The sequence below is a fragment of the Bufo bufo genome, chromosome 4, assembly GCF_905171765.1.
Source record: "Bufo bufo chromosome 4, aBufBuf1.1, whole genome shotgun sequence".
Lineage (NCBI taxonomy): Eukaryota > Metazoa > Chordata > Amphibia > Anura > Bufonidae > Bufo > Bufo bufo.
The window spans coordinates 602,288,735-602,432,913 of NC_053392.1; the positions used below are offsets into that span (position 1 = coordinate 602,288,735).

Sequence of the window (144,179 nt, forward strand, 5' to 3'; positions counted from 1 at the left end):
CTCTTAAAGTGGCAGAACGGCAAAGGCAAAATAGTCAGAGAAAGAGCGCCAACCCTCCGGCGATCCCTAGAGAGAGAAAGAGACGCATGGTGGGAGGCCAAAGTCCAGAGCTAGAGTGCCTGCACCACTATCCACAGGGAGACCACGTACTGCAGTCATCTAGTTTCCCGCCACTAGGCCCAAAGCCTGCAGCAGTGTATCCAAGCCAGCGCATCGCAAGTCATCTGTCACGATACTAGTGGAATACTGCTGGAATACAATGGCAGGGACAAGGCTTGTACACAGGAAACACTGGAGTCTTGAATAGGAGGTTGCAGGACTGAAGGATGTAGCAGAGCCAAGCAAGCGGAGCTGTAACCGGTAGCAACGGTGCAGGACTGAAGGATGCAGCAGAGCCAGGCAGGCGGAGCCGTTACCGGTAGCAACGGTGCAGGACTGAAGAATGCAGTATAGCCGAACTCAGATGAGCAATGGGTCAGGGCAGGTGGCACAGGAACGTAGTTAAACAATCCGGGTCGGCAACAAGAGGTAGCAGGATCTTCACAAAGTAGCAGGGTAAACCGCAAGTAGGAGGAACAAACCAGAGAGCTAGTTCCAAGCAAGAGGACTGCACGAGCAGAAGCTAAACACAATACTCAAGCAATTAGTAACAGGCTTGAGAGGTTTAAATGTGAAACAGGAAGTAAGATGGCACCCAGCTGAGACACCATCCACCATCTTAACTGAGGGAGAACTTGAGGGCAAGACAATCTGAACTAAACAGACGTAGCAGGATGATTCCTGACATCATCACAGATCATCGCAAGTCATCACAAAGCATCTCAGCGCAGAGCATCGAAAGACAGCGCAGAGCATCGCATCACATCAAGAAAAGACAGGTCTCCTTTAAGACAGACATTTGTTCCAGCAACCTTCAGATCACAGTATCCTGCTCTTCAGAATAAGGTCAGAGCTTTCCTTTTATTACTTATCATTGCATATAGGCTTTGGTATAAAGAGACATTTTTGTGTTCAGATAAAGACTTTAAAGTAAAACAAAGGACAGTTTGTATTACACGGACTCTATTGCATTTAAAGTGAAAGTCATTTATTGCCTGCATTTATCACTGTTACATTTTAAGTGAAAGTAATTTATTTCTGCATTTGTCAATATTGCATTTAAAGTGAAAGGACTCTTAATATTTGTATTGATTGTTATAGCATTTAAAGTTAAATGTCTGAGCTTAGTATTACCATGTCACTGTTAGAGGATACAAAGATAAAGTAGAGGGGAAAGAGCAAGGGAACCTGTCTGAGGTAGAAGAGTCTGATGCAGCATTAGTCTTGCCTCAAACAAATATAGCCCAAACAGATGAACTAAGACATTCATCACGTGCCAGAAAACCGACCCCAAAGATACTGGAAAATTTGGAGAAAGAAGCAGCATTAAAAGGAAAAAAGTTCACAAGAATGTATGAGAAGTGGAAATTATACATTAAAGGAATTTGTGGAAAGTTAAAACAAAAAAGTATAAAAGGGAACTTGAGTGATATGGTAGAGATGGTGGAAGAATCTGAATCAGAGCTTATGGCAGCATATGTCAACCTGTGGTCGCTTACAACACCTTCCCAGGACATTGTAAGGAACATGGACACATGTACTGCGGTCACTAAAGATTTAGTAAAGCTCATGAGAGAACTTTCATCTGCAGCTAATTATGATGAAGTTAAAGCAAGAAGTAGAATGAACAAGCTTTTTATGAGAGACTAAGCTAGGTCCTTAGGGGGAAAGCAGTGGCGTCTCTGGCTTTCAAATTTTGGGGGGGCACACTGGGGGCCAGGACAAAAGTAGGGGGGCAGCTATAACAACAATATATTTACACAAGTATGCTTAGAAATGCTGCGATACTTTACCCAATACCTAAAACCGCAACAGGGAAGAAAAGTCCTGCTGTCTGTGGTTTAAAAAATAAATAAATAAAAAATCACTCAGATTTCAACATGTCCTAGCTGCCTGTGGATGACACTTTTATAGGGAGGGGGATCTGTGGATGACACTGCTATGGGGGGATCTGTGGATGACACATACCGTATATAGCATCTTATGCTATATGTGTCATCTACAGATCCACCCCATGACAGTGTCATCCCCATTTCCCCCTCTATAACAGTGTCATCCACAGATCTCCCTCCCCGCAGCTCACAGGAGTGTACATTTGACATTTCTAAACTGTAATCCATATCCTGCAGTAACTAACTTTAAATCCGGATTCAAGGGCCGCTCATCTCTACTAGTACCTTAACCTTACACCACTCGGCTAGCTTCGGTAACAGGGCCAGGCTACAGCCTTCAGGTACTGCCTGTTAGTTGTTACCGAGCGAGCGCTGATTTCTGCAGGTCAGAGGTTACGGATTACAGTTTAGAAGAAATGTACACTTGTGTGAGCGGTCCAGTGGCGGATCCAGAGCCTGGTCTCGGGAGCAGCACTTCCAGATTATTTTATGTCCACCGCCACAGAACAAGGGTGCTTATAGAACAGACTACACAGTGTAGAGGTATGTTGTATATTGTGTGGCACAGTGTAGAGGTATACTGTATATTGTGTGGCACAGTGTAGAGGTATACTGTATATTGTGTGGCACAGTGTAGAGGTATACTGTACATTGTGTGGCACAGTGTAGCGGTATACTGTACATTGTGTGGCACAGTGTAGCGGTATACTGTACATTGTGAGGCACAGTGTAGGCTATATGTGTATAACAAACATATTTCACATGAAAACTTACAATTACTTGGCTTGGCCCTTGGGGATCCCGGACGCCAATTCACCACATTGGCCGGGGGCTCGGCGGAGCAGATGTTCTGTTTCATCCTAATGAGAAAGATTTCATAATAAGGATTTGGAGAAGGGGCAGAGGGATAGCAGAGCAGGGAGAGGCTGGTGCTGCTACTAGGGGGTCATACCATGGGGGAGTAATAAAGCCCACCATAATGCCCCCCCAGTAGAAATAATTCTCCTTATAATGTGACAGTGCAAAAAATACCCCCTTATAATGCCCCAAGTTGAGCTAATGTCCCCCATAATGTGCCAGTGTAAAATACCCCTATATAGTGCCCCCAGTAAATGCCCCCATAGTGCTCCTCTCCCCCTTCCCTCCTAGTGCCCCCCATAATGTACCAGTATAAAATGCCCCATATATAGTGCCCCAGTAGATGCCCTCAGTGTCCCCCATAATTTGCAAGTATAAAATACCCCTTCTTAGTGCCCCCCGTAGATGACTCCATAGTACTCCTCTCCCCCCTTCCCCATAGTACCCACATAATGTGTCCCAGTATAAAATGCTACTGTACAGAGCCCCCCATATAAAATACCCCTTCTTTGTGGACTCAGTAGATGCCCCTATAGTGCCCACCAATAATGTGCCAGTAACAAGTGCCCCCATCACGTGCCAGTAACAAGAGCCCCCCATCACGTTCCAGTAACAAGAGCCCCCATCACGTGCCAGTAACAAGAGCCCCCATCACGTGCCAGTAACAAGAGCCCCCCATCACGTGCCAGTAACAAGAGCCCCCCATCACGTGCCAGTAATAAGCCCCCCATCACGTGCCAGTAATGAGCTGCCCCCCAATGTGCCAGTAATAAGCTGCCCCCCAATGTGCCAGTAATAAGCTGCCCCCCCAATGTGCCAGTAATAAGCTGCCCCCCCCAATGTGCCAGTAATAAGCTGCCCCCCCAATGTGCCAGTAATAAGCTGCCCCCCAATGTGCCAGTAATAAGCTGCCCCCCCAATGTGCCAGTAATAAGCTGCCCCCCATGTGCCAGTAATAAGCTGCCCCCCCAATGTGCCAGTAATAAGCTGCCCCCCATGTGCCAGTAATAAGCTGCCCGCCCCCAATGTGCCAGTAATAAGCTGCCCCCCCCCTCCAATGTGCCAATGCGATGCAGGCCTCTTCTTCCGGCCTGTGTCCCGCGCTGTATGGCTCAGGCGGCGCGATGACATCATCGCGCCGCCTGCGCCGGCCTCTGATAGGCTGCCGGCCTAGTGCCTGCAGCCTATCAGACAAAGGGGAAGGGACACGCCTCTCCCTCCCCTGCCTCAGCACACAGGCCGGCAGATGAATATGGAGATGAGTGCAATGGAAGTGCTCATCTCCCTGGCTGTGCCCGACTGCGGCGGCTAACTTGGGGGGGCACGGGCATTTTAGTTGGGGGGGCACAGCATGATGGCGACGCCACTGGGGGGAAGCACAATCTCAAGTGTGACTTCCTTCGCTAGTAGAAATGCCACCCACATATCAGAGTCTTCAAATACTTCAGCCAAAAGAAAGGAATTAGCTAAAAAACTTGCTGTCAAGAGAACAGAAATTGAAATGGATGCTGCCATCGAGGCGCAGAGCCAACTGATCACTGGAAAGGAAGCTGAAAAGGATGCACAATGCCATCAGATGGAAGCTGAAATGAATGCACAATGCCATCAGATGGAAGCTGAAATAGATGCACAGCGCCAACAAATGAAAAGAAGTTAAGATCATGGAAGCCAGACTCAGAGTACACGAAGAGGATATAAATCAGAGTAGTCATAGGTTCAAATCTGTTCTAAGTGAAGAAGCAGACTCCTACTGTCACGCCTTGCCCTGTGAATGTGCGGAGATCTGTCAGACTGGCTGCACATGTCTGACTTCTTTGTTTGTTTTGATTTGGGTTTGAGCTGGATCCACCTTCCCTCAGGTGTACTGGGTTTCATTGTTAGTGAGGCTATTTATCCCTCCTTCCCCCAGTGGCCTGTGCGGGTTATAGTTCTTTTCTGGGAGCTCTTGATTTGTGGTGGATCGTCTGCTCCAGCTCTGCTCAAGATAAGTGCTTTCCTTCATTTCCCTTTGTGTGTTTATCTAGGCCTCTAGGGAGACGCTTGCTTTTTCCTGGTTTGAAGAAGCAGGGTTTGCCCAGGGTGTTTTAGTTTTAGGCACGAGGAAAACATGGGAAAACAAACAGAACAAACGACTAGGCCCAAAAGCTAGGGAGAAAAGGGTCACCTCCTAGCAATCCCTAAAAGCTTTCCCTAAACTGCTGTACTTTCCTACTTACGCCCATAAGAATGGAAGGGAATCTCCTGCATTTAGTGAAAGAATAAGTTATTATCCTTCCATCCCTGATCAGAAAAACAAAGAGAGGCCTAGTCCAGTGTTAGGAAAAAGGTGTGTGAATTTACCCTCTATCTCTGCCAGAAAAGATAAAGAAAAGGACTCACCTAATTCAGAACTAAGTGAGAAAATAGAACCGGATGATTGTATTCCTAGATGTCACGGTAATGCTCAGGAGAGTGTTACAACTATTGTCCCAACAGGACAACAGAGAACAGTTCTCGCTAGACTTCCCGTGCCTGAAAACACTGTATTTTCAGGAGACGTACTGAAGTTCATAGAGTGGAAGGCAAGTTTTGAAATGATCATTGAGCATCATTGCTTCAGTCCAATCGACAAGCTATTCTACCTTCTTAGATATGTTGGTGGGGAAGCAAAGAAAGTTCTTGAAGGTAACTTCTATAGAAAAGATGAAGAAGCCTACAAGCAAGCTTGGGAAAAATTAAATGCAAGATATGGTCATCCTTTCTTAGTAGAAAGAGCTTGTCACAGGGTAGCATCACGGGTATAAAGATAGAGCGGAGGTTCACACCCTGAGCTGCCACCCGGTCGCCTGTCCCTGCCTACTTGCACCACCCGCCCTAGGTGACGGGGCGCAAGTGGGCGACAGTCCCTGACCTGAGTAAGTGCAAGCAGAGAGATAGAGACAGCAGGGAAGCGGACAGCCAATGAGAGGTAGCACTCGAGCGGACAGAGAGGTGGAACAAGCAAGGTACTACCAAAAACGGAAGGACGAGCCGGGTCAACTAGCCGGGGTCAGTCCAGGAGGTCACGTCAGTACTAGGGAGGAGACAGAGACAGATCCGAGAGCGGGCCGAGGTCAAAATCCAGGACGTCATGTCAGTACAAGAGAAGAGGCAAAGACAAAATCCAAAAGCAAGCCGAGGTCAAAATCCGAGAGGTAGCGTCAAGGTTCAGGGAGCAGGCAGAAGAGGTGTCAGGAAGCAGATCAAGGGTCAAATCCAAAGGTAAGCTTATTACAATAATAATACACAGCCTAAGGGACCAAAATCACAGGCAACCTCTAGCCAGCAGGTTGCCTGCATTTATAGTGGGGAGTGAGGGTCATGTGATGTGGCCCAGCGTCACATGACCGTCAGACAGACGAGTCGAGCACCGAGTGATCAACTCGGCGCTCAAGGCAGACCTAGGAGCAGGGAGCCTCCCAGCTAGCAATGCTGCCCTGGGAACGAGGCCGAACACAGATCCTCGCTCCCGAAGCTAAGCAGCAGGTCTGTGGCTGATGGGAGACTGAGTGCGCCTTCGGCGCCCCTTTACAGAGCTTTTAGAGAGAAATTTAATAACTGGCCTAAAATAGGTCCTAAATAACACTTCAGACTCCAAGAGTACGATGACTTCCTGCAAGCATGCAGCAATGCCATCCCACACGTTCAAGGACTGGAAGTACTGAACGACTATCTAGAAAACCACAGGATGCTAACTAAGCTACCTGAAGAAGTGGCTTCTAGATAGAATCGCTATGTGACTGAACAGTTAGATCTAGTTAAGGACTTCCCAAGTTTTAAAGAGTTCTCTGAGTTCATCAATAAGGAAGCACGGATAGCATGTAATCCAGTAACAGCATCTTACGTCTTAAAATCCTTAGAAGAAAGGCCTGTGAGAGATATAAGACGCGCAAGAGGAACTAGCTTTGCAACCGCAACCAACACAGCAGCTAAAGGTCCAGATAACTACGAGAGCAAGTTCAAAGTCACTACTGGGATCAGTAGAGAGACAGAACCGACAAATCTTGAGACTACCTTCAAGTGTATGTTCTGTGGAGAGAACCACTCCATACATAAGTGCCAACAATTGAAGGCGAAGTCACCAGAAGAAAAGAAAAAATGTGTACTGGATAACCAACTGTGTTTTGGATGTCTAAGAAAAGGCCATGTTACTAAGGAGTGGAAGAAAAAGGCCACATGCAGCGTTTGCAAAGGACGCCATCGTACACCACTACATGAAGAACGTCCAGATAAAACCTCAATTTCTAAAGATACTGAGGAAGAAAAGAAAGTATCGGTATTCTCTTGCAGAGTGAGGGAAGGAGAAAGCAACGGCACATCAATGGTGGTACCAGTGTGCATATTAAATCCTAAAAGGAGGGACAAGAAATTACAAGTGGCTACAGAACCAGTGACGCTCAAACTCACCACAATGACGGGGAGAGACAGATTAGTGAACAGTCAAAGGGTCAAAGAACTGAGAGTTAGGCCTCATGCACACGACCGTTGTGTGCATCCGTGGCCGTTGTGCCGTTTTCCGTTTTTTTTCGCGGACCCATTGACTTTCATCGGAAAATGCACCGTTTTGCAGCCGCATCCGTGATCCGTGTTTCCTGTCCGTCAAATAAATAAGACCTGTCCTATTTTTTTGACGGACAACGGTTCACGGACCCATTCAAGTCAATGGGTCCGTGAAAGAACACGGATGCACACAAGATTGGCATCCGCGTCCGTGATCCGTGGCCGTAGGTTACTTTCATACAGACGGATTCGAAGATCCGTCTGCATAAAAGCTTTTTCAGAGATGAGTTTTCACTTTGTGAAAACTCAAATCCGACAGTATATTCTAACACAGAGGCGTTCCCATAGTGATGGGGACGCTTCTAGTTAGAATATACTGAGAACTGTGTACATGACTGCCCCCTGCTGCCTGGCAGCACCCGATCTCTTACAGGGGTTAATTGTGCATATCATAGCCCCCTGTAAGAGATCAGGGGCTGCCAGGCAGCAGGGGGCAGACCCCCCTCCCTCCCCAGTTTGAATATCATTAGTGGACAGTGTGCGGCCCCCCCCCTATTGTAATATCATTGGTGGCCAGTGTGCGGCCTCCCCCGCCCCCCCCCTCTATTGTAATATCATTAGTGGCCAGTGTGCGACCCCCCCCCCGGCCCCCCCTCTATTGTATCAATATCATTGGTGGCCAGTGTGCGGCCCCCCCCCCCCCCGATCATTGGTGGCAGCGGAGATTCTTATCGGAGTCCCAGTTTAATCGCTCTGGGGCTCCGATCGGTAACCATGGCAACCAGGACGCTACTGCAGGCCACCTTTCTTTGCAAGGACACTCAAAAGCCTGCCATCCATCCATTTGTTACAGAAACAGTGTGATTTTCACATGAATGCTCTACATGCAAGCCATACAGGAGGAGTTTGGGAAAGACAAATCAGAACTGTGAGAAATGTGTTAAAATCAGTTTAGAAAAAGAACGCCGAAAGAATAGATCATGCTTCACTTAGGACCCTATTCTATGAAGTAATGTCTATTGTTAACAGTCGTTCACTTACAGTTGAAAACATCAACGACCCAAGAAGTTTACACCCTTTAACTCCCAACCATCTACTTCACCTTAAGTCGGATTACATACAGCCACCACCTGGCAAGTTCACCAAAGAGGATTTATATGCTAAAAGGAGATGGCGAAGAGTTCAATATCTATCAGAACAGTTTTGGAATAGATGGAGGAAAGAGTACTTAGCCAATCCTATGCTAAAAAGTAAATGGCAAACACCCAGAAGAAATGTCCAAGTTGGTGACATAGTGTTAGTAAAAGAAGAAGATTTACCTAGAAGTCAAAGGAAATTGGCCAAAGTTCTAGAAGTTCAAAAGGATAAAGACAGACTAGTAAGAAGAGTGTTGTTACAAATAGGAGACTCAAAACTTGACAAAGAAGGAAAACGTCTCACTACTCCACTCAAGTTGGAACGTCCTATACAGAAGTTAGTTGATCTACTTGAGAGTGATAAGACACTTGAGAGGTGATAACCTGATGGAAAATTCTTCAAATAATTTTTCAAGTCCTACCACTAAGAACATAGAATTATAGGTAAGTTTGGTGAGAGTGTAGCTGGCCAGCTAGGACCTGTCCTAGGTTGCTAATATAGCTTATATGTGTATACAGCTAGACCTGCCAATAGCCTTAATACAGTTCCTATGTTTATGTGTTAAAGACATGTTTTGGATGTCATATAACTGTTATATTTTGTGTTCACAGAAGCAGAAAAAGATAATATGCCTTTAAAATTCATTTTGTAATGTAAAGTAAGCTCAGTGACACAACAGAAACAACAGAAAGTATAGTGTTAATCTGTTGTTGCTGGGCAGAAGTCTAAACCAATCACAGCCAGCTTCTCACACAGCAAGAGTTTTCACTAATCACAGCCAGCCTCACACACAGCCTGTCTTGGAATTCCCCTAGCACGAGCTGCTAGAATCATTACTCACCAGAGACAGGAGCTGAAGAGACATTCACTCCACTGAGAGCTGAGTTTTATAGGAATAAGAGGCCAATATAGGTATTTAAAACAGTTATATAATGTTCATATTGTTAGTATTGTATTTAGAACTGTATACTGAACTAGATATATATGTGTTTACATACAGTTCCACCAATTGCAACCATACTGAGCCATACAATCATACAATCCATACAAATTGCAAAAGCAAACTGCAATCTGCAGTAGAACTATTAGTTAGACCTCTGATATACCTCTCAGAGAAATCATAAAGTGCTTACATTACTTAAAGTGAGAGTACAGATACTGAAGAGAGAAATATATCCACCATTTTATGTTGATTGACAAGATTAAACAGTTGAACCACCATCTTATGCATACCGCCATTTTGTGATATCTTTTCAACACGTGTTTTGTACATGGACTATCTGCTGCGGAGGCGTTAGTGTTATATATGAAGAAAAGTTGAAGTTAATAAAGAAGTTATTTGAAGCATTTGGTGTGCTCTTTAAACCTACTGTTTCCATAGAACGGCGCAAGAGGAATTACAGAGTAATAGACAGTCTGGTTAGACTAAAAGTCAGAGATACCAAAATTCTTCTAATGCCACAGCACAAAAGGCACTTTATAGTGCTGCGCCTGCCACAGTCTGGTCTCTGTTATTATGTCTGAAGACTTGTTTTTGTCTGGAAAAACTGCTTTGTCATTCCTATTGACTATAACAGAAGAAAATTGTAACATTGTATCTGTTTGGGCTGTGTTTCTCCACTTTATCCCTCCCACTAGAGGATTCTAGTGCAGCTAGAAACTGTTCATTAGAGCAGTCAGAGCCACCAGTTGTCTGCAGGTAGTGATCAGTTGTCATGCTTAGGGGTTAGGAGGACCACTGAACATATCCCAAGCATTTGCAAACAAGACATACAGACACAGGATATGCATAAACTAATGCTTTATTAACCCTTAGACTCCCAGAGAGGGTCTTTAAACATGGAACCTGCTCACGAGTGCAGCGGGCACCATAGCCAGCGGGTCTCTGCTGTTGCACACAACAGAGGCCCACGGCTCATGTCTGTGACTGGCAATAATGACAACTGCAGGAATCCAACCCTTTAGAGCATTCACGGCATCTATCGAGAGAAAAACCCAGAAGCACGCATGTATGAGTTAAGACTGGCTCCCCCATGTGGCGATCAGGGAAGCCTGTACTTCGATTTAATATGCTGAGTCTCTCTGAAGAGACTCAGTGTATTAGAGCTGCAGTGCAGATCTTCCTCTATCTGTGGGATCAGCCATTCCCTTAAAAGGTTTTTCTTAGACTTAAAGGGGTTTTAACTTCGCAGATCACAGATAAAGCTTCTGCTGGAGTTACAGCTTCAGAGAGCACCAGAGCAAGCAGTCACAGCAATGAGGATCAAGTTTGGGACCCAGGAGGAAGACTTCCAGCTCCTCCTGTACGTGACCTCGTGCTGTGAGGAAAACTACCCACTGTGGGGAATTACCTACTACCTTATGTGAATTACAAATAACTTTTTTCACTATACTGTATGTTCCAGTTTTACGTTATAAGCCAGCACCCAAAGAATAGACTCAAACATGCACCAGAGCTTTTTATGATTTCTACTATTATATTTTTGCACTATATTTGCATTAATACAACCAATTGAAAAAGACACACATATACATTTATAACACAAATATTTTATTGAATAATAAATATAACAACAGACCATAGACAATGATAAAATGAGTAGCAGCAGTGCATACAAGCGCTGCGATAAGCAGCTCAGCCGCCTGACTCTGGGTAAATGAGTCCAAAAATCCAAAAGAGGAATAGGGAAACAGTGTATGCTGCACTAAGCAGGCAATATAAACCCTACCCCCAATACACGTACGCCCCCTGAGAAAGCGAAGGAGCCGAAACGTGCGTTGGGGTGCGCTATCTGCCAGACCTGGGTTTGTTCCATCTGTGCCTCCTATCAACTCTAGGTAATATGTTATAGTATATTTTTTTCTTATTCAACGTTTATTACTACTATTGTTGTCCCTCCATACTGCTTATGGGCTAGCTATAGGTGCTGTTACTTCACCCTTGTTTCTGGTTCCTATTTTGCAGTTGTAGTATGTTTATTTGTGGGGGTTGGAGGCTTGTACGTGTATTGGGGGTAGGGTTTATATTGCCTGCTTAGTGCAGCATACACTGTTTCCCTATTCCTCTTTTGGATTTTTGGACTCATTTACCCAGAGTCAGGTGGCTGAGCTGCTTATCGCAGCTCTTGTCTGCACTGCTGCTACTCATTTTATCATTGTCTATGGTCTGTTGTTATATTTATTATTCAATAAAATATTTGTGTTATAAATGTATATGTGTGTCTTTTTCAATTGGTTGTGTTATAACTTTCAGGCACACATAATCTCATCCTTTGGATGATTTAATAGGTGGTACCTATATTTGCATTAATGTTTTACAGGTTCTGCAACGTTTAAGCAACTTCGGCCCATTGTCTGGACTCTTTCATGGGTACAACAATGTGACCTCTTATGCACTTTTTGAATGGACTTTGGACTTTATATTGTTAGCCAGATAGTTAGCATCCTTGCTTCCTCGCTCATATGGACTGCCTCTGAGGACGCTGAATACTAATAGTCCCACTTTGCCTTGTATTAATTCAGAAAGCCTAGGTGTTATATTGTATGATTTGTATATGCCCTTAACCTTGTTCTCTCCACAGACTTGGGAGGGGAAGGAACCAGTATGTCCTGTGTCTTTGGGATCAGGTGCTGTTGCTACACAGGGAAAAAGTCACAAGTGGTAAAGTCACAAGCAGTCTCAACATCTTTAAAGGGCAACCCTGCTGCTAAAAAAAAAAAATATGTTCCTAAGTGCCCTAAAGTTTTGTGCACTGCCCTAAGGGGAATGTGAAACTACCAGTTTAGACATCAAGGTGACAAAGCATAAAGCATGATTAGACCTTGGTGCTGGAAGGGATTACAGGATGAAGTCACCCTTCTATTTGCGGGCTTTCATTGCATAGTGGTGGGATTACAGAGTGAAGACACCCCCGCACTTTCTTTGGTACTAGAGCTCAGTATACTCAAAAGAAAGCCAGGAATGATCGCTTGGCGCAGACTCTCATACAATGGGGGCATATTGCTAGTACCTGCACCTATCTCGTAAACCCAGTCGGCAAAGTGAAGGAGGGCGCATGCGCAGCTGCCCTCCATTAATTTCTATGGGCCTGCTGAAAATAGTTGAGCGCTGGCTCGGTTATTTCCGTTGGCCCCAAAAAAGTGAGTGGAAGCCGTGGCCGAGCAAGTGCTGTGCACTCCCATTCAATTCTCTGAGGATTCCCAAGATAGCCGATTGGTGGTGGCTGGACCCGACACTGCTAGCCACCACTTTGCCGTCTTTATTTTAGGCTTTGTTTTAGAGATAGGTGTGGGACCCGCACCTATCAGACAATGGGGGCATATCCTAGCAATTTGCCACCATTGTCTGAAATGGGAATATCACTTTTAATAATGATGACCTATCCTCTGTATAGGTTATCAGTATCTGCAGCGTCCCACTACGTGTGTGTGGGCACTGCTTAAAAAGTACTTTTTGATCTTAACAATTGCATTGTACAGTAAGGTATAACTTTGCATTTATGTATCTGCAAAATCCCTGTTAACAGGCCTATTAGGTGTAATTTATACATCCCACCACTAGATGGGGATAAAGTTCAGGTCCTATATATATCCAGGTCAGGCCTAGTGAGACAGATTAGGCAGATTAAGAGTGGAGTCCAGTTGAGACCACAGGTCAGTGTGGAGATCAGTGTGTACAGTCGTGGCCAAAAGTTTTGAGAATTAGATAAATATTGGAAATTGGAAAAGTTGCTGCTTAAGTTTTTATAATAGCAATTTGCATATACTCCAGAATGTTATGAAGAGTGATCAGATGAATTGCATAGTCCTTCTTTGCCATGAAAATTAACTTAATCCCAAAAAAAACTTTCCACTGCATTTCATTGCTGTCATTAAAGGACCTGCTGAGATCATTTCAGTAATCGTCTTGTTAACTCAGGTGAGAATGTTGACGAGCACAAGGCTGGAGATCATTATGTCAGGCTGATTGGGTTAAAATGGCAGACTTGACATGTTAAAAGGAGGGTGATGCTTGAAATCATTGTTCTTCCATTGTTAACCATGGTGACCTGCAAAGAAACGCGTGCAGCCATCATTGCGTTGCATAAAAATGGCTTCACAGGCAAGGATATTGTGGCTACTAAGATTGCACCTCAATCAACAATTTATAGGATCATCAAGAACTTCAAGGAAAGAGGTTCAATTCTTGTTAAGAAGGCTTCAGGGCGTCCAAGAAAGTCCAGCAAGCACCAGGATAGTCTCCTAAAGAGGATTCAGCTGCGGGATCGGAGTGCCACCAGTGCAGAGCTTGCTCAGGAATGGCAGCAGGCAGGTGTGAGCGCATCTGCACGCACAGTAAGGCGAAGACTTTTGGAAGATGGCCTGGTGTCAAGAAGGGCTGCAAAGAAGCCACTTATCTCCCAAAAAAACATCAGGGACAGATTGATCTTCTGCAGAAAGTATGGTGAATGGACTGCTGAGGACTGGGGCAAAGTCATATTCTCCGATGAAGCCTCTTTCCGATTGTTTGGGGCATCTGGAAAAAGGCTTGTCCGGAGAAGAAAAGGTGAGCGCTACCATCAGTCCTGTGTCATGCCAACAGTAAAGCATCCTGAGACCATTCATGTGTGGGGTTGCTTCTCATCCAAGGGAGTGGGCTCACTCACAATTTTGCCCAAAAACACAGCCATGAATAAAGAATGGTACCAAAACACCCTCCAAAAGCAACTTCTTCCAACAATCCAACAACAGTTTGGTGAAGAACAATGCATTTTCCAGCACGATGGAGCACCGTGCCATAAGGCAAAAGTGATAACTAAGTGGCTCGGGGACCAAAACGTTGACATTTTGGGTCCATGGCCTGGAAACTCCCCAGATCTTAATCCCATTGAGAACTTGTGGTCAATCCTCAAGAGGCGGGTGGACAAACAAAAACCCACTAATTCTGACAAACTCCAAGAAGTGATTATGAAAGAATGGGTTGCTATCAGTCAGGAATTGGTCCAGAAGTTGTTTGAGAGCATGCCCAGTCGAATTGCAAAGGTCCTGAAAAAGAAGGGCCAACACTGCAAATACTGACTCTTTGCATAAATGTCATGTAATTGTCGATAAAAAGCCTTTGAAACGTATGAAGTGCGTGTAATTATATTTCACTACATCACAGAAACAACTGAAACAAAGATCTAAAAGCAGTTTAGCAGCAAACTTTGTGAAAACTAATATTTGTGTCATTCTCAAAACTTTTGGCCACGACTGTATATTGACACTGAGAGAGTGAAAAGGTGCAGATCCAGCACTTCAGCTCTAAAGAGAAGTTCTAGTCCAGAAAGGGACAAGAGAAAAGGACAAATTCAAATTCATCAAAGGATAAAAGCCGTAAACCAGGCATAAAGGACCTTTGGGATATTCAGGTGAAGGATACCCTAGCCTCCGGCAACCTCACCAAAAGTTCCGCTGACATTGAAGTAACCCACTGCTCCAAAACCACGAAACCTAAACAGCCAAAAACAGTGGATTTGCAGAATTAACTCTGTACCATCTAGAGACTGCATATTTGTACTGCTGCAACCAAAAGACATCCAAAGTAAAAGTTGTGAGTTGCATTGTCACGGATGGTGTACAGGAAACAAGACAATACAATATAAACAATGACTCACTGGATCCTCAACTAAGGAACAAAAGGGAGACCCCTGCATGAGACCTGCCGCTCTCCCTTATTGCTCAGCCTATGCGACCACCCCAAAGGTGGATGGGCGCATATCCACGTACCTCGACTATCTTACACCTGAAGACCCTACAATAGTGAGGGGACACGACCACCGGCTCCCTACACAGACACGGAGGGAGTCAGGGTCACCTGGATCCAGAAAACAGAAAATCATAAATACATAAACAGCACTTATCTTGCAGACGACTGGGGACTGTGGACTGAGAACTAGGAACAGCATGCACACACACTCCAGGAAGTTGTATAAGCCGCACACTACTGCATTCTGGGGAGGAACTTAAAGGGCAGCAATCAGTCCAACTGCATGACAGCTGAGATAGACTAACGAGATGAGGAACTAAACCAAAACAAAGAAATTCAAGGAGGAGGATCTGAAAGGCTCCTGTCAGAGCTTCTCAGCTGTCTGGCTGTGACAGTACCCCTCCCTCTACGAGTGGACTCCGGACACTCAGAGCCCACCTTCTCAGGATGGGACCTATGGAAAGCCCTGATGAGACGAGAGGCCTTAATGTCCGTCACTGGGACCCACATCCTCTCCTCAGGACCATAACCCTCCCAATGAACGAGGTACTGGAGAGAACCGCGGACAAGACGAGAATCCACAATCCTAGAGACCTGAAATTCAAGATTTCCATCAACCATAATCGGAAGAGGAGGCAAAGGCGAGGGTACAATAGGTTGAACATAAGGTTTCAATAAGGACTTATGAAAAACATTATGGATCTTCCAAGTCTGAGGAAGATCAAGACGGTAGGCAACAGGATTGATGACAGACAGGATCTTGTAAGGCCCAATAAACTTAGGACCCAACTTCCAGGAGGGAACCTTCAATTTGATATTCTTGGTAGACAACCACACCAGATCACCAACATTCAGGTCCGGACCAGGCACACGTCTCTTATCTGCCACACGCTTATATCTCTCACTCATGCTCTTTAGATTATCCTGAATCTTTTGCCAAATAGATGACAAAGACGAGGAGAATCTGTCCTCATCAGGTAAACCAGAAGACCCCTCTCCCGAGAAAGTCCCAAACTGCGGATGAAACCCATATGCACCAAAAAATGGTGACTTATCAGAGGACTCCTGACGACGGTTATTTAAAGCAAACTCAGCAAGGGACAAAAAAGAACACCAATCCTCCTGATTCTCCGCCACAAGACAGCGCAGATATGTCTCCAGATTCTGATTGATGCGCTCCGTCTGGCCATTCGACTGCGGGTGGAAAGCAGAAGAGAATGACAACCGAACCCCCAAGCGAGAACAGAAAGCCTTCCAGAATCTGGAAACAAACTGCGTGCCCCTATCAGAGACTATGTCTGAAGGAATACCATGCAATTTGACAATGTGGTCAATAAATGCCTGCGCCAGCGTCTTAGCATTGGGCAAACCAGGAAAAGGGATAAAATGCACCATTTTGCTAAAACGGTCCACCACCACCAGAATCACAGTCTTCCCCGAGGAACGAGGCAAGTCCGTTATGAAGTCCATGGACAGATGTGTCCAAGGACAGGAAGGAATGGGCAAAGGGAGGAGAGGACCTGATGGCCGTGAATGAGGGACTTTTGCACGAGCGCAAGTCTCGCAAGCCGCCACAAAACCCTCAACCGACTTACGAAGCACAGGCCACCAGAATCTCCGAGCGATGAGATCCAGTGTGGCTCTTGCCCCCGGGTGCCCAGCAAGGACCGTATCGTGGTGTTCTTTAAAAATCTTGTGTCTCAAAGCGAGAGGCACAAACAACCTCCCAGGAGGACAAAGATCAGGAGCTTCTGACTGGGCTGCCTGCACCTCTGCCTCCAATTCAGGAAAAAGAGCAGAGACCACCACACCTTCAGCCAAAATGGGACCCGGGTCTTCAAAATTCCCACCTCCCGGAAAACAACGTGACAGGGCATCTGCCTTCACATTCTTAACCCCAGGGCGGAACGTGACAACAAAATTAAACCTTGAAAAGAACAAAGACCATCTGGCCTGTCTCGGGTTCAGACGCTTGGCTGACTCCAAGTAGGCCAGATTTTTATGGTCAGTAAACACGGTAATAGGGTGTCTGGCTCCCTCTAGCCAATGGCGCCATTCCTCAAAAGCCAACTTGTTGGCCAACAATTCCCTATCTCCCACATCATAATTTCTCTCTGCGGAGGAGAGTTTCTTTGAGAAAAAGGCACACGGTTGCCATTTGGCAGGAGAGGAACCCTGAGACAAGACCGCACCCACCCCTACCTCAGAAGCATCAACCTCAACTATGAAGGGTAACGATATATCAGGTTGTACCAGGATGGGAGCGGAAGCAAAACTCTCCTTGATATTAGAAAAGGCCTTACGCGCCTCTACCGACCAGGAAGAAAAATCTACCCCCTTTCTGGTCATATCAGTGAGTGGTTTAACAACAGAGGAATAATTCAAAATAAATTTCCTGTAATAATTGGCAAAGCCCAAAAAACACATCAGCGCCTTCTGATTCTCAGGAAGCTCCCACTCAAGCACAGCGTGGACCTTCTCGGGGTCCATGCGAAAACCAGAAGCGGAGAGAAGAAACCCCAGAAATTGAATTTCTGGAACTGCAAACACACATTTTTCCAGTTTTGCGTATAATTTATTCTCCCGCAGAATGAGCAAGACCTGACGTAAGTGTTCCTTATGAGTCTTGAAATCAGGAGAAAAAATCTAAATGTCATCCAAATACACTAATACAAATTTTCCCATTAAATGATAAAAAATGCTGTTCACGAAATGCTGAAAAACGGCTGGGGCATTCATCAAACCAAAAGGCATAACCAAATTCTCAAAATGGCCCTCAGGGGTATTGAAAGCCGTCTTCCATTCGTCTCCTTCTCTGACCCTGACCAGGTTGTATGCCCCTCTTAGGTCTAATTTGGAAAAGACTTTAGCCCCAACAACCTGGTTAAACAGGTCCGGGATCAGAGGAAGCGGATAAGGATCACGAATAGTGATACTGTTCAGCTCCCTGAAATCCAGACAAGGTCTTAAAGAACCATCTTTTTTCTTAACAAAGAAAAAGCCAGCGGCAACAGGTGACTTCGAGGGTCGTATGTGTCCTTTTCTCAGACTCTTAGAGATATAAGCACGCATAGCGACCCTCTCAGGTTGGGAGAGATTGTATAAACGAGATTTAGGCAGCTTGGCGCCTGGGATGAGATTAATAGGGCAATCATACTCCCTGTGCGGAGGCAAATCCTGAACTCCACTCTCAGAGAAGACATCCGAAAATTCAGAGAGGAAAGGTGGTACAGTCTTAGTAGAAACCTCAGAAACAGATGTTATGAGGCAATTCTCTCTGCAAAAGTCACTCCAACCATTTATTTGCCTCGCTTGCCAATCAATGGTGGGGTTATGTTTAGTGAGCCAGGGTAGCCCCAACACTAGAGGAGTAGGCAAACCGCTAAGGACGAAACATGACACATCCTCAACATGAGCATCACTCACAATTAAACGGATATTGTGAACTATGCCCTTTAATGATTTCTGAGAAAGTGGAGCGGAATCAATAGCAAAAACAGGAATATCCTTTCCCAAAGTGCATACCTGGAAACCATGAGTTATTGCAAATTGATTATCAATGAGATTGACAGCTGCTCCACTATCCACAAAAATCTCACAAAAAATGCTCTTGCTCTCTAGCGCCACCCTAGCAGGTAGGACAAAACGGGAACTACAAGCAAACGGAAAACCTTCAATTTCCGCCTCAACCTTGCCAATAGTAACAGACGGAACATTTTTAAAAGATTTTTTCCTTTTTGTCTCTTTATTACTCCCAGAAAACTGCCTGAATCTCCTAGAGGGACAAACATTTGCCAAATGATTTATACCTCCACAACAAAAACAAACCCTCCCATGCGGGCTGAATCTTCTATTGTCTGAGGCAATCAACCCCAGCTGCATGGGTTCCTGCTCAGAAGGGGCTGACAGCGACTGAGACCCCTGCGCACAGAATGAGACCGCTGCACTGTCCCGGGACTGAGTATGACAGGAAGGAGAGATCTCTCCTCTCTCACTAAGACGCCTGTCAATACGAACGGCCTGAGACATAGCAGAGTCCAGGGAGATTGGCCTCTCATGAAAGGCAAATACATCTTTCAATCCCTCTGAAAGACCCTGGCAAAATTGACTTCGGAGTGCAGCATCATTCCAACCAGTATCAGCTGCCCATCTCCGAAATTCTGAGCAGTATATCTCTGCGGATTGTTTACCCTGGCATAACAGACGTAGTCTAGACTCAGCCAGAGCAATACGATCTGGATCATCATATATCTGACCCAGGGCTAAAAAGAATTCATCCACTGAGCGGAGGGGCCGTGCCCCCTCCGGTAGCGAAAAGGCCCAAGACTGAGCGTTACCCCTGAGCAGCGATACAATGATCCCCACCCTCCGTTCTTCATCACCAGAGGAATGGGGAAGAAGGCGAAAATGGAGTTTGCAAGCCTCTTTAAAACGCACAAAATTCTCACTACCCCCAGAGAACGTATCCGGGAGCGAGATCTTAGCCTCGGCACAAACTCCATGAACGCAAGCTGAACCGGTCACTTGAAACTGAGAAAAAATCCTACGGAGATCAGCTACCTCCAATGAAAGACCCTGGAGGCGTTCAGCCAAAAGTGAAACCGGATCCATGCTTGAGACGGTTTAGGCAGCTTATAATGTCACGGATGGTGTACAGGAAACAAGACAATACAATATAAACAATGACTCACTGGATCCTCAACTAAGGAACAAAAGGGAGACCCCTGCATGAGACCTGCCGCTCTCCCTTATTGCTCAGCCTATGCGACCACCCCAAAGGTGGATGGGCGCATATCCACGTACCTCGAATATCTTACACCTGAAGACCCTACAATAGTGAGGGGACACGACCACCGGCTCCCTACACAGACACGGAGGGAGTCAGGGTCACCTGGATCCAGAAAACAGAAAATCATAAATACATAAACAGCACTTATCTTGCAGACGACTGGGTACTGTGGACTGAGAACTAGGAACAGCATGCACACACACTCCAGGAAGTTGTATAAGCCGCACACTACTGCATTCTGGGGAGGAACTTAAAGGGCAGCAATCAGTCCAACTGCATGACAGCTGAGATAGACTAACGAGATGAGGAACTAAACCAAAACAAAGAAATTCAAGGAGGAGGATCTGAAAGGCTCCTGTCAGAGCTTCTCAGCTGTCTGGCTGTGACATGCATCTTACCACTGTCTACCTCATTATTACTACCTATGGTTGTACCACCATTAACGGTACTGGCGTCACGACAAAAACCATCAAGGGACTCAGCCGCAACAAGCACCCTAAGCACCCCTAACATCAAGGGCACCTCAACCACCATCTTGGCTGATGCTTCCTACCACAGAGCGTGCCCCGGAGGATTTCGTGGTGTCCACCTCAACTCTGTGCTGCCAGCCCAGGGAGGCTATCTGCTAACCGTGAGTAAACTGATGAACTGTGCGTTATATCATTTGGCCCCTCATCGGTCCACCGTGCACCTCACGTGTTGCCCTTGCTACTGGCTGGCTGCATATCTGATTGATGGGAGTCCGACACCAGGGACCCGTGCTGATCAGCTGTTTGAGAAGGTATCGCTGCTTCTGTAAGTGCCATGGCCTTCTTCCTGCTGACCAAGCACAGCGCCGTACATTGTACAGTGGTTGTGCTTGATATTGCACCAGCCCTATTCACTTGAGGCCATGTGACTGATGTACGTGTCGTCACTGGCCTAGGGAAAGGCGTGCGAAGGTCGTGGTGCTACTCTGAGCACTGGTGCCTTCTCAAAAAGCTGATCAGACCCCCACCGATCAGATACTGATAACCTATTCAGAGGATAGGTCATCAGTATTTAAGTTTCGGAAAACCCCTTTAACATTTCCAGGTAGAAGCGGAAGAAGGGACTGTAGACTTTGCATCTGCTCATCACAAAGGTCACATTTACTTAGGAGAGTCCCTCATGTGCTCAATCAGGGCAGGTGGGTTTTCTGTGCTCCAGATTCTAATGTTGTGGTGATTGACATTCCCACCAAGGTGACAGGAGCTTTGTCTCTGAACCCCAGCTTGTCAGCGAATGCATCCTCCTCCAATTGGCCCTGCAAGTCAATGCAAAATGGCACTTCTGTTTGTTGTCCAGTTTCAGCTCCTGAAGAATTTGTAATCTGTACATCTTACAACTCTGATGTTTTCATAAGATCTGTCATAGCGGGGTTTGTGGCACTTGTAGCTCCATAGAAGTCAGCTTGTGCGACATTCAAGGGCTATGATCGTACACGGCTGCAATTACGCCATTTTGAACCTGACCATTTATGTACAGGGTTAAACTAACCTAAAGTTGTAGATTCATGAAACTGTCTAAAAGAAAACTAACTTTGTTGCTCATAGCAACCAATCACAGCACAGCTTTCTTATCAACCAATCACAGCACAGCTTTCATTTGTTCACCTCAATGAGTCAGCGATCCGCAAGATGCGGCTGACGATAGGACTTGGAGTAGTGGAGTAGTGATGATCGAGCACCAAAATATTCGGGTGTTCGGCCCGAACACATTGCTATATTCGTGTATAATGGAAGTCAATTTGAGACAACCAGGCACCCCCTGCTCTGAAGAGGGGAGGGTGCCTGGTCCATTGGAAAAGGTCAGAAAGTGACAGAAACACCACCGAAATGGATCGGGAACACCATGGGGATGATGTCTGGATGCATCTTGGACTCCCAGGTTGCTGCTGGGAACCATGTTGTCCGAGTTGTATGCCACTTTTACAGACTGACTAAAATATGCACAAAACCCCCCAGAAAATCTATTTTACAGGAAAAATTGTTAGAAAATATTCAATTGTATATAAAGTGCAAGTTCTGCAAAAAATGACAAGGAAGAGGCACCGATACAACCTGTATATCACATAAAGGAGGGCCTCATTCACATTGTGGTACAATTGTTCAGGTAGTGGGACTCCTACACTCATAAAGCCTATGCACTAAGTGAAAGGGCTGCCAAAAATTACAAGGAACCGGCACTCCAAAACACCCTATGTTACACATAAAGGAGGGCATCATACACACCCTTGAAAAATTATGATTGATGGCCTGCTGGTGACCCTCAAAAACATTTGGAGCAAGGCTCTGCTGATCTGACCATCTAAAACCTTAGGGGCGAGGGCCTGCTGCCGCATTGGTGACTCTAGATAACCTCTGGGCGATTGCACGTCCCCGTGACGGCGACGATCCATTTGGATGTCTGCCCTATCAACTTTCGATGTTCTTTTCTGCGCCTACCATGGTGATCACGGGTAACGGGGAATCAGGGTTCGATGACGGAGAGGGAGCCTGAGAAACGGCTAACACATCCAAGGAAGGAAGCTGGTGTCGCTCAAATCACACTCTCCCGACTCGTGGAGGTAGTGACGATAAATAACAATACAGGACTCTTAAGATGCCCTGTTGGAATGAGAAATAAAAAATTACAGGGAATGTCACTGCAGTATTTTGGATGAGGAAACGTTATACAGGAGAGGCCCTGGTGCTGCTTTGTTGACTCTAGATAACTTCTTCCTGATCGCACGTCCCCATGACGTCCACGATCCATTTGGATATCTTCCCTATCAACTTTCGATGTTCTTTTCTGCCCATCCACGCTGAACAGATGGAATTAAAGTTCCATGTGTACTAACCTCTTTAGCAGAGGCAACTGTCTCCAGCTCCTCCTCCTCTTCATGGTCCAAATTCGCGCTGAGAAGACGAACTGTGGGTGGTCTGGCTATCACCCTGTGTAATGTCCTCCCCCATTTCCTCGTCTGCAACATTCAGAGCGTTGTCCTTAATTGTGAGCAGCGATCGTTTGAGTAGACACAGCAGTGGGATGGTTACGCTGAGAATAGCGTTATCACCACTAACCATCTGTGTGGATTCATCAAAGTTTTTTAAAACCTCACAAAGGTCTGACATCAATGCCCACTCCTCGCTTGTGAATAGTGGCAGTTGACTCGAAAGGCGAAGACCATGTTGCACCTGGTATTCCACAACTGCCCACTGCTGCTCACAAAGCCTGGCCAACATGTGGAACGTAGAGTTCCAGTGCATGCTCACGTCGTACAACAGTCGGTGAGCTGGAAGCCGCAAGCGCTCCTGTAGCGTTTACAGACCGGCTGAAGCTGTGGCCGACTTGCGGAAATGGGCACACACGCGTTGCGCCTTCACTAGTAGCTCTGGCAAATTGAGGTAGGTTTTGATAAACCGCTGAACCACTAAGTTTAATACGTGGGCTAGGCATGGGATGTGTGTCAGGTTGCTGAGCTCCAAAGCCGCCACCAAGTTACGGCCATTGTCAGAAACAACCATGCCTGGTTGTAGGTTGAGTGGCGAGAGCCACAGCTCGGTCTGGGACCTTATACCCTGCCACAGCTATGCGGCGGTGTGTTGTTTATCCCCTAAGCAGATCAGCTTCAGCACGGCCTGTTGACGCTTACCCACAGCAGTGCTGCACTGCTTCTGTAGTGTACGGGGACTGTAATGCCCGTCACTACAGAAGGGTCACTTGTGTGCTGTCGTCCCCCTTATTTATGGGGAAGTTGGTATAAGTCGTCTTTATAAAATGTAATGTAATGTAATGCTATGTATTTCCCTGTTGCTGTGAAATGTGCAGGCCTGCTAGGGGGTGTCATTCCAGCTCTTAGTCAATAGAGGGAGCTAGGGAGCCCTAGGTTATATAAGGCCCAGTCAGGGAAGGGAAAGGCAGTCTGTAGAGGGAGTCTAAGGTTGATAGTCTAGTCTAACCAGAGATTAGGCTATGTCAGAGTCAAGTCCAGGCCTGCAGCCTGCGGACCAGGAGAGGGTAATGCAGTCCCTGTAACCGGGTTCCAGATCCAAGGAAAAGGTTCCCCTCCTGAATATATATATGCAGAAGCAGGAACACCACAACTAATCAGCCTGGGGACACTGAGAGAGTTCAGAAGTTTCTAGAGCCTGAGGAAGCTGAGAGAGAGACAGAGGCATGTCAAGAAAAGCAAGAGGTACTCAAGACTACAGAGGAGGTACTTGATAGAGATAAAACCAAGGATATACGCCAGAGCTAGGGCATTGGACCTTGGAGAAGATTTTCTATGTTCCAGGATCAGTCAGGAATAGAGTGCAAGCTGCCTGTACTGCGTTTAACACTCTGAAGTCACCTTGCTATACATATATTGCCTGCATCAACTGTATTGAAAATCAACTGTCTGCAAAGGAACTGCGTTTCCGTTAATGTCCCTATATGATGACTACTAAAGTTTGAGTTCTGCTTTAACATCACGTGGTTCCTCAATTATTCCTGCTATCAGCAAACGGCGTGCCACCGTTTAATTGGCACTGGCGTCACGAACATTTCTCATCATCACCTGCCCTTGCAGAGAGTCAGCCGTCTCAGGTTAGTGTCTATTGCACTACAACACCCAGGAACATTTCTACACCTAACTTGAGTACGCTGCACCTCTCTTTTGGCGTCACGAACAGGATACGCACGCTTTCTAGTGCAAGAAGCGTGAACTTTGTGCCTTATACAGTTGCCCTGTGACCAAAGTGACAAATTGCCTGTTTTATTAAAGTGGACTTTGTGGACTGAAAAACATACCCAAAGTGTGCCTAAAACCTCCAAAAAGCGCTGTGCAGTGTTGCGCTATCAAGAGGAAAGAAATCGCCACATCGGAGTGTGGTTTATGGACTTTTTATCATCCTGCTTGCTGTTAGTGAATAGACAGCGTTTCTACCAAAGATGGCCGCTGAGGCTACTGAAATAGCTGCTGCGTCATCTTCATCCCGAAAAAGCGGGAAAAGTTGGCGCCCTTCTGAGGAAAAAGCGGGAAGGAGTTCAAGGTCAGGCGCCACTGCTTATCTGGACATTTGCATGTCGGCCAGCATGGACTCCGCCTTCCATATACTGGAATACCTGGGGGGCGGCCTTCCAGTGCAATGGGAGGAGCTGGCTGATCTTATTGGCGCCACCCTATCGCTCTCCGGAGAAGGATCGAGCATGTTGGAGAGTGAGCACTGCGTTGCTGCAACGTCCGCGCCTGAAATATCAAAAATAGATAATGTTGGTGTAGAGCCAGAGGAGGCTCCACCGGCCTACTCTCCGGGACCGGAGAGACCCGCCTGCCTGCCACGGGAGAGAGAACCAGAGCCCTGCTATGGCTCTTGGAGAGACTTCTTTCAGCCCTCTTTCAAATGGTCCTCATTAATGGCGGAGATCCGGGAGGCCGCTATAAAGCGGAATACCAAGACTAAAATATATTATGAGGAACTGACCAAGACTATCCATGAACGACACACCAACACCCAACCCCGCCTGGAAAGGAGAAAGGGGTTGGTGGTGTCCTTTGGCAAAACCCGTGGCTACGGGTTCATCCAAGATTATCTAACTGGCAGAAACTTGTATGTTAACAGAAGATCTGTCAAGAGAGACTACCTCCCTTCCTATCAGCACAGCCTCCGCGAGGGAGAGGAAGTGGAGTTCACCCCTGCCGAGAGCCTGAGAGGCCCTTATGCAACTGCCGTGACCCGTCCCAAGCGAGAACCTGAGGACTGGGAGGCAGAAGAAGACTACTCTGGCTGCGAGCGGGAACCTGAACGCTCTCCAGAGCCGGCCCATCACGCCTTCCAAGAGCGGGGCTCCTTCATTGGGCCTAATGTCTTCTGGCAGCCAACCGTGTTGGAAAAATGGGTGAGCCCCTATCCTTCCCCCGAGCTGCCTCGTCGGGAGAAGACCGTACAAGACATGGAGAATTTAAAAGGACTTCGGGTTACCTTGGAGAATATCCGGAAGGGTAGGAGACCCGATGCGCCACCGGAATCTGCAAAGGCCACGTCTGAGCCATCGTTGACCGTACCTGCGCCGGCGGCGCCAGCAGACGACAGCGATTCCGACACAGAGAGCATTGGTGACCAGATCGTCCGGCTGGAGGAAAAGTTGCGGGAGCTGCGCAAGATTGCCACCGCCAGGATCCGGACGCCGCCTAAGGAGGATGAGGTAAGGGTGCCTGTCACCACCCGTAGACCACCTTCTGTCACCCCCGCTCCGTTGCGGCCCCAAAGAGGACCCGCTAGTGCTGTGAACTGCTGCGCTGAGCCCACCGGACCGCTTGCGGCGGCGGTACCCAATGCAGCACCACTCACAATCATTATGCCGGGACCGGTACGGTCCACAAGAGTGTTTGCCCCTGGGCCTATGGGGCCAATACCTATTAGGGGTCCCTTCACTTTGCAGCTGCCCCCTAACACTGTAATGTGGGCACATCCTCCTGTAGAGGACTACTACAGGCCGTATTTGCCAGCAGAGCCAGGTGATTATGACATGCCACTGTGAATCAGCCTGCTAGGCCTTTGCTTTATTCCACCAAAGAATTATGTTGTTAACCCTTCCAGGACAGGAGTCCTATGTTTTCTGGTTCTTTGTTGCTGCTGCCAGTTCACCCACGGCTCAGTGGTAGGTGTTAACCACTGAAATCACAAGGTCAACAAAGCCAAGTTTGTTTCCAGGACCTCCTGCCTGCTTTTGCTATCCCACGCCAAGTTGTGCCTGTTCCTTTGTTGCACCTTTTACCCTTAACCCCCTTTTCAGGTTGATCAGGGGTATTACAGTACTTGTTTTATATTGTGCAACTTGATACTAAGGAACTGTGCCCGGAGACAGACTCAAAAGAACCTGAGCCTCTGAGATTCTTACTCTTTTTAAAGGAAATGTGCCCAGAGATGGACTCCACCGCACGAGAGCCTCTGTGATTTAATAGGAAAATAACCTGGGTACGGACTCATGTTTGTTCTTTGAGCCTCCAAGAACTTTTATACTGTATTACCGTTTCTTGCTGTTCTAATATGGACTTATTCATTGTCATGGACTATCCTGGTTATAATGTTACGCTGTGCCAGGTCAGCGCCCCAGTTCCATTCACTATCCTGAGAAGAAGAGAACGACACCCCTTGTCACCACCCTTCACCTTTACCAATTGGACCTGATATGAATGTAAATGCAGATGAATTACATATATGTATGCCTGCATGTCTCTTTTTCTGTTTCAGGTAGAGATTCCAGTTGGGCGAGCCCTGATGGAGTACGAGGTCGTACTCAGCTTAAAGCAGTGGGGTATGTAGTGTACGGGGACTGTAATGCCCGTCACTACAGAAGGGTCACTTGTGTGCTGTCGTCCCCCTTATTCATGGGGAAGTTGGTATAAGTCGTCTTTATAAAATGTAATGTAATGCTATGTATTTCCCTGTTGCTGTGAAATGTGCATGTACAGGCCTGCTAGGGGTGTCATTCCAGCTCTTAGTCACTAGAGGGAGCTAGGGAGCCCTAGGTTATATAAGGCCCAGTCAGGGAAGGGAAAGGCAGTCTGTAGAGGGAGTCTAAGGTTGATAGTCTAGTCTAACCAGAGATTAGGCTATGTCAGAGTCAAGTCCAGGCCTGCAGCCTGCGGACCAGGAGAGGGTAATGCAGTCCCTGTAACCGGGTTCCAGATCCAAGGAAAAGGTTCCCCTCCTGAATATATATATGCAGAAGCAGGAACACCACAACTAATCAGCCTGGGGACACTGAGAGAGTTCAGAAGTTTCTAGAGCCCGAGGAAGCTGAGAGAGAGACAGAGGCATGTCAAGAAAAGCAAGAGGTACTCAAGACAACAGAGGAGGTACTTGATAGAGATAAAACCAAGGATATACGCCAGAGCTAGGGCATTGGACCTTGGAGAAGATTTTCTATGTTCCAGGATCAGTCAGGAATAGAGTGCAAGCTGCCTGTACTGCAAGTCCTGTGTGTTTAACACTCTGAAGTCACCTTGCTATACATATATTGCCTGCATCAACTGTATTGAAAATCAACTGTCTGCAAAGGAACTGCGTTTCCGTTAATGTCCCTATATGATGACTACTAAAGTTTGAGTTCTGCTTTAACATCACGTGGTTCCTCAATTATTCCTGCTATCAGCAAACGGCGTGCCACCATTTAATTGGCACTGGCGTCACGAACATTTCTCATCATCACCTGCCCTTGCAGAGAGTCAGCCGTCTCAGGTTAGTGTCTATTGCACTACAACACCCAGGAACATTTCTACACCTAACTTGAGTACGCTGCACTTCCAGCTAGCGACTGATGGCTGACTGCTTCTGGAGGTGGAAGTGGAGGAGGAGGCGGCGGAGGAGAAGTGGGGGTTGGAGCCTGTAACATAGCTGCTGGCGGAGACCCTGATGGACGTAGGGCCCGCAATCCTGGGCGTGGGTAGCACCTGTGCCATCCCAGGGTACGACTCACTCCCAGCCTCCACAATATTCACCCAGTGTGCGGTCAGGGAAATGTAGCGTCCCTGGCCACCAGCACTTGTCCATGTGTCCGTGGTTAAGTGGACCTTCCCAGTAACTGCATTGGTCAGGGCATGGGTGATGTTCTGGGACACATGCTGGTGTAAGGCGGGCACCGCACACCGTCAAAAATAGTGGCGGCTGGGGACTGCGTACCGAGGCACGGCCGCTGACATCAGGGTGCGGAAGGCCTCAGTGTCCACAAGCCTAAATGGCAACTTTTCAAGGGCCAGTAATTTCGAAAGTTGCGCATTTAATGCTATGGCCTGTGGGTGGGTGGGTATTTGCACTTGCGTTTAAATGACTGTGTTATGGACATTATGACGCTGCGCTAAGACAGGGAAGTGGATGATGTTGCTGATGGTTCATGCGAAGGTCCAGGTGCAGGGCGAGGGGCATCCAGGCCTGCGCCTTCGACAGGGGATTGGCCAGCAGTGCGTAACACAGGGGAAGAGGAGGCAGTGGTGTGATCCGCAGACCCAGATTGTGGACCCAGGCGTTCGGCCCACTTATTAGGAACACCTATCCCTTAGCACGGTAGATTTACACATGGTGGTGCTCGGTGTAACAGTTGCGGGCCTGTGTGGTGTGGGCCGACTTCTCCCTTTTGCAACCCCACTGCCTCTTCCAGCCTGTTGCGGTGCTGCTGCAAATCCCTCCCCCTCTGTACTCCTGTCCTCACTCGGCTTTTCACCTTCCCATGTTGGGTCAGTGACCTCATGGTCAACCACCTCCTCTTCCACTTCCTCACTCTGCTCATCCTTCTGACTTGACCTAACCACAACCTCAGTGATTAACAACTGTAGCTCATCATCATCCACCTCGTGAACGAATGATTGCCTTTCAACACCGTCATCTTCTTGAGACTGTGAAGGCTCAAGAGGTTGGGAATCAGGGCACAATATCTCAGGTCCCTCTTAAAGCGTGTTGGGAGCGAGGGCCAAATGTAATAGTGGTGCTGGAAAGAGCTTCTGGGAATATCCGAGTGTGGGATCACTCATTTGGCAAGCCTCTCCATGGTGGGAGGAAGGATGATCAGAGTGAGGATTCGGTTGACCAGACTCTTGGCTACAGAGACTGGACTTGGTGGAAGAGAGGGTGGTGCTTAACCGACTGGAAGCATTATCTTCAGCAATCCAACCGACCAACAGTTGGACATGAAGCTGGGTACGGTGGATTATTATTTTTTCTGGTGCACTAGCAGCAGGCACAGTTTCATTGCGCCCAGGGCCACGGCCTCTGCATGCACCATCAGCATCACACCCACTTCCCCGTCCATTAGTGCTCGCCTTCTTTATATTAATGGTTTTGTCACTAGATGTGGCGCAGATTTTTTTACTGTACGCTAAAGACACAGTTTTCATATGCAGGACAGTATGTCACAGAACACCACAGAATATGGACACTATTTTAGGCCCAGATTATTGGAATCTGCAGTACAGACACTGTTTTCTGATGTAGTTTATATTTAAATTTTTACTATATCTGGGATTGACAACCACACAAGGTGTTGAAGCACAGATCACGCAATTCACGGATTACACTGTTGACAGCAAAAATGTGCATAGATTATGGGGAAAAAAATTGCGTTTTCTTTATTATAATTTTTTTCCTATATATGGGCCTGACAACCACACAAGGTATTGAAGGGCAGATCACACAATTCACGGATTACACTGTTGACAGCAAAAATGTGGACAGATTATGGGAGAAAAATTGTTTTCTGTATTTTACATTTTTCCCTATATCTGGGCCTAACAACCACACAAGGTGTTGAAGCACAGATCACGCAATTCACGGATTCACAGGAAAAAAAATAGTGTTTTCTGTATTATAATTTTTTCCCTATATTTGGGCCTGACAACCACACAAGGTGTTGAAGCGCAGATCACGAAATTCACGGATTACACCGTTGACAGCAAAAATGTGGATAGATTATAGGGAAAAAATTATTGTTTTCACTAATATTCTTCCTATCTCTGCCCCTGACACACAGAAGGTATTGCTGCACAGATGTCACAAGTCACTGCAGACACCTTCTATATAGCAAAAGAATCGCTATTTCGCAAAGTATAAAAAAAAAAATTCTAGTACTACTTTGCACAATTAAATTGCTGCCACCACACACAATAGTCCTTAAAAGGACTTTTGGGTCTTTGAAACGTTATTCACTGGAATATATTGCGATCACAATCTCCCTATGCTATCTGTCCCTTCCTAAGCGCAGCTCTCCTTGACTCGCAATGATGACGCATTCTGGCCAGCCAATCACTGTAATGCCAGTAGCCAACATGGCTACTGGCATTACAGTGATGGCAGTACTTACCTGCACGTTTATTGGCTGCTTAGCACCCGTGAAACGTGCGGGGAGGAGACTCGAGCATGGCGCTCGAGAAACTTTTAAATACATAAAGGGAATCAACAAGGTAAAAGAGGAGAGAATATTTAAAAGAAGAAAAACTGCTACAAGAGGACATAGTTTTAAATTAGAGGGGCAAAGGTTTAAAAGTAATATCAGGAAGTATTACTTTACTGAGAGAGTAGTGGATGCATGGAATAGCCTTCCTGCAGAAGTGGTAGCTGCAAATACAGTGAAGGAGTTTAAGCATGCATGGGATAGGCATCAGGCCATCCTTCATATAAGATAGGGCCGGGGGCTATCCATAGTACTCAGTATATTGGGCAGACTAGATGGGCCAAATGGGTCTTATCTGCCGACACATTCTATGTTTCTATGTGTTACTCAGCCAAGTACCGCCATGTTCCGAGCATAGCGATGCTCTTGCTGAACAGGTATTCGGCTGAGCATGCTCGCTCATCACTAACTTGGAGCACACGGAATTCCGTGCTTCCGTGTCTGTGCCTCCACTGCGTAAAAGGTAGGACATTTCATATCTTCAGCTGCATCTTGCAGATTGCGCATCCATTGAAGTCAATGGGTCCACACAGCAATGCAGAGTGCACACAGACGGTTTTGTGGACCCGCGGTTTGTGGTCTGCAAAATGGGCACAACCGTGGTGTGAAGGTGGCCTTCACTACAGTTCTTTACTACGGGCACCATCCTTACAGCATCACCCTGTATAGGCCATTGTGAATACATTCTATAGAACATATAGTAGTTACTGTTAGTATTGTATTGTTATTTTTTTTACAAAATTTTGCCTCTTTTCCCTAATAACAATTTTGTCTTCAAAATATTGTCTTTTTCCTCATAACTAATGACTTTTTAAATGTATTTTTTTTTTACATTTATCAGGTTATGTCAACATTTTCTTAGTATAATTTTTTTTTTGTTCTTTACTTGCAGTTTGGGATTCTTTTTTCCAAAATATATACATAATTATTTTTTCCAAAATATTTACTTTAAAATATTATCCTCCACTTTTTTCCCGAAATATTTAATTATTCATCATAATTTGTTTTGTACTTTTATGACATTATGTTAAATTTTTTGAGTTTTTGTTACCTTTTTTTTCCTTTTAAATTTGTCTTACTTGAACCTATGGCTTTAAAATGTACTAATTATGATTTTTTTTTTGTGTGCTCTGGCTCTTCCTACATTGAGAGAGTAATTATTCTGTATTTATTATTTGTGTATACATTAAAGGGGTTTTCTGGGTACAAAATATTTATGACCCATCTTCATGATAGGCCATCCATTTCAGATCAGTTGTTGGAAGAGGCTGATTCGTTCAGTGCGAACTCTTGATAGGCTTGTGACACCACATTCAAGTGAATGGGCTCGGGCTGCAATACCAAGCATGGCCACTATACAATGTACGGCGCTATGCTTAGTAAGCTGTGAATAAGGCGAACAAGCACTGCGGCCTCTCAAACTGCTGACCGTCGAGGGTGCAGGGAGTTGGACTCCCACCAATCTTATACTGGTGACCTGAGAATAAATCATCAATATTATAGGTGTGGAAAAACCCTTTAAGTGTACACACATTTGCCCAATTGATTGCTTCTCTTTTTATTGAAATTTGCATGTGGATAGCATAAGACTAGGACCCAAAGATTGTAATTTTGACTTTGTTCTTCATATCTCATATCTCAAGCTAAAAGCAATTTGCACTCATGTAATTCCAGTGGATTGCCCATAATAACGCGATCACTCTCCAAAAGCTTTTAACAGGAGGAACAAATATACAAAAGTTTTGTGTGATATTAGCTGCAGTCCCTTCGTAGAAGTAGGTCCCAACTTCTTTCAGTCCAAAACGTATAAAAAGGGGTTAGGGTCTGCGCTGCAATAAAGGAAAGCTTAGGGGTAACACAAAAATCACTGGTTCTTTTTATGCTGCTTCTTCCAATCTCCTCCTTATCCTTCCTCCTTCGCAGCTTCTTAGTCTCTGAACCAACGAGCGGTAGTGGGTATGCTTCTCACGCCTTCAAAGAGATTATTAACATAGCACAAACCCGCATGTAAAATAGTTCACACTTCTTTATTATACTTACAAAATCGTAATCTTGAACATCACATAGAACATATACTGCCTGTCCAAAAAAAAAGTTGGGTTAAGAACTGTCCAACGCATAATAAAAAAACTGGAAGGATAGTGGGGACCCATCGTATTCAAGGAAGAAATGTGGCGGAAAAAAAATCCTGAATGATCGTAATCGGCGATCACTTAAACGTTTGGTGAAATCAAATAGAAGAAAAACAACAGTAGAACTCAGGGCTATGCTTAATAGTGAAAGTAAGAGCATTTCCACACGCATAGATAATGGAAATATCCAGCTCACCCTTATTTTGTGATGATGTAGATGTTCCACCTCGGGTGCACGGAAGTGAAGGTAAGGCCTTGGTAGTAGCAATAGGGAAGAATTTTCCAGCACCACTAATTTCTTTAGCGAAAATTTTCTTTATTTTCAGTGACAAGGAGACAGCAATAAAACGTATTCACAGGTTCTGTTGGCAATCTAAGCGTTTCGAACAGGTGGGTTCTTATTCATGACTGGCATGTCTTGCCTGTGTGAGAGCGGCTATATATATCCCTGTCTTGAGAGCCCATCCCCCAATTTCAGGGAGGGGAAAAAAATCCAGGTGTATGCAAGGCCGTAATCACACTGAAAGGCAAGGCAGGCGTCTGTTCAATTCATGTTACACATTAATAAAAATACTGGTTGATTGGGGTAGCATATAGGGGCTTCAGTACAAGAAATTGAATTTTATCATGGTCAAAGAAACCTGCAACAAGCAGCTCCATATATATTTAAAGAGTACATAAAATTCTAGTGATCTTGGCCATGAAAACAAAAACTGCAAGGTGTGAACATGGTTCCAATAAGCCCAGTATAAAAAAAAAACAATTTTTTAAAATAGTAATGAGAACAGACAAAAATATACATATGGTACATAGTTTCAAGCAATATAAGCTCAGCTCTGTAAAAATACACAAGTTCTTTTTTTTTAAGGTTTAGTCCAGCAGGAAATCTGGTATTTAATTTCAGAATCCAGTATGCTTCTCTTTGTGTCATTAGTCTCTTTGAATCGCCACCTCTGTGTGGGAGGACAACACGTTCGATAGCATAGGCTGAAAAAGTTGTGGAAAGAACTAAAATTTAGCTTCATTGGATATATTAACCTATTCGCTATTAGTGATATAATTCAGGTGTTCTAATAGTCTCGTTTTAAATTTCCAAGATGTGCATCCCACATATAAGAGTTTACATTCCGTACATTCTATTACATATACTACACCAATGGTATTGCAGTTTATGTATGTTTTGATCGGAAAAAATTCCGTATCCGTGGAATTGTGAAAAACCTTGCGTGTAATGACATAGCTGCATGCTTTGCAGGGATGACTGCCACATTTCGAAAAACCGGCGTATTTAAGCCAGGTTGGTCTTTGGTGGCAGACAGATACAGGGATGGCGACAAGGAGGTCGCAAGAGATGGCGGTCGTCTCGAGACCACCCTGTGGCCATCCCTGAGTAAAGAGTACAGGGTCTGGTCCTCAAATAGCACCGGAATACACCTTGAAAAGATGTGTTTTTTTTTATTTTGTACACGCACAATGCAAAGGGAACTCAAGGGATTGGGACTGAACAGCTGTCTAGCCGTAAAAAAAACACTAATCAGTGAGGCAAACCAGAAAAACTGGCTTCAATTTGCTAGGGAGCATAAAGATTGGACTCTGGAGCAATGGAAGAAGGTCATGTGGTCTGATGAGTCCAGATTTACCCTGTTCCAGAGAGAGGCAGATGAAGTGATGCCCCATCATGCCTAGTGCCTACTGTACAAACCTGTGGGGGCAGTGCTATGATCTGGGGTTGCTGCAGTTGGTCAGGTCTAGGCTAAGCAACAGTATGTGCTCCAAGAATGAGGTCAGCCGACTACCTGAACATACTGAATGACCAGGTTATTCCATCAATGGAGTTCTTCCCTGATGGCACGGGCATATTCCAAGATGACAATGCCAGGATTCATCGGGCTCAAATTGTGAAAGAGTGGTTCAGGGAGCATGAGACATCATTGTCACACATGGATTGGCCACCACAGAGTCCAGACCTTAACCCCATTGAGAATCTTTGGGATGTGCTGGAGAAGGCTTTGCGCAGCGGTCAGACTCTACCATCATCAATGCAAGATCTTAGTGAAAAATTAATGCAACACTGGATGGAAATAAATCGTGTGACATTGCAGAAGCTTATCGAAACAATGCCACAGCGAATGCGTGCCGTAATCAATGCTAAAGGCTTTTTTTTGGTGGCGACTTTTTTCTTGGACAGGCAGTGTATGATAAAGCCCGACCTGCTTCGTCTGGGGCGTTTCAGGAACAAATAATTTTTGTGTACAGTGAAGTCTCCTTCTAGATAATTGTCTAATTGTCTACTGAAGGCAGAGTTCCTCCTCAGAAGGGTTTCTTGGGGCTTTTGGGAAGTTGTAGGTATTCACATCCCTCGGTTTGCCCTATAGAATTATTCCACAGTCCACGAGCTTGGAATGTGAAACCTGCTCTTTGTACTAGAATCTAATGTTGGAGGCCCAGTTTTTTTTTATTTTTGACTGTTTTTGAGATGTATCTAATGACCTACATAAATATCTCAGGTACTGATGACTGAATTCTTATGCCCCCAATTAAGGATGGGTGAACCAGTTCATAACGAAAACACTTCACAAAAATTTGTTTGCAAAAAGAACCCAAAGCTTTTCAGGCTGAAGAGGCCAGTCTGAGGTGGTTTTTGTGCTGGTGGTTTGTTTGTCGATTTGATGTATAGGAAAAGTTGGTTGTAGACTGACAGGTGAGTTTATGGAGTGACTGTGAAGATGTCAACATTTGAAGGGTCCAAATTAGGGATGAGCAAATCAATTTGTATCAAACAAGGTTCGTTACTAATTTCCCCAAAATCAGTCCTCCAAACGAACCCCAAGCTTTTCAAGTTTGTGTCGAATAGAGAACTTTTAACAGGGAAAGTTTCAGGAGGTGAGGACTGGGATGCAGTGCTGCATACAGGGGCTGGCATACATCTTCTGCAGAACCTCAAAAACCCAGCACCTGCAAGAAAAATAAATTTATTTAAACTGAGAGACAGCTAGTACAGCACCCCAATAGAATTCTGCTGCAAACGCTGTGCAATTGCACATTTTTTCCCAGTGCATTATATCTGTTAGGTGTTACTAAATGCGTTTCATTATAGCAGAAGCAAATTACAGCAATAGCGCCATTTTATACCACTGAAAGCACATAACACTCTTTACTGTATGCTTATATTGCTGTTGTGGGTATGAATAATCTCACCATTTATTTCAATGGAAGTTACTCCATGTACATTCCGTTTCCATATATCCGTTCTGCAAAAAAATAGAACATGTCCTAATATTGTCTGCATTACGGACAAGGATAGAACTGCTCTATTAGGGGCCAGCTGTTGTTCTGAAAAATATGGAATGCACTCGGACGTCATTCGTATTTTTTGCGGATCCGTTTTTGGCGGACCAAAACATACATACAGTAGTGTGCATGAGCTCTAACTTAAATTTTTATGTGCTCTGGCCTGGGTGGTGTTGGTGTTGGGACTTCTTGCCAGGCGTGCAAGGATCCCATTAATATATGGAAAATTTAACTCCCATTGGTCTGCAAATGTAGCACACTTCCACACCTTTGCCTAAATTAGATTTTTTTCTGGGATGTGGCCAGATGATGAGTTGGTACTCTTGGCCAGGCACGTAATGGTTCCGATGCTATATGGAAAATTTTAATCTTGTTCGGCTGCAAATGTAGCACACATTTGCGCCTTTGCCTAAATTTTGTTTTCTTGCCAAGCACGCAAGGGTTTCACTGCGATATGGAAGATTTAAATCTCGCTGGTTGTAAATATGGTGCGCTTCAGCTCTTTCGCCTAAATGTAATTTTGTTGGGCTCTGGCCCAGGCTGTGTGGCGGACTCTTGGCATGTGTGTGATATGTGCAGGTGTTCTGACCCCATAAAGGGATCATTTTTTGATGGTTGGTTCCAACAAGTCATTGTTTTATTCCAACACCATTTATTTTTAACACCCTCTGCCCCCAATAAGGGACATTTTTTGGAAGTTTTGGAATATGAAAAAGCCTGCGCACATGCTGTTCATTAACACCCTCAAACATGTGTTTACCCATAGCTATGTACGTTAGTGTCATTCTGACATTGGTTCCAAAAAAGACATTGACGTCAGTATATCCTTCAATGGTTTCTTTAATTAAATAGATCCAAAAATAATGTACAAAAAGTGCAACATTTCGACTAATACATATGGGGACATTTATTAAACTGGTGTAAAGTAGAACTGGATTAGTTGCCCACAGCAACCAGATTCATAGTTACATAGTTGCATAGTTAATAGGGTTAAAAAAAGACATAAGTCCATCAAGTTCAAACAAGGGATAGGCGGGGACTGAATCTCACCTTTCATTTTTGAGAACTCCTTTGGAAGATGAAAGGTGGAATTGGATTGGTTGCTGTGGTGTTCTACTTTACACCAGTTTGATAAATGACTCCAATAGTCTTTTACAAGTGATGTTTTTTTTTGAGCTTGCTGAACACTGGATGTGGATCCATCAGTGCATCGGACTGTTGCATTCCTGATGGGCATTTTTGAGGGATATTGGTGTTGCTTTTGAATTATTTTTAACTCTGACATTATTTGCTATTGCTGTCATTGGAAGATTAGAGAGAAGGGAGGAGGAGGCAAACAAAAAGCAAAAATTCATAAAAATTTGAAAAAAGATCTTCCTAAAAAGATCTGAATCCTTGGAGACTAGAGGGTGTTATATACCAATTTTCAGGGCAATTAGATCAGCCTTGGGTCAGGTAGAATTGATTCAGGTCAAAATTTAGTCAAAACTGAATCTCAAAAAGTTTGCTCATCTCTGTTTTAAAGTAAGGAGCCTAACTATGTAAAATCATGGCAACTAAAGCCACATGGAGTCACATAGATGGTCCTCCAGGCACCAATAAGAGTAAAAATAGGAATAGAATGACGCATAGTGCATCAGGTGTCAGAGTAGGTGGTGAACTGCCTAAGCACATAGTGTAGGTGCTGTGGATACTAGTAGACAATACTGAAACAGAGCACCTGACTTGTGCTGCACCATGTGAATATCGCACATACTAATAAGTGCTAAACTACCTGAGCTGTACTACACAGAAAAACATGCAAATCTTAAGACTCCCGACACTATTAACATATAAACTTTGCAACATGAGGGGAGAGCAAGCTAGACCTTGTGTACACACATATCCCTGGAGCATACAGGGAGAAGCCTCGTCCTCACCTAGGCTACTTGGATCATATCTCTGCCATGCTAAAACTAGCCTACAGGCCACTCGTAACAGTGGTATTTTTGAGGGGGACGTGTAAAAGCCCTCAGGTGAAGGTGTGCACACCCTTTTTTTTATCTACTTTTTTATATACTTTAGCTTATTAGCTACTTTTCCTCTCCAAAAAGGAACTAGACAGGGTTGCCCCATGTTCCCCCTGCTCTATGTTCCTGGAGCCTCATGTTCCTGTTGCCATTATTTGGAGTATCATTGTGTTTTTTGAGGTATTTAGATCAACAACAAGTGTTTATATGCTGCTTTATTTGCAGATTGTTTAGTTTATGGCGAATGTTCAAACAGATTTCGAGGGCACAACTGAAATTAATTCAATCTGATTTTGGTCAGTGTGTAAAACATTATGGCGCGGGGGGAGGGGTGTTTCCTAAAGGAAATGGAAAATGAGGAGAATTGAAAGGTCCTTGTAGCTAAAACTAGAATAAAGTACTTGGGTATTAAAGGGGTGGGCCACTTTCTGGTAATTGTTGACCAATGTGTTTGTGAGATGATTATATGGCACTTACTGATATCGTCCTTGTTGAAATTCTGCACCATTTTCTATATTTTATCATGTATACTCCCTTGTTTACAAAGTCTTTTGAGCTGTCCGCACAGAGGTCCTGTCCATAAGATGGCTGCCAATGGAGGGTCATGTGACCAGGGAAATCATCTCCATGTGACGTCTCCTCCAGTCAAAGCCCCTGCACCTGCCATCTACACTTGTTCTGTTAGGAGTTCAGTGCAGGTGCTGTGTGTTTGAATGGAGGAGCCATGAAATGAAGGTGATTTCCCTGATCACATGACCCTCCATCAGCGGCCATCTTATGGACACAACCTCTGCTTGGACAGCTCATAAGACTTGGTGCAGAATTTCAACAAGGACTATATTAGTAAGTGCTATAGAATCATCTCACAAACACATTGGTCAACAATAACCAGAAAGTGGCCAACCCCTTTTACATAAGTCGTGCTCCAGATTTGATTTATAGGCTAAATTTCCTTTCCTTCCTATCATTTCTACAATAATACAGGAGTTGGGCCGGTGGCAACACCGCTCCGAGATGCTGAGGGGAATAATGAAGGTTTGTCACCTTCTGTACACTTCTGTGGGGAAACCTGGCAGTATATGCTCAGTTTTCCTGCAGCGCCACCACAGGGGAAATGGAACATTACACTGTGTCCTTTCACATCAATGGGGATTGTCTGTAATGCAGGACAGGACAGGTCCTCCAGAGGGAGAGAGAGAGACGCTTTTTATAAGTGCTATGGCCCTCTGGCTAAGAAATGATGACCCTAAACAGAGGACCTCCACCCTGTTAACCCAAAATGACATAATGGGTTCCCGAAAGTTTGCAGCCTCTTTGAATGGTCTGACAAGTCTTCATTGCTGCTCTCATGAGCTGGTATTTTGGAGTCATAGTGGTCAGGCAGGACTATACGGTGTATACTCAGCATGGTCCGGTGGTCCTGGCCCAGTCACATATAACATCATCTTGGAACTTTGAAGAAGCCACTCTCTTTATACCTTCAGCTCTTATGTATTAACTTTTCTTGTCGGACCTGTTGTCTTGTGCACATATTTACCGTCCTGTGAATAAGCTGAGAGATTTGCTGTCTCCTCCCAGCACTACAGGAGCTGGGCTGACAGGCACCCGGCCCATTATATATAGCTGATAACCAGCGAGGAACATTCTGTAGAGTGACACCCAAGAGTGCAGGCATCATGTCAGGGGCTGCGGCTAAGGTTGCCAAAGACAGAGCCGTAGCTGATGGTCTCGGTACGAACAAGAACCCGATGAAGTATTTAAACCAGGACTATGAAGAACTGCGGGCACAGTGTCTGGCGTCCCAGACCCTCTTCAAAGACGACCAGTTTCCTGCATGTCCATCAGCCCTGGGCTACAAAGAGTTAGGACCAAACTCTGCAAAAACCAACGGAATCGTGTGGAAGAGACCCTCGGTGAGAAAACCTGCACTCATGTATACTAGCACCTTGGTGATTTGGGAGGTGATCTAAAGATGGGAGACCTATCCTGTAGGATGTGATTGAGGATGCTTCAAAATTTTATTTGATGTTTTGGACAATGTACATGGGAACAATGAAGGAGAGAAATCAATATGGCCAGAAAAGGCCTAAAAACGCATCAAATGTAACTAAATGGTGCAAACAACGTGCTAGGCGCGTGATGCATGTCTTTAATACATAAGGGAGATTTAGATCTGTAAAATCCACGGCGCTCGGTCATGTAATGACCAAAGAATGATTTTATTCATAAATATGCAAAATATGCGTTCAGGATAGACATCGTCTTAATATCAGATCCTGCTCATGTATTAAAGAGCGTTTCGGTCAGAGATGATAGACTTGTGTATGAAGTAGTGGAGCGCCATTTTTTCTCCAAGTGTTTAATTTGGAGCATCTTTAAAGGGGTTGGTCCAACTCATACATTGGTGGCTTATCGCTAGGAGAGAAGGGATGTCAGGAGAGGGGACAGGTCCTCTTTAAAGAAAATGTCTCTCTATGGGAGTGCTGAAACTAGTCAAATGCTGGCTTGGCTATGTCTGTCAGCCCCATAGAAGTGAACGGAGCGTTGGCCGCATCCATATGTATGGGACTTCCGAAAATAGTCGAGTGCGCCGATGGGCCATTTTCAGCACCCCCATAAAAATGAATGGAGGGCGGTCTGCTCTCCTTCATTTCGCGGGTCCCAGATGAAAGTATGCCACTTTTTTAAGACAGAATTGTGGAGTGTGGGGCAGAACAAATTTCCCCATTTTACAGTTCTTTTTCTTTTTCTAGACAATAATTTCTTTGGTAAATATAAAGCCTTTTGGCCCATTACAATAAAAAAAAAAATCCTTAAGGCCTCCTGCACACAACCGTAGGGGTCCCGTTGTCGTATTGCGGACCACATTTGCGGATCTGCAATACACGGGCACCGTTCCGTGTGCATCCCGCATCACTTCAATGGGTCTGCAAATCTGGAGATGCGGAATGGTGCGGAACGGAACCCTACGGAAGCACTGCGGAGTGCTTCCATGGGGTTGCGTTCCGTACTCCCGTTCTGCAAAAAGATAGAACATGTCCTATCTTTTTGCGGAACGGCCGGATTGCAGACCCGTTAAAGTGAATGGGTCCGTGTTCTGCTGCGGCTGCCCCACGGTCGGTGTTCGTGCATTGCGGCCCGCAGCACGGCCACGGGGCGCACACGTTCGTGTGCAGAAGGCCTAAAGAGGACCTGTCACTTCTCTTGATATGTCAGTTTTAGTAACTACTCACCTTTCCCATGTAATAACAATTCTGGAGCATCTATTTTTATGACTCTGTTGTGCCATTCCTCTATTACTCCTGCTAGAAGATTGCAAATAGTTTGCCAGCAGTCTGCAGTAAAGGTACTGTTGGGTGTTACAAGTAGCGGGTGTGTCTGACTTTGTCCAATCAATGCTGCCAGTGTCAGACTGTTCAGGGTGGGACACCCCCCTAACTTATAATGCCCCTTTAACACTACTGAGTATTCCGCGCGGATGCGATGCGTGAGTTGAACACATTGCACCCGCACTGAATCCTGACCCATTCATTTCTATGGGGCTGTGCACACGAGCGGTGATTTTCACGCATCACTTGTGCGTTGCGTGAAAATCGCAGCATGCTCCTCTTTGTGCGTTTTTCACGTAACGCAGGCCCCATAGAAATGAATGGGGTTGCGTGAAAATCGCAAGCAAGTGCGGATGCGGTGCGATTTTTTAAACACGGTTGCTAGGAGACGATCGGGATGGGGACCCGATCATTATTATTTTCCCTTATAACATGGTTATAAGGGAAAATAATAGCATTCTGAATACAGAATGCATAGTAAAATAGCGCTGGAGGGGTTAAAAAATAAATAAATAATAATTTAACGCACCTTAATCCACTTGATCGCGCTGCCGGCATCTCCTTCTGTCTTCATCTTAGCTGTGTGGAGCAACAGGACCTGTGGTGACGTCACTCCGGTCATCACATGATCCATCACCATGGTAAAAGATCATGTGACGGACCATGTGATGACCAGAGTGACGTCACCACAGGTCCTTTTCCTGCACACAGCAAAGATGAAGACAGAAGAGAAGCCGGGCTGCGCTATCCAGTGGATTAAGGTGAGTTAACTTATTATTATTATTTTTTTAACCCCTCCAGCGCTATTTTACTATGCATTCTGTATTCAGAATGCTATTATTTTCCCTTATAACCATGTTATAAGGGAAAATAATACAATCTACAGAACACCGATCCCAAGCCCGAACTTCTGTGAAGAAGTTCGGGTTTGGTTACCAAACATGCACGATTTTTCTCACGCGAGTGCAAAAAGCATTACAATGTTTTGCACTCGCGCAGAAAAATCGCACATTTTCCCGCAACGCCCGTGTGAAAGAGGCCTTACACCTAGATGTACCTTTACTACAAGCTGCTGGCAACTCATTTATAACCTTCTAATAGAAATAACTGAGGAATGGCACAACATAGAGTGATAAGAATAGATGCTCCAGGATTGTCATTACATGGACAATGCTAGTAGTTACTAAAACCGATATGTCTGGAGAGGTGACAGATCCTCTTTAAGGTATCATGCTCACGACCATATTTTTGGTCTGCATCTGATTCGCATGTTTTGAGGATCGGATTCTGACCCAATCATTTTAATGGGGCTGAAAAAAATGTGGAGAGCACACCACGTGCATCCACCTCATCCATATGTCCGTTTCACCGTCCTGCAAAAACATAGAACATGTCTTATACTGATCCATTTTGCAGACAAGAATAGGTACTTGTAACACAGCGCGGGACGTGCACAACTGGAAAATGCAGAACGCCCATGGCCAGTGTATTCTGCAGATCCGTGATTGGCATTTATAGCGCGCTCAGGTGGCGTCTACGGGGCTAATGTGACAGTATGGCGGTCATTCAGCTCTCATTCTGGGTGTTTTTGGGATGTGGTTGGTAGATTTCTGCATCCAGTGACTTGATCAGGAAGGCTTCTTGGCAGCAAACAGAACAACGGAGATATTCTGTGAGGTCCTTCTGCAGAGGGAACCAGGGATGTGCTGCGACATAATGTACCGTCCAGGGAGCTTGCTCTCTATTCACTGCTACAAGACCTCCGAAAATAAGCCAGGGCGATCACTCGGCTATTTTCGGAAGTCCCATAGGAAAGAATAGAGCTTTCCATTCACTTTGGAGCCCCCTTTTCACATAGGAGCGGGTTCCAGAGGTGGGACCCGCACTTACCGGACATTTATGGCGTCTTCTATTGATTTGCGCACACCCCTTTAATGTTTACATTTATTTTGAGGAATCATGACCTTGTAGCCAACAGGACCAACCCTAGAGGTGTGCCAACTACTCTAATTAAGCCGAAGGTGAAGGGGGAACCACACATAACCCCTCAGATGCCACGGTCAGTAGTGACTGTAGTATCCAAGTCATTAGAAGGATGGTACTCCCTCTTCATGAAATGCTCAGTCCCAATAATCGGCGGGTGTAAATTTGCCGCCTTTCCTCCGCTCATTCGCCGGGTCCTCATGTTATTTATGCAGCACAAAATGACTATCGTGCTGCCAAGAAACAATGAGACTCTATGTGGACAAATGATCGTACTAACGATCATTCATTCCCATAAAGGCCCGATGAGTAGTGGTGATGTGGCGCAGCATCTAACGGCTCAAGCATGACTGCAGGATGTCACTTTACATAGGATGACGTGTCAGCGAGGGCTGTGACATTATGCGCTCAGTAAATAAATCCCACTAATTATGAAATGTAATCCGATAGTCTCCCCACTGCTCTGTGAAGGATAATTATCCAGTGCCTTATCTCTCCTCCTCATTATCTCTAATGCTGTCTTATCTTGGCCGTACTGTCTCTTTAAGCCGTTTATCCCTTAACAAAACGTCTTTTCCCCTTGCCTCTTGAGTTTTCTGCACGGATCAGGGCGAGTGTCTAATAGTTTTCTCATGTAAACTACCAATGATTGGCGATGACATGTCATCACTGACTATAAATCGATCATCTGTACCCAAAAATGTGAAATTTAAAATTTGAAAAATTTGATCTCCAAAATGTGCATGCAATTTTATTGCTATGTTGATGCCTCCTATAAAATGGTGGGGGCATCTGGAAAACTGGAATCGGAATTGGCAGAAATGTAGCAGAATTCTGCCGGAAACTGTACCAAAAATTGTACAAGTTTATCGTGGATTTTAGCCACTTTGGGGGAGATTTCTCAATAATGTGATATTTTTAAAAGACGGTGAAAACTTCACTGATTGCACCAAATTTATCAAAATGAACAAAAAATTAATCACAACGGCCGAGGACACAAATGAATCAAGATTATTTGCAAAGTTGTCTATTTTTTTATTTTTATTATTATAGATGCATTGGAGCAGCTCTAATCCCCACTGAAAACACATGCATGCTCGGCTGAGCCAAGTGTGGGGGGGAGGGGGGTCAGGAATGGTAGCTGTCAGGCGAATGAGTGCATTCTAATGCGTATGGTGAGCTTAAGGGTTAATATATTGTAATATAATGTAAAACAGACGGGACTAACACATCGCTTTACCGGAAACTCAGAAAGTCCAAAGGTTGCAATTATTTCACCAGAAACTGGCTGTGATTTATCATTGAGAAAACAGCATCCAGATACAGGGACAGGCGGCAGCTGCTCCCAGTTAAGTCCAGTGACACGTCTCTCCTGGAAAAGAATGAGTTAATCAGATTTAGAATTTAAAATTATTCCTGCTAGAAGTTATGGATGAATTACTAGCAGTTTGCAAGGAAGATCCAACTGGGTGTGTGTCCCTGCACAGTCTGACACTGGCAGCACTGAATGGATAATCTCAAACTGTGCAGAAAGACCTCCCCAACTGGTAACACCCAGCTGCACCTTCCTTGAAAACTGCTAGTAATTCATTTATAGCTTCTAGCAGTAATAATAGAGGAATGGGACAAGACAGAATGATAAGAAAACTAAAGCAGACACGTCAGGTGAGGTGAGAGCTCCCCTTTAAGTCAATGTGAGCAAACGAGACCTGAAGTCACTTGTCCTGCTCAAAATGGGAAAGGAACACACCAGAGGAAGCAGGAAAAAAATTGGTAAAGACGTGATGGCTGCCGGCCTGCAAGTGTGATCTGTGGCTACAGCTTGTAGACCTTGTCCCTCCTCCATGCTTAACACTACATTTCTGCTTCTTTACCTTGGCTGTTCCTAATAACCACAAACTCACCAGGAAGTCGTTACATGGAAAGATGATTTCCATCATAGCGAGGGTGACTAAACCACCAATGTCCACCGTCTAAATGCCATCCATCCAATGGCGGGCTGATAGTGGCGAATGACTTATTGATAATGGAGCTGGAAGCTGACTTTATATACGTAGTGTGCTGGCTGGCGGGGGAGGTAAGGGAATGGAGAGGATGGGAGTGGTGGTGGTGGAGGCTCTGAGGGTGGTTGTAGCCCTCACAGTGGCAACCCTTCTCCAGCTCTCCACGGGCCAGATGTGCAACGTATAGAGGGGCACAACCTTTCTTCCCCTCAGGGGCACACCCTAGACTTGTGAGGGCTCCTGCCTGGTGGCAGCAAGGGTGCCTTTGATGTCGGGTGGCTAGGCAGATGGGCAGGACAGCGGACGGATAGTTGGTAGAGTCAAAGAGTTGCAGCACATAAAGCAATACTAGGCACAGTTCTGAAGTACAGTACAGACCAAAAGTTTGGACACACCTTCTCATTCAAAGAGTTTTCTTTATTTTCATGACTATGGAAATTGTAGATTCACACTGAAGGCATTAAAACTTTGAATTAACACATGTGGAATTATATACATAACAAACAAGTGTGAAACAACTGAAAATATGTCATATTCTAGGTTCTTCAAAGTAGCCACCTTTTGCTTTGACTACTGCTTTGCACACTCTTGGCATTCTCTTGATGAGCTTCAAGAGGTAGTCCCCTGAAATGGTTTTCACTTCACAGGTGTGCCCTGTCAGGTTTAATAAGTGGGATTTCTTGCCTTATAAATGGGGTTTGGATCATCAGTTGCGTTGAGGAGAAGTCAGGTGGATACACAGCTGATAGTCCTACTGAATAGACTGTTAGAATTTGTATTATGGCAAGAAAAAAGCAGCTAAGTAAAGAAAAATGAGTGGCCATCATTACTTTAAGAAATGAAGGTCAGTCAGTCAGCCGAAAAATTGGGAAAACTTCGAAAGTAAGGGCTATTTGACCATGAAGGAGAGTGATGGGGTGCTGCGCCAGATGACCTGGCCTCCACAGTCACCGGACCTGAACCCAATCGAGATGGTTTGGGGTGAGCTGGACCGCAGAGTGAAGGCAAAAGGGCCAACAAGTGCTAAGCATCTCTGGGAACTCCTTCAAGACTGTTGGAAGACCATTTCAGGGGACTACCTCTTGAAGCTCATCAAGAGAATGCCAAGAGTGTGCAAAGCAGTAATCAAAGCAAAAGGTGGCTACTTTGAAGAACCTAGAATATGACATATTTTCAGTTGTTTCACACTTGTTTGTTATGTATATAATTCCACATGTGTTAATTCATAGTTTTGATGCCTTCATAGTCATGAAAATAAAGAAAACTCTTTGAATGAGAACGTGTGTCCAAACTTTTGGTCTGTACTGTATATTCCAACAGGCGTTTCCCAAAGGTTGGTTATAGGAGATGGCAATGATGGGGGTAATCCTCCCAGAGTCTCTCTCTAGAAACACTTTGCAATTCCATTCCCATTAACACTTTCTGCAATTCCCGGTCTGCGGGGTTCAGAGCTTAGATGGGTGCGTCTCAGGGCACTGGAGGCAATTTAACCATTTCACCTCCAGTAAGGCCTTTTGCCATAAACGAGCGTTACCCTACTGTCCAGCACAGTCTTGGTTCCCAACCATCAGTAAAATGTCTGCCCTCTTCTCTCAGGGGTAGTCTCTCAGTTCAGTTGCTCTTCTGGCAACTTTCAGTCTCAGGAATAAAAGTCCCCTGGGCTAGGCCTACTTGTCTACGTCCTCACTATAGGCCTGCTCTGCAAAGACTCCCTAACTAGGGGGATGGGACCAGCCCATCACCCTGGCAACTTAACTGCGTAACTTTTTTGGAATTTGCAGTGCACAGATCACATCACCGTAAACATTTTAAAGAGGTGAACCTGAGTATAAATCTTTCACTGTGAATCACAGAATTAACCCTTTTAGCAGTGATCCACTGGGTCACTACATATAGCCGGTCCTATAGACCTGCCAGGGAAGATACTCGTACACCTTAGTTAATGGTGTCTTGCTGTCAGAGAGGGGTAACCTTTACTACTTCAGATTATACTGCCCATAGATGTTTGCCCCCCGATTGTGAAGGGAAGGGGTTTCCGGGTCAAACAATCCTGTCCAGCTTTATAATGTACAGCGGTGACCACGTCTTTATACTAACAGATGATTTACCTCATCATTATATAGGAAATATGTGGCAACCCCCAGTTCATTGTAGATGGAGCGACACGTGGAGACATCCGTCAAGGGGCTCTCGGTAAGTAAGAAGATCCTTTTGTATTCCAGTTTTCTAATCAAAATGGCTGCAGTGCTCAATGCATCCTTTAGCAAAGATCACTCACATCCGTCCCTGTGCCCAATGGGGGTTGTAATTAAATTTCTCCAACTCATAAAGACATTGAGGACAACTGCATGGAAAGCCAATTATAAGAGCCCCCCGGGTAAAACCATGGGGCCTGAGGTGGCGGTTTAGACTCCACCCCTTTGTCAGTAAGCCACACCCCCTTGTCAAGAATGCAGAGAAAACAAGAAATTTGTCATTTTGTGCCAGAAATGCTCCAAAATTTCAGACAAGATCGAGGTACGGATTCAATATTACATCCAGGTCAGTGTCTCCATTATGAATGTTGTTTTCTCCTAGCGGCATGTTTTTAGGATGCTGGAGAAACCGGAGAAACGGGAGAAAACTTACACCAGCATTAACCCCTTCCTAACATCTGCAATACATCTCTGGTGCTGTCAGGAAGTACCTTCCGCCATCCTCGGTACATATAGAGCACTATGATTCGATGGGTTACATTACAGCTCCAATGGTCAGGATTTGAGATAATTCCGATCCTGGCTTCAGACAATGCAGTCAATAGTGATCATAGCATCTAAGTGGAGGGGGCTACCTCTGTCACCTCAACCTTTCCCCTCTTCTTCCTCCCTCAGCAACGAGATTGTGTGGTGGCGATGGGATACTATGGAAGCTGGGGGTCTAACAATGGCTCATAGGTCAGCCATCTTAGTACACCCATCAGGCCCTGCCAGAGGCAGAGCCTATCAGGATGCCTGACAGCGTTACGTTGATAGTCGTTATGTCATGGGTAGGGAACAGAGAGCCCTAGATCATTCCGCACCACTGTCCCCACCTATTTGCACGACCGCCCTACATGGCAGACCACAACCGGGTGACAGTTCCTGCTTAACTACCCGCTGGGGCTTAAAGGGAAAAGGACGAGGAAAAAACATTAAACATAGTGAAAGGCACAAGGGACAGACAAGGGGCAGATGCCATCATGCCACTCAGAATACCAGAATTAGTAATCAGGCTAGCCGGGTCAAAACAATGGATGTCACGTCAGGGTACAAATCATTAAGCAAGACAGGGTCAAGTCAGAAGCCAAAGTCAGAAATACCGGATCAGAGGAGGGGAGTCAATACCATGCTGAAGTCCAAAACCAGGAGAGCACGTCAGAAGCCAAATCAGAACCCACAAACGTAGTCAGAAATACAAGCCAGGTCGGGGTCAGAAATATCCTTCAGATATCGTTAGTGAAGATCAGGAAGAGAACACCAAACACAGGCAACGGCTAATGGCCAGGATAAGCAGGGTTGGTGCCGAATCCAATTGGACCAGCGTGTCACGTGACCTGGCATCGACGCCATCACGCCCGGGTCACAGAACTGGAATCCACGTGACCCAGCGCTGACATTGCAAGAGCAGGATCTGGGGCAGCCTGGGGATGATGTGACCACCCGGAGCCCTGCCTCGTCGTGGGATCGCAGACTGGTGTCTCCCAGAAAACAAACCTTTAAAAAAAGAAAAAAGTTATGGGGAGGAAAAAAAGAACACAGTTGCTGTATCATAAAGGCTGAAACCAGCCTCGGCAGGAAGGGGCTAGAACCCTTTTCTATCATTAGAAACCAACGATTGTTGCCCCCGATCATCTGGCCGACAAGCACCTGGTTTTTGTTCCTCAGGGAATATCATAGTTTGGTGGCATCTGTCTGCAGCAGTGTGCACGCAGGAGATCTGCTGCTGACACGTGAAAACTGTAGAGTTACTGGTTGTTTGTCTCCAGTCTGATGATAATTGCTGCATGTAAAATAAGCTTAGGGGCCAATCGACCCGTGTAGGAGGACTATTACTCTCCAATCTGCAGTGCTGGCCCTGTCGTGACCTTGCACAATGCATAATTATGCAGCTTTCTCTGTATTCTGACAGCTGACTAACCCGTCCTGAGCAGCATTTGTATGTATGGATTCAGAAGCTTCTGGGACCCTTCTGGAACCCAAAACTGAACCTGTAGCTAGGGTTGCCACCTTTTCCTCAAGCCAAACCCGAACACGGGTGGAACGCATCGGGGCCGGAAGTTGCGTTCCACAGGCCGGAAGTGGGTCCAGCTGTGGAGCGCAAGCTGTAACTGAGGAACGGGCCAAGCAGACAGGATATCAGAGAGGACAGTAGGGTAAAAGGAAACACAAGAAGGAACAATAGTAAAAGAAAACATTTCAAGGAGGGAGGGAGTGTCCGCAGTGACCGCTGATTGTCCCCGCTGCTGACACCTCATTGGCCGCCTCCGCTGACTGACACCCGCCGCCGCCGCTCAGCGCCAGCTGTCAGGTGTGCAAGTCTCCTGTGCCCAGGTCCGAGAAAGGCTTGTACCCGGGCACAGGATTACAAACCCGGACTGTCCGGGTCATTCCCGTACGGGTGGCAACCCTACCTGTAGCAGGTCCCTCACCTGCCATGTGCCATTTGTAATACCACAGTCATCTTATGTGGTAAAGGGGCCTGGTGATGACTGCTACCTCTGCCTGGTGGTTTCCTTTTCAGTTCTGGATATCTACAATGCATATTATCTCTGTTTCCACCTTCCTGCCCAATATTGTAGGAACAAGGGCCAAGTTAATCACAAGTCAAACAGTGGAGAAGGAAGGTGGAGGATCTCGTCTTGTTTAATAAAGGTGTATATCGAAAAATTCTATTTAGGAGATTAGCTGCCGTGTAATTTTTACCTGATGACACAGAGATGGTCATTAGAACACACGGGGGAAGATTTATCAAACTGGTGTAAAGCAGAACTGGTTTAGTCGGCACTAGCAGCCAATCAGATTCCACCTTTCATTTTTCACAGCCCCTTTGGAAAATGAAAGATGTAATCTGATTGGTTGCTATGGGCAACTAAGCCAGTTCTACTTTAAACCAGTTTGATAAATCTCCCCCACACAGCGTACGAGGGGGACACAGGAGTATAAAGTGCTGGACTTCATACCAAAGTTTTGATGCTCAGGATAAGTCATCATTATCACATCGGAGGGGAGGTCCCGGCACCCCCACCTATCATCTGTTACAGGGAGCCGCCTGTATAGTGGCTGTGTTTGGTATTGCAGCACATCCCCATTCACTTCAGTGGAGCTGAGCTGCGACTAGGCCATGTGACCGATGTACGGTCACGTCACATGGCCTAGGAAGAGGCCACGGTGCTGTCGGACCCCCGCCAATCTGATATTGCTAGCCTATCCTGAGGATAGGTCATCATTAATAATTACTGGATAACCCCTTTAAATTAATTCAGACCCCCAAGGCCAAACCTCTACATGAATCAGACACCAGACCAAACCACGAAATGATTAAACCTGCCGGGCAATGGGGGATCACCGTTTCAGTGGTCAGTTAATACACAGGGAAAAAGTCTTGTGACCTCACCTCCAATAAATTAAAATAAGTTATTCACTATATGTAGGATGGATCTCAGACTAAAAGATAAAATAAAATATTTATATTCACGTTAAAATCTATTAATGGCCTATCTTTAGGACAGGTCACCAATATCAGATTAGTGGGGGTCTGACTCCCAACACCCCCACAAATCCGCTGTTTGAAGAGACCACGGCCTCTTTCTAGGTCAGTGACGTCACGTTCATTGGTCACATGGCCTAGGGGCAGACATTCAAGTAAATGGGCCTGTGCTGCAATGCCAAGAACAGCCACTTATGGCAAGAGAGAGAATAGGGAGAGGCGCTCATGGGGTAGTAAGCAACGGTAATCAGCTTAGGGAAGTGGATGAAGTATGCTCACCTTTTGGTGTTGTGCGTTTGTGGGCACCACGTCCGTAAGGGCAGACACACAAGGGGGGGGGGGGGGGGGGAGTCAATGCTGCCGGTACCCGTTCAATCCTTTTGGATGGAGCTGCCAAACCTCCTGAGGACTGTTGAGGAAGTGATGTTCAGTGGATCACTGAACATAACAAACCATTCAAAAACAGCCACTATACAACGTACAGCGCTGTGCTTGTAAGACTGTGAGGAGGCCGCGATGCTCACCCAAGCGACGCAGTCTCTTCGAACAGCTGATCAGCGGGGGTGCCGAGAGACGGACCTCCACCAATCACAAATTGATTACCCATCCTAAGGAGAGGCCATCAATGTACAAATCTCAGACCACCCCTTTTAATAGCGTGTAGTCAGCTCCTTAGCTCCCCCTAGTGACTGCAGGCAGACTGAACTTTACCATTTATGTAGGGATTTGGAACTCTGGCAAAAAAGATATATAGAAAATCATCAGTAGAGAATTTTGTACTTATTTAAATTTATTGATTCACTGAAAAGATCGGTTATGTCTATCAGGATTCTAAACTATTCACTATATGTAGGATAGAGCTCAAACTAAGATAAATTAACAAAACTTTATTTCTATTCACGTTAAAATCGGAATAAATGGCTATCTGCCTGTAATCATGTATAATAATGAGCCACACTCCGTGCTTCAACTCTTCAGCACACCTTTTTCTCATTAAGGCCTCTTGCACACAAACGTATTTTCATTCCGTTTCGCTTTTTTTTGCGGACCGTATACAGAACCATTCATTTAAAAAAAAACTAAGGAACTCCGTGTGCATTCCGTTTCCGTATTTCTGTTCCGCCAAAAAATAGAACATGTCCTATTATTGTCCGCATTATGGACAAGGATAGTACTGTTCTATTAGGGGCCAGATGTTCTGTTCCGCAAAATACGGAATGCACACGGAGGTCATCCGTATTTTTTGCGGATCCGTTTTTTGCAGACCGCAAAATACATACGGTCGTCTGCAAGAGGCCTAAGTGTGGGTTGATACTAGCGGTGCCTGTGGTTCAGACTGATGTGAGGGTAGGGATATTATGGCGCACTTCTGTAGCGTGTACCACTATGATCCGCTGAGCTGACTTAGTGCGCACTTAGATCAATATAGACACAGTGTTCGCCTACGTGTCTGGCACACTGATAAAGTGTTCTGCAATTAGGATCCACTGAGCTAAAGTAATGCTCAGCTAGATCAATAGTAACATGGTGTTGCCCTATATATCATCTCTCTGTAAGTAGCCCTCACTAAAACTGGCTACATATGTAACTGGCTTCCTGACCAGCGTCTTCCTCGACGCGTTTCCCTGCTGGATGCTCCCAGCTGTTCATCAGGAGTAACGGCGTATGTGGTTAAGTCGGTTTAAACAAAGTAACAAACAAACAAACATTGGTAGCTGCACGCCACGGATGTTGTGCTGCACTAATGCCGAGGGCTACTTGCTGCCGCAAGCACAACATCCGCGGCGTGCAGCTACCAATGTTTGTTTGTTTGTTACTTTGTTTAAACCGACTTAACCACATACGCCGTTACTCCTGATGAACAGCTGGGAGCATCCAGCAGGGAAACGCGTCGAGGAAGACGCTGGTCAGGAAGCCAGTTACATATGTAGCCAGTTTTAGTGAGGGCTACTTACAGAGAAATGATATATAGGGCAACACCATGTTACTATTGATCTAGCTGAGCATTACTTTAGCTCAGTGGATCCTAATTGCAGAACACTTTATCAGTGTGCCAGACACGTAGGCGAACACTGTGTCTATATTGATCTAAGTGCGCACTAAGTCAGCTCAGCGGATCATAGTGGTACACGCTACAGAAGTGCGCCATAATATCCCTACCCTCACATCAGTCTGAACCACAGGCACCGCTAGTATCAACCCACACTTAGGCCTCTTGCAGACGACCGTATGTATTTTGTGGTCTGCAAAAAACGGATCCGCAAAAAATACAGATGACATCCGTGTGCATTCCGTATTTTGCGGAACAGAACATCTGTCTCCTGATTGAACAGTACTATCCTTGTCCGTAATGTTCTATTTGTTTGCGGAACAGAAATACGGAAACAGAATGCACACGGAGTACCTTAGTTTTTTTTTAAATGAATGGTTTCGTATACGGTCCGCAAAAAAAACCTGAACGGAAACGGAATGAAAATACGTTTGTGTGCAAGAGGCCTTAATAAGAAAAAGGTTATTTTATCTTAGTTTGAGCTCTATCCTACATATAGTGAATAGTTTAGAATCCTGATAGACATAACCGATCTTTTCAGTGAATCAATAAATTTAAATAAGTACAAAATTCTCTGCTGATGATTTTCTATATATCTTTTTTGCCAGAGTTCCAAATCCCTGTTCAGTCTGCCTGCAGTCACTAGGGGGAGCTAAGGAGCTGACTACACGCTATTAAAAGGGGTGGTCTGAGATTTGTACATTGATGGCCTCTCCTTAGGATGGGTAATCAAATTGTGATTGGTGGAGGTCCGTCTCTCGGCACCCCCGCTGATCAGCTGTTCGAAGAGACTGCGTCGCTTGGGTGAGTATCGCGGCCTCCTCACAGTCTTACAAGCACAGCGCCGTACATTGTATAGTGGCTGTTCTTGGCATTGCAGCACAGGCCCATTTACTTGAATGGGACTGAGCTGCACCTAGGTCATGTGACCAATGAACCTGACGTCACTGACCTAGAAAGAGGCCGTGGTCTCTTCAAACAGCGGATTTGTGGGGGTGTTGGGAGTCAGACCCCCACTAATCTGATATTGGTGACCTGTCCTAAAAATAAGCCATCAATATCTATGTCTTGGACAACCCCTCTAAACACTGAACTCCATAATAACACAGTATGCAGTAAGCTCATGAACTCCCCCTAGTGGTGGCTGCATATATCTGTATGCAGTAATCTCCTGAGCTCCCTCTAGTGGTGGCTGTATATATCTGTATGCAGTAATCTCCTGAGTGACAGACAACAGAGGGTGGCAGTCAATGGAGAACATTCAAAACAAGGTAATGTTACCAGTGGGGTTCCACAGGGATCTGTACTGGGACCGATTTTGTTTAATATCTTCATAAGTGATATTGCAAAAGGCCTCGCTGGTAAGGTTTGTCTTTTTGCTGATGACACAAAGATATGTAACAGGGTTGATGTTCCTGGAGGGAAACGCCAAATGGAAAAGGATTTAGGAAAACTAGAAGAATGGTCAGAACTCTGGCAACTGAAATTTAATGTGGATAAGTGCAAGATAATGCACCTGGGGCGTAAAAACCCAAGGGCAGAATATAGAATATTTGACACAGTCCTGACCTCAGTATCTGAGGAAAGGGATTTAGGAGTAATTATTTCAGAAGACTTAAAGGTGGGAAGACAATGTAATAGAGCAGCACGAAATGCCAGCAGAATGCTTGGATGTATAGGGAGAGGTATAAGCAGTAGAAAGAGTGAAGTGCTCATGCCGCTGTACAGAACACTGGTGAGACCTCACTTGGAGTATTGTGCGCAGTACTGGAGGCCATATCTCCAGAAGGATATAGATACTCTAGAGAGAGTTCAGAGAAGAGCTACTAAACTAGTACATGGATTGCAGGATAAAACTTACCAGGAAAGGTTAAAGGACCTTAATATGTATAGCTTGGAAGAAAGACCAGACAGAGGGGATATGATAGAAACTGCTAAATACATAAAGGGAATCAACTCGGTAAAGGAGGAGAGCTTGTGGAACTACCACAAGAGGACACAGTTTTAAATTAGAGGGGCAAAGGTTTAAAAGTAATATAAGGAAGTATTACTTTACTGAGAGAGTAGTGGATGCATGGAATAGCCTTCCTGCAGAAGTGGTAGCTGCAAATACAGTGAAGGGGTTTAAGCATGCATGGGATAGGCATAAGGCCATCCTTCATATAAGATAGGGCCGGGGGCTATCCATAGTATTCAGTGTATTGGGCAGACTAGATGGGCCAAATGGTTCTTATCTGCCGACACATTCTATGTTTCTATGTTTCTATGTAGTGGTCGCTGTATATATCTGTATGCAGTAAGCTCCCGTGCTCCCTCTAGTGATCGCTGTGTGTGTGTGTGTGTGTGTGTGTGTGTGTGTGTGTGTATATATATATATATATATATATATATATATATATATAGCATATATATATATATATATATATATATATATAGTTATCTCCTGAGCTCCCCCTGGTAGTGGCTGTATATTTCTGTATGTAATAATCTCCTGAGCTCTTCCTAGTGGTGGCTGTATACTGTATATCTGCATGCAGCAATCTCCTGAGATCCTCCAGTGGTTGTTGTATATATTTGTATGAAGTAAGCTCCTGATATCCCTCTAGTGGTGGCTATATACATGTATATTTGTATGCAGTAATCTCCTGAGATCCTCTAGTGGTGGCTGTATATACCTGTATGCAGTAATCTCCTGAACTCCCTCTAGTGGTCACTGTATATATCTATGCAGTAAGCTCCTGAGGTCCCCCTAGTGGTGTCTGTATATATCTGTATGCAGTAATTCCCTGAGCTACTTCTAGTGGTGGCTTTATATATCAGTGTGCCGTAAGCTCCTGAGCTCCCCCTAGTGGTGGCTGCAGATAGACAGACAGTATTCCGGGGCCTTTTAAAGCACTGACCTCTATAATGATAAACAAAGAAATAAATGAGTGCTCCTCTCCCCCCTCCCTCCTAGTGCCCCCCATAATGTACCAGTATAAAATGCCTCATATATAGTGCCCCAGTAGATGCCCTCAGTGTCCCCCATAATTTGTAAGTATAAAATACCCCTTCTCAGTGCCCCCGTAGATGACCCCATAGTACTCCTCTCCCACATTCCCCATAGTACCCACCATAATGTGTCCCAGTATAAAATGCCCCTATACAGAACCCCCATATAAAATAACCGTTCATGGTGGCCTCAGTAGATGCTCCTATAGTGCCCACCAATAATGTGCCAGTAATAAGTGCCCCCAATGTGCCAGTATTAAGTGCCCCCATAGATGTCCCCCAATAATGTGCCAGTAGCCAGAGCCCCCTCCCACCATCATGTGCCAGTAGCCAGAGCCCCCCCTATATCATGTGCCAGTAGCCAGAGCCCCCCCCCTATATCATGTGCCAGTAGCCAGAGCCCACCCTATATCATGTGCCAGTAGCCAGAGCCCACCCTATATCATGTGCCAGTAGCCAGAGCCCACCCTATATCATGTGCCAGTAGCCAGAGCCCCCCCTATATCATGTGCCAGTAGCCAGAGCCCCCCTATATCATGTGCCAGTAGCCAGAGCCCACCCTATATCATGTGCCAGTAGCCAGAGCCCCCCCTATATCATGTGCCAGTAGCCAGAGCCCCCCCTATATCATGTGCCAGTAGCCAGAGCCCCCCCTATCATGTGCCAGTAGCCTGAGCCCCCCCATCAACATGTGCCAGTAGCCATAGGCCCCCCTATCATGTGCCAGTAGCCATAGGCCCCCTTATCATGTGCCAGTAGCCTGAGCCGCCCCATCAACATGTGCCAGTAGCCATAGGCCCCCCTATCATGTGCCAGTAGCCATAGGCCCCCTATCATGTGCCAGTAGCCTGAGCCCCCCATCAACATGTGCCAGTAGCCATAGGCCCCCCTATCATGTGCCAGTAGCCATAGGGCCCCCCCTATAATGTGCCAGTAGCCAGAGCCCCCCTTATCATGTGCCAGTAGCCATAGCCCCCCTATCATGTGCCAGTAGCCTGAGCCCCCCCATCAACATGTGCCAGTAGCCATAGGCCCCCCTATAATGGGCCAGTAGCCATAGGCCCCCCCATGATGTCCCAGTAGCCATAGGCCCCCCCATCATGTGCCAGTAGCCACCAGTATTGACAACAACAAGAAAAAAAACACTTATACTTACCTCCTTGGCAGCGATGTGATGCAGGCCTCTTCCGGCCTGTGTCCCGCGCTGTATGGCTCAGGGCTCAGGCGGCCCGATGATGTCATCGCGACGCCTGCGCCGGCCTCTGATAGGCTGCCGGCCTAGTGCCTATCAGAGGAAGGGGAAGGGACACGCCTCTCCCTCCCCTGCTGCACAGCCATCTGTATCACTGTCCTGAGGATGGCGATACAGATGACTGGAGATGAGCGCCTCCACAATGGAAGCGCTCATCTCCGGCCCCTTGCCTCTATGGAAGCGCCGGCCCTGACTGTCACAACAGCAGCGGTCGGCGGCTCAGGTCATTCCGGGACACAGCATTGTCCTGGAATGAGGGTGACCGGGACCCGGGACAGACTCTCCAAATGCGGGACTGTCCCGGGCGATCCGGGACACGTGGTCACCCTAGGTATACTTGAACTTCTTTAAGTCAGGGATGTCCAAACTTCGGCCTCCAGCTTGTCCTGTCTTGTAGTTGCCATAGATGAAGGACCGCTGGTTGGACATTGCTTTAATTAGGATACCAACGGAAAATGCAAATGTGATCGCACACTACATCCAGCACTCTGCCCTCCATGCTGGATGAGACATTGGTTTATATTTTGGCCAAAGCATAGTAAGCCACTCACCGCGTCAAGGCTGTCTCATGAGTGGTCCCTAACTCTTGTTCCTACCTGTTCATGGGCCATGACAGCCACATAAAATCCAGGGAATGCAGGTCAGCATGCAAGCCAAGTACACTTTGCTTGTAACCCCGTCCGGTGCCATTACAGCTTTCATCGGATCCAGGGATGCAAGTACCAACATGCATGCTGAACCTACCATATACTTCTCCTGGAGCCAGATGGCTAATGGTAGGTTCTATACAAGCAGACTCAGTTTTAATCTGTCCTTGAGGCTGGTTTTAAAGTCAGTATAAAACTGAGTCTGCTTGTATAGAACCTACCATTAGCCATCTGGCTCCAGGAGAAGTATATGGTAGGTTCAGCATGCATGTTGGTACTTGCATCCCTGGATCCGATGAAAGCTGTAATGGCACCGGACGGGGTTACAAGCAAAGTGTACTTGGCTTGCATGCTGACCTGCATTCCCTGGATTTTATGTGGCTGTCATGGCCCATGAACAGGTAGGAACAAGAGTTAGGGACCACTCATGAGACAGCCTTGACGCGGTGAGTGGCTTACTATGCTTTGGCCAAAATATAAACCAATGTCTCATCCAGCATGGAGGGCAGAGTGCTGGATGTAGTGTGCGATCACATTTGCATTTTCCGTTTGTATATGTATTTCGCCATAGTGATCTGCACCTGCAGCAGGTTGTGCTGACCCAACCCCTTATTTTTTTCTTTGTAGTATATATTGGAGGCGTGGCGATCTCCTTGGAGTCATTGCACACCTGACCAGTTAATCTGTCCTTGAGGCTGGTTTTAAAGTCAGTATAAAACTGAGTCTGCTTGTATAGAACCTACCATTAGCCATCTGGCTCCAGGAGAAGTATATGGTAGGTTCAGCATGCATGTTGGTACTTGCATCCCTGGATCCGATGAAAGCTGTAATGGCACCGGACGGGGTTACAAGCAAAGTGTACTTGGCTTGCATGCTGACCTGCATTCCCTGGATTTTATGTGGCTGTCATGGCCCATGAACAGGTAGGAACAAGAGTTAGGGACCACTCATGAGACAGCCTTGACGCGGTGAGTGGCTTACTATGCTTTGGCCAAAATATAAACCAATGTCTCATCCAGCATGGAGGGCAGAGTGCTGGATGCAGTGTGCGATCACATTTGCATTTTCCGTTTGTATATGTATTTCGCCATAGTGATCTGCACCTGCAGCAGGTTGTGCTGACCCAACCCCTTATTTTTTTCTTTGTAGTATATATTGGAGGCGTGGCGATCTCCTTGGAGTCATTGCACACCTGACCAGTTAATCTGTCCTTGAGGCTGGTTTTAAAGTCAGTATAAAACTGAGTCTGCTTGTATAGAACCTACCATTAGCCATCTGGCTCCAGGAGAAGTATATGGTAGGTTCAGCATGCATGTTGGTACTTGCATCCCTGGATCCGATGAAAGCTGTAATGGCACCGGACGGGGTTACAAGCAAAGTGTACTTGGCTTGCATGCTGACCTGCATTCCCTGGATTTTATGTGGCTGTCATGGCCCATGAACAGGTAGGAACAAGAGTTAGGGACCACTCATGAGACAGCCTTGACGCGGTGAGTGGCTTACTATGCTTTGGCCAAAATATAAACCAATGTCTCATCCAGCATGGAGGGCAGAGTGCTGGATGTAGTGTGCGATCACATTTGCATTTTCCGTTTGTATATGTATTTCGCCATAGTGATCTGCACCTGCAGCAGGTTGTGCTGACCCAACCCCTTATTTTTTTCTTTGTAGTTAATTAGGATACCGTAGTTTTTTTTTTGGCTTGTTTTTATGTTTTCATTTTTCTTCACTATCTTCCTTGAGCCATAAATAGGGGTGTGGCAGGGGAGGAGCCAGGGCAGGTGGTGGGATATGCCAAGGGTGAGTAGTGGGCTGAGTTAGAATTCAGATTCTTGCTATGGGGCCCAATGATTTCTATGTACGCCCCTGGCTACATATGTAACTGGCCAGCGTCTTCCTCGACGCGTTTCCCTGCTGGATGCTCCCAGCTGTTCATCAGGAGTAACGGCGTATGTGGTTAAGTCGGTTTAAACAAAGTAACAAACAAACAAACATTGGTAGCTGCATGCCGCGGACGTTGTGCTTGCGGCAGCAAGTAGCCCCCGGCATTAGTGCAGCACAACATCCGCGGCGTGCAGCTACCAATGTTTGTTTAGCTCAGTGGATTCCAATTGCAGGACCCTTTATCAGTGTGCCAGACACGTAGGCGAACACTGTGTCTTGCAATTCTATATTGATCTAAGTGCGCACTAAGTCAGCTCAGCGGATCATAGTGGTACACGCTACAGAAGTGCGCCATAATCACCCTACCCTCACATCAGTCTGAACCACAGGCACCGCTAGTATCAACCCACACTTAGGCCTCTTGCAGACGACCGTATGTATTTTGCGGTCTGCAAAAAACGGATCCGCAAAAAATACGGATGACACCCGTGTGCATTCCGTATTTTGCGGAACAGAACATCTGTCTCCTGATAGAACAGTACTATCCTTGTCTATAATGCGGACAATAATAGGACATGTTCTATTTGTTTGCGGAACAGAAATACGGAAACAGAATGCACACTGAGTTCCTTATTTTTTTTTTAAATGAATGGTTTCGTATACGGTCCTAAAAAAAAACCTGAACGGAAACGGAATGAAAATACGTTTGTGTGCAAGAGGCCTTAATGAGAAAAAGGTTATTTTATCTTAGTTTGAGCTCTATCCTACATATAGTGAATAGTTTAGAATCCTGATAGACATAACCGATCTTTTCAGTGAATCAATAAATTTAAATAAGTACAAAATTCTCTGCTGATGATTTTCTATATATCTTTTTTGCCAGAGTTCCAAATCCCTGTTCAGTCTGCCTGCAGTCACTAGGGGGAGCTAAGGAGCTGACTACACGCTATTAAAAGGGGTGGTCTGAGATTTGTACATTGATGGCCTCTCCTTAGGATGGGTAATCAATTTGTGATTGGTGGAGGTCCGTCTCTCGGCACCCCCGCTGATCAGCTGTTCGAAGAGACTGCGTCGCTTGGGTGAGCATCGCGGCCTCCTCACAGTCTTACAAGCACAGCGCTGTAAGTTGTATAGTGGCTGTTCTTGGCATTGCAGCACAGGCCCATTTACTTGAATGGGACTGAGCTGCACCTAGGTCATGTGACCAATGAACCTGACGTCACTGACCTAGAAAGAGGCCGTGGTCTCTTCAAACAGCGGATTTGTGGGGGTGTTGGGAGTCAGACCCCCACTAATCTGATATTGGTGACCTGTCCTAAAGATAAGCCATCAATATCTATGTCTTGGACAACCCCTATAAACACTGAACTCCATAATAACACAGTATGCAGTAAGCTCATGAGCTCCCCTAGTGATGGCTGTATATATTAGTATGTAGTAATCTCCTGAGGTTCCTCTAGTTGTGGCTGTATATATCTGTATGCAGTAATCTCCTGAACTCCCTCTAGTGGTGGCTGTCTATATCTGTATGCAGTTAGCTCTTGAGCTCCCTCTAGTGGTCGCTGTATATATGTCATGGCTGTATGTGAGCAACAAGAGCATACACAGTAAATCGAGCTACTGACCGGACCCAAACTAGGGAGGATAAAGGGTGACCCCTGTCAGACCCTCAAAGCTCTCCCTATGCTGCTAAAGCACATGCCCGGATCCAAATGGTGGAACGAGGCATGCCCACGTACCTAAGACTGATGACCACTGTAACCCCTACAATAGTGGAAGGGGCACGGCCACCGGTGCCCTGCTCAGTATATGGAGGGAACCGTGGTCGCCTCAGATCCAGTCAGAAAATAAACAGATACACTACAATGTCTGCACACTTAGCTGAAGGAGCTGCAGCAGCAGAGAAGACGGATCCAAAGACAGCAGGCAATATCCGGAGTACTTGCTGCAGCAGAACACAGGTCCAGTGAAAGGATAGCTTACAAGTGAAGATACTCAAGCAAGAGCTACAACTCAAATGAGAAATATAATCCACACCCTACAAGAGGAGGAGGGGTGATTTAAAGGCAGGGAAATCAAACGCAGGAGGAACAGCTGGGAGGAAGGAAACAGAAAGTAAAAACCTCATCACAGGGGCGGAGAAACAGAGCAGTGAGAACTCCTCCAGGCTCTAGTAGTGACAATATATCTGTATGCAGTAATCTCCTGAACTCCCTCTAGTGGTCGCTGTTATATATCTGCATGCAGTAAGCTCCCGTGCTCCCTCTAGTGATCGCTGTGTGTGTGTGTGTATATATATATATATATATATATATATATATATATATATATATATATATATATATAATATATATATAGTTATCTCCTGAGCTCCCCCTGGTAGTGGCTGTATATATCTGTATGGAGTAATCTCCTGAGATCCTCCAGTGGTTGTTGTATATATCTGTATGCAGTAATCTCTTGAACTCCCTCTAGTGGTCACTGTATATATCTATGCAGTAAGCTCCTGAGGTCCCCCTAGTGGTGTCTGTATATATCTGTATGCAGTAATTCCCTGAGCTACTTCTAGTGGTGGCTTTCTATATCTGTATGAAGTAAGCTCTTGAGCTCCCTCTAGTGGTCACTGTATATATCTGTATGCAGTAATCTCCTGAACTCCCTCTAGTGGTCACTGTATATATCTATGCAGTAAGCTCCTGAGGTCCCCCTAGTGGTGTCTGTATATACCTGTATGCAGTAATTCCCTGAGCTACTTCTAGTGGTGGCTTTATATATCAGTGTGCCGTAAGCTCCTGAGCTCCCCCTAGTGGTGGCTGCAGATAGACAGTATTCCGGGGCCTTTTAAAGCACTGACCTCTATAATGATAAACAAAGAAATAAATCCTCACAGAACGCTGGACTAAAAAAGGACTCAGATATAAAACTGACATTTAAAAACTAAGAAAAATGGTAATTTCCATTCTTTATAGCTCTGATTAAACTATGGTCCTTTCATTTCTGAAGAAGAGACTGCTCCATCACATACTTACATGGGTTGTGCAAGATAAAAAAAATATGTCTGCTTTCGTCCCAATACAGCGGTACACCTATTTACTGATTGTGGGTGGCCCTACGATTTAGCCCCATTCAGGTCTCTATTTATAGGTGGTGCTGCCCTAGGCACCAAGTATGAATACGCACGTCAGTTGTACCTGAGCACACATCATACAGGAGAGCGACTGCACTTGTGGATTAACTCAGTTGAAGTTCACTTACATTCTGTTGTATACTGTAGAGTGGAGGTGTGGAACCTATGGTCATACAACTGCTGCCTAAGAGTGCTGGGAGTTGGAATTTCACAGCTCGTACCACAAGTTGCATACCACTATTCTGTAGTGAAGGACCCTAGACCAGACCCCTCCTTACTAAAAACCCTAGACCAGACCCCTTCTTACTACTGACTCTAGACCAGAACTCTCCTTACTACAGACACTAGACTTGACTTTTCCTTACAATATACCCTAGCCCAGACCCCTCCTTAATACAGACCCCTCCTTACTACAGACCCTAGATCAGACCCCTCCTTACTACAGACCCTAGACCCAACCCCTCTTTACTACAGACCCTAGACCCAACCCCTCTTTACTACAGACCCTAGACTAGACTCCTGCTTACTACAGACCCGAGACCAGACACGTCCTTACTACAGACCTTAGACCAGACCCCTCCTTACTACATACCCGAGACTAGACTCCTCCTTACTACATACCCTTGACCAGACCCCTCCTTACTACAGACCCTAGATCAGACCGCTCCTTACTACAGACCATAGACCAGACACTCCTTACTACAGACCCTAGAGTAGACTCCTCCTTACGTTAGACCCGAGACCATACTCCTCCTTACTACATACCCTAGATTAGACTCCTCCTTACAACAGACACTAGATCAGTCCCCTCCTTACTACAGACCCTAGACCAGACCCCTCCTTACTACAGACCCTAGACTAGACTCCTCCTAACTATAGACCCGAGACCAGACCCATCCTTACTAAAGACCCTAGATTAGACTCCTCCTTACTACAGACCAGGGACGAGACTCCTCCTTACTACAGACCCTAGACCACATCCCTACTTGCTACAGACCCTAGATCAGACCTCTCTTTACCACAGACCCTAGACCAGACCCCTCCTTACTACAGACCCTGGATTAGATCCCTCCTTACTACAGACCCTAGACTAGACTCCTCCTTACTACAGACCGTAGATCAGACCCCTCCTTACTACAGACCCTAGACTCCTCCTTACTACAGACCCTAGACCGGACCCCTCCTTACTACAGACCCTAGACTAGACTCCTCCTTACTACAGACCCTAGACTAGACTCCTCCTTACTACAGACCCTAGATAAGACCCCTCCTTACTACAGACCCTAGACCAGTGATGGTGAACCTTTTAGAGACCAAGTGCCCAAACTGCAACCCTACCACCCACTTATTTATCGCAAAGTGCCAACACTACAATGGCAATGAATACCAATATAGTATGTCTTCCATGTAATTTATCTATAATAACCTGCCTACATTCAATGCGCTGCCTGTGCCATTCATAGTGCGCCCTGCGCTGATGAATGGCAGGAAAAGTCTAAGGCATATTGGTACGCTCTGAGTGCCGCCGCCTCTGGCACCCGTGCCATAGGTTCGCCACCACTGCCCTAGACCATACCCCTCCTTACTACAGAACCTAGATAAGACCCCTCCTTACTAAAGACCCTAGACTAGACTCCTCCTTACTACAGACCCTAGACTCCTCCTTACTACAAACCCTAGACCAGACCCCTCCTTACTAAAGACCCTTGACTAGACTCCTTCTTACTACAAACCCTAGACTAGACTCCTCCTTACTACAGACCCTAAATAAGACCCTTCTTACTACAGAACCTAGACTAGACTCCTCCTTACTACAGACCCTAGACCAGACCCTTCCTTACTACAGACCCTAGACTAGACTCCTCCTTACTACAGACCCAAGACCAGACTCCCCCGTATTACAGACCCTAGAGCAGACTACCCCTTAATACAATCACATACCCCAGACCACATGTGCAGATACTCACCTCTTGCTGTCCAGGTGCTACCTTGTGGCACAGCCAGTCCAGGGCATTGTCTATAGTGACAGCCAAAAGTGATGAGGAGTGCAGGTAATGGGAGAGGATGTGGCGCTCACCTGGGAGATTTACCAGCTTTTCTAAAAGCCCCAGAGATCTCTCTCTTTTTCCATGAGTCTCCTGGAAATTTGGCTGCAGTTGTCAAGTATAGTATTAAAAAATGTCACTCACAGTACACATACATTTATTTTTTATTTATTTGAAGCATATGAAACTATTATATAATTAATAAGAGCATTAGATTGTACTTTTCTCCACATGCCCACCCCGATCAACCAAACCCAGCCTCCCGGGCCCCGCAATGCGTCTCATTCTCTTTATAAAGTAATAAGAATAAGAAATGGGTAGAAAGTGTAAGGGAAAAGGGGAAAGTATCACAAGAGGAAGCCTACCACTTCCATTCTCGCCATATCTTGGACCATTTTTCCTTAGAATTCCTCTGGGTAAACAAAATGTTCTCATATCTCTTAACCTTATTTACTAGATGTATACAGTCATTAAGTCTTGGAGTATTCTGAGAAAGCCAGACTCTAGTAATTAGGAGTCTGGCTAAAAACATAATTTTAACCAAGAGAATCTTTTGGTACTTAAGACAAGTTATGTTAGAGAAATCATTCAGTATCCAACACTCGGGGATCAACAGGGTTGCTATCTAAAATTTTCAGGTGATAAAGTTATGGATTGAGTCCAAGTATAGTTTTAAATCTGGACACGACCAGATGTGAAGGAAATCTGCCCCCTGTGATCCACACCGAGGGCAGTTCGAGGATTCTCGTAAACCACATTTATTAAGCCAAATCGGCATGATATAGACTCTATGTATAATATTAATCATTATGTGATTAAAATTGTGCGAAACTAATTTTAAATACGTGAATATGTTTCCCCACCCCAGTGATATGACCACCGGACAGTCATTTTCCCATGCCCTCTGACCCGGTGAAACAACATTAAGAAACAGTGTCTTAATTAATCATTTGTATAGTTGGGAAATCTTACCCTTATAATCAGAAGTTCCCAAGATAACATTCAAAGGTGAAGAAGTGTCTATCTCTGAAAGTGAAGCCTGTTTAACCCTTAACAGGGCTGAACGTAACTGAAAATAATAAAACCAACTTAGGTTACCTAGATTCCCCAGTGGTACCAGACTCGAGAGAGGGAGTACCTCTCCATGCTTTACCACTTGTGAAAGATAGATAATATTACTTTTTTGCCAATGTCTGTCACCAAATAGTTTATCAATCTCCTGTAGAAAAAAATTGTGCCAAAGAGGGGTACACTGAAGAGAACCCTTTATCCCCATCCATCCTTTGATAGTTGTCCAAGCTCTGGAAAATAGTTTCCCAGTTACTCTATACTCTTTTTTGACATTAATCAATCGCCCAGATTCCAGTAATGTAAACATATTATTAAGGGGAGATTGGTTTACCAAGGCTTTACACAGAGGACATTCCTCCCAATGACAAAATAACAACAACTGCCCAGCTATGAAATAACCCTTGAAATATGGAAGATTCAATCCTCCCTGTTCCAATGGTTCTAATTTTAACTTCACTCGATTTCTTTCCCAAAGCAGATCATTTATCATCCTCTCAAGGAGTTTAAAGAACTCATCCTCGATCCAAACTGGGGAGTTCTTGAAAATATAAAGAGGTTGGGGCAAGATCACCATCTTAATTAAGGAAGCTCTGTCAGCTCTAGTTAAGAATAGTCGCGACCATAGAGCAATTTTTTATCTCAACTTGCTTATCAATGGTATAAAATTAAGCTGAATATAATCCTCAATCCTAGGTGATATCGTCATGCCAAGATATTCTACTGTTTCAACCAAGGTTAACATTGTAGGAGGGACCTCACTCAAATACTCAAAAATATCTAATAACATAAGGGTGGTTTTTGCCCAATTAATATCTAGACCAGAGATATCCCCAAAAGAGTTAACTAGATGGATAACTCTTGGGAGAGTAGTGTTGGTTTTATTCATATAGAATAATACATCATCCGCATATAGGGAGATCCGATCCCCTGGTCCCGATACTCCAAAGCCCTCAATAATTGTATCTTGTCTAATACTGAGTGCTAAAGACTCAATATAAATGTCAAACAATAGGGGTGAAAGAGGACATCCTTGGCGAGTGCCTCTAGACAACAAAAAACTAGGAGACAAGTTACTGTTAACATTCAGTCTCGCAGTAGGGGAGCTATACACAAGCCTAACCATACTAATAAATCTAAGTCAGAATCCCATCCTTTCTAAGACCTTCCAAAGGAATTTTCACTCCACCCTGTCGAACGCCTTAGAGGCATCCAAAGACAGGATGGATCGGAAATCCCCCCCAGAGGATTGTATATTTCCAAAAAGACGATGGAGATTATGATGGGTACCTTTGTTAGGAATTAACCCGTTTTGATCAGAATGTATAATCGAAGGTATAACTTTAGAGAGCCTAATAGCCAGCATTTTTGCCAGAAGCTTAACATCGGTGTTCAGGAGCGATATCGGTCTGTAGGACTCCATATCTAGTGGATCCTTTCCTTTTTTAAATATTAATACAATAACCGCCTCGCCCATTGTCTCAGGTAGAATACCCTCCTCCAGGGAGTTATCAATTACCTTCAGTAAATTTGGGAGTATTACATCACCATATTTACAATAGGTCTCATAGGGGAGGCCATCTGAGGCGGGAGAGGAGTTTCCAGAACAAGCCTTCAATGCAGCCTCTAGCTCCTGAAGGGAAAATTCTTTATCAAGGAAGATCTTATGTACTTCAGTAAGAGCCGGGAGTTCAAATAGGCCTCCATCTCATCATCCGTACTATTATTACTAGTTTTATATATTTCCGAAAAGTGTTTTTATAAAGGCTCCCTTTATTTTTTCCTGATTTGCAAAAATGGTACCCTCTGATGTCCGGATGCTACGTATTTGTTTTTTTGAGTCTTAGTTAGATATCACCTTAGCCAGGAGTTTTTCTGGTCGGCCCGATTCACAGAATTGTTTTTGCCCCCTGAAAAAGAGTCTTTGCTGAGCTTTGTCCATGAGAAAATCAGAGTACTCCTGACTTGCTTTTTGCATATCCGTCCTTTTTTTCTCTGTCCTTTCCCTGGAGAACTGTTCCGTCCCGCATAACGTCGCTGCCTTCAAGGCCTTCTCCTTCCTCCCATATACATACACATACATTTACTTACACACACATATGTATGTAGATGCAGATTTACTCAGACATATGTATATACACACAGAGATCACGAGATCACGCACCCATACATTTACATACTGGACAAATATCACACTCCAACCCCTACCCCTGCATTTACACACTATATATCAGGGGTCAGCAACCTTCGGGACTCCAACGGTTGTAAAACGACAATTCCGAGCATGCTCCATTAATTTCTATGAGAGTTTTGAGAAGAGTAGAGGAGGTATGCATGCTAGGCGTTGTAGTTTCACAACAGCTGGAGCGTCGGAGGTTGACTAACCCTGCCATATACAGTGTGTTTAGAAAAATAGACCTTTTCACTTTTTTTTTACATTTTATTGTGTTGTAGCTTTCTGCTAAAATAAAAAAAAGATAAAGTTTTCCCATCATTCTGCATTCAATACCCCATAATGAGAAAGTGAGAACAGAATGTTAGAAATTTTTGCTAATTTGCTGAAAAGGAAAACTAAAATCTCACATTGACATACATATTCAGCCCCTTTACTCAAGACTTAGTTGAAGCCCCTTTGGCAGCGATTCCAGCCTCCAGTCTTCTTGAGGATGATGCCATGAGGTTTGCTCACTTAGATTTGGGGACTTTCTGCCATTCTTCTCTAAAGATCTGAAGCTCTGTCAGGTTGGATGGGGGCCGTCGGTGGACAGCCATATTCAGGTCTCTCCAGAGATGTTCCATTGGGTTCAAGTCAGGGATCTGGCTGGGCCACTCAAGGACATTCACAGATGTCCCTAAGGCTCTCCTGTGTTGTCTTGGCTATGTGCTTAGGGTCATTGGGTTGAAGGCTCACCTTCCAACAAGACAGTCTGAGGTCCAGAACACTCTGGATTAGGTTTTAATTAAGAATATCTCTGTATCTTTCTCCATTTAGGTTTCCCTCAACCCTGACCAGTCTCCCAACATGATGCTACCACCACCATGCTTTACTGTATAGATGGTATTGGGCAGGTGATGAGCAGGGCCTGGTTTCCCCCAAACATTATGCTTTTAATTGAGTCCAAAAAGTTAAATCTTGGTTTTATCAGACCAGAGCATCTTGTTTCTCACATTCTGGCAGTCTTTTAGGTGCTTTTTCTTTTTTTGCAAATTTTCATGTGTCTTTTACTAGGAGGGGTTTCTTTCTGGCCACCCTGCCATAAAGCCCAGATTGGTGGAGTTATGCACGATGGTTGACCTTCTGGAAGTTTGTCCCTTCACAACACAGGATCTTTGGAGCTCAGTCAGATTGACCATTGAGTTCTTGGTCACCTGTCTTACTAAGGCCCCTTTCCCCCTTGTTAATCCTCATTCACATGTTAGTGTTTTGGTCAGCGATTTCCATCAGTGATTTTGAGCCCAAACCAGTTGTGGCTCTAAACACAGAACAGGTGCAGATCTTTACCTTATACCTGATCTATGTGTAGGCTTCATGACTGGTTTTGGCTCACAATCACTGACCAAAAGACTGATCCAGATCTGTTCCTCCACACAATCCTGTCTCTGGGCTCTACAGACAGTTCTTTCCTCCTCTTGGCTTGGTATTTGCTTTGATATGCAGTCGGCTGTGAGATCTTATACAGACAGGGCTGTGTTTTTCCAAGTCATGTCCAATCAACTGAATTTATTTTTCTGTCAATGTAGCCATATGAGGGCTTGTAGTAGTAGTTTTTAATGGCACTATTTTGGAGTACACATAACTTACTAGTTAACTTTTATTATTAACCCTTTTTGGGGTGGATGGGAAAAACATCAATATCATTACTTTTTACGTTGTAAATTTTGTGACATTCACTTTGCGACATTAATAACACAATATCTTTATTCTCTGGTTTAGTACAATTACAGAAATACCAAATATGTATAGTTTTTTTTTAAGAAAATGTTTGTGAATGGGATTTTATTGTTGCAATTTGTTCCATTGAAAAGCTTTTTATTTTTCAATTGAAAAAGGTATTGTAAGCATCTAAAGGGTAAGGTTATTGATGGCAAGTATGTGTCACTGAGGCTGCTGCTCTCAGTGATGTAAATCCCGGAGGTAAATGGCAACCAGTGATGTTAGATTGCTGAGTTTGTGGTAGCTGGAATTTGGGTCCGGGATTTAGGAGTGACTGAAGAGTTTGGGTGGGAAGGTCACTCCCATACTCCATCTCCTGTGTTACCACCTCACCAAGCTGGAAGCTAATTTAAAAGACACACTGTCAGTATGTGTTTGGTGTTGGTCTGCAGAGGACTTAGGAGCATTCCTCTCCACAGTGTTCCTGAGACGGAAAAGACAAGACTCTGCACAAAGGGGACTCCTGTATTTTGCCTGTTTAACAATTGAACTGTTATATGACACATGAGGGCTGAAGATAAGTGCTTTATGTGACTGAACTTTGATGGGCTGAAGCCAAGCCATCCTGTTGGACCAAATTTGAGTTGTGTTTTTTCCAATAAAACCCTTATGTTGCATCCAACCCTGCCGACTGCCTACCATTTGTACAGCTAATCTCCACATATGGTGGAGGATGCGGGCAAGTGGTTGCTAAGGGTAACGGCTGCATAATTTTTTTTTACTCTGTAACCGGCTTATGTCTTGGATAAAGGCTGCTACATTGTTGCCCAGTGAGACTCCTGCCATGGATGAGCTGGTTAAGCAGTTTGTGCAGGTCAGTGCTGCCCAGCAGGAAACCAACCGTCTGTTGCTGGAACAGATCACAGTCCTGAGAGAGAGAGTGTGTCAGCTCAGCCAAGGAATATAGAGGAATTAGCTGGGACTGTGAATGAAAAAAAAGCAGTGCACCGCGCCTTGCAAAAAATGACCCCAGATGACGACATAGAGGCCTATCTGGCGGTGTTTGAAAGGATTGTGGAAAGGGAGAAACTCCCTGTGGCTGAATGGACTGAGGTTCTGGCGCCTTATTTGACTGGAGAGCCGCAAAAAGCATATTTTGATTTAACAGCAGAACAGGCCAAAGACTATGATATCCTTAAAGCAGAAATCATGGCCAGGCTGGGAGTCACCTTATCTGTGCGCGCTCGCAGAGTCCATGAATGGCGGTTTGAAGAGAAAAAAACGCCCCGCTCTCAAATGTTTGATTTGTTACACCTTGTGCGCAAGTGGCTACAACCCGAGACACTGAGTACAGCAGACATGGTCGAACGAATCGTGCTCGACCGCTATGTGAGTGGACTTCCTTGGGACATTCATCGCTGGGTTGCTCAGGGAGACCCCAAAACCCTGGATCAATTGGTTTCACTTGTGGAGCGGTTTACGACTACCGAGACCTGTCTGAGGCCTGAAGGTAAACCACAGCAGTTCGTGGGATCCTCTGGTGGTCGTCGACAGAGAGCAACCTCCACAGCCATTTCTACCTCTGAGCAGGAGGACCGAGCCAACAGACAAAGCCTGGGTGGCTCACCCCGGGGAAAGAGGTTTTTCATTCCAAGAAAGGTACCCTCCCGTTCTGAAGCCCCACTCGAAGGCCGACCTGAGGTCCGTTGTTGGAAGTGTCAGCAACCGGGGCATATTGCAGCACACTGTTCCCAGGGGGAGGAGCCAATGGAGTGTGGTGCCACCCGCCGCCTCTCCATGTTTGCTCGTCCTGTTTGCAGTGCTACACCCCTGCAGGAACCAGGTCCCCAGGAGCATCAACTCCAGGTAAACGGGGTTAGTGTTGTGGCCCTTTTGGACTCGGGTAGCCTGGTCACCCTCTTGTGTGCTGCCGTACCCCATGACCTGGTCATCCCTGAAAGGCGGGTGGGGGTGGTTTGTATCCATGGGGACACTAAGCATTATCCGCTGGCCAAAGTGACTGTAGGGACTGGCTGCGGGACAGTGACCCATGAAGTGGGTGTGGTACCAGACTTATTACATCCATTGATTGTGGGACGTGATTTTCCGTTGTTCTGGGAACTCTGGTCTCATTCCCACTGTAATGATACGCCTGTTGCATGTTCACCTTCTTTCAGCCCAATTCCTTTAGGGGAAGAAGCCCAAACAGATGCTGTAGGGGTGACCAATGAGGTATCAGACAGTTTTCCCCTTGAAGTATTGGCTGGGGATGAGGGTGAGGAGTCTAACCCTGAGCAGAATGTACCAGACTTGGAAGTGTCACGGGAGAACTTTGGGACTGCTCAGTTACGAGACTCCACCCTGAAACATGCATGGGAAAATGTAACTGTACTGAATGAGGTACCTCAGGAGCCTAATGCTGATCAAAGGTTTCCTCATTTTGCTGTCAGTGATAACTTACTGTATCGTGTTACTAAGATGCGTAATGAAATTGTGGAGCAATTGGTGGTACCCATACCTTATAGAAGGATGGTCCTTGATATGGCCCACACCCATTTACTTGGGGGTCATCTGGGGACTGACAAAACAAAGGAAAGAATCCTGCAAAGGTTCTATTGGCCAGGTTGTTACCAAGAGGTTGAAAGGTTTTGTCGGTCCTGCCCTACCTGCCAAGTAACGGCTCCTGTGAGTCACTTTCGGAGCCCCTTGGTTCCCCTGCCAATAATTGAGATTCCATTTGACAGAAAAGCTATGGATTTGGTGGGGCCGTTAGTTAGGTCTGCCCGAGGCCACCAGTATATTTTGGTAGTGCTGGACTATGCCACCAGGTATCCTGAAGCCATTCCGTTGCGGAATACCTCCTCCAAGTGCATTGCTCGGGAGTTGGTTCATATATTTTCCAGAACTGGCCTACCAAAAGAAATACTGACTGACCAGGGTACACCTTTCATGTCAAAAGTTATGAAGGAGCTTTGCAACCTGCTGAAAATTAAGCAGCTAAGAACCTCTGTATATCATCCCCAAACAGATGGCCTCGTAGAGAGGTTCAATAAAACCTTAAAGGGGATGTTGAGAAGGGTGGTAGAAAAGGATGGGAGGGACTGGGATTGTCTGTTGCCATATCTCATGTTCTCCATCCGAGAGGTCCCCCAGTCCTCCACTGGCTTCTCTCCATTTGAGTTATTATATGGGAGACATCCCAGGGGATTGCTGGATATTGCCAAGGAGACTTGGGAGAGTGAGGCTACCCCTTACAGAAGTGTGATAGAACACGTGGCCCAAATGCAAGATCGCATCAGCAGTATTATGCCTATCGTGAGGGAACACATGCAGAAGGCCCAAGAGTCCCAGAGCAGGGTGTACAATAGAGCGGCCCGGGTGAGGCAGTTCAACCCTGGGGACAGGGTACTAGTGCTGGTTCCCACGGTAGAAAGCAAATTTCTGGCCAAGTGGCAGGGTCCTTTTGAAGTAGTAGAAAGGGTTGGAGAAGTCAATTATAAAATACATCAGCCTGGGAAAAGAAAGCCCATCCAACTCTATCACGTCAATTTAATCAAACCTTGGAAGGATAGAGAGTCCCTGGTAGCGGCCACAAAACCCCAAATGGATTGTCGCACAGATATTGAAAAGGTTGCAATAGGTGACACCCTGTCCAAACCCCAAAAACAAGAAACCAAGGAGTTTCTACAGCAGAACAGGGATATTTTTACGGACCTGCCAGGCACTACAGATGTCATTCAGCATGATATAGTCACTGACCCCGAGGTAACGACAAACATTAAACCATACAGAATCCCTGAGGCTCGGAGACAAGCGGTCTCTGAGGAGGTAAAGCGTATGTTAGCTCTGCAGGTTATTGAGGAATCCAAAAGCGGGTGGTCCAGCCCCATTGTATTAGTGCCTAAGCCAAATGGGACCTGGCGGTTCTGCAATGACTTCCGCCGTCTAAATGAAGTCTCTAAATGCGATTCCTATCCTATGCCCCGTGTGGATGAATTAATTGAAAGGTTGGGACCAGCTAGGTATATTACCACACTTGACCTCACCAAGGGGTACAGGCAGATTCCCCTATCAGAGGAGGCAAAGGAAAAGACTGCCTTCTCCACCCCAGACGGGCTCTTTCAATATACCAGGATGCCCTTTGGGTTACAAGGGGCACCCGCCACTTTCCAGAGAGCGATGGACAGGGTCTTGGGCCCCCATAAAAGGTACGCAGCAGCATACTTAGACGATATCGTGGTCTTTAGCACGGACTGGGAATCCCATCTAGGTAAGGTACAGGCCGTACTGGATTCCCTCAGGAAAGCTGGCTTTACTGCTAACCCGGAGAAGTGCGCTATTGGGTTAGAGGAGGCTCGCTATCTGGGGTATATTGTAGGTAAGGGCACAATAAGACCACAGGTAAACAAAGTGGAGGCAATTCAGAAGTGGCCACAGCCTCGGACAAAAAAACAGGTGAAGGCGTTCTTGGGGATTGTTGGCTATTACCACAGATTTGTCCCGAACTTTGCCTCCATTGCAGCACCATTAACAGACCTCACGAAAGGGAGAAAGTCAGTAATGGTCCAGTGGTCTCAAGAGACAGAAAAGGCGTTTCAGGACCTTAAAAAAGCCCTATGCAGTCAGCCTGTGCTGATCGCACCAGACTTCTCAAAAGAGTTTATTGTCCAGACCGATGCCTCAGAGGTTGGTTTAGGGGCAGTAATGTCACAAGAGGTAAATGGGGAAGAACACCCCATCATATATTTGAGTAGAAAACTCACCTCCTGTGAGAGAAACTACTCAATAGTGGAGAGGGAGTGTTTGGCAATAAAGTGGGCCCTCGTGGCTTTGAGGTACTATTTGGCAGGTAGGAAGTTCCACTTGGTATCTGACCATGCCCCTTTAAAATGGATGTGCCGAAATAAAGGAAACAATGCAAGGGTAACACGGTGGTTCCTGGAGTTGCAGGACTTTAATTTTGTGGTAGAGCACAGGGCAGGGAAGCTTCATGTTAATGCTGATGCCTTGTCAAGGATTTACTGTCTATCAGGGTCAAGTGCCCAGTCCCCTGGCCTTGGGCAGAGGGGGGGGGGGGGGGGGGGGGGGGGGTTATGTAAGCATCTAAAGGGTAAGGTTATTGATGGCAAGTATGTGTCACTGAGGCTGCTGCTCTCAGTGATGTAAATCCCGGAGGTAAATGGCAACCAGTGATGTTAGATTGCTGAGTTTGTGGTAGCTGGAATTTGGGTCCGGGATTTAGGAGTGACTGAAGAGTTTGGGTGGGAAGGTCACTCCCATACTCCATCTCCTGTGTTACCACCTCACCAAGCTGGAAGCTAATTTAAAAGACACACTGTCAGTATGTGTTTGGTGTTGGTCTGCAGAGGACTTAGGAGCATTCCTCTCCACAGTGTTCCTGAGACGGAAAAGACAAGATTCTGCACAAAGGGGACTCCTGTATTTTGCCTGTTTAACAATTGAACTGTTATATGACACATGAGGGCTGAAGATAAGTGCTTTATGTGACTGAACTTTGATGGGCTGAAGCCAAGCCATCCTGTTGGACCAAATTTGAGTTGTGTTTTTTCCAATAAAACCCTTATGTTGCATCCAATCCTGCCGACTGCCTACCATTTGTACAGCTAATTTCCACAGTATATATATATATATTTTAAGTTGGAGATTTTTTTAAAATAAAACTTTCTTTATTTTACACTTATTAGTCCCACAGGTGACTTTGACAGGCGATCTTCTGATCACTTCCATAATACACTGTACTGCTTATGCAATATAGTATATTATATTGTCAGTACTACACTGACATTGCAACCGTGACATGACCGCGCTGTGTGGTGGTACCCATAGAGTGAGCAGCATTCTACAGTGCTCATGAACTTTTCCTCGGGACCTTTTTGTAGCAGCCATGGATTTTAACAGCATGCAGACAGTGGTGTGCTGATTAATGGTACTGCTGCTGAACAGCTTGCAGGGCGGAGACCTCTGAATGCTGGCATGAAATTCAGGAGCATCTCACTGCATTACAGAGCTATTGACCCTAGCAGCCATGCAGCAATCCCGCTCAGATATCCTACTGTGTGGATAACAGTTGTCTGCAAAGGCTTGCCCCTTCTCCACTCCCTACTGCGGCCATTCAATCCTGCAGCAACACTTAATGTCTCTGTAAAGGCTCCCCCTCCCCTTCCAGACACCCTAGGCATGAGCCCTTATGTGCCTTGTGATAAATACATCCAAACTTTTCTAATTCTTTACGACCCCTTTAAGGTTTTTAAGAAATGTCTTCTTGCTCTTGGCTTCATGTCACTGTTTGGGTACAGTTATTCTTTAAGTCAATAAGACTAAAATCCACCACAGTATCTATGCACACAGTAATGTCACATACTGCTTTCGATCACCGACTATATGGTTTCAGGGGGCCTAGTACATGACCCTAAGAGAAAAAGTTAGGATGTCCTGTTTTGTGGTCCTGTCTGGTAGTGTGGAGCTGGCTGCAGGTCCTAATACAGTAACTACTATATCCACACTATACAGGGGACTGCTGGCTCCTGGCGGCCATTGCATCGCTCACGTTGGACCAGAACATCTTGGCTCGAGTTGTTCCAGAGAACCAGAGTTTTCAAAAAGGCTACACCGGAATCTTCCACTTCCAGGTAACAGGATCAAATTCAGTCCTAATTAATATAGCAGCATGTAAAAAAAAAAAAAAAAAAAAACTACTGGTCAATCACAAACACTGTTCCCTGTAGATGATTGGATATTGCCAATCATCATTGCCCCTCCATGCTATGAGCTAGAGTTTGCACACTGCCTGTGACATGCATGCTGCTGGGCATAGCACAGCCTGTTGCCTCTCTTGTGCCTTGAACCCACATCTCTGTCACTCCAGCCTCCCTTACAGAATGTGAAATATCTATATAACTATATCTTCCACTAGATTGAGGACATCATGTGACATAGTTAATGGGGTTACGCCCACCTCAATATTTATGGCATATCACTAGGTTAAGCAACACGTCAGATAGGTGTGGGTCCCACCTAGCTAAAGGGGTGATAGGAAAAATTTCAAGTGTCATTGATTAAAAGCTAAGCTGAACCAGCTGGGCGGCAGTAGAGAGTTGTAGGATCCTACAACCAGAAATGTGACCTGCAACTAGCAGAATTTTGAATGCTGCTCAGGATGTCAATGGAGTATAAGTTGTGATAAAGAAAAGTATGAGCAAAGTTACTTATTGTATATAAAGATTTATGATTTTGTTCATTTTATTTTCTGTGATGTCCTTCCCAATTTACAGTTGTGGCAGTTTGGTGAGTGGATGGATGTTGTCGTGGATGATCGGCTGCCCACAAAAAATGGAAACTTGGTGTTTGTCCATTCAGCAGAGGGTGACGAGTTCTGGAGTGCGCTGCTGGAGAAGGCATATGCCAAGTAAGTTCTGTGATAATGCCACCGCCTACAGCCAGTGCTGTACATCTCTGTTGGACCTGCAGACGTACCCTCTAGATTTACAATAAAGAATAGCTATTATCACACTGGTAAAATGTGAACACCATGTTATTCAGTTTCAAAATTCTGTACTGATTCATTTCATAATGTGTCTTTCTAAAGGTCTGAGCTTCGTTTTTTTAAACACAACTCCGAATCCTCTACATTTCTTCAGTAGAGTTATATGATGTAATTGTGACTGCCACCACTAATGGGAGATTAAGAGCTTTGCAGAACAGGGGAGATCAATAGCAGCTGTAGATTTCCATATTCAGTTAGCTCCCCCTAGTGGTGGCCTCAGGTAGCCAGGATTTCATAATGTAACTTATTGTGTACACCTAATGAAGAATTGATAGTACTGCAGTCTATAGATATGTCACATTCTGAAGACTAAGGCCTCCTGCACACGACCGTTGTGTGCATCCGTGGCCGTTGTGCCGTTTTCCGTTTTTTTTCGCGGACCCATTGACTTTCAATGGGTCCGTGGAAAAATCGGAAAATGCACCGTTTTGCAGCCGAGACCGTGATCCGTGTATCCTGTCCGTCAAAAAAATAGGACCTGTCCTATTTTTTTGACGGACAACGGTTCACGGACCCATTCAAGTCAATGGGTCCGTGAAAGAACACGGATGCACACAAGATTGGCATCCGTGTCCGTGATCCATGGCCGTAGGTTAGTTTTTATACAGACGGATCCGAAGATCCGTCTGCATAAAAGCTTTTTCATAGCTGAGTTTTCACTTCGTGAAAACTCAGAACCGACAGTATATTCTAACACAGAGGCGTTCCCATGGTGATGGGGACGCTTCAGGTTAGAATATACTAAAAGAACTGTGTACATGACTGCCCCCTGCTGCCTGGCAGGTGCTGCCAGGCAGCAGGGGGCAGGCCCCCCCCCTGTAGTTAACACATTGGTGGCCAGTGCGGCCGGCCCCCCCTCCTTCCCCTGTAGTTAACTCATTGGTGGCCAGTGGGCCCCCCTCCCTCCCCTGTAGTTAACTCATTGGTGGCCATTGGTCCCCCTCCCTCCCCTGTAGTTAACTCATTGGTGGCCAGTGCGGCCCGCCCCCCCCCTCCCCTGTAGTTAACTCATTGGTGGCCAGTGGGCCCCCCTCCCTCCCCTGTAGTTAACTCGTTGGTGGCCAGTGGGCCCCCCCTCCCTCCCCTGTAGTTAACTCGTTGGTGGCCAGTGGGCCCCCCCCTCCCTCCCCTGTAGTTAACTCGTTGGTGGCCAGTGGGCCTTCTCCCCTCCCTCCCCCTCCTAATTAAAATCTCCCCCCTATCATTGGTGGCAGCGGAGTGTACCGATCGGAGTCCCAGTTTAATCGCTGGGGCTCCGATCGGTAACCATGGCAACCAGGACGCTACTGCAGTCCCGGTTGCCATGGTTACTTAGCAATTTGTAGAACCGGTCATGGTCATGTCGTGTCACTTACCAGTAGGAGGAGCTCCCGGCTGGACGCAGACATCGCAGCTCGCAGGTAAGTATAATGGTTCTACAAATTGCTAAGTAACCATGGCAACCGGGACTGCAGTAGCGTCCTGGTTGCCATGGTTACCGATCGAAGCCCCGGCGATTGAACTGGGACTCCGATCGGTACACTCCGCTGCCACCAATGATAGGGGGGAGATTTTAATTAGGAGGGGGAGGGAGGGGAGAAGGCCCACTGGCCACCAACGAGTTAACTACAGGGGAGGGAGGGGGGGGCCCACTGGCCACCAACGAGTTAACTACAGGGGAGGGAGGGAGGCCGGCCGCACTGGCCACCAATGAGTTAACTACAGGGGAGGGGGGGGGGGGCCGGCCGCACTGGCCACCAATGAGTTAACTACAGGGGAGGGGGGGCCACCAATGTGTTAACTACAGGGGGAGAGGGGGGGGGGGCTGCCCCCTGCTGCTTGGCAGCACCTGCCAGGCAGCAGGGGGCAGTCATGTACACAGTTCTTTTAGTATATTCTAACCTGAAGCGTCCCCATCACCATGGGAACGCCTCTGTGTTAGAATATACTGTCGGATTTGAGTTTCACGATGTAACTCAAATCCGACGGTATATTCTAACATAGAGGCATTCCCATGGTGATGGGGACGCTTCAAGTTAAAATATACCATCGGATTGGAGAAAACTCCGATCCGATGGTATATTAACTCCTGACTTTACATTGAAAGTCAATGGGGGACGGATCCGTTTGAAATTGCACCATATTGTGTCAACGTCAAACGGATCCGTCCCCATTGACTTGCATTGTAATTCAGGACGGATCCGTTTGGCTCCGCACGGCCAGGCGGACACCAAAACGACTTTTTTTTCATGTCCGTGGATCCTCCAAAAATCAAGGAAGACCCACGGACGAAAAAACGGTCACGGATCACGGAAAAAACGGAACCCCGTTTTGCGGACCGCAAAAAAATACGGTCGTGTGCATGAGGCCTTAATGACAGATTAGGAAAAATTGCCAAAAAATATTGATCCTCCATTAATTCTACCAACATCTTGTGCTGACAGGATAAGTGGATCATATGAAGCTCTGACAGGAGGAAGCACCATTGAGGCCATGGAGGACTTCACTGGAGGAATCTCTGAGCAATATGACCTGAGGAAGGCGCCGGCCAATCTCTATCAGATTATACAGAAAGCTCTGAAGGCGGAATCACTGCTCGGGTGTTCGATTGATGTAAGAAAACTCCTGATAACAGTAGCAGCTTGCTACAGTAGAGTTTATAGGCTCACCTTCTACACTTCATTCTTCTCCAGCAGGAGGCGCTATCAGTATCAGATATGAATGACAACCTAAAATTCAAGAATTTAGCGCTCTCGTGATAAAAAATAAATACCATACTCAGGTAGAAATGTTGAATTGTTGCAGAACTCTGCATGTACTGTGGTTGTTTCAGGCAGACATGTAAATGACTACAGATGTGGCCTGATTGAACAGCGGGTCTTGCCACAAGAGGATGTACAACTGATTCTGCTACTGCCCTGTAAAAAGGTTTTCAGAGCCTACTTTTGGGCAGTGAGCCTCTTGGTGAGAGGTCGTTGATTGCTAGACATGCCTTGACGATGCACTCGAAGACATTTTGCTGAGTTAATAGACTTTGAGAGGGGGCACTTAATTGGACTGAGAGAAGCAGGATGGTCATTTCAACAAATTGCCCACCATCCATCTAGGCCGTTCTGGCTGTTAGGAGGTGTTGGGAGCAGTGGTTACGTGTGGGAAATCTCACGTGAACATTCTCCAGGTGGCGCATACAGACTACCAGTAGAGAGGATCATTTGATCCAGCAACGAGCATGAGCAGCTCCCACAGTTTCATTGTCCATCATCCAGACACAGGCAGCCCCTTCATTACACACCCCTGTCTCTGCCTCGACTATTTCCAGGCACTTAGCAGAAGTAAATTTGGTGTTATGGTAACCATTACGTGCCCCACCTTTGTTGTCTTCATTTGCAGCGGTGACGTGACTGATGCGATCCCACCATGGTTGGGTTGGAGTATGGAGGCCTCGTGGTGAGCGCTTGAGTCCTGCCTTTGCTGTGGAGTGACACACTGCCCCCCCTGCTGGATTCATGATCCGGGGTGCCATCGCATATGACAGGCTAGAGGCTGTATGTCATCTTGTATCCAGGCTAGAGGCTGTATCAAATCTTGTATCCAGGCTACAGGTTGTATTTCATCTTGCCTCCAGGCTCGAGGCCATATCTTATCTTGTATCCAGGCTGGAGGCCGTATCTCAACTTGTCTCCAGGCTAGAGGCCATCTTATCTTGTATCCAGGCTGGAGGCCGTATCTCATCTTGTATCCAGGCTGGAGGCCATATGTCATCTTGTATCCAGGCTGGAGGCCGTATCTCATCCTGTATCCAGGCTAGAAGCTGTATCTCATCTTATATCCAAGCTAGAAGTTGTATCTCATATTTTATCCAGGCTAGAGGCCGTATCTCCTCTTGTATCCGGCCTAGAGGCCGTATCTCCTCTTGTATCCGGCCTATAGGCCGTATCTCCTCTTGTATCCGGGCTAGAGGCCGTATCTCCTCTTGTATGCAGGCTAGAGGCCGGATCTCATCTTGTATCCAGGCTAGAGGCCATAACTCCTCATGTATCCAGGCTAGAAGCCATATGTCATCTTGTATGCATGTTAGAGGCCGTATCTCATCTTGTATCCAGGCTAGTGGCAGTATCTCATCTTGTGTCTGGGCTGGAGGCTGTATCTCCTCTTGTATCCAGGCTAAAGGCTGTATCTCATCTTGTATGCAGGCTAGAGGTGGTATCTCATCTTGTCTCCAGGCTAGAGGCTGTATCTCATCTTGTCTCCAGGCTAAAGGCCAGTGTCGGACTGGGGTACCTAGGGTCCATCAGTAAAATGTATTTTGGGGGCCCACCATATGGATACATTAAAATATAATAAAAAATCTAACAAGTTTTTTATATGAACATAGGCTGATGACACAAAGATATGTAACAGGGTTGATGTTCCTGGAGGGAAACGCCAAATGGAAAAGGATTTAGGAAAACTAGAAGAATGGTCAGAACTCTGGCAACTGAAATTTAATGTGGATAAGTGCAAGATAATGCACCTGGGGCGTAAAAACCCAAGGGCAGAATATAGAATATTTGACACAGTCCTGACCTCAGTATCTGAGGAAAGGGATTTAGGAGTAATTATTTCAGAAGACTTAAAGGTGGGAAGACAATGTAATAGGGCAGCACGAAATGCCAGCAGAATGCTTGGATGTATAGGGAGAGGTATAAGCAGTAGAAAGAGTGAAGTGCTTATGCCGCTGTACAGAACACTGGTGAGACCTCACTTGGAGTATTGTGCGCAGTACTGGAGGCCATATCTCCAGAAGAATATAGATACTCTAGAGAGAGTTCAGAGAAGAGCTACTAAACTAGTACATGGATTGCAGGATAAAACTTACCAGGAAAGGTTAAAGGACCTTAACATGTATAGCTTGGAAGAAAGAAGAGACAGAGGGGATATGATAGAAACTGCTAAATACATAAAGGGAATCAACTCGGTAAAGGAGGAGAGCATATTTAAAAGAAGAAAAACTACCACAAGAGGACACAGTTTTAAATTAGAGGGGCAAAGGTTTAAAAGTAATATAAGGAAGTATTACTTTACTGAGAGAGTAGTGGATGCATGGAATAGCCTTCCTGCAGAAGTGGCAGCTGCAAATACAGTGAAGGAGTTTAAGCATGCATGGGATAGGCATAAGGCCATCCTTCATATAAGATAGGGCCGGGGGCTATCCATAGTACTCAGTATATTGGGCAGACTAGATGGGCCAAATGGTTCTTATCTGCCGACACATTCTATGTTTCTATGTTTCTATGATGGAGGTGCTGTACACTGAATATATGTATGTAGTGCAGTAAGTCTACTGTGTTATGTACCACTTGTGCAGGGGGTGGGAGACTTCGGGCCCACCTTGCTCAAGGGCCCACCGGGGGTTCCCCTGTACCCCTGTGGGACAGTCTGAGCCTGCTAAAGGCTGTATCTCATCTTGTATCCAGGCTAGAGGCCATATCTCCTCTTGTATCCAGGCTAGAGGCCATATCTCATCTTGTATCCAGGCTAGAGGCCATATCTCCTCTTGTATCCAGGCTAGAAGCCGTATCTCCTCTTGTATCCAGGCTAGAGGCCGTATCTCCTCTTGTGTCTAACAGGCTACTTTCCATTGTACAGTTTTGCCCAGTAAACTTTCGCTCTAGTATTATAATCACTTCCATTTATCATCATTACAGTCACACAGAGAAAGCTTCATTCAACTTCAACAACTCCTTCTTGGTGCGGGATGTGTTTTGTCACCAGCTGGTGTACGGAGACAAAGCTTCATGGGGAAAAAAAGCATAACTAATTTGCATAATAAAAAATTACAAGCGTAATAGCCAATACACCTATGAGATAATTGCTATAGTCCTGATATAGTCATTGCAATGTTGGTTGATTGGTTCCCTCCACAGGACAAACTTTAAACTGCACCCCTCATATAGATCCATCAAGGCATTTGGATGGTTCATTGTCTCCCTCATGTGGTCAAAGTATAAAATGCAGCCACAATGTCATAATTACAGGCATGAAGCCATTGGCTCCCCTCAGGGGCAAACTATGAACTGCAGTTATGAAATTAAATGGAAAAAAATATATATAATTAAAAGCCAATAAATGATTTTAATTCACAAATTATCTTCTACTAGATTACAAATGCTTATGAAACGGAAGACATCACAAGCAGGAAGCTGGTGAAAGGACATGCATATTCAGTCACTGGAGCCGAAGAGGTAAAGCAAATGTGAAACATATGAAATAAGCTAGCAGAATTTAGGGGATCATTTTATATCACGTTTATCGCTCTCTCTCTACTGTAGGTGCTATACCGAGGAGTAACAGTGCAGCTGATTAGAGTGAGGAATCCCTGGGGAGAAGTGGAATGGACCGGAGCCTGGAGTGATGAGTAACTACTGAATTCATATCTATTCATATCTCACATTATTCATAGGAGCTTGGTGGGAAAATTAAAACAAAAACCAAAAAAGTGACCTGTGACTGCCACCTGGTGGTACATTGTAGGTACAATAGTTTGGTTAGTTTGAGAAAATTCCAAGCAGCTTTAACGCCATCTAACATCCCTGGTAATAGTCACGTACATGGTACAGGTGTCGGCTGAGTGTTTGCTTCATCTCTCCGCTCCGCATAAATGTACGCGCTTCGATCTGCCAATCATCCAGATATATTTCAATACACAGGAAGGGAAATGCAGCTATCAGACTTTGTCCCTTTTTTCTAGGTGCCTCCGTGAAAAAATAACTTTTTATTTTATGTAAATGAGCCTCTAGGAGCAATACAGGTGTTGCCCCTCCAACTAGAGGCTCCGTTCTCCCTCCTCTGGCCACTCCCCCTCCTCATGCTGTTTGACAGGACCAGGCAGTGTTCACATCATCCTGTCTGGCCCTGTCAATTAGCATGATGAGGGCGTGGCCTCTAGGAGTAGGGGCAACACCCGTATTGCTCCTAGAGGCTCATTTGCATAAAATAGTTTTCACAAAAATGGAGGCAGCTAGGAAGAAGGGACAAAGACGGGTAGCTTCAGCTGATATGAGCACATGTCTAAAGTCAGCCAGTTTAATAACCATGTTCCTGATGACAGAAGCCCTTTAAACTCCAGAAACGCTGTCAGCTGCCCCCATACACGAGGTCTAATAGATTTAAAGGCAATGAACACCTGCAGAGTAAATTTTTTTTTTAGGATTGCATTTTACTCATTTTGGGCTAAAAAATTTTTTTTGCATTCGGTCTTTATTAAAAAATTTCAGCGTTTTTTAGCTGTAAGCATCTTACTTTTACTTTAGCAGTCATCTGACCGCTACCTATAGACCTTATCTCTCAACTTCTTACAGCTTATAAGCACTTATTTAAGCCACAGTGTGATAAGAATTGAACTGTTAATGAGCTGTTAAAGATGAGGAGATAAAGCTTCATATGAGCTGAGAGGACACAGTGTGAACACAGCTTAATAACAAAGAATCTCAAGGCTGTACAGAGCAAGGTGCTAAACATTTTATAATAAAGAGTAAGGCTACTTTCACATCTGCGCTTTCCCTTTCCGCCACTGAGATCCGTCATAGGATGTCAATAGCGGAGGAAAACGCTTCCGTTTTGTCCCCATTCATTGTCAATGGGGACAAAACTGAACTGAGGGGAACGAAGTGCACCAGAATGCATTCCGTTCCGTTTGGTTGCTCTCCAATCGCTGACAGAATAACGATTGACTTTGGTGTACATGATCCATCATGGCCATAGAAGACATAATACAACCAGATCCGTTCATGGCGAAAGCAGATGGTTATATATTATCGTGACTGAAGCGTTTTTGCCGATCTATGATGGATCCAGCAAAAACGCTAATGTGAAAGTAGCCTAAGACCAATTGAAAAAAATTATTTTTAGCTCAAACTGATTAGAATGCAATATATTTTTTTTTAGTAGCCACCAGTATTAAAAATGCCGCCATTAGTGGCCTCAGTATAAATAAGGCCCTCATTAGTGGTCCTAGTATTAATAATGCCATTAGTGGTCCTAGTATTAATAATGCCCCATTAGTGGCCCATAGTATTAATAAGACCCCCAGTAGTGGCTCCTTTTATTAATAATGCCTCCATTAGTAGCCCTAGTATTAATAATGCCCCATTAGTGCACTATAGTATTAATAAGGCCCCAGTAGTGGCTCTTAGTATTAATAACTCCCCCAGTATTAATAAGGCCCCCATTAATGGCCCCTAGTATTAATAAGGCCCCAGTATTAATGTGGCCCCTAGTATTAATAAGGCCCCAGTATTAATAAAGCCCCGATTAGTGTCCCCAGTATCAATACGGCCCCATTAGTAGCCCCCAGTATTAATAATGCCCCCATTAGTAGCCCCCAGTATTAATAATGCCCCCATTAGTGGCCCTAGTATTAATAAGGCCCCCAGTATTAATAATGCCGCCAATATTAATAAGGCCCCTATTAGTAGCCACCAGTATTAATAATGCGGCCATTAGTGGCCCCAGTATAAATAAGGCCCTCATTAGTGGCCCCAGTATTAATAATGCCCTTATTAGTGGCCCTAGTATTAATAAGGCCCCCATTAGTGGCCCCCAGCATTAATAATGCCCATTAGTGGCTCCCAGTATTAATAATTCCCCCATTAGTGGTCCTAGTATTAATAATGCCCCCATTAGTGGTCCTAGTATTAATAATGCCCCCATTAGTGGTCCTAGTATTAATAATGCCCCCTTTAGCTGTCCTAGTATTAATAATGCCCCATTAGAGGCCCATAGTATTAATAAGACCCCCAGTAGTGGCTCTTAGTATTAATAATTCCCCCAGTATTAATAAGGCCCCCATTAATGGCCCCTAGTATTAATAAGGCCCCAGTATTAATGTGGCCCCTAGTATTAATAAGGCCCCAGTATTAATAAAGCCCCGATTAGTGTCCTCAGTATCAATACGGCCCCATTAGTAGCCCCCAGTATTAATAATGCCCCCATTAGTAGCCCCTAGTATTAATAATGCCCCCATTAGTGGCCCTAGTATTAATAATACCCCCATTATTAATAAGGCCCCTATTAGTAGCCACCAGTATTAATAATGCCGCCATTAGTGGCCCCAGTATAAATAATGCCCCCATTAGTGGCTCCCAGTATTAATAATGCCCTTATTAGTGGCCCTGGTATTAATAAGGCCCCATTAGTGGCCCCCAGCATTAATAATGCCCCCATTAGTGGTCCTAGTATTAATAATGCCCCCATTAGTGGTCCTAGTATTAATAATGCCCCATTAGTGCCCCATAGTATTAATAAGACCCCCAGTAGTGGCTCCTAGTATTAATAATGCCCCCAATAGAGGCCACAGTATAATTAATAAACCCTTCCTCACCTCATCCATCTGATGGCGCCGTGGGGGACACTCGCTGCTCCCTGGATGTGCAGGGCAGGACCTGCGCTCCAGCGGGATTACATTTTGCAGCATTGACTGGAAGCAGCGGGACACACAGAGCCGCGTGCCCACAGAGAGGGCTGTGAGTGCCCCCCCTGGCACCCGTGCCATAGGTTCGCTGCCACTGATGTAGGCTGTCTAGAGGAAGGTGAAGCCGTGAGAACGTTATGGATGCCCCATCTTTTCTCTATTCTAGTGCCCCAGAGTGGAATTACATTGATCCAAAAGCGAGGGCGGCTCTGGACAAGAAGGCGGAAGATGGAGAATTCTGGTGAGAACATTGCACTGGAGGCAAAGGAACCAGAACATTGGACCAATATTCACAGTAGATAAAGGGGTTTCAGTGGGATGTAAATGGTGTTAAGAAATAGCAGAGCTTATGCTCACCGATCCCCCGCCGTCGCTTCTGCTCCGACTGTGCCTGGGTCTCCACTGCTCAGGTCCTATTGCAGCAGGGAACGGCTGAGGATGTGGTTCAGCCAATCACTGGATAAGGCGGGTCCTCCCTGCAGCCATTGATAGGCTGAGCGGCATTCTCAACCATTTCCTGCCGTGTCGGGTCAGAAGCAGGAAGTGGAGCCCCACAGGGACCCAGATGATATCAGAACATCAATGGTATCCAACCCCACCCCTTTTTTTATTTGGCTGGAATACCCCTTTAATTCAGTATCTGACAGTCCGGCATAACGAGGCAATCCATAATTTCCAGTTTTATCTCCAGAAAATGTATATTGTATACTGAAAAGCTCTAATATACAGTACTTTGCTTTTTAATTCCTCAACTTTTTCAAGATCTGTGCTTGCTTTAATTGAATATAAACATTCTAATTACACCCAGAGGCTGAAATCCTGTATATCTAACCTAATGTTTTTCACAGCTGAGCATCTGCAACAGTTGTATCTAGTCTAGACAATCCTCTATGACGCCACAGGTATACATTTTACCTTTACTGATACATTGTAACAACAGTCAGGACAGCGCAGAGAGATTTATGCTGCTGCCGAATTTCACCCATAGAGTATTGTTTAGACTGGATGTAATTGTACCGAAGCATCAGCGTTGAGAACGATTAGGTCTGTACAAGCTATTCAATTCTGGAGTTAAACAAGACCAGTTCCATTCACTGACAGCAAGCAGAGAAGAATACATCTTGCTGTATGGATTATCCTGTATGTCTGTGTGTGACTCTGTAATGTCATGGTTGCAGGATGGCATATTCAGATTGGGTAAGGGAATACTCTAAGCTGGAGATCTGTAACCTGGCACCTGACACCCTGACAAGTAACGAGGTGCATAAGTGGAATACAACTCTGTTTAACGGCAGCTGGATCCGGGGGTCGACGGCAGGAGGATGTCAGAATTACCCAGGTAACATATATATATACTATAGATGATATGGTCCACTGTGGTGTCCGCGCTCTTAGGCTTTGTCAATGTAAAAATGCATTCACAGCTGCATTCACATTTCTTTAGGCTTCAGAGCTGAATTCTTCCAGCATCCTCTGTTTGCAATTTGTGTTCTAGAAAGTGTTGTCTTTACACTGTGCACTGTACAGTAAACATGGGTAAAACTAACCGCAGCCCATGTATTATGGAAGTTCAGATAAGTTGTTGTGGGGATCTTTCAGGACAAGTTTGATGACAGTTTTCAGTAACAGCAAGCAGAATTTTGAATTCAGCTCTGGAGTATAATACAGGATGTAACTCAGGATCAGTACAGGGTAAGTAATGTATGTACACAGTGACTCCACCAGCAGAATTGTGAGTGCAGCTCTGGAGTACAATACAAGACGTAACCCAGGATCAGTACAGGATAAGTAATGTATATACAGAGTGACTCCACCAGCAGAATAGTGAGTGCAGCTCTGGAGTATAATACAGGATGTAACTCAGGATCAGTACAGGATAAGTAATGTATGTACACAGTGACTCCACCAGCAGAATAGTGAGTACAGCTCTGGAGTATAATACAGGATGTAGCTCAGGATCAGTACAGGATAAGTAATGTAATGTATGTGCACAGTGACTGCACCAGCAGAATAGTGAGTGCAGCTCTGGAGTATAATACAGGATGTAGCTCAGGATCAGTACAGGATAAGTAATGTAATGTATGTACACAGTGACTGCACCAGCAGCATAGTGAGTGCTGCTCTGAGGTATAATACAGGATGTAACTCAGGATCAGTACAGGATAAGTAATGTATGTACACAGTGACACCACCAGCAGAATAGAGAGTGCAGCTCTGGAGTATAATACAGGATGTAACTCAGGATCAGTACAGGATAAGTAATGTAATGTATGTACACAGCGACTGCACCAGCAGAATAGTGAGTGCAGCTCTGGAGTATAATACAGGATGTAACTCAGGATCAGTACAGGATAAGTAATGTATGTACACAGTGACTCCACCAGCAGAATAGTGAGTGCAGCTCTGGAGTATAATACAGGATGTAACTCAGGATCAGTACAGGATAAGTAATATAATGTATGTACACAGTGACTGCACCAGCAGCATAGTGAGTGCAGCTCCGGAGTATAATACAGGATGTAACTCAGGATCAGTACAGGATAAGTAATGTATGTACACAGTGACTGCACCAGCAGCATAGTGAGTGCAGCTCTGGAGTATAATACAGGATATAACTCAGGATCAGTACAGGATAAGTAATGTAATGTATGTACACAGTGACTGCACCAGCAGAATAGTGAGTGCAGCTCTGGAGTATAATGCAGGATGTAACTCAGGATCAGTACAAGATAAGTAATGTATGTACACAGTGACTGCATCGGCAGAATAGTGAGTGCAGCTCTGGGGTATAATACAGGATGTAACTCAGGATCAGTACAAGATAAGTAATGGATGTACACAGTGACTCCACCAGCAGAATAGTGAGTGCAGCTCTGGAGTATAATACAGGATGTAACTCAGGATCAGTACAAGATAAGTAATGGATGTACACAGTGACTGCACCAGCAGAATAGTGAGTGCAGCTCTGGAGTATAATACAAGATGTAACTCAGGATCAGTACAAGATAAGTAATGTAATGTATGTACACAGTGACTGCACCAGCAGAATAGTGAGTGCAGCTCTGGAGTATAATACAGGATAAGTAATGTATGTACACAGTGACTGCACCAGCAGAATAGTGAGTGCAGCTCTGGAGTATAATACAGGATATGACTCAGGATCAGTACAAGATAAGTAATGTAATGTATGTACACAGTGACTCATCTATTTATGTGTATGTATACAATTATAAAATTAACCAATTTTTTTTACATACAGCAACATTTTGGACAAATCCCCAGTTCCAGGTGAAGCTGGAAGAACCAGATGATGATCATGATGGACACTCACATGATCCTTGCTGTACGGTCATTGTGGGACTAATGCAGAAGAATCGGAGGCGACAGAAAAAATTAGGGGAGGACCTGCTGACCATTGGCTTTGCCTTGTACAAGGTAAGAGGATGTTATATTATTTATGTCCAATTATGTTCATTAACAATCTCATTTAACATACACGGGGGGAGATTTATCAAACTGGCGCAAAGTAGAACTGGCCTAGTCGCCCATAGCAACCAATCAGATTCCACCTTTCATTACTCACAGCTCCTTTTGAAAATGAAAGGTGGAATCTGATCGGTTGCTATTGGTAACTAAGCCAGTTCTACTTTACACCAGTTTGATAAATCTCCCCCACAGTGTTTATAAGATGTTGATAAATGTTTAAACCAATAGCTGCTAAGATCTACTACTAAAGGTTACATATTGTTCTTATCATTCAACTGAAAAGGACATTTGGGAGGAGCATTGTGAGCTCCTGTCTGTTGCCCTAGCCTTCAGCCAATCAGCATCACCGGGGTTGTCTTAGCAATGGCTGATTGGATAGAAGCTTCTAACTTAGTAACAGCAACTCAGTGTCCTTTTCAGCTGGATTCCAGTGACTGGACACTGGGACTGTATAGCAGTTAGCATCTACTAGTTTATTATTGTATGGGTATCTTAGTGCCTGTTTTTCTGGATACATAAAGGGCGGCATACATAAACAACATTAACAAATGTGATATGAATATTCTAAAAATTGCATTTCTGTTTTGCAGGTTCCTAATGAGGTGCGGTGATTTCCATTCCTTCAGTCTTGAACATGGGTCATTTCTGATAACTCAGTGGTGACAAACTCATCGTTTTACTTTATACTTGACTATGTTTTCATGGATGAGCATTGTCAGATTCAGTATGTGAAGTGGCTGGATTTGGGGTGGTCCCAACGCAACTGGGTCCACCTGACACTTTTGAGGTGTCACCACGTGTTGCTGCTCTCCAGAGGAAATGGCCCTAAGGTCTGTGGCAAAGTGTCCGTGTCTCAGCATCTTCTTCTGGTCACTTGTGTAGTCTGGCAGAGTGTCTTCTACTGAACATTGGTCCCTATCTGCAGACATCTAAAGGCTCTGGCTGCTCTCTTTTTATACAGTTTCTGACTGAACTGGAACCTTCTAATGGGAGGGGTGGAGTGGAGAATCACAGCCTAAATAGAAACAATGTTACAATTTCAGTCTGCCATAGACTTGAGGGGTGGAGTGGAGAATCACCGCCTAAATAGAAACAATGTTACAATTTCAGTCTGCCATAGACTTGAGGGGTGGAGTGGAGAATCACAGCCTAAATACAAACAATGTTACAATTTCAGTCTGCCATAGACTTGCTTTGACTAAGGCTACTTTCACATTAGCGTTTTGGCTTTCTGTTTGTGAGATACGTTCAGGGCTCCCAAAAACGGTCCAAAACGGATCAATTTTGCCCTAATGCATTCTGAATGGAAAAGGATCCGCTCAGAATGCATCAGTTTTTCTCAGTTCACCATTTCGCTCTGGAGGCGGACAACAAAACGCTGCCTGCAACGTTTTGCTGTCCGCCTGACGAAGCAGAGCCAAACCGATCCATTCTGGCACAGAATGTAAGTCAATGGGGACGGATCCGTTTTCTCTGACACAATCTGGCACAATACGAAACGGTTCCGTCCCCCATTGACTTTCAATGGAGTTCAAGACGGATCCATCATGGCTATAGAAGACATAATACAACCGGATCCGTTCATGACAGATGGCTTGTATTATTGTAACGGAAGCGTTTTTGCAGATCCATGACCGATCCGCAAAAAGCGCTAGTGTGAAAGTAGCCTAAGCAGTTTTTCAGATGTAAACAACAGTCTAGACCAGGGATCAGCAACCTTCGGCCCTCCAGCTGTTGTGAAACTACAGTTCCCAGCATGCTCTATTCATTTCTATGAGAATTCTGGGAGTTGTAGTTTCACAACAGCTGGAGTGCCGGAGGTTGCCTACCCCTGGTCTAGACAGAGCTTAACAAGACGGTCAAAAGGTCACTGTCTGTTTTTTCCCTTCCAAAACGTTAGCCCTGCATATTCTCTTAGGCCTCATTCACACAACCGTATTTTTGGTCGGCATCCGATCCACATTTTTTGCGGATTGGATGTAGGCCCATTCATTTCAACGGGGCTGCAAAAAATGCGGACAACACACCGTTCAAAAGAGATAGAACATGTCTATCCTGGGCATTGTTACAATGGGTCTACAAAAAAAATAAAAAAATCGGGTGCAACATGGAAATCACACGGACATTATCCGTATTTTTTGCGGATCCTCATTTTGTGGACCGCAAAATACACTGTGTGAATGCGCTGTGGAAAATCATTAGCACCTCAGTGCAGAGGGAGAAAGTCCCAAAGTCTCTCAGTATTAGCTGGCTGTGTATTAACCCTTTCCACAGTGCAGTGCAAATACAGTGTGAGAACTGTGCAAATGACCAGGATATATTACAATAAACATATAAAATGCAGTTCAACAATATAAAACAGCGTGCACACACACAGCATAAATTATAGTGCAAGTTAACCCTTCAAGGTGCAATAAAGTAGGAAGTTGATGGCTTTGCATAGTAGCAATAAAAGCAAAAGTCCACAAACATCTATACTTCGAAGTACACTTGCGGATCGGGGATCTTCACTTTGGACAGTCCTTGCTTGTTAGAATAGTCCCTTGACGGTAAAGCTATTACCAAGGGATCAACTGAAAAATGTGGAGAAGCCTGGCAATGTGTTCACTTTCTCTGCAGCACTCCCACAGGGGAAATGAGGAATTGCACATCTCTCACTGGAAACAGTGGGTTGCTTGTATAATACAGCACAGGTCTCCAAGATTGAGAAACACTCTTTGTAACTACTCTCCATTCTGGTCAAAGGATGAAGATCCTGAACCGAAGACCTCTTTCTATTAACTCAATATTCCCTAACAGGATGTAAGACAATGTATTTTCTGAAATGGATGAACCATTTAATATACAAACTGCATTATGGCCGATTAGAATTAAACAAATCTGTTTTATGGCGTTTTATGTGATTAGAAAAAGAACGTATTTTTTTCCCCCCCATAAACAGCGCCACTCTTCTCCATAGGCGGTGTCTGGTATTCACTTAATTGAGGCTAAGCTGCAATACTGGACACATTCAGAAGTCCTTATCCATAGGTTTTTGTCTCTAAGGCTAGATGGCACAAATGTGGTGAGAGTCACACCTGTCAGAAGAACAAGGGTTGCTCATGTGGAATTCCTACAGGCTTCTGGTCTTCTACTAGGCATCTTATCTTGCTGAGATCCCTGTTCCACCATTTGGTGGGGGTCTCAGACATTTAGAGCATATCCTGTGGTCATGACAGTGTATATTTGGAAATCTCTTAAAAGTGAACCACCACCTTTGAACATACTTTCACTTTAGGGGTCGGAGCTCTGTTTTTATGATACAGAGCTCGAAATTCTCAGCTTCCCTTCAAATAGTCGGAGATCAATAAAAAAAAAATCCAACTTCCAGCATCCACCACCATTATAGCTAGCATTGTACACATCAAACTAAATTGAGCAAGGTCCTCAGCTCCCCCTAGTGGTGGCTTCAGGTAGCCAAAATACTTTTATGTAATGAACAATGGCTTGGAGGCAAACCATTGCTATCGTTTCCAGGGTACCCTTAACTTAACTGCTTCTTCTGTTTCTGGTAGTCACCACTAAGGGAGCTCTGTGCATAGGGATTTTACAGTTTCCATTGCGTGCAGTATACATATTTATGCCTTTTATCTGGTATAAATACATTGAGAAATTTGGTGTTCAGAATGAGCGCAATATTCAACAAGCACTTTTTACAACATATTACAATTTTCAGTTAAATTTAAAATGTCTTCCACTTAAAGGGGTTCTCTGGAAATTAAGAAAATGAAAATACTTAAATATTATTTTATTATAAATATTTATCAAAATACCTTTCATTAGTTATAATGGCTCATTTTATCTGGGGAGCAATCATTAGGAGAAATAAAATGGCCAACGTCCTATTTGTGCACACAGAACCCGACCAAATCACACAGGAGGACAAGTTACTTCACAACACTGAGCTAAAGAGCTGTCTCATCCTCCTCTCTGCTCTGCTCGTCAGGGATTATGATCCTGAATACAGCTGATAAGAACTTTAGTTGAATCTCTGTAGGAATGTAGTTCATGAGAAGACGTGAAGTACAGAGAGGACGGACAGGCTAGACTGTGGTAATATGGGGTTGTGGTAGTAGAGGCTGCATACAAGAGCTGCTGCTCAGTCTCCACATCACCATCTCCTCTCTGCTCCTCTCTGTACTTCATGTCTCCTCATGGCCTCCATTCCTACAGAGATTCAGCTGAAAATCATATTAAACTGTATTCAGGATCATAATCCCTGACAAGCAGAGCAGAGAGGAGGATGAGGCAGCTCTTTGCCAATCTCAGTGTTGTGAAGTATCTTGTCCTCCTTTGTGATTAGGACAGGTTATTTGTGAACTAATAGGACAGTGACCATTTTATTTCTCCTAATGATTGTTCCCTAGACAAAATGAGCCATTATAACTAATGAAAGGTATTTGGGAATATACAGTGGATATAAAAAGTCTACACACCCCTGTTAAAATGTCAGGTTTCTGTGATGTAAAAAAAATGAGACAAAGATAAATCATTTCAGAACTTTTTCCACCTTTAATGTGACCTATAAACTGTACCACTCAATTGAAAAACAAACTGAAATCTTTTAGGAAGAGGGAAGAAAAAATATAAAAATAAATTAATATGGTTGCATAAGTGTGCACACCCTTAAACTAAAACTTTGTTGAAGCACCTTTTGATTTTATTACAGCACTCAGTCTTTTTGGGTATGAGTCTATCAGCATGGCACATTTTGACTTGGCAAGATTTGCCCACTCTTCCTTGCAAAAACACTCCAAATCTGTCAGATTGCGAGGGCATCTCCTGGGCACCGCCCTCTTCAGATCACCCCACAGATTTCCAATCTGATTCTGGTCTGGGCTCTGGCTGGGCCATTCCAAAACTTTAATCTTCTTCTGGTGAAGCCATTCCTTTGTTGATTTGGATGTATGCTTTGGGTCGTTGTCATGCTGAAAGCTGAAGTTCCTCTTCATGTTCAGCTTTCTAGCAGAAGCCTGAAGGTTTTGTGCCAATATTGACTGGTATTTGGAACTGTTCATAATTCCCTCTAGCTTAACCACTTCAGCCCCCAGTGCTTAAACACCCTGAAAGACCAGGCCACTTTTTACACTTCTGACCTACACTACTTTCACCATTTATTGCTCGGTCATGCAACTTACCACCCAAATGAATTTTACCTCCTTTTCTTCTCACTAATAGAGCTTTCATTTGGTGGTATTTCATTGCTGCTGACATTTTTACTTTTTTTGTTATTAATCGAAATTTAACTTTCACTTTCACTTTCAGTTGTAAAATTTTGCAAAAAAAACTACATCCATATATAAATTTTGCTCTAAATTTATTGTTCTACATGTCTTTGATAAAAAGAAAATGTTTGGGTAAAAAAAAAATGGTTTGGGTAAAAGTTATAGCGTTTACAAACTATGGTACAAAAATGTGAATTTCCGCTTTTTGAAGCAGCTCTGACTTTCTGAGCACCTGTCATGTTTCCTGAGGTTCTACAATGCCCAGACAGTACAAACACCCCACAAGTGACCCCATTTAGGAAAGTATACACCCTAATGTATTCGCTGATGGGCATAGTTAGTTCATAGAACTTTTTATTTTTTGTCACAAGTTAGCGGAAAATGATGATTTTTATTTTTTTTTCTTACAAAGTCTCATATTCCACTAACTTGTAACAAAAAATAAAAAGTTCTATGAACTCACTATGCCCATCAGCGAATACCTTGGGGTGTCTTCTTTCCAAAATGGGGTCACTTGTGGGGTAGTTATACTGCCCTGGCATTCTAGGGGCCCAAATGTGTGGTAAGGAGTTTGAAATCAAATTCTGTAAAAAATGACGAGTGAAATCCGAAAGGTGCTCTTTGGAATATGGGCCCCTTTGCCCACCTAGGCTGCAAAAAAGTGTCACACATCTGGTATCTCTGTATTCAGGAGAAGTTGAGGAATGTGTTTTGGGGTGTCTTTTTACATATACCCATGCTGGGTGAGATAAATATCTTGGTCAAATGCCAACTTTGTATAAAAAAATTTGAAAAGTTGTCTTTTGCCAAGATATTTCTCTCACCCAGCATGGGTATATGTAAAATGACACCCCAAAACACATTCCCCAACTTCTCCTGAGTACGGAGATACCAGATGTGTGACACTTTTTTGCAGCCTAGGTGGGCAAAGGGGCCCATATTCCAAAGAGCACCTTTCGGATTTCACTCGTCATTTTTTACAGAATTTGATTTCAAACTCCTTACCACACATTTGGGCCCCTAGAATGCCAGGGCAGTATAACTACCCCACAAGTGACCCCATTTTGGAAAGAAGAGACCCCAAGGTATTCGCTGATGGGCATAGTGAGTTCATGGAAGTTTTTATTTTTTGTCACAAGTTAGTGGAATATGAGACTTTGTATGAAAAAAAAAAATCAAAAAAAAAAATCATCATTTTCCACTAACTTGTGACAAAAAATAAAAATTTCTAGGAACTCGCCATGCCCCTCACGGAATACCTTGGGGTGTCTTCTTTCCAAAATGGGGTCACTTGTGGGGTAGTTATACTGCCCTGGCATTTTCCAGGGGCCCTAATGTGTGGTAAGTAGGTAAATGACCTGTGAAATCCTAAAGGTGCTCTTTGGAATGTGGGCCCCTTTGCCCACCTAGGCTGCAAAAAAGTGTCACACATCTGGTATCTCCGTACTCAGGAGAAGGTGGGGAATGTGTTTTGGGGTGTCATTTTACATATACCCTTGCTGGGTGAGAGAAATATCTTGGCAAAAGACAACTTTTCCCATTTTTTTTATACAAAGTTGGCATTTGACCAAGATATTTATCTCACCCAGCATGGGTATATGTAAAATGACACCCCAAAACACATTCCCCAACTTCTCCTGAGTACGGCGATACCAGATGTGTGACACTTTTTTGCAGCCTAGATGCGCAAAGGTGCCCAAATTCCTTTTAGGAGGGCATTTTTAGACATTTGGATACCAGACTTCTTCTCACGCTTTGGGGCCCCTAGAATGCCAGGGCAGTATAAATACCCCACATGTGACCCCATTTTGGAAAGAAGACACCCCAAGGTATTCAATGAGGGGCATGGCGAGTTCATAGAAATTTTTTTTTTTTGGCACAAGTTAGCGGAAATTGATATTTTTAATTTTTTTCTCACAAAGTCTCCCGTTCCGCTAACTTGGGACAAAAATTTCAATCTTTCATGGACTCAATATGCCCCTCACGGAATACCTGGGGGTGTCTTCTTTCCGAAATGGGGTCACATGTGGGGTATTTATACTGCCCTGGCATTCTAGGGGCCCTAAAGCGTGAGAAGAAGTCTGGAATATAAATGTCTAAAAAATTTTACGCATTTGGATTCCGTGAGGGGTATGGTGAGTTCATGTGAGATTTTATTTTTTGACACAAGTTAGTGGAATATGAGACTTTGTAAGAAAAAAAAATTATAATTCCGCTAACTTGGGCCAAAAAAATGTCTGAATGGAGCCTTACAGAGGGGTGATCAATGACAGGGGGAGTGATCAATGACAGGGGGGTGATCAATGACAGGGGGGTGATCAATGACAGGGGGGGTGATCAATGACAGGGGGGTGATCAGGGAGTCTATAGGGGGTGATAACCACAGTCATTGATCACGCCCGTGTAAGGCTTCATTCAGACGTCCGTATGCGTTTTGCGGATCCGATCCATCTATCAGTGCATCCGTAAAAATCATGCGGACATCTGAATGGAGCTTTACAGGGGGGTAATCAATGACAGGGGGGGTGATCAATGACAGAGGGGTGATCAGGGAGTCTATATGGGGTGATAACCACAGTCATTGATCATGCCCCTGTAAGGCTTCATTCAGACGTCCGGATGCGTTTTGCGGATCCGATCCATCTATCAGTGCATCCGTAAAAATCATGCGGACATCTGAATGGAGCTTTACAGGGGGGTAATCAATGACAGGGGGGTGATCAGGGAGTCTATATGGGGTGATCACCACAGTCATTGATCATGCCCCTGTAAGGCTTCATTCAGACGTCCGGATGCGTTTTGCGGATCCGATCCATCTATCAGTGGATCCGTAAAAATCATGCGGACATCTGAATGGAGCTTTACAGGGGGGTAATCAATGACAGGGGGGGTGATCAATGACAGGGGGGTGATCAGGGAGTCTATATGGGGTGATCACCACAGTCATTGATCACGCCCCTGTAAGGCTTCATTCAGACGTCCGGATGCGTTTTGCGGATCCGATCCATCTATCAGTGGATCCGTAAAAATCATGCGGACGTCTGAATGGAGCTTTACAGGGGGTTGATCAATGACAGGGGGGTAATCAATGACAGGGGGGTGATCAGGGAGTCTATATGGGGTGATCAGGGGTGATTAGGGGTGATCAGGGGCTAATAAGGGGTTAATAAGTGACGGGGGGGGGGGTGTAGTGTAGTGTAGTGGTGCTTGGTGCTACTTTACTGAGCTACCTGTGTCCTCTGGTGGTCGATCCAAACAAAGGGGACCACCAGAGGACCAGGTAGCAGGTATATTAGACGCTGTTATCAAAACAGCGTCTAATATACCTGTTAGGGGTTAAAAAAAACACATCTCCAGCCTGCCAGCGAACGATCGCCGCTGGCAGGCTGGAGATCAACTCTCTTACCTTCCGTTCCTGTGAGCGCGCGCGCCTGTGTGCGCGCGTTCACAGGAAATCTCGGCCATCGTGAGATGACGCATATATGCGTGACTCTGCGCAGGGCTGCCACCTCCGGAACGCGATCCTGCGTTAGGCGGTCCGGAGGTGGTTAACTAAGGCCCCCGTTCCAGCCGAAGAAAAACAGCCCCAAAGCATGATGCTGCCACCACCATGCTTCACGGTGGGTATGGTGTTCTTTTGGTGCAGTGTTGTTTTTGCGCCAAACATATATTTTGGAATTATGGCCAAAAAGTTCAACCTTGGTTTCATCAGACCATAACACCTTTTCCCACAAGCTTTCGGGAGACTTCAGATGTGTTTTTGCAAAATGTAGCCTGGCTTGGATGTTTTTCTTCGTAAGAAAAGGCTTTCGTCTTGCCACTCTACCCCATAGCCCAGACATATGAAGAATACGGGAGATTGTTGTCACATGTACCACACCGCCAGTACTTGCCAGATATTCCTGCAGCTTCCTTAATGTTGCTGTAGGCCTCTTGGTCGCCTCCCAGACCAGTTTTCTTCTCGTCTTTTCATCAATTTTGGAGGGACGTCCAGTTCTTGGTTATGTCACTGTTGTGCCATATTTTCTCCACTTGATGATGACGGTCTTCACTGTGTTCCATGGTAGATCTAATGCCTTGGAAATTCTTTTGTACCCTTCTCCTGACTGATACCTTTTAACAATGAGATCCCTCTGATGCTTTGGAAGCTCTCTGTGGACCATGGCTTTTGCTGAGGGATGCGACTAAGAACATTTCAGGAAAGACCAACTAGAGCAGCTGAACTTTATTTGGGGTTAATCAGAGGCACTTTACATGATGGCCAGTGTATGCTGACTCCTATTTAACAGGATTGTGAATGTGATTGCTTAATTCTGAACACAGCTACATCCCCAGTTATAAGAGGGTGTGCACACTAATGCAACCACATTATTTTAGTTTTTTTTAGTTTTCTTTCCTCCACCTAAAAGATTTCAATTTGTTTTTCAATTGAGTTTATAGGTCACATTAAAGGTGGAAAAAGTTCTGAAATGATTTATCTTTGTCTCATTTTTTTTTACAGCACAGAAACCTGACATTTTAACAGGGGTGTGTAGACTTTTTATATCCACTGTATTTATAATAAAGTAATATTTAAGCATTTTTATTTTCTTAATTCGCAGAGAACCCCTTTAATTAAAAAAATATATCTAAAATTTGTATGAAGTCTTGGGAGTCACTCTTTTGGATCTGCGTTGCCTGAGAGTGTTTGACCCATGCGTAATGGAAAACTAGGTGGGCAAGGACATCCATACTAGATTCTGCTAGGGGGCGCTATTAGATCTGTTTATGTTATTGATGCAATAAAATAAGCGGTAGTTACGATTCCTGCATCAGAAATCGATTGCTATATTGTTTTAGATTTTCATGCTTTTTGTCTTTCCCTATATAGTTGCAGAAACAAACCGACGTCCATCTCAACAGAGACTTTTTCCAGAGGACTCCATCGGCTGCTCGCGCCGACACCTTCATCAACATGCGGGAAGTGTCTAAACGTATAAAGTTACCGGTGGGAGATTATCTCATTGTCCCATCCACCTTCGAGCCATTAAAACCTGGGGACTTCTGCCTGCGCATCTTCTCCGAGAAAGCTGCCGAATCTCTGTACGTATGGAGACTCCACCTGTCCTGTATGTAGGAAGGAGACTTCTATGTTCCCTGTTTAGTTCTCTACACTTTCTGTATACATTTGCATACTTAGTCTCTTATAGCGGTTGTCCAGGACCTTTCCCTGGGGCTCCATTGAAGTAAATGGGGCTCATCTGCAATACCATACGTCACTTGTGTACAGGTGTGGCGCTGATGAGACACTTGGATCAGCTGGTCATGTATATTTATTTGTAACAGGAACGCTTAGCTCCCACGGGGAGAGGCAGATTCCAAAATACTTAGGGCTGTTTCACACGAGCGGATGCCGTGCGTGACATCGGCTGCGTGAATGACAGCTGCGGACAGAAGAAGCACGGAGCATTAACATGATTGATAATGCTCCGTGCCATTCTGTGATCTTTTTACAGCACTGTGTCTGTAGCATGTATGTATGGACAGCAGAGAAACAGTAATCCCTATCACACTACCTAACACCCTGCACTGCAACCTATCAGCTCCACTATATCACTATCTAACCTACATTGACTATCTGCCACTAACTATCTGTATTATATTTATGAGCTAACTAACTATCTAATGTAATTGGATAAGGAATAGGATCCAGATGAGAGCACAGAGCACAGCAATGTCACTGCTCTCTCTGTCAGAACTGCAAAAAAACTGCAGAAAATGGCTGCTGGTGAGTTTCTTATATAGTAAGGGGTAGGCAACTTTCCTATTGGTTGCTAGGGATGTTGCTAAGCTCTGACAAAGATATTGCAGCCTTCTCATTGGCCCACAAGCAAGAAAAAAAAAATCTAGAATATTCACGATTACGAATATATAGCGGTATATTCTACATCTTCGCGAATTCTCGAAGTGACGATATTCGCAATAAAAATTAGCGATTAGAATATGGCCTTTCTCAGGGGGTGTGCCCTTTTTCCGATGCAGATATTTCAATCTCACAGCTCGGGAGTATGTCCTTTCTGCTGCAGCTCTCTTCCTATTACAGCTCCGAGTGCATGTTCTCTCTGCTCCAGCTCTCTCCCTCTCACAGCCCAGGGGGATTGATTTTTCTTCTGCAGCTCTCTTCCTATCACAGCTAATGTTGCATGTCCTTTATGCTGTAGCTCTTTCTCCCTAGCACAACTCAGGGGGCATGTCCTTTCTGCTGCAGCTGTTTCCCTATTACAGCTCATGTAGAGCGTCCTTTTTGCTGCAGCTATCTTCCTATCACAGCTCAGGGTGCATGTCCTCTCTGCTTCAGCTCTCTCCATCTCACAGCTCATCATGCATGTCCTTTCTGCTGTAGCTCTTTCTCCCTATCACAGCTCATCATGCATGCCCTTTCTGCTGTAGCTCTTTCTCCCTATCACAGCTCATCATGCATGCCCTTTCTGCTGTAGCTGTCTCCCTATCACAGCTCGGGGTTTGTACTGTCTGCTGCAGCTCTCTCCCTATCACAGCTCAGGGAGCATGTCCTTTCTGCTATGGCTCTCTCACTGTCACAGCTCAGGGTGACTGTCCTTTCTCAGCGGGTGTATCCTTTCTGTAACTGCCACAAGCTTCTAGCAATGGATACTGCTGGTGGCAGTGAATGGAACTGAGCATGTGGGACCATGCTCATCCAGCTCAGTAGGTAGACATGCACACTGCTATACAGATTAAACACCAGGTGGCACCATTATTATGAAGTAATGGGAATATTTCACAAATTAAACATTTTTGGAACAGAAAGCAATTGACAAAATGAACTAGTTTTTTTAATTCTGATTGATATATTAATATATACAGTACAGACCAAAAGTTTGGACACACCTTCTCATTCAAAGAGTTTTCTTTATTTTCATGACTATGAAGGCATCAAAACTATGAATTAACACATGTGGAATTATATACATAACAAACAAGTGTGAAACAACTGAAAATATGTCATATTCTAGGTTCTTCAAAGTAGCCACCTTTTGCTTTGATTACTGCTTTGCACACTCTTGGCATTCTCTTGATGAGCTTCAAGAGGTAGTCACCTGAAATGGTCTTCCAACAGTCTTGAAGGAGTTCCCAGAGATGCTTAGCACTTGTTGGCCCTTTTGCCTTCATTCTGCGGTCCAGCTCACCCCAAACCATCTCGATTGGGTAAACCTGACAGGGCACACCTGTGAAGTGAAAACCATTTCAGGGGACTACCTCTTGAAGCTCATCAATTCCACATGTGTTAATTCATAGTTTTGATGCCTTCATAGTCATGAAAATAAAGAAAACTCTTTGAATGAGGTGTGTCCAAACTTTTGGTCTGTACTGTATATATATATATATATATATATATATATATATTGGCAAAACTTGTTTGTGGTCCCTGCTCCTTATGGTCAGGTCTGGGTTATGGTTTATAATGGTGGAGTTGGTGCAAATATTTCCATTCAAGCATTCTGATTATTGAAGGTCCCACCAAGTACAGATGTTCCTTCAGACTTTCTCCTGCACAATGTTTCTTGTTGTCGCCCTCTGTGCACTGAAATGCAACACAAACCAATTCAACTAAATGGGGCTGCATTGCACACTGGGCAGCAGGGGGCGTCGCTGTGCAGGGAAATACTTAGCCAGCACTGTAGCTTCTTCATTCTGAGGTTCATTGTGGGACCTGGCAGTGGGACCTCTATCAGGAAATTATACCCTATCCAAGCAACATACCATCACTTCCTAGAGTGGAAACCCCCTTTAAGGACTGGTACTAGGTACACACTGGTGCTGGATAAACTTTCAAAACTCTTTTTTTATATATATTTTTTTCTACCAGGGAGGTTGGTGACGTGATGAAAGGTGTTCCTTATGAGGTAATATATGGAATTTAGTCAAAATTTATCATGCATAAAACAACCAATGACATCAATAACAATTGTAGGACCCCCCCCCCCCCCCCCACACACACACACATTAGCTCATTATGGGCTGTAAGACGGGGTTGGGAGCCAGAATCTAAACACAAATCACAGAGAAAAGATAACAAACAAAGATAAAAACATCTGGCACGATATGATAAAAAAAATCACCAAAAACAACAAAAAATAATGCAAACATTCTATATGGACTAAGCCCTCTGGGAGTCTCAGCCAATATATTTTGATCAAAACACATCTGTGCCCACCTACCAGCGCCAAGGTGGTCTCGGTTAGGCAGGACCCATTCTAAGCCTACTTATGCCCTATGGGCATCTACATTCAGGAGAGCAGACCCTGCATATGGGAGCTAGACCTTTAAATGTGCCTTCCACGCAGTAGGTATTTGCATTGCCTTTAGGGGACAATATGATGTTGTATTGAAGCACCAGGTATGAGGTTGGGGAGAGTCTATGCAGGGGTGCACCTAGACTTTCTGTTGCCTGAGGCAAAAACTGAAACGGTGCCCTCCCTCCCCAATGCCAATTTATTAACCTAACCACTACCCTTCAGCCCATGGCCCTTCTGCTGCCCCCCTCGTGCCCCTACCTGGTGCTGCCTGAGGCGATCGCCTCACCTTGCCTCATTGGTGGTGCACCCCTACGTCTATGGCTCCCTTATACATTGCTGTGGGTATCCTGTGTGCCTCCATAAGGCACTGTATGAGGCCTCGTTCACAGTTCAGTGTTTGGTCAGTGATTTCCATCAGTTATTGTAAGGCAAAACCAGGTGTGGGTCAAAAACACAGAACAGGTGCAGATCTTTCCCTTATACCTCATCTCTGTGTAGGCTTCGCTACTGGTTTTGGCTCACAATCCCTGATGGAAATCACTGACCAAACACTGAAGTGTGAACGAGGCCTGAATTTGGTTTTAAAGAAGTTTTATGAGTGTTTTATGCTGGTGACCTATGCTCTGGATATAGCATCAATATCCAATCAGTGGGTGTCTGACACCTGGGACCCCCGCCGATTAGATGTCACTGGCCTACAGTAAGCTGTGAGGAGACCATGGCCTCTTCAAGCAGATGATTAGTGGGAGGGAGTGCCGGGAATCGGACCAATATAAAACATTTCGGAAACCCCCCTTAAAGGGCATCTGTCAGCAGTTTTGTACCTTTGACACTGGCTGACCTGTTCCATGTGCGCTTGGCAGCTGAAGGTGTCCGTGTTGGTCCCATGTTCATATGTGTCCTCATTGCTGAGAAAAAAATTAGCCTCTAGGAGCAACTGGTGCGTTGCCCTTACACCTAGATGCTCTGCTCTCTCTGCAACTGCTGGGTCCTCTCCACTTTCATTGACAGAGCCAGGCAGTGAAAACGTCATCACACCTGATCCTGTCATTCAAAATTGAGAGGGCACGGCAGTTACAGAGAGGGCAGAACCTCTAGGTGCAATCACAATGCCCCCGTTGCTCCTAGAGGATCATTTGCATATATTAAAACATCATTCTTCTCAGCAATACGGGCACATAGGAACATGGGACCAACACAGACGTCTTCAGCTGCCAAGCGCACATGTACTAGGTCAGCCAGTGTCATAGGTATAAAACTGCTGACAGATGCCCTTTAACAATATTGCAGTTTTTTCAACAAAAATATTAAATAAAAAATATTAGGTTGCTAATTAAGTTTTTTCATCTGTTCTCAGCCTCAGGTGTCAGACAAGGACGTGACCAATGACTTCAGAAACATCTTTCACAAACTGGCAGGAGACGTAAGAAAATTCCCAGAATTCCCCTAATTCCACTAATGTATGAGCAGCAACGTCCCTATATATTTGCTGAGGAGACGATTAACAGGAAGTCCATAAAAATCCTTGTCCACTTCATGACTACTTTACCTCTAGCGCTGAGACCCTCTAAGAGCACGTTCCGCCATATGTGTGATTGACCCCCTTAAAATGCTGCTGACTGGCCCTTTAAGAGGATCCTTTTTTTTTAACATAATATTTTCTCATTCTAATTTCCTCTTGCAGAAAGGTGAAGTCACGGCGAAGGACATGCAGAATATCCTGAACAGACTTCTGTCAAAGAGTAAGTAAAGCTTTCCCCGGAGTTGAGAAGGGGCAGGGTTTATAGAAATTTGCATTAAAGGGTGTTACGGTCAGTTTTCGGAGCGTTCCCGGGTATTTTTTTTTTTAATGCATATGGCTTACTCATTGTTTAGGAGCAGACTTAAAATCAAACGGCTTCACCCTGGCCACATGCAGAGAAATGGTCTCCCTCATGGACGTATCCTTTAAATGACAGCAGACGCAGAGCATGCTGGGATTACGGCATCTATATCCTATATTGTATTTTATATAAAAATGAAAAAACTTCTTAATGTACAATGTTCTCCAGATCTGTACCGTAGCTTCACTCTAGAGCCAATGAAATCTCCTACCGTTTTCTGACTGTAGGTCCTATGCTGATCTATGTGTTTCCATGGTTACAGACCACAAACAAACCCTGTGTAGTCTGATCCTGCAGTCATGTGTAACTCTACTCCTTCTGCCTCCTGCAGTTAGGACTACTAGGAAAGTTGGTTCATTTATTTAATAATGGTTGCAAAAGTCTTCATACCCTTGTTGTTACTTGTTTTGGGAATGACACAATTATTGGAAATAACGATTATAATTTGCGGCCTATAGAAGGTCTGTAACTGGGGCTAAACCTTGTCTTCTTGAGGGTTGACAGTGCTGGGGCCAAAGGGTCTACACCACGGATGCTCAACCTGCGGCCCTCCAGCTGTTGTAAAACTACAACTCCCACCATGCCCTGCTGTAGGCCGATAGCTGGTAGGCTTTCCGGGCATGCTGGGAGTTGTAGTTTTGCCACAGCTGGAGGGCCGCAGGTTGAGCATCCCTGGTCTACACCCTTAAAACCCGCCCTCCTAACCATGAGATCAGTCAGGGCATACACCACCCTCCAGATGGCTTTAATTAGATAATTCAAAATCAGGCAGTAGGGGGCCCAATTGTACACAGCAGCCAATGGTAGGTAGGTTGGCAGGAGGTAGATGCTTCTAGGCTATTATTACAAAGCGAATATGGATTCTAAGTACCAACGAACAGGGCGTTCTCTAAGTGGCATCCCTGGTCTTCACCGTTTAACTCTATACAGGGATCTGGTCTCAGCTGCAGGGGAACCACCAGGCTGCTACCTCGTGGAGTTGGCTGCTGACCCACGAAGGTTAAGAGACATTGGTGTGAAACACTAAGGCATCAGGCAAAACTGTAGTCAGGGACAAATCAGCCCGAGGATCAGGACAGGCAGCTCGGGGTCAGGCCAAAAAACAGGCAGAGGTCAGGCCAGATAGAGAATGGTCTTTATCTGGAGACAGGCAGAAGTCAGTACACGGGAGAGTAAACAAGACAAGTAGCTCATCTTTTCAGGAAACTAGATCACCAGAACCTTAAATACCCTGTGGTGGTCAGCCATAGGCTTGGGAAGTGCTCACCCTTTGGACAGAGAGGGGCAGAGGCAGGGAAGAACTGGCATCCTTTGCAGAGTGGAAGGAGCGGTGCTTCACGGCAGAGGGAGATAGTGGCAGGTACGGACCACCGGGGTAACAATAATATACTATTGGGGCAGATTTATGAAAAATGTCTAAAGAAAAACTTTTTTTCCATAGTAACCAATCACAGAGCAGCTTTAATTTTGCTGAAGCAGTTTAAGAAAGTGAAAACTGAGCTCTGATTGGTTGCTGTGGGCAACAAGCAGGCTTTCTTTTAGACAGTTTTAATCATTCAGATCCATATGTGCGAGTGAAGCCTCTGTGATAAAATCCTGTCTTTTCCACTGAAATGACTAAAAATAATATGAAAACAATTATATATTAATAATTATATTCTTAACTAAAATCCGACCAGACAGATGGAACCGGGACTCTAAATCTTATGGAATTCAAAAGTCTCTGGCTGAAGATACAGAAATATTTGGTACGGCCAATTCCTCAGGGCAGATTCCCTCATCCTCACATTGTACAACGTAGAGGCAGCCATTTTGTCTGATAGAAAAAGCATCACTTAAAGGGTTTGTCCAGGGTTATGGAAGGAGACCTGCCACATATTTAAAAAGAATCCACCTGCTCGCGATCGTTTTTGAACATTTTGTCTCGTCTGCCATTGTCACAGGCCTACAACCCTATAGAAACTATAAGGAAGGCCTTGTTGATGAATTGACCAGCACTAGAGCCACTGGATCATGCAGAGATGTGACTAGGTCACGTGGCCTATATCTATAGGCTGCGGGTCGGCCAAGACCTATGGTCAGGCTGATTGCTTTTTGTATGTAGCAGGTGACTAATTTAAAGGGGTTGTCACGTGAAGACAGCTCCATTCATATTCCCTATTTCATAGTTGTCAGCCGTTCAGAATTGGAAGGGACTGTCCTTAATTTTTAGACAGTCCCTAAAAATGTGGGCTGTCCTTGGACAGAATGGGCATGGCTTGTGTAAACCCCACCCATCGATAGGTGGTCCTACACTGTTTAGGGCGTTTCGGGGGGCAGGGACTAGTTGTCCCTAATTTACCAACTACAGTGTTGGTAAGTATGTTATTAACTTATATCGATGTCAAAGACCCCCTCTATTAGCTAGACGGGGGGGCTAAGAAGAGTGACTGGCTAACACCAGGGGGCTAAAAAAGGTGAATTTGTCCATCCACGTTTTACATGGTCATCCACTTATTTGAATGGCTTTATGTTTGGCCCCTTAGGAGATTCGAGGTGTTTTGGCAAGGTTTTTTTTGAAGCAAGACTTAAGATAAGCCTATCACACAGCTGGCTTCAGTCTAGTATAGAGGTTTTCATGAAGATATAACCCCTTTAATGCAGTGGCGTACCTTTAAATGGAAGCAGACTGTGTGACTTTCACGTGGAGGAGGGGCCCAGTGCCTAACTTCATCTTTCCCCAACATGAGAGCACTGCATTTTTATGCAGTTGCCACTAGGAGGAGCTCAGTATAAAGAGATTATTACAGTAACTGTATATATTCCAATGCACTGAGCTCCCCCTAGTGGTGGCTGCAGGAAGCCCGTTTTGTAATAAATTTTTAGAGCATTAATGCCAATTGTCTGGTGTTAATGCATTGAGAAATATGCAGTTTGGAATGAATGCCATATTTTTTAAGCACTTGTTCCACTTTTTCTGACACAGAGGTCTAATAAAGTGGGTCGAGGCCGATTTAAAAAAAATAATTAAACATAAATTCATCAGAAATCTGGGATGTTGCGATTTATGTTCTGCATTACCTGGGAGTGACTGACAAACTGGATGGGGCAGGGGAGGGGGGGGTCACAAAATAGGCCTCAAAGGGGTGTCGTCTATGCATATATTTCCAAAAAGGGGCGTAAAAGGGAAATTTTGTGGGTGTTACTGAGCTGTAACCACTTTTATTATAATTTTTTTTTTTACATTCAATAGGAAATATTCTTGAAAGCTGATACAGATAAATCAGGAACCATGGACGCCAATGAAATGAGAGTCGCCTTGCAGGATGCAGGTGATTTATTTTTTTCTCTCTACATTTTATGCAATATAAAATATATTTTTATCTGGCACCTCGAAACCAGAGGGTGACTGGTTACATGACAGAGCAAGCTGTCAAGCAGCAACATACTGTATTTGTCCTAAGTCAAGTGAATAGCCACATGTAATACTCCATTTCTCCTGTAGTGGCTGCTGCAGGCAAAATGAGCACCCAAAGAAATCTTCCCCCGGCAAACAGCTGATGTCCCAGATGGTTCTGATGAGACAACCCCTTTAATATCAATGTTAGCACGTATATGCCATTTTCAGCAGGCGGCCTCTAGGAACAGTAATCAGAGAATGACCACTGTGTTTCGCCTTTAAGTGCGGAGACCTGTAGAGTAAACCCAAGTGCTCGTTGAGGGTCCTGGACCACCAATATTTATAGGTGTAGGTAACAAAATATAGGTTTGGTTTCCTATCAATACATAGTATGAATCTGTGGGACTTCTTTTACTTTTACCTTCCTAGGCTTCACTGTGAACAACACCATCCAGCAGATCATTGCCCAGCGCTATGCCGACGCTGACCTGACCATCGACTTTGACTCTTTCATTTCATGCATGATCCGTTTGGAGACCTTATTCAGTAAGTCTACTTCTACTGCTCATGCTCAGTACATGACCTCACACTCCGTATCAGATTTACATTTCACGAGCCTGTAGGCACAGATTGTTGCACCTTAGACTCCACCATCCAGTAGGTCGCACCTTAATTCATCCATGGCTTTAAAGGGGCTAGTATCAAGCTATTGATGAATCATCCTCAGGATAGGCCATTAGTATCCAATTGGTGGGTATCCGACTCACGTTACCGGTAGGGTTTCCATCTTTCCCAACAAAAAATACTGGCTAAGTTTACACGGATAAAAGGGGCGTGGTTTAACATGGGGTGTTATCTGGCACCAATGGTTTGATATATTTCTATATTAATATTAGAGATGAGTGAACTTTTGGAAACTTTCATTTGGCTGCTTCGCCGAATTTTACAAAAAAATTAGCTTCGTGACGAATTGCTTCATCACAAATCGCATTTTTTGGAAGTAGTGGGTGCAATGACAGGGAGCTCCAATAGTGCAGCTCGCCATCATTGTACCCCTCAGATGCCACGTTCATACATGATTGCGGCATCTGAGAGTAATAATACAGTATGAAATTAAGAGAAAAAAAATTAAATCATACTTCCGTCCTCCATTTGCTCGCGACGGGCCGGCCGCAGCCATCTTGCATGAAGATCTTGCGCGAAATCTCGCTCGGCCCGAGATGGCGTCATCACGCCAGCCCCCGTGGTGACATCATACGTCACCACGCACAGGATTTCGGCCGAGATCTTCAATCATGATGGCGGCGCCCGTCCTGCTGCAAGCAAATGGATGAGGTAAGTATGATTTTTTTTACATTATTTCAGGCTAGATGCATTCGCTACCACGAAGCACGAGCAAATTTGGCTTCGCAGCGAATCGAATTTATCCTGAAATTCAGATCAAATTCCACTTTGTTGGATTCGATTTGCTCATCTCTAAATATACGAATCCATGCTAGTAAGCTTAGATTTTCTGTGGCTAAAAACATCGGTAGTATTTTCCCCATGTATTCACATATACAATGTACGGGAATCTAAAAAATGTTATTCCCTAAGCACTTTGGGTACCTTATTTTTATATATATATATATATATATATATACAGTACAGACCAAAAGTTTGGACACACCTTCTCATTCAAAGAGTTTTCTTTATTTTCATGACTATGAAGGCATCAAAACTATGAATTAACACATGTGGAATTATATACATAACAAACAAGTGTGAAACAACTGAAAATATGTAATATTCTAGGTTCTTCAAAGTAGCCACCTTTTGCTTTGATTACTGCTTTGCACACTCTTGGCATTCTCTTGATGAGCTTCAAGAGGTAGTCCCCTGAAATGGTCTTCCAACCGTCTTGAAGGAGTTCCCAGAGATGCTTAGCACTTGTTGGCCCTTTTGCCTTCACTCTGCGTCCAGCTCACCCCAAACCATCTCGATTAGGTTCAGGTCCGGTGACTGTGGAGGCCAGGTCATCTGGCGCAGCACCCCATCACTCTCCTTCATGGTCAAATAGCCCTTACTTTCAAAGTTTTCCCAATTTTTCGGCTGACTGGCTGACCTTCATTTCTTAAAGTAATGATGGCCACTCGTTTTTCTTTACTTAGCTGCTTTTTTCTTGCCATAATACAAATTCTAACAGTCTATTCAGTAGGACTATCAGCTGTGTATCCACCTGAATTCTCCTCAACGCAACTGATGGTCCCAACCCCATTTATAAGGCAAGAAATCCCACTTATTAAACCTGACAGGGCACACCTGTGAAGTGAAAACCATTTCAGGGGACTACCTCTTGAAGCTCATCAAGAGAATGCCAAGAGTGTGCAAAGCAGTAATCAAAGCAAAAGGTGGCTACTTTGAAGAACCTAGAATATGACATATTTTCAGTTGTTTCACACTTGTTTGTTATGTATATAATTCCACATGTGTTAATTCATAGTTTTGATGCCTTCAGTGTGAATCTACAATTTTCATAGTCATGAAAATAAAGAAAACTCTTTGAATGAGAAGGTGTGTCCAAACTTTTGGTCTGTACTGTATATATATATTTCAGCATAATCATATATATAAATGTATTGGTAATTGCTTGCTTTGGCAGATATCATTCTCTTGGGCTGAGTGGGATGCTGCTGCAGTTTCTCTCTTTGTGTCTGTGAGACTGCATGCTGAGCAAGAGAATGGGAGCTGAAGTGAGAATCGTTAATTTCTAACGATAATTTGTTTTCCCTTAGTCCTACCAGCAGCACAGATGGGGAGATAGCAAGAAGAATCCCCTAGGGAGGGTCCTCATGCCTGACAGAACTAAGAACTGTCTGCCCAAAAGCCGAAAACTCTGCCATCCTAGCATCTATCCTATAATGGGAGATGAAGGTTGACTCAGAGCTCCAGGAGGCCGCCTTACAGATCAACTCTAAGGGGAGAAGTCTTCTCTCCGCAACCGAGGTGGAGACCGCCCTAGTGGAATGGGCTCTCACAAACTCAGGAGGATCTAGGGATTGGGAGACGAAAGCTTCCCTAATGGCCTCCTTGATCCAGCGACTAATGGTAGCTTTAGACGCTTTACGGCCTTTAGACTTACCGGCAAACAGGATAAGGAGATTCTCATCTATCCTGAACTCTCTAGATCTATCCACATAGATCTGGAGGCATCTTGAAACATCCAGCGGGTCTCTAGCTGGAGTATCAGAGGAGGAGGCTGTAAACAAAACTGGCAAAGAGATTACCTGATTGATATTTTGGAAGGTAGGCACCTTAGGCCTGAAGTATGGTAAAAACTTCAGGAGTACTCTATCCTGTAAGAAAATAATGTACGGGTGAATTGCAGAGAAAGCCTGCAATTCAGAGATTCTTTTGGCTGAAGCTATAGCCAGAAGAAAGACCATTTTTAAAGTCAAAAGTTTGAAATTTACCTCCTCCAAGGGCTCGAAGGGGGGAGATGCTAGCCCCCTGAGCACTACTGAAAGATCCCACTGGGGGATAGGTTTCAGTATAGTAGGCTTTAGTCTTTCCGCTCCCTTCAGGAAGCGTTTAATGAGTGGGTCCCGAGAATGTGGCCTGTTGAGACAGGCCGAGATGGCACAAACCTGTACCTTCAAAGTAGCTGGAGATAGGCCTCTATCTAATCCATCTTGAAGAAATTGTAGTATCGCAGGAAGGGGCGGATCTGCGGACGCCACCTGTTTGGAATCACACCATGCCACGAAGATTCTCATGATCCTGGAGTAGGCCTTCTTTGTAGACTCTGCTCGGGAATGCGACAAAGTTCTCAGGACCGACTCGGAAAGCCCTTCTATGTTGGGAAGGGACTGATCAACCTCCAGGCTGTCAGGTTGAACCTGTGCAGATCTGGGCAGAGGTGAGTGTCCCACGACACCAGGGTCTGCTCCGGGGGGAGTCTCCAGTATTGTCCCCGACTCATCTGAATGAGCTGGGTAAGCCAGGATCTCCTGGGCCAGAACGGTATGATGGCTATTACCGAGGCCTGATCCTGACGGATTTTCATCAATACCCTCGGTATCATGGAAAACGGAGGGAAGATGTAAGCCAGCCTGAACCTCCACGGTATCGACAGAGCATCTATCGCCAGGGGGTTGTCTTCCCTGTACAGGGAACAGAACCTCAGCACCTTGGCGTTGAACCTGGTCGCCATGAGATCCACCTCTGGCATACCCCATCTGTGAACTAGCTGCCTGAAGATCTCCGGATGCAGAGACAGCTCCATGGTCGGTAATCCTCGACTTAAGCGGTCCGCTATCATATTAAGGGAGCCTCGAATATGAACGGCAGATAGATGGGAAAGGTTAGTCTCTGCCCACCGGAGAATCACCCCGATCTCTGACAGAAGGGGCAATGATCTTGTGCCTCCCTGCTTGTTTATATAGAGAACCGCAGTCATATTGTCTGACTGGACTTTCACTGCTTTGCCCCGGATCTGAGGGGCGAAGTGAAGGAGGGCTAGCCGGATAGCTCGCATCTCGCGAAGATTGGAAGAAAGACGCCGCTCCAGGGGGGACCAAGATCCCTGTACTGGGGATCCGTCCAGGTGAGCGCCCCAGCCTACAATGGACGTGTCTGTAGTCAATATGACCCAAGCTGGTTGGGTCATAGACTTCCCTGCTGGTAGCTGAAACCACCATCTGAGGGAATTCCGGGTTTGACCGGACAGGGAGCACAGGGAATCTAGCCCCGCAGGGCTGCCGTTCCATAGGTGTAAGACCTCCGACTGAAGAGGGCGGAGGTGCCATAGCGCCCAAGGGCTGCGTCCGCAGCCGCTGACATGAGCCCCAGCATCTTCATGAGAGTCCGAATAGAGACTCGACGAGGGACAAAAATCCGACGAGGGTCCTGAATCCGTGTTCTCCTTTCTAGAGTCAACCGGAGGGACATCTCCACAGAGTCGACCACGAACCCTAAATAATGGATTGAAGTCGATGGGCTCACATTCGACTTCTGCCAGTTGATAATCCAGCCCAGCCGGAGTAGAAAGGAGATTGCGATCTGAAGATGGTGGGTAAGGACCGGAACTGAAGAGGCTATGAAGAGCCAATCGTCCAGATAAGGAATAATAGTCAGTCCTTGAAGTCTAAAAGCCGCCACCACCGACGCCACCACCTTGGTGAAGATAAGGGGGGCGGAAGAGATTCCAAAGGGAAGCGCGGTGAACTGAAAGTGCCTGCGAACCCCTAGAAACTGGACCGCGATCCTGAGGAGTTTCCGGGAAGCGGAATGGATCGGAATGTGAAGATACGCATCTTTGAGGTCCAGAGTAGCCATGACATCCCCAAGGTTGAGGATATGGCTGACTGACCTTATGGTTTCCATGCGAAACCTTGTTTTCCTTATAAATCGATTGAGAAATCTCAAGTCGATGATCATCCGGAGATCTCCCGTCTTCTTGGGAACCAGGAACACTGGAGAATAAATCCCTAGGCATCTCTCCCCTGCCGGCACCTCCTCTAGGGCTCCCTTGGAGATATAGTCCTGAATGTAAGATTCTAGGACCACTTGTTTGGCAGACCCGAAGTTTCGTGTGGCGATGAATCTCTCTGGGGGAGAGAGATAAGATCTACCCGGTACCCGACGGAAACTATGTCCTGAACCCAGGGGTCTGCAATCAACCGGCTCCAAGAGTCTTTGAAATGGGAGAGACGGCCCCCACGGGGATCTGGGGGAGGGGTACGGGAAAATCTAGAGGAGACACTGCAGGGGCAGCAGGGCTTATCCAAGAGCCTCGAGGAGGCCCATAGTCAGGAGGGTTTTGCCTCCCTGGTGGGTTTGCGGGAGCGTCTCGAATATTTACGAGACGGTCCCCCCCAATCTCTGCGCCTAGACTGCTGCCCTGGACGACCTCCGCCTTTCTTCTCTTGTCTGGGGCGTCCCCGAAAGGGCTGCTGGGGGAGGCTCTTCCCCTTTTTATCGGAGAGCCCCTCCATTATCTTGTCCAATTCGGACCCGAATAGCCTATCCGGTTCGAAGGGGAGCCCACAAAGATTGAACTTGGACGCGTTGTCCGCGATCCAAGGTTTCAGCCAAAGTGGTCTGCGGGCAGCTGAAACTAGGGCCATAGTTTTGGCAGCCAGCTTCAGCTGCATCTGGGTGGAATCGACCAGGAAGTCCATAGCCAGATTGGCTGATTTGAAGGCTGCCAGGATATCATCTCTTGAAACGCTCTGGTCCACGTCCGTCTGGATCAGGTTGAGCTTAGAGCGTAAATAGGAGGCTACCTCAGTGGCCGCAATTAAAGTTGATGCGGAGGCAGCGGCCGCCGCGTAACCCCTTCTAAGGGTGCACTCTGCCCTCCGGTCTAGAGGGTCCTGCAGACTAGACCCATCGTCTGCAGGGACTAGAGTGCGCCGGGACAACTTGGCTATAGCCATGTCCACCTTGGGAACGGAACCCCACGATTCCACCAAGGGTTTAGCCATCGGGTACATGAGCTTGAATTTTCTGGTGAGAACTGGACCTTTCTCAGGCTTTCTCCACTCTGTGCACATCACAGAGAGAAGGGTCTCATCCGCTCTAAAGACACGCTGTGTCCGTCCGGCAGGATCGGAGGACTCCCCCATGTCAACATCCTGGTCCCCCGACCTGATGGACTTGAGTAACTTCTGCGTCTTTTCTGGAGGAAAAAAGCAAGAAGTAAATTCTTCTTCCTCAGAAGAAGACCCCACAGAACAGGGGGTAGGTCTCTCGACCGGTGCGACCACATCCATGGGAGTCTGAGAGGGTCCTGGTAGCCTCTCATTAAGCAGCCGCACCACTCCCTTAATGGAATCATCCACGTATGTCTTCGTCCACTGAAACATTTCTTGCATCGTGGGTTCCGTGGATGCCGTGCGACAACTCTCACATCTAGAGTAAGGACAGCTGTCGTCTAAGGGTGTGTTACACTCGTAACACGCCAAATGCTTCCTCTTGGCCCCATCCTTCTGCTGATCCGGATCCTTAGGGGAAGCCATAGTCTGTAATTAGAAAGAAAACAGGTCATAACACCTACAAATACCTGGAGGTGGTGAAACAAGACCTTATGGGGGCCCACCAGCACTAGAAGAAATTAGAGCTGTGAAAGAGGAACAACAAACCCAAGCCAAGCAATACTACAAGAATATCTCAAGGCACAGGGAACTCTGGAGCTAGCTTGTGAAAGCGATGCAACCAGAGCACTGACTGACAGGCTCTGGGCGCTTAAAAGGAGGAAGCCCCGCCCCCTGGGCGGGCCCTCGATCGTGACTAGCCCAGAGAGATAACAGAGCCTATACTGGTTTAGCTTGCCCTATGTGTCTCCCCCGATTAATCCTGGATCCCAGGATGTTTATAGGGAGACAGATCTAATAGAAGTGGTGAGGTTTAGAAACCTCACTGCATCGGTACGGAAAACCGGAAGTGACGTAGCGCACCTAGTGCGCGTCACTTCCGGAAGATGGCGGCGCCCATAGCGCCGCACACATGCGGCAATGGAGAGACGGGACACCGCAACCGAGTTGGAAGAAGAGGGGAGGGGACACCCCTCTCCCCGACGGTACCCCAGAGACAAAAATCGCCGCGATAAGGCCTATAATAAAGGCAATGAGAGCCAAGAAGGAGCGATCTTTTAGATTAAGGAAAAAAGAGCCCCTAAGCACTCTTCAGCTCCCTGAGGGGGAGCGACACGCCAGTCCACCTGTCCAGAGGACAGAAAAAAACACGGTGGGCTGGGGGGTGATCTCCTCCCTTTCAGGGAGCTGAAGATCGTTTATTGGTTCTTGGGCTCATTAAAATTCCTCCGGTCCTACCAGTTCACAGGGGCAGTTAACCCCATCTGTGCTGCTGGTAGGACGTAAGGGAAGACACCTGTTTTGCTCAGTGCTGAGTACATCATTAGCATCATACCAGAAAAAGCCTATAACCTAGCAGAGAAGAGAGAATATGCAATTTCAGAAGGCAGAGACTCCGCAAACATCTGTTAGCACAACGTTTCTAGCCACAGAATATATAGGAATTAGGGATGAGCGAATCGACTTCGGATAAAACATCCGAAGTCGATTTGCATAAAACTTCGTTCTAATACTGTACGGAGCAGGACCTCCGTACAGTATTAGAATGTATTGGCTCCGATGAGCCAAAGTTATTGCTTTGCGAAGTCTGGCGAGACTTTTCACAATAACTTCATAAATTTATTTCTACTGTAAAAAAAACATTTCCCGAACTCGGGTTCAGATCCAAGAAATTGTATGGCTTTATTTTAATAATTAATCTAGTCCTGACTGTTTAAAGGTGTTGTGCCAAGTTTGCAAGTTATCGCACAGGATAGGGGATAACTAACTAATTGGGCGTGGATCCCCACCGATCCTGAGAACAGGAGTCCTTTCTCAGGAGTGTGTCCTTTCTGCTGCAGCTGGAGGCAGTTGAAAGATGGAACTGAACATGTGCGTCCATCTCAGTGAGCAGGACGTAGAAATTAGACAAAGAGCGAACAGCAGGTGGCGCTAAGCAGATGATTTTTTTATTGAATAACTCAGTGGCTATAATACATTTTTAATTACATGCAATTACAGAAGTGTTCAGATCCAGGTGCAGGTTTGAAAACTGTAGACTATTTTTCATGGGACAAACCCTTTAAACTGGCTAAAAAATCTGCTTGTATGGACTATTGATGATGAGAATAATCTGGAAATATTCAGCTGTAACTAACAGATTTTATTATTATTATTATTATTATTATTATTATTAACAGAAATGTTTAAAACGATGGACAAGAATAACAGCGGAAGAATCGACTTCTCCTTACCAGAGGTACGGACATGATTTATTTCTCAGTAAACCCATTATAGCGCTGTGGAAAGGACCTCGTAAAGGCTAGGGACACCGTATTACTCACTTTAATACACTTACAGCCTTCCTGCCTATGAGATCCAGGGGGGTGAAATTCCTAAGGAAGGCATCGGGCTGCCGTCCCAGCCATCGGGTCCCCATCACAGCAGCACGGAAACCTGATGGGGACAGGGAAGGAGCTCCCTCCCTCCACACACCCCGCACATGCCGCTGTCATCGCTTACCGCGGCATAGTGAGTGTTAATGCGCCAGCATCAGTGTTTTCACCAGCGCATACAGCAGGGTTCCGGCTAACGGGAACAACCGGTCCCCTGCAACTGATCGGGTGGGCACAGCTCACTACGACGCTGGTTGGGAAGTTACTTCTTGCAGTGCCGCACTATTACGGCGCTGGTCGGGAAGTGGTTAAACTTATAATTTTTTAACTTTACATTTTTTTATTTTTTGTTATGATTTTGAAGCTCATATTGAAGCCTACAAATTTATTTATTTATTTTTTATTCTGAACAATCATGGATTTTTTACATCCATTTATTGTTCAGAATTGCTCATTTCTTATGTTGACCTGTTGGTCAAAATAAGAATTGCAGCTTAAATGCCCTGGGTCTCTTCAGCAAGATCCAGCACATTTAAATGAATTACAGGCCTTCTTATTGACCACAGAGCATGCCGGTAAGAAGCCCGGAAGTACAGGCTTTTGGGTTTTTCACCCTTTAGATGATCTCACTTGATCATGGCATCTAAAGGCTTTAATGACCGCGATCGGCATTATTGCAGGTTGCGGTCATTAGCTGAGGATCTCTGCTGTTTGAAAGGAGAAGTCCTCTTTATGAAATGTTGTGTACCTATAATATGCATGTTATGAATTAATTTGGATTGTTTTTCTCTTTTTAGTGGATGTGTGCTACGCTCGTCTAGAAGAGGAGGCCCCCCAATCAAAAAGACTCACTCTCATTATGTTAATTATTGTACAAATAACAAAATCTTCCTAGGGATATTCTGGACAGTTTACGTTATTCTATGGGTGCTTTTGCTAAGTACTAATTAGGTGCCAAGCCCTAAGGAAGGTTTCAGATGATTTAATGATCTTTGCAACCTTAACCCAATGATGAATCTTCAGGGTAGCTTTTATAATGATTTTTAAAAATAATAGCCATAGATGTAAATGATAAAAAAAATCTGGCAGTGTATCTGTCACTAAGCAGAACTTATAGGGGGTCTGTCAGCAGTTTTGACCATGCTAAACTGCTGACAGCACTGGATAGGCACTGGGAAGAGCAAGACAAACATACCTTTTGTGGAACGTTTATCATAAGGAGTAGTGTGAATATGAGGTTTTATTCTGCCAGATTCTCCTTCTGCAAGTGCCTTAGAAGGGGAGCTGCACGGTGAAGTGCTCTCTGCATTAAAGGGGGTTTTGAGAAGTAGAATATTTATTACCTATTCTCATCTGTGAAATTCCAACTCCAGACACACCCAACGATCACCTGTTTGAAGAGACCGCATGAGGTAACATTCATCAGTCACATGAATGGTCCTGGGCTGCAATACCAAGCACAACCTCTGTACAATGGATGGTGCTTTTTTTGTTATGCTGTAAAGTCGCCACAGCAGTGATCAGAGCACCACAAGCTCTTAAAACAACTGATAGGCGGGGGTGCCAGGAGTCGGACCCCCACCAGCTCGATGATATTGATGATCTATCCTGGGTATAGGCTATCAATATCAAACAACCCACTCCCCTCTGGTCTGAGTGACAGCTGTAGCATCCAATTAGGAGGCCATTACAAGCTGTCACTTAGAGCAGAGGGGAGAGGTTATGAAGCAGATCACTATAGAGAACACATCACAGTGAAGCTCAACTTCCTGTGCACTTGCAGGAGCAGAATCTGACAGAATAAAACATCATATTTACACTGCTCCTGATGATAAAAGCTCAACAAAAAGTATGTTTATCTTGCCCTACCCAACCCCCACTAGTGCTGTCAGCAGTTTAGCAAAGTCCAAACTACTGGCAGACTCCCTTTAAAAACACACAGATGTGTAAAAATCCGCAGTGACTTCAAGAAATAGCTGCAGACCTTTTTAGAATGATTCTTCAATCCACCAATATACAGAACGGTATACAATATACAGAACAAGAAGGCAACCTTCGAGTGCCCTGGATTTCTGTATATGAAATCTGAGTCGCCCCCCCCCCAGTAGTGACTGCAGGTAGCTCCCATTTTATCTTGTCAGTACATGACTGTGTGAAGGGCAGCAGGTAATTTGGAGTCAGATATCATAAAAATGGAGCTCTGAGTCTATATACAGTGATTTATATAATTAATCTCGTTTGGATCTACAAACAAATTCCACCGGATAGGTGAAAAGTGTCTGATCACCAACCATAGGGACCCCAGATTGATCATGAGAATGGAGGTCCTGTGTTCTCTTATATAAATAGAAATGTTCAAGCAAGCACACTGCTGTGCCATTCATTTTTATGGAACTGTCGAAGAGGAGCCCAGTACGGCTATCGGCTATCTCTAGCAACCCCAGAGCTTAATTGCTGCTACATTCATACGAGGGGGAATGCACAGGACCCCCAATTTTATGATAGGTTAGAGTTCTCCTAGCAGTTATCCTCCCCTCCCACCACTACTGGTCAGAAATGTATCATCTATCCTGTTTAAATCTTGGGACAATCCGTTTTAAAGAGTAGTTCTGGACTGGTCAACTGGGCCAACTTAGGTCAAAAGATGAAGAAGGGTAGCTACATTGGTGCAACATTTTTATAGGATTTTATATAATTTGATTGTAAGCTCCATGGAGCAAGAATCACTCAAATATAAGAATAACCACAATCCTACCTCCGCTCAAGTCATACACGTTCTCTGTGGAAAAAAATAATGTCAATGGTTGATATGAATAAAGTCATTTTTGTGTACCTTTGTATCTTGTGTGTATTTTTGGATTGTCTCTTCCTCATGTTCCTTCGTCTCCACTGTTTGATCATTACGATCTTGGTTTTTAAAGGGTTTGTCCTATAAAGAGAGCTTCCTCTCTAAATGAGGTCTTGTTGGCAATCAGCTCATCACTACATGCCCATCTGTTGATGACACCCTCAGGAGTAATGTGGTATTACATGGCATCTGTTCAAATCCTCCAGAGCTGGAGCTGCTCCCTACTCTGGGCAATAGAGATGAATGGGGTGGAGTGGAGAGCGAAGGTTGAAGAGGAAGTCTTCATCTATTCTCTTCATATGGCATTTGGACAGGGGTTGTCCTTATAGAAAAAAAAACACTTTAATTCTGGGAAGCAGACATAATTTACATCTACTTCTTTCATAACTTATGGACAGATGGGCAGCAATAGGTATAGAAAATGTTCTTCAATTTGTCTGGTATTGTTTCAGAGGGGAAAGGACATGATGACTATTGAGGACTACCATGGATTATTAAAATACCCATAAAGGAATTTCCTTAGTCTGTACAGCAGTAGATGGGGGTCCACCATTCAGGCGCTTCAGTTATCAGCCAGAGTGGAGAACAAGGACAGGCAAATTGATGTGAATGGACATAGTGTGAGGCTTCATTTCTCCTGTGGAGGATCTGTAGGGAAATTGAAGACTTGCTGTCAGTTTCCACAGTGTTTTCTTCTTGGGTTTCGCAGTATATCAGTATAGTAAAGTATTTCTATGTAATTCTGTCATCTACAGGTGAAACTCGAAAAATTTCATTTATTTCAGTAATGCAACTTAAAAGGTGAAACTAGTATATGAGATAGACTCATTACATGCAAAGCGAGATATTTCAAGCCTTTATTTGTTGTAATTTGGACAATTATGGATTACAGCTTATGAAACCCCAAAGTCACAATTTTGCGGTACCCTTTGCTTAGGGGGTATGGATTAATTAGCTGAGTGTAACTCTTTGAACCTAGAATATTGAACCTTTTCACAAAATTCTAATTTTAAGCTGCATTAATGCAATTCCTTTTAATTTGCGTTACTGAAATAATGGACTTTTGCACGATATTCAAATTTTTTCGAGTTTCACCTGTATATAAACAGAACTAAAATACTTAATAGCTTAAAGACAGAAATCATCAACTGATATTCTCATGGGGCTGTTTATGAAATAATCATGAAAAATACTAAAGTAGCCCCATTGAAAAGCAGCAAAAAACTGAAAACCTATCCATGAGTTTGTACAGCTCTACAGGTCTGTTACCTGGAACCATAGGCACTCCACACCATGTTCTTCCACATTCCCCCTTAAAAGCACAGAATGGTATGGAGCACGCCATGATAGAAAATAATTTTCATATAAAATCAGTACATTGAGGGCCCAAGGCAATGATCTCTAAGCGCCCTTTCCACACAGCAGATTTTGATGCTGTCAAAATCTCCCATATACTCCATGGTAAAAACCACAGCGATTTTTGCCACGGTTCTTCATTTTGAATGCCACGTAACCTCTCATGATTCGACTACTTTGAATAAAGTTAAACTGTGAATGGACACCTGCTGTGCCTTTGAGCGGCATCCCTCGGGCACCGCGACAAAGGACATATAGGATATGTTTCTGGGACACTCTGTTGCCCGGAAACAATGCAAATGTATGAGGAGATGTAGTGCCCTGGAGCAGGTATACTTTGAAGTCTGGACATTTGCCCCTATTTCACCTATGCAAAGTCATCAACTCCTCACTTTATTTCACTTTAAAGTTTTAACTTGCACTGACTTATACTGTTTAATACTGTGTAACTGCATTTTATATGTTTGTTGTGATATATATCTGTTAGTTTGCACTGTATTCGCACAGCACCGTGAAAAGGGTTAATGATTCATGAATACTGAGCGACTTTTGGGACTTTCTAGCTAATAATGAGAAGCTGGTAATTTTCCACAGTAACCATAAGGTTTAAAGAAGAGTATATTTTGGAGGGAAAAAGCCATTCTACCTGGATGAAGTTCCTCAATGGAGTGCCAATTAAGTGTCTGTGGGTACCTTTCAGACCCTCCTCCAGTGTGCAGCATTAATGTCTTTGAGATAACATCTCAGCACAATGGGCTTTGGGTTGGGGCCGTTTATGTTTGTAATCTATTCCTAACGAACTACATTACAAGGAATATCAATACACATACTATAGAAGATAATATAAAAGGGACAGAATTAAAGGGGACAAAAACAATCAGTACTTAAAAATACCTTTACAATTTGTTGCCCTAGATGCAATAAATGGTACAAACATAATGCATTCTAAAATAACAATGTCTATATACACCATCAAATTGTACACTGTACGTTATATGTAACCAGTATACTTGTGTAGTACCCCAGAGTGGGTACTACCATTCCTATACCCTGCTACTGGCTAACAATAATGTCATCTGAGTATTTATTCCAGGTCCTCCTATACTGTGCATTGATAGTATTGATGTGTAACTGTTATTTGTTATGTTCATGCACGGTGCCTGGTTTACCAGCAGGTGGCAGTGTATTTGGCAGAGACAGATCCTTAGCTAGAATGGAACTTACCATTCCATTCTCCCCCTCTTGGGCAGAAGTGGGCTAGTCATGCTTTCTACCAAGGGATGGGGTTGCAGAAAGTTCTAGTTCAGTTCTAGTCTAGAGTCGAGTCTAGAGTTGAGAGTGAAATTGAGAGTTGGAAGGAGATGAGAATCACCCTTACTCCTTACAGATCGAGTATTAAGAGGGGGTCAACAGTCAAAGGCACCCCACTCCATACGTACCAGAACTGCTACAGAGTCCAGTAATCAGACCGAAGCTAGAGATTAGCACAGCAAAGAAAGATAAAGCAAGGGATTCACTTTTGCCTGCCAGTCTACCCCAAAATGTGCTAAAGCCAAGAGAAAGATCACTTCTTGTCTTGATGCAAGTTTATTCAAGTAAAGCTGTTGAACTATAGCAAGTCTGGACTCTTACTCCATCAACTAGGAGAGAAAAACGGTCATGAGACATTCCCGGTGTGACAGAAAAAAAAAGCCCTCCCCTAGTTGCAAACCCACTTCTCCAACCCCAGTGCTCTCCTGCCCTGCAGGTGAAGAACCTTCTACTGCCATCTGCCTTTCCTCCTTTTCCACATCATCTATTATCGATGAGAATATGTCATCAAGAATATCCAGCTCCTCCTCTCTCTGACTTTTCTGCATGCATACTGTTGTCTTTTGACCTCAGTGATCGATTGCTATCAAAACAAGTGGCGAGGAGTAGGAAGAGGAGCATCAGGAGCAATAGACAACATTGAAGTTGATGGGAAGGAACAACAGATTCCTTTTGCTGACCTTGCCGGTGGAAGATGCAGCAGTTGCTGCAATAGGCTGTAACTAGTGTTGATCGAGCATGCTCGGCCGAACACCAGTTTCCATAGACGGTGTCTGCTGCGGACAGTGACATTACCTGGGGTACATCTCCTGTGTAATGTTTCCACATCCCAAATACCTGTGACATTCCCTGTAATTTTATATTAGCCGCTGCTCACATCAGTGATATTATCTGCGGTATTTCTCCTGTGTAACGTGTGCGCATCCCAAAAATATCTGTGACATCCAGTGTACTTTTTCCGTAGACGGTGTCTGCTGCTGACAGTGACATTACCTTGGGTAGATCTCCTGTGTAACGTTTCCACATCCCAAATACCTGTGACATTCCCAGTAGTTTTATATTAGCTGCTACTGACGTCAGCGGCATTATCTGCGGCATTTCTCCTGTGTAACGTTTCCACATCCCAAATACCTGTGACATTCCCAGTAATTTTATATTAGCTGCTGCTGACGTCAGCGGCATTATCTGCGGCATTTCTCCTGTGTAACGTTTCCACATCCCAAATACCTGTGACATTCCCTGTAATTTTATATTAGCCGCTGCTGACGTCAGTGACATTATCTGCGGTATTTCTCCTGTGTAGCGTTTCCACATCCCAAATACCTGTGACATTCCCTGTAACTTTTTATTAGCCACTGCTGACATCAGCGACATTATCTGTGGCATTTCTCCTGTGTAACGTTTCCACATCCAAAATACCTGTGACATTTTCTGTAATTTTATATTAGCCGCTGCTGACGTCAGTGACATTATTTGTGGTATTTCTCCTATGTAACGTTTCCACATCCCAAATACCCGTGGCATTCCCTGTAATTTTATATTAGCCGCTGCTGACATCAGAAACATTATCTGTGGTATTTCTCCTGTGTAACGTTTCCACATCCAAAATACCTGGGACATTCCCTGTAATTTTATATTAGCCGCTGCTGACATCAGCAACATTATCTGCGGTATTTCTCCTGTGTAACGTGTGCGCCTTTCAAAAATATCTGACATCCAGTGTACTTTTTCCGTTGATGGTGCCTGCTGAGGACAGTGACATTAGCTGCGCTACATCTCCTGTATAACGTGTGCACATCCAAGAATTATCATAGACTTCCAGTGTACTTTTTCTGTAGATGGTGTCCGCTACGGACAGTGACATTACCTGGGGTACATCTCCTGTGTAATGTTTTCACATCCCAAATACCTGTGACATTCCCTGTAATTTTATATTAGCCGCTGCTGACATCAGCGATATTATCTGCTGTATTTCTCATGTGTAATGTGTGCGCATCCCAAAAATATCTGTGACATCCAGTGTACTTTTTCGGTAGACGGTGTCTGCTGCAGACAATAACATTAGCTGTGCTACATCTCCTGTGTAACGTGTGCACATCCAAAAAATATCAGTGAAATCCAGTGTACTTTTTCCGTAGACGGTGTCTGCTGCGGACAGTGACATTACCTGGGGTACATCTCCTGTGTAACGTTTCCACATCCCAAATACCTGTGACATTCCCCGGAATTTTATATTAGCCACTGCTGACATCAGCGACATTATCTGCGGTATTTCTCCTGTGTGACGTTTCCACATCCCAAATACCTTTTTTAATTTTTTTGTGCATACACTTACAAATCCTACGCTACTGTACGTGTGACATACTTTCAAGTATATATAACATTTAATATGATAAAGGCGAGTGGTAAGGGACAGGGAAGTGTCCGTGATGCTGATGGTGCACGCAGAGGCCGTGGCCCTGGGCATGTTGAAACTGTGCCTCCTGCCAGAGCACAAGAAAAACAATCATCCACGATACCTAGCTTCATGTCCCAGTTTGCAGGGTGGCACAGGACAACGCTCTCGCCTCGAAGTCAGACCAGTGTGACCAGGTGGTCGTTTGGATTGAAGCAGATAATGCTTCCAGTCGGTTAAGCACCACCCTGTCTTCCACCATGTCCAGTCTCAGTAGCCAAGAGTTTTGTCAACACAATCCTCACCCTGATCCTCCTTCGTCCCACAATGGAGAGTCTTGCCAAACAAGTGATCCCACACTTTTCAGCGCCATTCCTTCATTTGGGCCTTTCGACAAGCCCGCTTGAAGAGGGACATGAGATCTTGTGCCCTGATTCCAAAACTCTTGAGCATCCACAGTCACAAGAAGATGACGGTGGGGAACGGCAATTAGTGTTTCACAAGGTGGATGATGATGATGAGACACAGTTGCCAATAAGTCAACGGCAATTAGTGTCTCAAGAGATTGATGATGAGGATGAGAAACAGTTGTCAATAACTGGAGGTTTTTGTTAGGTCAATAAGTCAGGAGGATGAGCAGAGTGAGGAAGTGGAAGAGGAGGTGGTGGACGATGAAGTCACTGACTAAACCTGGGAAGGTCGCAAGCCGAGCGAGGACAGCAGTACAGAGGAGGAGGGATCTGCAGCACCGCAACAGGCTGGAAAAGGCAGTGGGGTGGCAAAAGGGAGAAGGCGGGCCACACCAATTAGGCCCGCAACTGTTCCACGAAGCACACCCTTGTGGAAATCTCCCTTGCCAAGGGGTAGGTGTTCCGCAGTCTGGCGCTTTTTTGAGGAAAGTGCGGACGACAAAAGAATTGTAATTTGCAACCTGTGTCATACAAAAATGAGCAGGGGTGTGAACACTAGCAACCTCACCATCACCAGCATGATCCGCCACATGGCAACAAAGCACCGTAATAGGTGGGCCAAACGCCTGGGTCCACAATCTGTGTCTGCGAGTCACACCACTGCCTCCTCTTCCCCTGTGTTCTGTGCTGGCAAATCCCCTGTCGAAGGTGCAGGCCCAGATGCCTCCCACCCTTCACCTGGACCTTCGCAAGCACCATCAGCGACCGCATCCACTTCCGTGTCCCAGCGCAGCGTACAAATGTCCTTGCCCCAGGCATTTGAACGCAAGAGCAAATACCCAGCCACCCACCCACAGGCCATACCACTAAATACGCAACTTTCAAAATTACCGGCCCTGGAAATGTTGCCATTTAGGCTTGTGGACACTGAGGCCTTCCGCAGCCTGATGTCGTTGGCCGTCCCTCGTTACGCAGTCCCCAGCCGCCACTATAACACCAGCATTTGTCCAGTAACATCACCCGTGCCCTGACCAACGTTAACCACTAGAGATGTCGCGAACATAAAAATTTCCGTTTGCGAACGGCGAATGCGAATTTCCGCAAATGTTCGCGAACAGGCGAACCGCCATAGACTTCAATAGGCAGGCAAATTTTAAAACCCACAGGGACTCTTTCTGGCCACAATAGTGAATGAAAAGTTGTTTCAAGGGGACTAACACCTGGACTGTGGCATGCCGGAGGGGGATCCATAGCAAAACTCCCATGGAAAATTACGTAGTTCACGCAGAGTCGGGTTTTAATCCATAAAGGGCATAAATCACCTAATATTCCTAAATTGTTTGGAATAACGTGCTTTAAAACATCAGGTATGATGTTGTATTGATCAGGTAGTGTAAGGGTTACGCCCGCTTCACAGTGACAGACCAAACTCCCCGTTTAATGCACCGCAAACAGTCCATTTGCACAACCGCAAACTCCCCATTTGCACAAGGTTGGATACCACCTAACCATGTCCCGTTCCTTGTCCTCACTGACGGCATTGAAGGTCTCTTCCTCCACCCAGCCACGTACAACACCAAGGGTCCCCGAAAGGTGACAACAAGCCCCCTGGGACGCCTGCTGTGGTTGGTCTTACACCTCCTCAAAGCCACCTTCCTCCTCTGACTCCTCTTCTTCAGACTCCTCTCTCTGCGTTGCCGCAGGTCCAGCAATCGACGACGACAAGGCTGCTTCTGGTGGTGATGGTGACCACAACTCTTCCTCTTCATGCTCATCTACGGCCTGATCAAGCACTCTTCGCAGGGCACGCTCCAGAAAAAACACATATGGGATGAGGTCGATGATGTTGCCTTGGGTTTGACTGACCAGGTTTGTCACCTCCGCAAAAGGACGCATGAGCCTACAGCCATTGTGCATGAGCGTTCAGTAACGCGGCCAAAAAATACCCAGCTCCGCAGAGGCTGTCTGTTTTGTCTCCTATCAGGGGCCGATGTGGTGTATGGAATAGACTTTAGGAACCGGGAGATGGAAAAAGATGCTTGGTCCGTCCTCTTACTTCCAATTTAGGGCACTGCGCGTGCGCCGTGCAATGTACTATGCAATCCCAATATGAGTGGTATGTTAAGTAGTACTATTCCTATCAGTTTAATCCCTGTTACGTCCCCTATCAGGGGACGTGTATGGAATAGATTTTAGGAACCGGGAGATGGAAAAAGATGCTTGGTTGGTCCTCTTACTTCCAATTTGGGGCACTGCGCGTGCGCCGTGCAATTTACTGTGCCACCAGATATGAGTGGTATGTTAAGTAGTACTATTCCTATCAGTTTAATCCCTGTTACGTCCCCTATCAGGGGACGTGTATGGAATAGAGTTTAGACAACCGCAAAGAGTTGTCAATAGTTGACACACTCATGACAAAAATTTTATTCCTCTATGCGTCAATCTTGGTGTAGTGATGACTTTGCTCGTGTGCGCGTTTGGGAGATTGCAGGCGATGGTCGTGCTGAGGTAGTTCAGTGACAGTTAAGTGACAATGATTCTGCAGTGTGGGCCCATTGTTGGCCTAGTAGGCTTTAACCACCTCAGCCCCTCTAGCTTAAACACCCTTAATGACCAGACCACTTTTTACAATTCTGCACTACACTACTTTCACGGTTTATTGCTCGGTCATGCAACTTACCACCCAAATGAATTTTACCTCCTTTTCTTCTCACTAATAGAGCTTTCATTTGGTGGTATTTCATTGCTGTTGACATTTTTACTTTTTTTGTTATTAATCTAAATTTACCGAAATTTTTGCAAAAAAATTAAATTTTTCACTTTCAGTTGTAATTTTTTTTATTTAAAACCTACATTTCTATATAAATTTTTCTCTAAATTTATTGTTCTACATGTCTTTGATAAGAAAAAAAATGTTTGGGTAAGAAAAAAATGGTTTGGGTAAAAGTTATAGGTAAAGTTTATAAAATATGGTACAAAAATGTGAATTTCCGCTTTTTGAAGCAGCTCTGACTTTCTGAGCACCTGTCATGTTTCCTGAGGTTCTACAATGCCCAGACAGTAAAAACACCCCACAAATGACCCCATTTCGGAAAGTAGACACCCTAAGGTATTCGCTGATGGGCATAAGGAGTTCATAGAACTTTTTATTTTTTGTCACAAGTTAGCGGAAAATGATGATTATTTTATTTATTTTTTCTTACAAAGTCTCATATTCCACTAACTTGTGACAAAAAATAAAAAATTATAGGAACTCGCCATGCCCCTCACGGAATACCTTGGGGTGTCTTCTTTCCAAAATGGGGTCACTTGTGGGGTAGTTATACTGCCCTGGCATTCTAGGGGCCCTAATGTGTGGTAAGTAGTTTGAAATCAAAATGTGTAAAAAATGACCTGTGAAATCCTAAAGGTGCTCTTTGGAATGTGGGCCCCTTTGCCCACCTAGCCTGCAAAAAAGTGTCACACATCTGGTATCGCCGTACTCAGGAGAAGTTGGGCAATGTGTTTTGGGGTGTCATTTTACATATACCCATGCTGGGTGAGATAAATATCTTGGTCAAATGCCAACTTTGTATAAAAAAATGGGAAAAGTTGTCTTTTGCCAAGATATTTCTCTCACCCAGCATGGGTATATGTAAAATGACACCCCAAAACACATTCCCCAACTTCTCCTAAGTACGGCGATACCAGATGTGTGACACTTTTTTGCAGCCTAGGTGGGCAAAGGGGCCCACATTCCAAAGAGCACTTTTCGGATTTCACCGGCCATTTTTTACAGATTTTGGTTTCAAACTACTTCGCAGGCATTAGGGCCCCTAGAATGCCAGGGCAGTATAACTACCCCACAAGTGACCCCATTTTGGAAAAAAGACATCCCAAGGTATTTCGTGATGGGCATAGTGAGTTCATGGAAGTTTTTATTTTTTGTCACAAGTTAGTGGAATATGAGACTTTGTAAGAAAAAAAAAATCATCATTTTCCGCTAACTTGTGACAAAAAAAAATTATTCTAGGAACTCGCCATGCCCCTCACGGAATACCTTGGGGTGTCTTCTTTCCAAAATGGGGTCACTTGTGGGGTAGTTATACTGCCCTGGCATTCTAGGGGCCCTAATGTGTGGTAAGTAGTTTGAAATCAAAATGTGTAAAAAATGACCTGTGAAATCCTAAAGGTGCTCTTTGGAATGTGGGCCCCTTTGACCACCTAGGCTGCAAAAAAGTGTCACACATCTGGTATTGCCGTACTCAGGAGAAGTTGGGCCATGTGTTTTGGGGTGTCATTTTACATATACCCATGCTGGGTGAGAGAAATATCTCGGCAAAAGACAACTTTTCCCATTTTTTATACAAAGTTGGCATTTGACCGAGATATTTCTCTCACCCAGCATGGGTATATGTAAAATAACACCCCAAAACACATTCCCCAACTTCTCCTGAGTACGGCGATACCAGATGTGTGACACTTTTTTGCAGCCTAGATGCGCAAAGGGGCCCACATTCCTTTTAGGAGGGCATTTTTAGACATTTGGATCCCAGACTTCTTCTCACGCTTTAGGGCCCCTAAAATGCCAGGGCAGTATAAATACCCCACATGTGACCCCATTTTGGAAAGAAGACACCCCAAGGTATTCCGTGAGGGGCATGGCGAGTGCCTAGAATTTTTTTTTTTGTCACAAGTTAGCGGAAAATGATGATTTTTTTTTTCTTACAAAGTCTCATATTCCACTAACTTGTGACAAAAAATAAAAACTTCCATGAACTCACTATGCCCATCACGAAATGGGGTCACATGTGGGGTATTTATACTGCCCTGGCATTTTAGGGACCCTAAAGCGTGAGAAGAAGTATAAATGTCTAAAAAAATTTACGCATTTGGATTCCGTGAGGGGTATGGTGAGTTCATGTGAGATTTTATTTTTTGACACAAGTTAGTGGAATATGAGACTTTGTAAGAAAAAAAACCCCAAAAAAACAATTTCCGCTAACTTGGGCCAAAAATTTTTTTGAATGGAGCCTTACAGGGGGGTGATCAATGACAGGGGGGTGATCAGGGAGTGTATATGGGGTTATCACCCCCCTGTCATTGATCACCCCCCTGTAAGGCTCCATTCAGACGTCCGTATCTGTTTTGCGGATCCGCGGTGTCCATGTTTTGCGGATCCACGGATCCGCAAAACACATACGGACGTCTGAATGGAGCCTTACAGGGGGGTGATCAATGACAGGGGGGTGATCAATGACAGGGGGGTGATCAGGGAGTCTATATGGGGTGATCACCCCCCTGTCATTGATCACCCCCCTGTAAGGCTCCATTCAGACTTTCGTATGTGTTCTGCGGATCCGATCCATGTATCCGTGGATCTGTAAAAAACATACGGACGTCTGAATGGAGCCTTACAGGGGGGTGATCAATGACAGGGGGTGATCAATGACAGGGGGGTGATCAGGGAGTCTATATGGGGTGATCACCCCCCTGTCATTGATCACCCCCCTGTAAGGCTCCATTCAGACGTCCGTATGTGTTTTGCGGATCCGATCCATGTATCCGTGGATCTGTAAAAAACATAAGGATGTCTGAATGGAGCCTTACAGGGGGGTGATCAATGACAGGGGGGTGATCAGGGAGTCTATATGGGGTGATCACCCCCCTGTAAGGCTCCAGTCAGACGTCCGTATGTGTTTTGCGGATCCGATCCATGAATCCGCGGATCCGTAAAAAACATACGGACGTCTGAATGGAGCCTTACAGGGGGGTGATCAATGACAGGGGGGTGATCAATGACAGGGGTGTGATCAGGGAGTCTATATGGGGTGATCACCCCCGTCATTGATCACCCCCCTGTAAGGCTCCATTCAGACGTCCGTATGTGTTTTGCGGATCCGATCCATGTATCCGTGGATCCGTAAAAAACATACGGATGTCTGAATGGAGCCTTACAAGGGGGTGATCAATGACAGTGGGGTGATCAGGGAGTCTATATGGGGTGATCAGGGGTGATCAGGGGTTAATAAGGGGTTAATAAGTGACAGGGGGGTGTAGTGTAGTGGTGTTTGGTGCTACTTATTACTGAGCTGCCTGTGTCCTCTGGTGGTCGATCCAAGCAAAAGGGACCACCAGAGGACCAGGTAGCAGGTATATTAGACGCTGTTATCAAAACAGCGTCTAATATACCTGTTAGGGGTTAAAAAAATCGCATCTCCAGCCTGCCAGCGAACGATCGCCGCTGGCAGGCTGTAGATCCACTCGCTTACCTTCCGATCCTGTGAACGCGCGCGCCTGTGTGCGCGCGTTCACAGGAAATCTCGCGTCTCGCGAGATGACGCACGGATGCGTCCAGGAGGAATGAATCGACCGCCTCCAGGACGCATCCGTGCGTTAGGCGGTCGGGAGGTGGTTAAAAAAAAGATTATAGCACTATATTAGCTAAATTGCTCTATATTCATTTTTTTTCGGATATATTCGCTATATTGCTAAAACAAGAATATATAGCAATATAGTGAATATTTGAAAAAAAAAGAATATAGAGCAAAATTCGCAAACAACACTACTCCTAAAGTCAAGTATATTGCAACATTCTTATTGGCCCACAAGCTAGAAGCAGGGAGGCATGTGTACTGATAAAAAATAAAAATAAAATCGAATATTTGAAATTACGAATATATATCACTATATTCAAAATATTCCCGAATTTTCGAAGTACCTATATTCGCGATAAAAAAATCGAAATTCTAATATTCGTGATCAACACTACTGGAGATATGGTCTCCAGTACTGCGCACAATACTCCAAATGAGGTCTCACTAGTGCTCTGTAGAGCGGCCTGAGCACCTCCCTCTGTCTACTGGTAATGCCTCTCCCTAAACACCCAAGCATTCTGCTAGCATCTCCTGCTGCTCTATGACATTGTCTGCCTACCGTTAAGTCTTCTGAAATAATGACCCCTAAATCCCTTTCCTCAGATACTGAGGTTAGGACTGTATCACTGATTTTATATTCTGATCTTGGGTTTTTACGCCCCAGGTGCATTATCTTGCACTTATCAACATTTAATTTTAGTTGCCAGATTTTTGACCATTCCTCTAGTTTTCCTAAATCCTTTTCCATTTGGTGTATCCCTCCAGGAACATCAACCCTGTTACAAATCTTTGTGTCATCAGCAAAAAGACACACCTTACCATCGAGGCCTTCTGCAATTTCGCTGATAAAGATATTAAACAATATGGGTCTCAGAACAGATCCCTGAGGTACCCCACTGGTAGCAAGACCATGGTCTGAATATACTCCATTGACTACAACCCTCTGTTGTCTGTCCATCAGCCACTGCCTAATCCATTCAACAATATGGGAGTCCACGCACAAAGACTGCAATTTATTGATAAGCCTTCTATGTGGGACAGTATCAAAAGCCTTACTAAAGTCCAGATAAGCAATGTCTACTGCACCTCCTCCATCTATTATTTTAGTCACCCAATCAAAAAAATCAATAAGATTAGTTTGACATGATCTCCCTGAAGTAAATCCATGCTGTTTTTCATCTTTCAATCCATGGGATTTTAGATGTTCCACAATCCTCTCCTTAAGTATGGTTTCTATTAATTTCCCCACTATTGATGTCAGGCTTACTGGCCTATAGTTGCCCGATTCCTCCCTACTACCTTTCTTGTGAATGGGCACAACATTTGCCAATTTACAATCTTCTGGGACGACTCCTGTTGCCAGTGATTGGTTAAATAAATCTGTTAATGGTTTTCCTTCATTTTTCTTTGTAAAAACTGAACAGAAGTATTCATTGAGGCAGTCAGCTAGTTCTTTATCTTCTTCCATATACCTTACTTCTTTTGTTTTTAATTTGGTAATTTCTTGTTTTAGTTTCCTTTTTTCATTTATGTATCAGAAGAATGTCTTACCGCCTTTTTTCACTGACTGAGCTAATTTCTCTTCTGCCTGCATTCCCTGGACTTTGTGTGGCTGTCATGGCCCACAAACAGGTAGGAACTAGTGTTAGGGACCACTCCATAGAGGCGACCTTGACGTGGTGAGTGGCTTATTACGCTTTGGCCAAAATGTACACCAATGCCTCATCCAGCATAGAGACAGGGCAGAATGCTGGTTGCAGAGTGCCATTGCATTTGTGTCTTTTTCTTTGTATATTTATTTCGCCATAGCAATGTGCACCTACATATAGGGTTGTGCTGATTGAATCCCTCACATCTCTTCTGCCTGTGCTTTAGAAGTTCTTATAACTTGTTTGGCCTCTCTCTGCCTAATCTTATAAATTTGCCTTTCATCCTATTTTTTTTATTTTTTATAAATACTAAATGCAATCTTTTTGTTTTTAATGATTTTGGCCACTTCTGCTGAGTACCACAGTAGTCTCTTCCTTTTTTTTGCTTTTACTGACAAGCCTAATGCAAATTTCTGTTGCCTTCAAGTGCCACTTTTAAGTAGTCCCAGATCATTTGTCCCAAGATAGACAATAACATCCACCTCCCTTTCCTGCTTTGCTTGCCTAACAATATTAAGGATCCGTCGTCTATCCCTGCTAGCGGTAGCACCAGGGAGACATCTCACAACACTATTTTCCTCAAACTTTACACCTCTTATGATGGAATCGCCCACCGACAGCTGCTTACTATCAGTCCTCACCTTCCCTTTTTTGTCTTTGGCTGCAGTCTTGCATACATTAGGCATGGGAGATGATTGTTTCTCACCCACTGTGCTTGAGCCATCCTCCATGTTGCTCTTGCATAGAAATGGCCTTGCGGTTCGTCCGGCGGTCGTTTTGCGGCGAACTTTGCGTGTTCGCGATTCGCCGAACATGCGAACATATGGAGAAATTCGCGCCTGCCATATTCTTTTACATTATGAAGAACTTTGACCCATGACAAATCCATCAGGTGGTACAGGACAGCCAATTGAGACGTTTTTAGCACATGGACATGCCCCCTACCTTATAAATAAACCTGATCTGGCCGCCATTTTACATTCAGTGTTTTGCCAGTGTAGGGAGAGGTTGCTGTGTGGAGCAGAGACAGACTGTTAGGCACAACAAACGCTAGCTAATAGGGCCACAAAAGTACCTTTAAGGACTGGTATAGGTGTGCTATCGATAGGTGTGATACACAGAGGGGTGCGATATACTTATAATATACTTTTAGAATGATTCAAAAACACATAGATCTATATAGTGATCACCTGGAAGTCTAGGGGCTAGGGGCTTACTAGGGCCATTTTTATATAGGGTAAGGTTCTGGGCGGGGTCGCTCTTATCAGGGCGGGTAGTCTGTGGTTAGGCTATTAGGGCCAGAATAGCACCCCCTGTAGGGAAATATCAGGGACAGTTCTTTGCCCACCCTGTCCTTCAATACCACATCATCATCTAGCCCAGGGATGGATGTTTTTTTGCTTTCCCTCCTGGATTGTGGTAGGACATATGGTTTCTGATTTGGTGCCGCCGAGCACATGATTTAGTGCCGCCGAGCACTTGTTATTGCCTACCACATCTATTCTTTTTTACTTAACTTTAAAAATTTAATTTATTTTCATTTTGAGGGATATCTTTTCCATTCCCACGTCCGCAAAATGGGTCCGCATCCGTTCCGCAATTTTGCGGAATGGGTGCAGACCCATTCATTTTCAATGGGGCCGGAATGTGCTGTCCGCATTTGCGGATCCACATCCGCATTTGCGGATCCGCACTTCCGCATCTGTGCTTCCGTTTCCGCAAAAAAATAGAACATGTCCTTTTCTTGTCCGCAATTGCAGACAAGATTAGGCATTTTCTATTATAGTGCCGGCGATGTGCGTTCCACAAATTGCGGAATGCACATTGCCGGTGTCCGTGTTTTGTGGATCCGCAAAACACTTACGGATTAGTGAATGGACCCTCATAATAAAATTATTAAAGGTTACGTTTTATCTTTATGTATATTCTAATGGATTGCCTTCCTTGTACAATGTTATAATATACTTTCTATGTTAGAAAGTATATTATAGTGCATTTGTATTGTGCGGCAGTTGTGTGCGGTTCTGCTGCGATACTGCAGGTATATAGAGGGACAAGCGTTATTGGAACAAATAAATTATACTGGTGTGATATACCAGTCGTCCCACAAAAAAACTGATTGAAGCGGGGTGTTACAGTGCTGCCCATAATTATTCATACCCCTGGCAAATTTTGACTTAAAGTTACTTTTATTCAACCAGCAAGTAATTTTTTGACAGGAAATTACATAGGTGTCTCCCAAAAGATAATAAGACGATCTACAAAAGGCATTATAGTGGAAAAAAACATTTCTCAGCTTTTATTTACATTTGAGCAAAAAATACAAGATGTTCCGCACTGCGGAAAATCTCAGAGGACGTGGTCGGAAGCCAAAAGTGACACCTGTGCTGGCCAGGAGGATAGTTAGAGAGGTGAAAAAGAATCCAAGGATCACCACCAAGACCATCCTGGTGAATCTGGGCTCTGCTGGTGGCAATGTCTCAAGGCAGACAATCCAACGGACACTGCACAATGCAGACCAAGGATGACGCCACTTCTCCAGATAAGGCACACAAAAGCTCGCTTGGCCTTTGCAAAAGCTCATCTGGACAAAGAAGAAGACTTCTGGTCTTCTGTGTTATGGTCAGATGAAACAAAAATTGAATTGTTTGGTCACAATGATGTTTCCTTCATTTGGTGTAAAAAAGGAGAAGCCTTCAACCCAAAGAACACCATACCCATTGTCAGACATGGTGGTGGAAACCTAATTCTTTGGGGGTGTTTTTTAGCCAATGGACCAGGGAACCTAATCACAGTAAACGGCTCCATGAAAAAAGAGCAATACATGAGGATTCTCAACGACAACATCAGGCAGTCTGCAGAGGAACTTGGCCTTGGGCACCAGTGGACATTTCAGCATGACAATGACCCAAAACACACAGCAAAAATGGTGAAGAAATGGTTAGCAGACAACAACATTAACGTTTTGGAGAGGCCCAGCCAGAGTCCAGACTGGAATCCAATTGAGAATCTGTGGAGGGAGCTAAAGATCAGGGTGATGGCAAGAAGACCCTCCAACCTGAAAAATTTGGAGCTCATTGCTAAAGATGAATGGGCAAAAATACCTGTGGAGACATGCAAAAAGCTGATCTGCAATTATAGGAAGCGTTTGATTGCTGTAATAGCCAATAAAGGATTTTCTATTGATTATTGAGAAGGGTATGAATAATTTTGGACTGGACACTTTTTGCTCAAATGTAAATAAAAGCTGTGAAATGTTTTTTTTCCCACAATAATGCCTCTTGTACATCGTCTTATTAACTTTTGGAAGACACCTATGTCATTTCCCGTCAAAAAAATTACTTGCTGGTTGAATAAAAGTAACTTTAAGTCAAAATTTGCCAGGGGTATGAATAATTATGGGCAGCACTGTATATACCAATATACTTTCTTTATAGTGCATTTGGGTACTGTATAGTGCATTTGCGCATGCGCATACGCGAAAATTATATTGCCGATATTTCACATTGAAAAAAATAATGAATGGAGATCGCAAATTCGAATAATACATCTGGTATGACAGTGTCCATGTTGTGGGACTATTTGTGCACTTCTAGTAATTATTTATTGGCTGCAAATATGAGCTGAAGGTTTTTCAGGTTCGCCTGCCATTAAAATGAATGGGACCCGCCGCGAACTTGCGGATCGCGTTCGCGAACCGTCCCGGCAGATGTTCGTCCATCACTACTCTTGCACTCTGAAAGTGCTAAAAATGAATTATGGAGAGCCACAGACTGTGGGACATGTCTTCTATCAACAACTCTCAGTCTACCAGAACCTGCAGTAACCCATCTTCCATTTCTAGGGGGCCTCTGTGGCAGTGGCATTGCATTGTACATATATATAAAAAAAAAATACTTATACTTACCTCCTTGGCAGCGATGCGATGCAGGCCTCTTCTAGCCTGTGTCCTGCACTGTACGGCTCAGGCGGCGCGATGACGTCATCGCGCCGCCTGTGCCGGCCTCTGATAGGCTGCCGGCCTAGTGCCTGCAGCCTATCAGAGGAAGGTGAAGGGACACGCCTCTCCCTCCCCTGCCCCACAGCACAGGCATCTGTATCGCTGTCCTGAGGATGGCGATACAGATGACTATGGAGATGAGCGCTTCCACAATGGAAGCACTCATCTCCCTGTGCGCCGCCACCTAGCGGGCTGCTGGGCCTATTTTCACGCAGGGGCCTGGATCTGCAGCTCCATCTGTCCCCACGTTAATCCATATATAAAATATCCCTTCTTTGTGGCCTAAGTAGATGCCCCTATAGTGCCCACCAATAATGTGCCAGTAAAAAAGTGCCCGCAATAATGTGCCAGTAAAAAGTGCCCCCAATAATGTGCCAGTAACAAGAGCTCCCCCAATCATGTGCCAGGAACAAGTGCACCCCCCCTCGCCCCCAATCATGTGCCGGGAACAAGAGAACCCCCCCAATCATGTGTCAGGAACAAGAGCACCCCCCAATCATGTGGCAGGAACAAGAGCCCCCCCTTCATGTGCCAGGAACAAGATCACCCCCCAGGCCCCCAATCATGTGCCAGGAACAAGAGCACCCCCCAAATCATGTGCCAGGAACAAGAGGCCGTCCCATCATGTGCCAGTAACAAGAGCCCCCCTATCATGTGCCAGTAACAAGAGCCCCCCATCATGGGCCAGTAACAAGAGCCCCCCCATCATGTGCCAGTAACAAGAGCCCCCCCAATGTACCAGTACCAAGAGGCCTCCCCAATGTGCCAGTAACAAGAGCCCCCCCATCATGTGCCAGTAACAAGAGCCCCCCCAATCATGTGCCAGGAACAAGTGCACCCCCCCTCGCCCCCAATCATGTGCCAGGAACAAGGGAACCCCCCCAATCATGTGTCAGGAACAAGAGCACCCCCCAATCATGTGCCAGGAACAAGAGCCCCCCTTTCATGTGCCAGGAACAAGATCACCCCCCAGGCCCCCAATCATGTGCCAGGAACAAGAGCACCCCCCAAATCATGTGCCAGGAACAAGAGCACCCCCCAATCATGTGCCAGTAACAAGAGGCCCCCCAATCATGTGCCAGTAACAAGAGCCCCCCCCAATGTGCCAGTAACAAGAGGCCCCCCAATGTGCCAGTAACAAGAGCCCCCTCAATGTGCCAGTAACAAGAGTCCCCCCAATGTTCCAGTAACAAGAGCCCCCGGCCAACATGTGCCAGTAACAAGAGCCCCCCCATCATGTACCGGTAACAAGGGCTCCCCCTATCTAGTGCCAGTAACAAGAGGCCGTCCCATCATGTGCCAGTAACAAGAGCCCCCCTATCATGTGCCAGTAACAAGAGCCCCCCATCATGGGCCAGTAACAAGAGCCCCCCCCATCATGTGCCAGTAACAAGAGCCCCCCCCAATGTACCAGTACCAAGAGGCCTCCCCAATGTGCCAGTAACAAGAGCCCCCCCATCATGTGCCTGTAACAAGAGCCCCCATCATGTGCCAGTAACAAGAGCCCTCCATCTAAACACTTATACTTACCTCCTTGGCAGCGATGCAGGCCTCTTCTGGCCCCCCCAATGTGCCAGTAAGAGGCCCCCCAATCTGCCCGTAAAACTATTGTACATATAAAAAAAATAAAAAAATATTATATTTGCCTCCTTGGCAGCGATGCAATGCAGGCCTCTTCTGGCCTGTGTCCCGCACTGTACGGCTCAGGTGTTGCCAGTAACAAGAGCCCCCCGAATCATGTGCCAGTAACAAGAGCCCCCCCATCATGTGCCAGTAACAAGAGCCCCCCCATCATGTGCCAGTAACAAGAGCCAGTAACAAAAGCCCCACCCAATCATGTGCCAGTAACAAGAGCACCCCCCCAATTATGTGCCAGTAACACGAGCCCCCCCAATCATATGCCAGGAACAAGAGCACCCACCACGCCCCCAATCATGTGCCAGGAACAAGAGAACCCCCCCTATCATGTGTCAGGAACAAGAGCACCCCCCCAATCATGTGCCAGGAACAAGAGCCCCCCTTCATGTGCCAGGAACAAGATCACCCCCCAGGCCCCCAATCATGTGGCAGGAACAAGAGCACCCCCCAAATCATGTGCCAGGAACAAGAGCACCCCCCAATCATGTGCCAGTAACAAGAGGCCCCCCCAATGTGCAAGTAACAAGAGGCCCCCCCAATGTGCTAGTAACAAGAGCCCCCTCAATGTGCCAGTAACAAGAGCCCCCCCCCCAATGTTCCAGTAACAAAAACCCCCGGACATCATGTGCCAGTAACAAGAGACCCCCCATCATGTGCCGGTAACAAGGCCCCCCCCCCCCATCATGTGCCAGTAACAAGAGCTGCCCCATCATGTGCCAGTAACAAGAGCTGCCCCATCATGTGCCAGTAACAAGAGTCCCCCCATCATGTGCCAGTAACAAGAGCCCCCGTCATGTGTTAGTAACAAGAGCCCCCCCATCATGTGCCAGTAACAAGAGCCCCACCTATCATGTGCTAGTAACAAGAGCCTCCCCAATGTGCCAGTAACAAGAGCCCCCCCCCCAATGTGCCAGTAACAAGAGCCCCCCCCAATGTGTCAGTAATAAGAGCCCCCCAATGTGCCAGTAACAAGAGGGCCCCCCAATGTGCCAGTAACAAGAGGGCCCCCCCAATGTGCCAATAACAAGAGGGCCCCCCCAATGTGTCAGTAACAAGAGGCCCCCCCAATGTGCCAGTAAAACTATTGTACAAAACTTATACTTACCTCCTTGGCAGCGATGCGATGCAGGCCTCTTCTGGCCTGTGTCCTGCGCTGTACGGCTCAGGCGGCGCGATGACGTCATCGCGCCGCCTGCGCTGGCCTCTGATAGGCCTAGTGCCTGCAGCCTATCAGAGGAAGGTGAAGGGACACGCCTCTCCCTCCCCTGCCCCACAGCACAGGCATCTGTATCGCTGTCCTGAGAATGGCGATACAGATGACTATGGAGATGAACGCTTCCACAATGGAAGTGCTCATCTCCCTGTGCCCCGCCGCCGCCTAGCGGGCTGCTGGGCCTATTTTCATGCAGGGGCCTGGAGCAGCAGCTCCATCCGCCCCTACGTTAATCTGGCCCTGGGTGGGGTGAGTGACTGTAGTATATAGTCAGAGTACTGGGCAAGTGGGCAGTGGCAGACTAGCAGTGGCTCCCGCGCTCCTCTGTTCCTAACTTCCTGCCGGACCTGCAGCGCTGATAACTTTGTGACGTCATGTAAGCGTGCAGTATGATCCGGACATGCTGCCAGGCCCTGCCCCCTGCCTTTGCCGGACACGCCGGACCATCATCCTTAACAACAAAAAAGGGGGAATTCTGGCCATCCATCCTTGCGCCGGACGGAGGACTAGGAGTCTAAAAACCGGACTGTCCTGCCAAAAACCAGATGTCTGGCCACCCTAAGAGCAGCAGTGGCAGAGAGACTGAGGCCAGCAGCAGCCATTTCATTCAGATTAGAGACAAAGCTGCAGAGTGGCTGTAATCTGACTAAAATGGCTGCTGCTGGACTCAGTGAGTCTCTCTGCCACTGCAGAGAGACCTCATAACAGCCCACTCAGCCCCCCATCAGCACACTCAGCCCCCATCAAACCTCATATCAGCCCACTCAGCCCCCATCAGACCTCATATTAGCCCACACAGCCTCCATCCGACCTCAGATCAGCCCACTCAGACCCCCAATCAGCCCCCTTCAGACCTCAGATCAGCCAAAGACCTCCATCAGACCTCAGATCAGTCCAAAGACCCCCACTCAGCCCCCTTCAGACATCAGATCAGCCAAAGACCCCCACTCACTCACTGTACGCGCTCAGGAGGATAGTGCAGCGCTGGGGCCGCTGCCGCCAGGGAGCTGGGACAGTGTAAGTTTAAAGGGGCGGGGCTGGCTACGCATGCGTGCGTTTTGGGTCCGGACCGGGATCACCCCATCATACATGTCACCCGGTGCAGCCCGCACCCACTGCACCTCCCTCGCAACGCCGCTGCTAGTAGCAGTCTGCTACTGTGACTTCTATTGCGGCCAGATTCCAGAGCGCCGGAGCCCCCAGCAAGAATGCGCTCTACGCGGTGGCCTACTCTGCTTATGGGTGGCGCCTGAATCTACTTGTATAAGCGTTTAATAGAACAGGTTCTGTAAACATTTATGTGGAATCAGCTGACGACGGTGTAAAAGGAGTGCGCTTCTTCTTGGCGCTAACATCGACCTGTAAGGCTGAGTTCACACTTGAGTTATTTGGTCAGTTTTGGCCCCGTTAATGCCCAATTAAGTGAAGTGTGCAGTGATTCTAAGAGCGACGCCTGTCATATGCGTGTCATACTGACTCACAGTATTATTTCACTACCAAAGCAGACTCATCTCTAATAAATATATATACAGTACAGACCAAAAGTTTGGACACACCTTCTCATTCAAAGAGTTTTCTTTATTTTCATGACTATGAAGGCATCAAAACTATGAATTACCACATGTGGAATTATATACATAACAAACAAGTGTGAAACAACTGAAAATATGTCATATTCTAGGTTCTTCAAAGTAGCCACCTTTTGCTTTGATTACTGCTTTGCACACTCTTGGCATTCTCTTGATGAGCTTCAAGAGGTAGTCCCCTGAAATGGTCTTCCAACAGTCTTGAAGGAGTTCCCAAGGATGCTTAGCACTTGTTGGCCCTTTTGCCTTCACTCTGCGGTCCAGCTCACCCCAAACCATCTCGATTGGGTTCAGGTCCGGTGACTGTGGAGGCCAGGTCATCTGGCGCAGCACCCCATCACTCTCCTTCATGGTCAAATAGCCCTTACTTTCAAAGTTTTCCCAATTTTTTCGGCTGACTGACTGACCTTCATTTCTTAAAGTAATAATGGCCACTCGTTTTTCTTTACTTAGCTGCTTTTTTCTTGCCATAATACAAATTCTAACAGTCTATTCAGTAGGACTATCAGCTGTGTATCCACCTGACTTCTCCTCAACGCAACTGATGGTCCCAACCCCATTTATAAGGCAAGAAATCCCACTTATTAAACCTGACAGGGCACACCTGTGAAGTGAAAACCATTTCAGGGGACTACCTCTTGAAGCTCATCAAGAGAATGCCAAGAGTGTGCAAAGCAGTAATCAAAGCAAAAGGTGGCTACTTTGAAGAACCTAGAATATGACATATTTTCATTTGTTTCACACTTGTTTGTTATGTATATAATTCCACATATGTTAATTCATAGTTTTGATGCCTTCAGTGTGAA

At 45.2% G+C, this 144,179-nt stretch overlaps 1 protein-coding gene across 1 annotated transcript; it reads left to right on the forward strand.

Moving 5' to 3' along the window:
- Positions 1-40,032: 40,032 nt before the first annotated feature.
- Positions 40,033-119,585, forward strand: LOC120999595 (calpain-8-like). Its single transcript, XM_040430552.1, has 21 exons — positions 40,033-40,294; positions 47,820-47,889; positions 76,890-77,008; positions 77,651-77,784; positions 80,346-80,514; positions 84,042-84,125; positions 84,213-84,298; positions 87,519-87,593; positions 88,531-88,691; positions 90,612-90,787; positions 91,429-91,440; positions 100,973-101,184; positions 103,970-104,006; positions 105,757-105,822; positions 106,084-106,141; positions 106,275-106,339; positions 107,962-108,030; positions 109,515-109,593; positions 110,091-110,207; positions 118,417-118,475; positions 119,409-119,585. The coding sequence occupies exons 1-21, from the start codon at positions 40,058-40,060 to the stop codon at positions 119,430-119,432; spliced, it is 2,109 nt and encodes a 702-aa protein (XP_040286486.1). The 5' UTR covers positions 40,033-40,057; the 3' UTR covers positions 119,433-119,585.
- The last annotated feature ends 24,594 nt before the right edge of the window (positions 119,586-144,179 follow it).

Coding starts and splice junctions, on each gene's coding strand:
- LOC120999595 (XM_040430552.1), top strand. CDS start 40,058: ATGTCAGGGGCTGCGGCTAAGGTTGCCAAAGACAGAGCCGTAGCTGAT. Junction 87,594..88,530: donor GCGGAAGATGGAGAATTCTG/GTGAGAACATTG, acceptor TCATGGTTGCAG/GATGGCATATTCAGATTGGG. Junction 105,823..106,083: donor TTCACAAACTGGCAGGAGAC/GTAAGAAAATTC, acceptor TTCCTCTTGCAG/AAAGGTGAAGTCACGGCGAA.